Consider the following 140,000-nt stretch of genomic DNA (forward strand, 5'->3'; position numbering starts at 1 on the left):
CAGCAGCTCCAGATGTTCGGGGTTGTTAGCCATAAAGTCCTGAGCCCTCAAAGGAGGACGACCGATACCAGGCTCCCTGAGACAAAGGTGAGGGGGGAAGAAGAGTTTATGGAAGATGGAAAATGATGGATAATATAACCAACCAGGTAATGTCTGTATTCATTTATACCGGTTAGCAGCAGGACGTGGCAGCTCTTGTCCACAGCACTTCGGATCGGGTCTCTCAGCTTACGAGGGAAGGCGGGGTCAGGAAACAGGAGGCGGGTGTCAGGGCAGGTCCAATCAAAGTTGGAGTCGTCCAGCTCCTGCTCTGACTGAAGTGTATGAAAGGTTTTGTTCAATACAGGAATGCGTAATCACTTTCATCACCCTGAGAGTTTTGAATTTAACCGAGTCACGTTGATTACCGTTCTGTTTGACGAGACATGTGAAGAGTGAGAGGCTGCGGCAGAGAGGGACAGAGGAAGCAAGTGTGCCTCGGTTGTGAAAACGTAGTCCTCCACATCGAAAGGTAGGTCCTCCGGTTCAGCAAACAGCAGGAAGAGGTATTTGAACATCTCAGCGAGGAAGAATGAGTCCATCCTGAGGGGAAAAAACAAACAAAAAGGTTCTGTATAAAGTCATATTTACAAATGTCGCTGTTATATAATGTAAATGTCAACACAAAAACCTTTAAAACAAGAAAAAAATCATCAAATACTCCTATTTTTATGTGCAAGTACACAGCATAATGGAAAACCGGAGTCATTTTCAACCTATGCGCTCTCACACCTGGCTGATAAAGCCGACTCTGAATCTGATTTCTCCCAATAAATGATCTTGAGTTCTTATTTTCTCACCGATCCTCGTGGCTGCCCGTGCGCACGTCCTTCATCGCAGCGAAGCCGCAGGGAACACGAGCAAATCGATTGAGGTTGTCCAGGATGGTGCGCCCTGCCTCCAGGTAATAAGCGTCTCCTGTGGCCTTGTGAGAAAGAGAAAGACATATTGTGGTTGTAACAGAGGACAGTACATTTTTTAGGTTCCCCTTTTAAAAAATTTACAAGACAACCAAATGCCAGAGGTGGGTTGATATCATAATGTGATAATTATGAACATTAATTAATCAGTCTGTTTGCAAGAGGCTGCTTAAAACCAGTAAAAAAAAAATCAGATAGTGAAATGTGTCGATGAAAAGAGAAAAATCTGCTGAATGTGAAGCTTGCTTGATGAATTACCTTGTATAGGAAGTAGGTGCTCTCTGCAAACTCAGGTCTCAGGGGATGTTGGGCCCAGTGGACCCTGAAATCAGTAGTGAAGGCCTGGGGACGGATGGAGAAGAAAGACGGGGTGAAGACACGATCGCAACGATGTAATTAGACCAGAAAGACCAAGCTAAACTCAGGCCAGTTGACTTTAAAACTAGGGGTGATTTGTGTTTTTAGAAGTAGGGTTGTATATGGTTGGTTTTCCATTACTATAGTACCTCCTCAACGTGGGCGGAGTCATCAGTGCACGGCTGCATGAAACTCCTCTGACTTCGTTTTAAACGCGACACACAAACCAGTGACGAGTGACTCACAGAATTGTTCAGTACTTCCCGCATAGATTTGAATCAGGTCAGCCTTTTGTTAAGTGGATAAATACTCCCCCCCCCCCCATTTTTCTGGTCACAGAAATGTTTAATAGAGCTCACACCTTCACATGGAACAGGCAGAGCACAATCACCTGTGTGGAAGAGTTAATTGTGTACAGTAAGTACCTCAAACAACCTGCTCCGAAAGTCCCTGAACTATCCCTTGAAGTCAAATCATCCAACTCATTGTGGGGCAGGTAGAACATGAGACTCATTTTGTAAGAGATTACCTCTGGGAGGAAGTTGTGCTTCTTGGTAACTTGATACAACATCTCATGGGTCTCGATCGCAGGACCGATATCTCCTTTCAGCACCTGGGACGTGCAAAATATGAAATGTGAAAAAGACACTGGAGTCTTTGGGGAGAGTGAAAGAGTTATCCAGTGTGAACCAATATTTTTTTTATTTTTTTTTTTACCTGTAGTCCGGGGAAGAAGGCAAGCAGAGAGTCCATCCAGGTTCGAGCAGGAAGCAGAGGTTTGTGAATGTGGACATCCAGAAGCAGAGGAGGCTGGCTGATGTACTTCATTATAGATGCATAGTGCTAAAATAAACACATAAAAGGATTTATCAGGGTTTTGTAACATCTAGAGAAAATATATATACAATTAAGCTTTGAAAATAAAAGCCTATGCCTAATGTCTGAATGTACAGTACATATTAAATTATGTTTTTCAGGTTTTTACTTTTTATCTACAGTACCGTTTGAAAGTTTTGTCACTTAAAAATGTCCTCATTTCTGAAGGAAAAGCACTTTTTTTCAATGAATATAACATTAAATGAATCAGAAATACACTCTATACATTGTTAATGTGGTAACCGACTATTCTAGCTGCAAACGTCTGGTTTTTAATGGAATATGTACATAGGTGTATAGAGGCCCATTTCCAGTGTTCTAATGGTCTAATTGTGTTTGCTAATGGCATTAGAAGGCTATTGGAAAACCCTTGAGCAATTATGTTAGCTCAGCTGAAAACAGTTTTGCTGGTTCTTTGACGAAAGGGCAAATTGATTATTTTGAATAAAAATCATTATTTCTAATCTTGTCAATGTCTTGACTATATTTTCTATTCATTTTGCAACTCTTTTGATGAATAAAAGTGTGACTTTTAATGGAAAATACACAAAAAATTGGATAGGTGACCCCAAACTTTTGAATAGTAGAGTACATTTCCAATAAATGCTCACATGCCTGGCGTTATTTGTGATAAAACATTTTCAATGCTAATTAACAGGTAACATAACCCTCTTTATGTGAGGATGGCTCAGATTGGTATGGCAGAAAGGATGTGGGTCATTTGCTATGGGAAATTATTCAATGCCACAACTTGTAAACATTTCAATTTCCAAAAAAGTATAGGCTGTAAATACTATTCTATTGGAGCACCAAATTATAATAATGAACCTATAAAAAGACACGTGTTCCAGTTCATGTGCTGCAACACTACACAAAATCCTGTTGCACTAAATGGAAATAGAGAACGCTTGCTTTATGAGGAGATTATATTACTAGTGCTGTGTTGTGCTTACGATATTGAACCGCTGCAGAAAGAGGTCATCTCCCAAGAGGACGTAGGCCTTTAGCAGGTATTCATAGTACGAGTCAATTCCCGCTCCGACTCCACTGTCTGCAGCCGCAGGACAAAAAAATAAAAATCACACATTACTTAATCGGATAAGAGAAAATAGTTGATGAAGAAATGTTGTTTTTACCCTCTCACAATAACACAGATAATGCCTCGCTCTCGAATCTATCTCTCTCTCACCTCGTCGGACCCACTCTCCATTGTGGATGTTGATGGTGGTCCCTACCAGGTTGCTGTTCCGCTGTCTCTTCTCCCACAGAAAGTCCATGGCTCTCCGGGCATGGGCCTGTATGTGTGTGTGTGAAAGAGAGGGAAGAAATTGATTAAAAGAGTAAAAAAAAAAAAAAAAAGTAAATGTGCAGTCACTGGCCACAGTTAGAATGATTACTGTGATTAACTATGTGCTTTTTTCAGTAGTCTACTGCTGCCAGAAAATAAATGAGTCGCACGCTCTAAAGCAGTAACACAGGGAGAAATATCAAAACAACGTTAGTTTTCATTAAATCCTCTTGAATAAAATGCACAAATTTAATTAACGTCATCATTTTCATTTCAGGAGGAAGCTTTTATTTCAACAGAAGTTTTGACAAAAGTGGCATGATTGATGGTGGTCAAAGTCCATTGAGGTAACTGCAAGGCAATAACTCAAAATGGTAAGATGTTGATACTAAGGAATGAAGCTGTACAGAACATAGGGACATAAGCAGAAATTTTAAAAGCAGGACAATGCAAGATTTATACAGCACTTTAACAGCCTCTGAACCATTGTGATGGTTAAACACACCGACCCGGAGTTCTCAGAATCAGGAGGTTTTGCGACGTCTGAGGTCTTGCAAGAATCACAAATTACTTCACGACACTCGTACCAACCCTCTAGCCAGGTACAAGCTATAAGATGAAGGCAGCAGTAGCATTATTTTAGACTTTTATCAGAGCAGAACTAGTGAAAAAGAAGCAGAGAAAACCATTGTCGGAGGAAGTGGAAACGTTTGAACAAGCAAGGGGCCCCACACGAGTATACACTGGACCGGCTTTTTTCAAATAGCGAGAATTGAAAAAAGCATGGAATACATGAGGATAAAGTAGTAGACAATGGATGGATATTTACTTTGTCATAAAAATATGTCCTCCGAAACTGTAGGGGGAGCTCCGTAGCGAAATAAGGCGAAAAAGCAACCAGACGTGCAAAAATCTGCTTCAAATCTGTACTTTAAAGTAAGGAATTACCAAGATAAAAATAGACAGACAGCAAAAAACTGAAGATGAAAAACCCTGGCAAAGGTGAAGTATCACTATAATTAATCTCAATATGAAAAACAATCTCTCAGTGCTTAGTTATACAACAGTTTTACAGCAGCGTTCATGTTCTTCAAGGTTTTGTTACGCAATACATAAACAAAGACTAGAACTTGTTACTTTATTATCTTTGTAGACCAGTGACACTGCAGTTTGTCTGTCCAGATTAAGATCAAATAAGGCAGTTTACTGAAGTCTTACCAAGTCAATACTTGTCTTAAATCTTTTTTTTTTTTTTAGTACGGTGAGCTTTGACCACCAAACTAGAACAAAGGTTCTCAGAGTGAGAGTTCACCTTCGTGAGAAAGACACGAATAGACAGCGGCTGTCAACAGCGTTCAAGTATAATAAAACAACAACAAGTAACCTGGACTACAGATAACAGGGAGCTGATAAAGGTCTACTTGAAAATAGCTGCTGGGAATTTAATATTTAAGCAGCTAAAAGCTCTTTGACAGTGGTGATAGGGAAATACATTTCTGCAGAAGATATATTCCAGGAAACTATTAGGAACAGTTGTAAATATTACAACAGTTCTGCTTATAAATTAGAGAGAGTTAATTAAATTGCAACTGAATGTAGCAGCACTTTCCCTGAGGGGAAAATAGAGTTTATTTGACTTGCATTTTGACTAATTTCTATTAACAACAAGCAGATACATTTAAAACCAGGCCAATGTATTCTCAATCTAAGCATTTTATTTTTATGCTACAAACAAAACCTGCAGTTTAAACCTTTATTAACATTAACATAGAGAGATCTGGGACTCAAGATCTTGTTCCTTGCCTTAAAATTCTATATATATTCACATACTGTGTTCATCGTAGGAGTGGGAATCACAAGGTACCAGGGTAAAGCAAGACACTCTCACACCTACAGTCAATTTAGAGTGTCCAATTTGACCTAATCCCCATATTGCATGTTTTTGGAGGTGGGAAACCCCACAAACACATAGGGAGAACATGCAAACTCCATGCAGAAAGGCCCTTTCTGCAAAACTCATAAATATATATACACATATTAACGTAGGTAGGAGAGCAAAATGTGCATACCTCAAACACAGGGTCCCCAGTGAAGCGACTTAAGGCAGCAAACTCAAGGATCATGGTTCCCGCACACGCAGTGCAAGTCTCCGTCTCTGTGCCCGTTCTAGTCTCAGGACCCCTCACACCGTATTTCAAATTCACCTGGCAAAAAAGAAAGAAAGAAAGGTTTTAGAGATGGATTTGGATTGCCAAGAGATGATGTCTATGAATACTAGTCAGCCATGAAAGCGTTTAAAGATGTAGACACACTGTGACCAAGTGTCAATGCAAATATTTAATGTTTAACCTAACTGAATGAACTCATAAACGTCTTTATATAACATAGCATATATGATCAGATACATTTCAATCATTTTCAATGTACAGACCTGGGCCGAGTCTAAACAATACATCACAATATTTATCTGTCCTTACCAAGCAATGACTCAACAATCAGAACAATAATGTAGTTTTATTACAGTATCACCTTAGACTCAATGACATTTTCTTCAATATCAATATAATATTAATATAATATAGTGCCATTTCTACTCGTTTACCTCTTTATATCACTTTGAGTGCGTTTACATGCACAGTTTAATGGAGCTAAGGCCATAGTCCGACTAAGACAGGCAATCGGACAGCTTGCCGAGTCCGAGTATAAATGTGGAGGAGATTTATTGGCCACTTACGTCTGACCACGCCTCCACAGGTGGCGCTGTATCTCTGTAAAAGCTAGTGCGTATTGAATCAGTTTCCTGTCGACTTTTACGTCACAGAAAAACAAACAGTGAACAGTGAGATGGATGTTTTGTACCTGCTGTACATGTTCATCATGTTACAGATTAGATGGGAGTATGGCTCCTGTAGTTGCTGTGTTGTCCGAAAGAAAGGCAACAAGTAATGCAGTTCATACGTCGTCTCCTTCTACTTCCGGGTCAAAGACCGGGGGAGGAAACTTTGGTGTATGTGCAGAATGCAGTATGCATGCAGGAGTAATCGGACTATTAATCGCGTTATCCAGGTATGTTAGTCTGACTAAGACGGGCTCAATTTTGTGTGACTTTTTTCTCCTTAGATTCTACCCTGAGTGTCCTGCTTTTCTCATCAGCCTCATTTCATTGTTATGTTCACAAGTCAAATAAATAAAAGTCAAATAAACAAAACCCGAAAACCAGTGCTCGTGGGTGCGTCTCATTCTCACCCGAGGATAAGGCAGCCCACTGCTGGTGTTGAAGGCCGGCAGCAGTCGAAGACCCATGTCTTTGGCCATATGCAGGAGCTCATCCTGGTACCACTGCATGCTCTGACCTCCATCTTTCAGCATCACAGCCATGGAGTGGCCTCCTAATAAACCTCTGAACACACACACACACACACACACACACACGAGCAACAAAGTCAAACACAATGCACAGATTTCCTTTCTCTTTCGCTTCGTTCAAACCTAAACAATTTTGTTAAGTCCTTATCGGAAAACAAAGTTGACATACGCTGCAGCACATTTTGTTGACAGTACAGTCCGATCTTACCCAAGGACTCGAATGTTGGTTTCAAAGACTGACACAACGATGTCATTATCCAGCCTCACGTCCGACAGGACTCTCCTCACAGCAGCCTCAAACTCTGTCGTCTTATTTAAAAGCTGGTAAACATAAAGAGAAGATGGATTATTAACAATAAGCTCAATTATGAACCACTTCAGAAAACAGTACAGTGATGCTCACTGAAACAAATAAATACATTTCTCACAACATTCTTCTGACTCGCACAGACAAAATATTGTTATCATTGAAAACATGTTTTTCTCTACATAATCTACATGCTACTTTCCCGCAAGACCATCACATTCACATGAAATCTTCTTTTTTATATTAATGTAGAGCTACCAAGAGACGGCGACAACAGCAATGACAACAAAAAGGAAAACAAACACTCACCACCAGAGTATCCAGAGTATCAATGAGGGTCAGTGAGAACCTGGAAAAGGACAGCGATTAACTATTTATAAGTCAATAACTATAAAAGCATATTGTCCTTGAACATTCTCAGTCATCCAGGTCATAAGTGTCAAAGCAACTGTACCTGAAGTGTTCATTATCATACCCAGCTGTGGTTCAACTGCCATTCCATTTTTTGGAATGTATGTGTCACATTGTTTTCCTACGTACGTTTTTTTTTTTTTTTATGTGCCACAAGTCAGTAATTACTTAACGGAACAAATTATACAACAAAGGTTTTTTGGCATGAACACGTTCAACTGGCTTCCACCTTCCACGGAAGACACGGGTGAGGAAGAAATGCTAGGGAGCAGGCGAGTTCATGGTTTGTGGAGTTAAACTCTTGTCATGTCTCTGTCCAACGGTTACTTTAATTATTTCAATCTCAACTCGTTTGTGAGTGTACTCGTGTACTCATGTCCTCGCATACTCATGTCCTCGTGTACTCATGTCCTCGTGTAGTCATGTCCTCGTGTACTCATGTCCTCGCGTACTCATGTCCTTGTGTACCCATGTTCTCGTGTACTCACTTTCCTAAAGCGTCGTCAACGTCACCTCGACTGGGTTCAAGCCCGCGTACTCTTCCTCTGCACGTCAGCGGCATGAGCTCATCTGCCGGGTACGCATGGTCCTGGGAAACACAAACAAACTCACAGTTCTTTACCGAGGAATTTCATGACAGATTTTTTTTATATATAAATGATATAGGGCTGACATAGCTGCAATAAAACATATTTACTGAGATTGACCAAGAAGCAAATTGGGTGGAGCAGAGGGTCGGTGATGTTTTTGTTCTTGTGATATTACGATTTTATACTGCCACCATTTTGCAGCAAATCCAACAACATGTAATTCAATGTAGGGTTAAGTGTCTTGCCCAAGGACACATCAGCATGTAGTCTAGCAGAGGTGGGAATCAAGCCCACAACCTTCCACTGAAGTACCGTCTAAATAATGAATAATTGTGACAATTGTTTTAGGGCCTTATCTTAGCTTGAAAGACGCAAGGCCAAAAGAAAATCAAAACAACACACTTATTTATTTTACAATGTTTTGGCTCACCATATAGTTTTGATACGCGTGGTCAAACATCTCAACAACTTGGTTCCTACGGAGAAGGGTGCAAAAGATTGAGACATTAGTCAGTCAGTGTTGTGTCTTCACAGGAGGGAAAAAATATGGATTAAAGTGTTGTGCAAAGAGTTTGTGTTGAACTCACTTCAACTGTTGCTTCTCCTCCCGAGACATGGACTGTCCGAGACCGAACATCGCCCCGGAGAGCATCAGTAAGAACAGCACCGGTGGCATCGTGGCAGATCGACAAGGTCTCAGCATACAACTACTTGGCTCTCAGTCAGTTACTGTGCTAATACCCTCTCATTACTCAGACTGAGCAATTAGCCTATTGCACTGGCTGCAATTAAAATGTTCTATGCCCTATATCGACTTAAAAAAAACTGAACACGCTGGAAACAAGTTTCACTTCTTTGCCTTAGTGGAGAGCCTATGTTAGATGCCTTGCATTAATTTTCCATCACCTATTATGCACTGAATGTTGAACTGATGTTTGTATTGTCAAGAAAATCACACATTGAAGTCACAAAATCAGAAAAAAATCCCTTTTCCTCCAAATGGTTCGGTCTTATTCGTTTACCACTGCCCTAACCATACAGCACCAATATAGATAGATATAATCCATTCCATCTACAGAGATTACAACACAATCCAAGACGAAAAAGTACAAATGTGGCCACTTATCTGTTTCTCAGCAGACACAAAACAAACAGGACGATGTGTGCGCACCATTCATCAAAACCACAATTGAATATTCTCTAAAGGAATGTTGTTTTCAAGTAAGCAGATAATAGGTAGCGTAACGGAAGTAAGTGCAAATGAAGTTAGTTAGTGAGTCCAGGTTGTTTAGTCACACCTGTTTGCTTTTCCACGCCGTCACCCGGACCTTATCCACGACACACAGGACAGGTGACACGTTCACATTTAAAACAAGAATCACCTATGTAACCAGAGCAGACCGGTTAGGTGCAATCACTCATCAGCCATGTAAACATGAAATTTAAAATATTCATATTCTCTTCGTGTAGCCTTCAGAGACCAGGGGAGACTCCCTGTTAGCAAGTCAACAGTCACACCATAAAACCAAAGCAGAGCAGCGTCGTCGTGTGTTATCTTTTCTGTTATAACAGTGTCATCACTGGGTCATTGACTACATCTACCACCTATAGACAAATAAAACCAGGAGCCAACAAAGACAACAATCCTTATTAAGAAGTTCCCGATCATACCATCTCCTGTTCTCAGTCTGGCGTGAGAAGAGAAAACCCCATTACATATAAAGTTATTGATTTCTTCTTCTTCTTCTTACCACAGGATTTCTCCCCCGTCACCCCTTGAGACACCAGAGCACTTGTCAGTGTTTAATCGGCCAGTTAGCCCGCTGTGCTAACTAGTCGAGCTGATGCCCACGGACAGAACAAGAACACGACACGTATCGACAAAAACCGCGGCCATTCTTGAGTCGCGAGTCCGTTGGCTTCCTCCGCCCTGTCCTTTCAGGTGTGAAGTGGGTAATTTCACCGTTAGCAGCAGTTTTGTCAAGCTAGGAAGGTCTCAATTCCGGACGCTGCTGCGATGATAACGTCAACAACATCCGCTTCCGGTTACAAATGACAATATTTTGTCCCGAGCTTTGTTTCGCAGGTGACATTTTCTTGCACTCTAAAATCGCCTTTCCATTGATAGATTGGATGTGAACAGGTAACTCTAACCACAGCGATAAACGTACAACCATAATAAAATAAACCAGTTGTTTAGTGGTCTTTCTGACAGTTAAAAGACAAGGGGGAAGTTCTACCTGCAAGACAACGCTGCGAAAACAAAAGCGTCTATCCCATTTTTACTCGTGTTGCCTTTTGTGCTCCTCGGGAAAGCTCGGAAAAATAAGACTTATATATAACAACCTTTCTTTTTCCTACCTAATAATACAACGCAATATTCATTTGAAAAGTTGCTGTCCTACTGTGATGAGCTTTTCGCCTCATCACTGTTTTTTTTGTTTTTTTTACCTTTTTTATATTGACAATTTACATTGAATGTATGCCTAACTATACCAAGGTAATGTTTATTGAGAAGCAAATACAATGAAATGGTTAAAATTGTCAATTTGAGAAAGCTACGTTTAAATTCAGTCTTACATCAGCTTTCAAATATTGGCTTAAAACTCACATTAATTGTTTAACATTTTAGATTTTGATGGGCTTGGAAATTTTGTTAAATTTTAAGTGTTGGCTTCTCTTATAAGATTTTTTTTTTTTTTTGGGTGCCTGATATGAAAAGATAACATTTTAGTCCCACATTGAGTAAAATGTACAAAATATTTGGTAAAGATATTGTTCAGATAACTATTAATGTGGTTATCTTTTTGTAAACACGCACAGACAACACATTCTCTTTTGCAATAACTTCAAGCAAATTCTTAAATGTGAAGAAAATATGATATGATCATCGAGGTAAACGTGAAGCACTTTCTTGTTTAATTTCCTCATTCTTCAAACTGACACCAGGAGGGAGTACACGTGAGCTTTAATAGAACGAAACACCTCAGCTCTTCTGTGTTGAGGTGAAACACATTTTGACCAAAATGTTGTTTCCTATTTATAACTTTAACTCATCAGCTTGTTGCTCATAAACAATCTTTTTTACCGTTTATCTATTCACACACAGCAGAGTGTGAATGTCAGCTCATCATTCATACAGGTCTGAGTAAATACAAAGCTCATGGCTCACTTACATTATATGTACATGTCCAGAAAAATAAGCATCTTTTTACACTGTGTTACACTTTATACAGAATGTGACAAATGCTGATCAGTCTTGGTGAGATTTTCTTTTTCTCTGGCAAATTGCTACTCGACCTCAGCCACATGAGCCACCTCCACCTCCATGGTCTGAATAACCTCCTGTTCTTCCTCTTCGACTTTGGGCCCCGTAAGCGCTTGCTGTGCCAGGACGTAGTTCACCACCTGCATGATGCCCTGATCGGAAAGCGTGGCCACCGAGCCTTCGCTCGCGGCCTGAACAGCCTCCACTGCCTCAATCGTCTCCTCTGTGATCAGCACTGTTTCTATTTCCTCTGCGGGCGGCTGCTGCGCGGGGCGGAGCTCGGGGGGCAGGTCGGATGCCAGGATGCTGACGGCGTGCTCCACCTGTGTGCCCTGGTTGTGGAACTGTAGCGTGTCCTTCTCCAGCATGATCTTACTGGGCAGGTTGTCAGTGTGGTACTTGGCCATGTGTTTACGCAGAGTGCGCGCGTCGATGTGAGCCTCCTGGCAGATCGGGCACACGTAGGGCCGCTCTCCCGTGTGCGTGCGGACGTGGCGCTTTAGGGAGCGGGCGTCGGCCCAGGCGACGCCACAGGTCAGACATTCAAACGGCTTCACTCCTAGAGAGTGGGGCAAGAAAGACAATCAGTGCCAAAAACAATTCATACACATGATCATACAGAACAAGACAATTGTCAGATTAAGATGCTGCTGTATAAACAATTTCTCTGAGTGATCTGATCAATCCCAACATCATGATCTTCAGATTAGGTGATCACAGTAGAGCCATACATTTGTGCTGTGACTTATCCGACAAACATGACTACACGGCATCAATTGTCACGACTGATCTGATATAATGACAGAAGAAGGGCTGGGCAATACTGTGCAAGAAATAAATATATATACAGTATGTACTTGCAGTGTTGGTTTTGCAAAAAAAGAAAAGAAACATGAGTGTGGATGGGTCCATGGATGGAAATTGGAATTGTTGGAATTGAAAAGGAATTGTGTTCCATCACAAAAAAACACGAGAAATTGACACCAAAACCAGGTGCTTGATCTACAGGTCGACTGTTGAGCTTTTATTGCAGCAGTGCTCGCTTTGATTTTTGTCCCATTGTTTTATGTTGTATTTATGTACTTCATTCTCTCTCTTCTCAACCAGTGAACAAGTGTTGTTGCCACATCCTGCTCTCTGATTGGCTGGAGTGGCTGTCGTCGTCGCAGAGATCGAGAGCGACATGTCTGCAGCATGTCTCTGTGAGACGCCTCTTTGAATATTTCACACTAGGATGACTTGGACACAAGTTGCAAAAACCTGCTACTGAAGACTGTGTAGTATGAACTTGTCTTAAGTTGAAATATAATGTCCAGCAATGAATGAAATGTAGATGAGATGTAAAGAGTATTATAAGAATAAGGTCAGTTGTCACAGAAACAAAGGAAGTCAAGAGTCTCACCCTGGTGGTTGTTGATGTGGCGTCTGTACTCTCGGAGCTGAGTGAACTTCCTTCCACACTGCTCGCACTCTCTCTCCAGGTTCTGCTTGATCCGGCCCTTCTTCCCATGCGTGGCCTTTTTGACGTGTCTCCGGAACAGAGCCTTCTCAAAGAACTCCTTCCCACACACATTACACCTGAAGACACCAAGCATAAGCACACATGTATCTTAGGATGTACATGATGTCATTACCTGGAAGATAACAAAAAAACAATATATCTGGACATGAGCACATGTCTGTACGCATCTTGAGACTTACTTGTAGGGCTCAGCTACGCTGTGGGACTTGACATGGGAGTACCAATCTTTCTTCCAGCTGTAGCACTTCCCACACACCTGGCACTGGAAGGGCTTCAGGCCCATGTGCTTGTTCATGTGCTGCTGGAGATCTTTGGCTTCATAGAATCTCTTATCACAACTGCAGGAGGGTGAAAGAAGAGGGAATTAGTACAGTACTGTTTTTAGCACATGGACGTGAAGCTGAAGCGTTTACTCACTGAGCGCACGCGAACGGACGGACGTCTGGTTTGGGCTGGTGCTTCTTCATGTGTTTGCTCAGAGCTGAGGCTCGGTGAAATGTTGCCCCACACGTGTTGCACAGGTACTTTGATTCACCTACAGATGAATGTCAGGTGGGACAAACAGTCTAATTTAGAAAAATATTCATGAAATACTGATGCCATTCGTAGGCTGCTTCTCTGCCTTCAGATCACCCACAACAATCACAAAAGTAAAGCTGTTATTTTAACTCTTTTAAACTTTTATTTTCCTACTTGAGTAACATGAACTGAACACCTGCCAGCCAATCAGAACCAAGTATTTTCAGTGGCCAATGGTGTGGAGTTATTTAAAAAATAATAATAATAGTAAACCATAATGTGTATGTACCTGTGTGAAGGGTGGTGTGCTCCTCCATGTTCCTCTTGCTCACAAAAGTCTTCAAACAGAACTCACAGCGGAACTGTTTGGTGACGTCGTGCAGCGCCCGGTGCATCTTCAGACTGTGCTTGTGGGTGAACGTCTTCCCGCAGACCTTACAGGAGTGAGGGCGCACGCCCGTGTGACTCAGCATGTGGATCCGCAGCGAGTACAGCTTCGGCAAGGTCTTGTTGCAGATGTCGCACACAAACTCCCTCCTGGTGGGCGTCGGTGAAGTCTTGTCGTCCAGGTCGCCGTCCACCTTCGCCTCGGAGCTCTGGTGCACGGCGGTTATGACCATGGATGCTCGCTGGCTGCTCTGCTGCTTGTGTCGAGCCAGGTGGGCACGGAGCGAGGCAGCATACTGGAACTCTTTACTGCACAGCTGGAGGGACAAAAAAAAAAAATCAGTGTGAAACTGTGGTGATAGATATTTAAATGTGCTACTAAAATTGTCACCTTTTAACTTATATGCTTACAAACTTGGGGTGTGGTAGTTTGAACTTGAAACTTAAAAATCTGTTCATATAGAGCCTAGAAGAGTAATTACCACATGATCCAGAAGGTGGTGCTGTGAGTGCTGCTTGGCCTGCTTACCTTTTCCCAACTATGCAGGATTTTTACTTTACTTTTTTACTTTATTTAACAGCTTCTGAGTCATTGTGATGGTTAGATTGCCTGTTGTGGGCTGTCCCCACTCCTCCTACTGTCGGTTGGCAAAAAATCAGCAACCTTGCAAGATCAGGAGTCCTCAGTGTCAGGTCTTGCAAAGTCTTGGGTCTTGCAAGAGACAACCACTTTACGGCACCAATCTAGCCAAGTACTGGCTACAGGATCACGGCAGAGACAATGTCTATTTTAAAAGTTTATGATGACAGAGCAAGCGAAAAAGAAGCAAAACTGTTGTCGGAGGAGGCAAGGAAGAGAATTACTGAGGGGGCCAACAAGTAAACATCAGCTCCGTTGAAAATAATTGCCAGGAGTGGGGAAGGGAGTTTTTATGACAGTGAGAATAAAGCAGTAGACACTAGAGACTTCAAAGGAATAGCCTCCATCCATCATCTACCGCTTTATCTTCCACCAGAGAGTCACGGGGGGTGCTGTGCCTATCTCAGCCGACATAGGGCGATAGGCGGGGTACACCCTGGACATCTTGCCAGTCCGTCGCAGGGCCACATATAGAGACAAACACACTCTGACACCTATGGGCAATTTAGAGTGACCAATTCATCTCCAAATCTGCATGTTTGTCACATGACATTTATTCAAGTATTACTATGACATGCTGCCAAACCCCGGTACTTACACTGCATTTGTATCCCCGAGATTTCTCGTGCTTTAACGTGTGCATGATCAGCGAGTAGCGTCTTTGAAAGGACATGCCACACTCGGAACACGTGTGCGCTCCATCAGCATTACTCTCTGTGGGGGGCTGGTCGTGGCTAGTTTCAGTTTCTGGCTCCGTCGGCTTTGCTGCAGCCTCCTCCTCTGTGATCACCTCTGCAGCCACAATGCTCTCCACTGCGTTGGCAGTGGCCTCTGGTTCCGCCCCAGAGTCAGACTGTCCTTCGGGTGGAATCTCGGCTGGTTGCTTTGGCGGTCTTCCTCTCTTCCCAGGCTTTGGACCCACCTGAAAACACATTTATGTTCTTGAACAAAATATAATGATAATGTGTAAAAATTACTCCTTCCCGCTAAACAGCTGATATAACCGATATTTTTCTGAAGAAAAAACAGGCATCTCCAGTGAATGACCTGACCTGTGAACTCATACTGAAAGGTCTCATATCGCCAAGGAGTGAATTCTGATTAATCACATTCCCACATGCCAAAAACCCATTTAAAGGTCGATTTTCTGGAGTATTATAGTGTAATTATGTACCTTAGGGGTTGCGGCACGAGGCAGGTTTGTGCTCATCTTCACCTCCTCTTCACCCTCCAGCCCCATATGGAGACGAGCATAACCGCCCTCGCCGATAGATCGCTGGCGAAGCCGTCTTTTGTTCGGGTCATCGGACGCCGCATCGTGTTTGTCTGCGGGGCCTTCGTTAAGAGAAGGATCTTCCTCCTCCATGGGTACGAACTCCTCGAACTCGACCTCCTTCTTGGCCTTGGCTGGACGACCTCGTTTGCGTTTCTGAGGTATTGGCGCTAAATCCACGGTCTCTGGTGTCAGCGTTGCCGCCTCAGCTGCCAGTTTGATGACATCTGAGGGGTTAACTTTGTCTGCATCCACATTCATTACAAAGGCTTCAGCTTCAGCGACCTGTGGCTGCTCCATTGCCAGGCAGGCTGACACCATGGCGAGGGACTCGCTGGCTCCGGCCTGACCGCTGTGGGTGACCACAGTCATCGTCTCCCCGTCTGTTCCTTCTTCACTGCGTGAGATCAAAGTGACAGTCTCTCCCGGCTCAGCAGGTGCACTGTGAGCAATCAGAGTCACTGTTTCGCCGTCAACCGTCTCCCCTCCTTGTTCTTTGCTTTCCTCCATGGCTTCAGCAACAACTGCCAGTGGCTGCTCAATATAAGCCTCTTTAGTAGGTTCAACAAAAGCCAAGGACTCGGTAGTTACAGCTACAGCACTGTGGGTGACCACTCCATTGCCATCAGTCTCTATGGCCACAACATACGCACCAGACTCCTCCTCCTTAGCGCCCTCCTCGGGAGCCAGCTGGCTTGACACCACCGTGTGCACATCTCCTCTTTGATACACCGTCAGCTTCTGTTCCTCCACCTGCTTATGTACAGACTCGCAAATCTGGAGCACCTCGTTCATCAGCAAATGCCGGGCAAGGCTAGCAATTTCTGCCATATAGCAAAAATTAAACGTAAGCATGGAAGTGTAAGCAAAGTCAAGCAATGGGAGGAAGCTGGCTTTGGTGAAACCTGGAGAGAGAAAAAGGGCAGGCGTTTAAAAACTGGGCCGACAAACAGAAAAGTCAAACAAAGTGGTACTCACCAGAGAGGTCAACCACAGCTTCATGTGTGGTTGCAGCCCCCTTCTCAAAAAAGAGCTCATGGAAGTATTCGCTGCATGCTGCCAGCACAGCTTTGTGTGCTCGGTACTCCTCACCCTCAATCAACAGGGTGATGTCGCAGAACTGATTGTTGAGACGTTGCTGGTTGAGTTTGCCCAATATGGTTTGACCATGTTTGGGCAGGAACTGATTCACCTCACCCTTACTGTCCACCTGGAAAGCACATACACACAACACAAGATTAAAAAGAGACCTTCAAAAAAAGTTACAACATTTTTGTTATTGGGGGAAAATAAATTTCTTACAAACACAAGTTCATGCTTGGCCGGCGTTTTGGACAACTTGGATCTCAGATGAGAGGACGAGTCAGAGAAGACTAAAGCATCATCTCCGTCCTCGTCTTCTTCATCCTCGTCCTCTTCATTCACGTTGGCATTCCCTTTGTGTCTCCTCCCCTGGGAATAAAGTCGAGTTCCAGAACCATCATCCGTCGTCCTCCTGCTCAGACACTGAGTGCACTCTCTGATGTAGTCTTTCACATGTTTCTGGATACCTGCATTATCACAAAAATGAATGTGAGATTTATTGCATCCACATCCAACTATTTCAAGAAATAGAAGTTGGTTTATTCATGTGCAACGTATTCAAGGTAACGACATTAAAAGCTTGTGCTTTGGCCACAGATTAGCCACAGATAAATAACAAGTTTCACTTCAATCACTAGATGGCGACAGAGAGCAGTTTAGTTTGTGATGGTGGATATACGGGTGGTAAACGTGTTTATTAATCCCTGACGTATGTAAACACCGGTTCCCCGGTGGCTCTATCTGCCTCCCGGTGACCACAGGTCCCGAACTCAGAGCCGGTATGCCTCACCTCTCCACCAGTACTTCTGAGAGATGCACTCCCAGGTGAGTTGCTGGTTCAGATGCTCCCCTTCTTCCGTGATGTGCGCCTGGTTGATGAGTTCCTTCCTCCGGCCGTCCTGCAGCACCACCTCCAGCTCTGTGAAATTATTCTGGCCCTTCAAGCGCCTCTGATAATACAGAGTTCCGTTCCTCACCACGTAGCAGGCCGCCGCTTTGCGTATTTTCCTCTTGGTGTTTCCAGGCGTCCCCGGCGCGTACGGCTCCCGCTCATCAGTCAGATAGCGAATGATAGCCAAGTAGCTTTCCTCACACGACATGTCTACGCCGCTCACACACGGGTTTTCCGTATAATAAGGGTTTATCTCAACGAGGGGGGCCCTCTTCTGACATGTATAATTGATATATAAATTTTAAGCTTTATTTAGATTAAATAAAGCGCAAACTGAGAAAGCGACAACAACATTTAAAATTGTTTCTTAGGGTGGAACTCAGTTCGTTACCGTCGGGGTAGACTTACCCGAGCAGACAAAATGGCTGCATCACAACCGGATATTGCGTAAGCAGTGACGGAAGTACACTGCCACCATTGTCCATCACAAGAGGGCGCAATGTACAAACTAATTGGCCACAGAAAGTCACCGTCAGTCTGTTTTTTTTTTTTTTTTTTAATTCTCCTCTTTAAAAAAATATATGTACCTTCGTATATGTACGTCGTGTTTTTAGTTTTATTTTAATTCATTAAGGTTTTATTTTTTACTGCCCCCACTATTGTAACAATAACAATAATAAGTTATAATACGTATATTAATGTTATTATATTATTGTATAAAGCACTTGTTGCAGCTAGTCTGATTTAGTGTTTTTCTTTTTTTAAACTTTTAAAGATGACCCAATTCTCAATATAGTACATTTTGACAAGAGTACATTTGTGCACAATATAACAATTCTCACTTTAATTTTCATGGACATTTCTAAAAGATATATTTGTGTCCACCAAATTTCAACTTAATTTTATGCATATTTGTTATTTCATATATTTTAAAACACTGGAAAACAAAGTCTCACGACCCCAACATTCCTGTGGCTCTCAGCCCAGTCATTGGGAATGACTGATTTAATTCATGGTGGCACTGTCACCACTGTGGCAGCCACATATACAACGTTGAGTCATCTCATTCGCAGCCTGCATTTTGTTTCTGAACAGTGCACACATACATGCTCACACTAAATGTATACTTGTACACTATGTGCACATTAAAGTTGCTTAACCTACAATAGGAAGACAAAGGTGATTGAATGTCAAACCACAGTGAATGTGTTGGCTACAGTAAGTGAATAAAGGAGGACGACTGAGTAAAATCACAGTGACTTTGCTCTTTGCAACCTTTTATTCAGAGTCATGTTCATCAGTTCTTGTTTATGTTTTATTTTTTCTGACCTCTTCAGACAGAAATTTACCACATGGACACTCTGCTGCAGTTTCTCCTTCTTGTCGTCCAAGTTAAAATCCAAGGGAACATTTTCCATTGTTGCCCCCCCTGCTGTGGAACAGTTTACATCTCTCTGTCACATTTTCCTGCACTGGTAGTAATTTAAATCCTGTCTACAGCCAAGATTTCAACATGAAAGGAGGTCACATTAGACCCATCCCTTCATCTTAATGTTAGAGGAACACATAAAGTCATTAAATATATTGATGATTGTTTTATGAATAAATATTTAATAACAGGACAAGTACTATATTACATCTGCTCTGTGAAGCTGTAAAGCAGTGCTTTGGTTTAAAATGCTAATCTAGCATGAACACGCTATCATCCTCACCGTCACGGCTGTCAGTCCGTCAAAGCTTGTTTTGTTAAAACTTAATACTTGAATGTTTTTTTAAATTGTAATCCGTTTTAATACAGTTTTGCCTATTTCTATTACTGTCACCATGTGGTTCTTATATATTCTGTCCACTAGAGGGCAAGGAGGAATAATATTTGTTGTGTTTGCCATGTTATTTCAGTGTTAGCATGCTAATGTTAGCTTATGTATGCAACAAACAAAGTATGACACCTATTTTGGTCCTAAACGTTTCATATATTTTTTTTATTCTTTAAACCTGTGTTTATGTGGTTGTATTGTTCTATATATATATATATATATATATATATATATATGTATATATATATATATATATATATATATATATATATATATATATATATATATATATATATATATATATATATATATATATATTTAAAACACATGTTGAAGAGCACATATTTGTAGTTTGAACAAAACAATAGTTACCTTGCTCATTTTTGAACTTGTCTAAAGATATTAATTCATACGATTTATTGAAATGTAATATTTAAATATCGTTCTAATTTTAATCTGTTTTCAATACAAAATGTGCCTAATATTGTTAGATATTGTTCTATCCAGGGGGTGAGAAGAAATATAAGTTTTGCCATGTTCATCGTGTTATTTCAGTGTTAGCATGCTAATGTTTGCTTATTTGTGCTAAATAAAAAGTATTGCACTTATTTTGGGAAATGAAAAATAAAATCTTGACATATGTTTTTAAATAGTATATCCTTTAAACCTGTGTTTAAGCGGTTGTACTGTACTATACATTTACTATACACGTGTTGTATTAGACAACACATATACATTTAAATATACATATTTATGTTAAAGTATAGCACAATAGTTGCCTTACTTACTCACTTTTTAACTTGTCTAAATATATTATGCTTTATTAAAATGTAATACATGAATATGAATGAAGTTTCTGGAAGTTTCACATATATTTTTTATTCTTCAAACCTGTGTTGAAGTGGTTGGACTGTACTGATACATACATACATAAAGTAAACACATGTATGTTGCAGCATAGCACACATTTGTACGCAATAAAAAGTACTTACTTTTTAACTTTGTCTAAAGATATTTGTACCCACATATTACTTATTTTCTAATATTTTATCAAGATGCTGGTCTGCATATACTGTTCTTGGAAATAGAATGTTTCCCTCAGGGATCAATAAACCAAAGTGTAAGACTTGTGTTTTCTGTGACCACATGTACAAAAAGCCAAACATACTCAGCTTATTATCATAAAATAGTGGTGGAAAAACATGTGAATATTAAAGTCAGAAAAGAAGGAAGTAGCAAATGTCTGGCATTTCTGCTCAATTTAATTAACCCAGGGAGAATGAATGAGCTTCACTTTTTCCATCTATTAGTCACACACAGATGCTACAGATGTGCTGAAAAAACATGACTTTTCTGCATTTGCTGAAACTTCAAGGAACAACTCGCTCAGTGCAGTAGGTTTCCAGTAGGTTTGCTTGTTGTGCAAGAGCAGATGATTCATTTCTTCATCTCACCACAGTCGTCACATTTTCACAGAATCACTCAGATCGAGACAGGTGACACAGTTTGGTGTGAATGAATGTCTCACACAAACCTGCCATGCTTATGAAAACATCACATTTATGTTTTTATTTGCCTGGGAATGAAAAAAAAAATCCTGATCACATGTCCAGTGTCCACCGTCTCAGAGTCATACAAATGTCCACCTGTCGTCATGTCATGTCTTTGTCAACCGAAGTCTCCGAACCGTTCGTTTCAGCTGCTTCAGAATCTGCCACAGTGGCCTGAATTCAACCCTCGACCACAAATCTCTGACTCACTGAATAAACTTGCGGCTCAACTCAGACGTCAGCCTTTAACTCTCACTTTACTGCTTTACTTTCTTCCTCGGTTCAATCATATTTGAATATGCAAAGACCAAAAACAAGTGTGAGAATGTAATGTCTTCAGTTCTTCAGACACTTGCAGAGACAGATGTACGGTATGTTTGCATCTGTGTGTGTTTTTCTCTCCGTCTGATGTTTCTAATGTTTAATCTAACCTATGACGTCTCCTCTACATTCGAACGTCTTGACCAACAAAGCTTCCTCTGTTTCGTCTCACTGTCGCACTGCAAGCAGCTCGGTAGCCGCTCTGCACACCGTCTCACTTCCTCCCAAGGAAGTGTTTGGATTAGCATTCATTTGCTCCGTCTTTTGTGCAGGTTTATTGGTCCGAGATGACAGCATGTGTTAACTAATAACATAATCTGCAAAGGTATTCACATGGAGGGTTTGAGGAACATGCACATAGAGGGGGAAAATGTGACGGCCACAGAGTTCAGCTCTATGTATCACGATAAACAGGCCATGTATGATGCAAATTACAACACAGAATAATAGAACACCCCCTTTATTATGTAATAAATCTAAAGCAACTGGCCATAAAATCCTCCTAATATGTCACAGAGACTCAGGAATAATGTTCATATAACAAACTGAACTCACCAACAACAACAGTACAGCCAAAGTATTTGCATGAAAAAAAACATTTTGCAGACTGCAAATCATGTTTATTTTTTTGAAATCATGTTTTGGCATGTGGCGCGACCTACCGCCGTCTACCAATCATTGCAGTCAGTAGAGTCTCAGCTGCCGAGCAACCACGGGCTGCCAGTTACGTCATAAAACCAAACCTAAAAGACCTCGGTATTTTGAATTTGAATGTAGTAACCGTTTTTGGCCACATTCTTACATATGGCACCTTTAATTAACAATAACAGCAAGCTTAATAAAAAAAATTTGAAATATGCACTGCATCATGTCAGTTGACAGCTGCTGCCACCCACTGGTTGTATTCCACACTGCACGGTTGGTAATGTTTATGTCACAAGACTACCGTCATAGCATTTGCTATAATGGGACGATGCTGACATTTATACCATGTGAGATATATATTCCAATGTTATTGTTTGAAGTTTATACGGTACACACTATTTTTCTGAGGAATTTTTTTCAGGTGAATGTAAACTTAATTTGTCTATTATTGTTGGCAATATCTTGGAAAATTTGTTATTCAAGCCATATTTGTTGAGCAGCTCTAAAACTTGAATTATCTGCAGATAAAACAAACACGTGGGCAAAAAACAACACCCTTCTATAGAGCACATGGCTAACATCTGTTCAAAGTTTAAGAGAAAAAATAAATAATAGACAGACAACTACGTATAGGGAATGGAGGGAAACAAAAACTCTAGATCGAAAATGTTTCACAGAAAAACCACAGCTATTATTCACGAGTAACACACGGTAAAATAGCTTCTTCTTTTTTGTTTTATCTTATCGAAAAACAATCTCTAAACAACACATTGTCACACTTGACCTACAGCAGCAGGTCTGTGTGTAAGTGCTGGTTGTGATAACGTGATTATCTGCGGTCGTTGGTGGTGCCGCCTATATTCGAACGCAGGAATTCAAATTCTAAAAAACTATGAGTATGCTCTACATCACGTGTCAAACTCAAGGCCCGGGGGCCAGATGTGGCCCACCACGTCATTTTATGTGGCCCGCGAGTGATTCATTTGTCTTGAAAATCTGTGTTAAAATAGGTCTATGCTGCTTTAAGGCGTGCGTTGACCATAAACTTAATTTCCCACAATGCATGGCGATGTCGTTACCCGCAAAGTGACGGCATCCCGCCACTAGATCGCAGTGTATCATTGTATATGCATCACGCGACAAACGCTAACAAAACGATGCGGCAGTGAAAGCTAGCTTTATTGTAGCTGAAGAAATCACCCGTGCTTCAAAGTCTTTTTCTAAGGGTGCATTTTTGAAGCAGTAGTTACCTTTATTTTACGTGATATTTGGTTACATTTAGTTACATTTATTCTGTATGACAGTGACATCTGGCCCTTTGAGGGTAACCATTATGCTGATGTGGCCCTCAGTGAAAATGAGTTTGACACCCCTGCTCTACATATTCAGGCATTACAATATAGGATTTTTCCTGTTCTATACTGTTACTAACCTTCATATCTGTCTCCTCTGTCACTGTGTCGTAACATGCATTTGTTTCCCCCCCTCCGACAAATTCTGTGTGTGCGTGCATTTGTAATTGGACGACACATTACCCACTTCAGCGTCCTCATCACTCCCATGTCGGATTATAGAGAGGAAACGTTTTTCTCATAAAAAGCCTCCCGTAATTTGCAATTTGTGTGATATCCAACCACAGTCGTCCATTTTGAGTTGAAAGCCTGTATTAAAGCTCCCTCCCGCTGGTGCCCACACTCACTTGTTTTGTGAGACGATCAAAGACATTATTGCAGCCAAAACACGGTTCAAAGTAACGTCCTCGTAACGTCATTCTCTATAACCTTGAAATGAGAGCGAGCGAACGCTGCCTGTGGACGTTTCAGAGCCAGAGAAATAGTCCTGATCAGTGCCCCTATTACCCGCATGGTTGGCCATTTAGCCCTTCATTGTATATTTGCTGTTTGCTCTTATTGAAATGAGGCACCATTGAGCGTTCGCAGAGCTTTTCTTTTCTCTTCGAAGAATAAATCTTCGGTTGCCGCTTAAGTTTCGACCTTGATGGAACGATCAGATCTTGTCAGGCGTCGTAAATTCACTGCCCTTGAATAAAAAAAGGCACCGTTTGTATCCACAATTCAGTAACTCTGATGGTCGAGGCAGGAAGCAGCAACTTTCTCTGGACATATATGTGTTCATTCATTTATCGTTTATCCTCCACATGAGGCTCGCGGGGCCAATTCCAGCTGATAATGGGTGAAAGGTGGGGTTGCACCCTGGACAGGTCGCTGACAAACAACCTCTGCATGTTTTTGGAATGCTGGAGGAAGCCGGAGAACCCGGCAAACTCCATGCAGAAAGACCCTTGTTCAAACCGGGTCACGAACCCAGGTCTTTTTGCTGCAAAGGCAACGACAGCTACATGTTTGTCTTCACTAAAAAATTTAAAATATATCAAAATATTTGGGAAGAAATGACAACAGGGGGGTTAGAAGGGTTAATTTAGCAATCGATAAATGATCCATCACTTGTTGCCACCCTATTAGTGAAGGGTCAGTTTATGTTGTATTAGGCCTCGGTCAAGGTTTTCTGGTGAATCCACATGATTGTTTGTTGATGATCATTTTAAACAGAGTGAATCGATAAGAGTGGCTCTTTCATCTCCTCTCAGCACTCTCAGCCAGCTCGGTTTCTGTAATGTCTCTACATATATATATAATGTATTCTTTACTGCATGTTATTTCCTGCTCTTTATATGCATTAATTACTTAGAATCAATTCTTCATCTCTACTCTTTGTCATTGCACTGTGCTTCAGCTGATAAATGACGTCACGTCTCATCAGCTGGTGTGTTTTTTTTTTTAAAGCCGGTGGATTTTCATCCTTGTGTGCAGCCGTTTCTTCCTGTAGATAAACGCAGACCTTGACGGAGACATTTTTGAATCCTATTTGAATTATTCTAGTGTCTCGTTCAGCCCACGAGTCTGGATTTCCAAGTAAATTCAGGGGCGATCATGTCAGCAATGCTTAAAACGGGGTCATGTTTTCATGATGACGTGATATTAAATGGTGGGCCACATGTAATCAACTGAGAGGCCGCCTCTTTGACACCTCTGATTCAACTGATAGTGAACAGTTTTAGAAATTTGGAAAGAGCGACAGAGAATTCCCCAGTTGACTACTGCGTGCAACCAATCAAACCACATAAATACATGATATAATGCATACGGGTGATCGGAGAAACAATTGCAAAGACGTAAATCACTGGCCCCAGCTCCAATCTGTAATCTACTGTCTGTCCTGTTACAGTAATTACGGTGAAGTGCAGCTCTGAGGCAGATCGTGTGTCTGACCCAGACACCCGGACAAGATAAAAGTCGTCTGTGGGTCTGAGGACAAACACGGCAGGGGAACAAAGCGGAGTGGAGACTGCCTTATCTTTCATTGTCTTGCTCTCGCTGTGCCCATGGCCAGATATTGTGATAGAGAGCGCTTTCTGTGGCTCCTCTGGCACTGCGGTACTTTTCCATCGCACACCGACCTCAGTAGAGTCTCTGTGCCGGCTGTTACTATGACACACACACACAGGGAAACTGTACTGGTCCACCTGGACACGATGATCTGAAATCCTTTTTTTTTTTGGAGTCATAATTTAATGTTTTCTCAAATCAGATAAGGGAAGTCAAACATGGAGGAAGGACACAGGCTATCAGTACAGAGAGAGGCCATGAATGGATGACGAACGATTACGTAAGGGCTCACAATCACTGCTCCACTTATCCACTTAGATTTCCCTCAGACCGTTGTTGTCTGGCTGGCGAAGAGTCCCTTTTTTTTCATGGGTACTGGCTGTAAAAATTACTGTCACACATGTTTCACAACGGGCCTGAAAACACCATGTACTCCTGATTAATTAGGCCGTCCATGAGCACTTTTAACCCTTTAAGGTACTACTCAACCATTTGGTCGACCACACTTTAAGTCACTATATCTCGTTGAAAAATGCATTAAGCTGAACTCACAAACACTAAATTCATGTGACTTGTTTTTGTGCTTTATGAATTATACAAACCAGGTTCATTATGAACAGACATCTCAACCGTTTGGTAGAGGCCTGTATCTGTATATAAATATTGTAGGGTCTAATTTAAAAAAAAAAAAAAAAAAAAAAAAAAATAAATATATATATTGATTGTCATTTTTGTTATCATAAGTAAATAAAATAAAATAATACAAAATGCAAATAAATCATTTTCCCTTTGCTTTTTTCCTTGGTGCGTACCTTAAAGGCATTTTGACTGGAGGACACATTGTAAAGGAGCCAAAACAAATCAGAAAGGCAAGATATAGAAGAAGATCAGATGTTGCTCCGATCTACCTGAGGCTTTTTTGGAACAATAGGCAACATAAACAAACCATGTGTATTCAGTTTTCTACACTCTAAAGGCCACATTATACTTCTCCGACTGCGTATGCGTTATCCGTCTGCGTCACCACGGAGACGCCTCGAGCATTTATACTTCTGCGTCGTGGTGACGGACACTCGCTGCAATTTCCCGCCCGATCAGTAGGGGTCGCTGCGCAAGGTTGTTGTGCTTCTGGCTACAGTGAGCAATGGCGTCCGAGAAAGAAAGAGAGAGAAAGACTGTTGTTGTTGAAACAGTGGCCGTTTCTCACTTTTCTGTGTGACGGAACGCAGTTTTGAGATAATTTGAGGCGAGAAATTGGCCATTTAGAGTCTAAACATGTGCTGTGTGTGTTAAGATATGACGTATTTATAGTTTGGCAGCGGCGTTATCGGCGGGGATCAGCTCCGCCTCTGTCAGGACGCCCGGAGCGCACTGAGAGCCGGCACAGAGCAGCTTAGCTCGGCCTGTCCTGAGGACCAATCGCAGCTCTTGCCGTCTCCGTAGTCCCTTGACGGAGTGACGGACACTTAAAAAATATTCCGTGCACCCGGAGACGACGCAGAGGCTCTTCGACAGGTTCTGCGTCGACGCAGAGGACTCTGCGTAGCTACGTAGAGCACTTTACGCAGAAGTATAAATTGGGCTTAATTCACATTTTTAGCATCAGTGCACACGGTCATTTATGCAAAAATACATCTGCAGGAGTCAAACTGCAAGTTCAGAGTCATATTTTATTATACTTTTGAGAATTAAAAGTATCGTCTTTATTTGCATGTATTGGATGCATTCATTATGCATATATTTGCAAAGCATGTTCGTGTTTGTGGGGTAATCAGAGTTAGGAAAGTTAGGAATCTCTATACCTCAAGTTTGAAAAAAATAGGGGCCCCCAAATAGTATCTCGCATAGGGCCCCCAAAAAGCTAGAAACGGCCCTGTTCTTGAAGCAAAGTTGTCAATGACTGTGACTGTGGTTCGTCGTGTCAGTCCTCACAGAGGTCACAGCTGGTGACACACAAATATCAACAGACATTTGAATGCATGATGGGATTATCTTTTCCTCCAAGCTGCAGTCTCCTGTCAGCAGTGAACAAATGGCTGAATTTAACGCTCATGATGCTCAAAGGCTGACGAGAAGAGATGCACCGACACCCCTTTGAAGGAGGGTTAGCGACACAGGAAAGAGAAATGAGCTGCCATTACTGTTATTTGCTGACATTAAACTTGAACAGAATGTGATTATCTGACTGCAGTTCCCACACCGAGGCAGATAGAGGCTTGGATGACTGTCCTTGGTGACTACTTCTTCTGTTCTTAATATTCGGGGCGGAAATTCAGTTTGTGCATGCGATGTCCACGCGCTTTTTGCGCGCCGTTCCAAAATCTAGCCTGTGTGTTGATGACGCATTTCGTTCCATGCACACGGTGTGTGTTAGGTCCGCTTGCACTGTGCGTGGAAGTATACCAGGGCCTTAAGCCCTGATAAAAATGTGAGTGCATGAAACGTCATGACATTTATTTTTAAACATGAATAACACACACATAAAACAGTTGTTGGGTGGCTCTTAAATGTACTGCTTTTGTGCCATTTGCAGCAAAAGTCCAAAGATCTCTTGACTTCCTGGTCAACAGAAGTTGAAGTCAGTCCTGAGAGTATTTTCTTGGCTCATGGTGGACCTGAGGTAAGTCAGAAGGGGCCCATTAAGGAGTTTTTGATGTAGTGAGCTGCATATTAATGGGGTTTTAGGGGATTCATGGATATCACTGCAAAATATACAATTCAAGGACTGGCTCTCGGGGGCCCACTTGTTAGTGCCACTGCACGACACTCCTTCCTAAAGAGGCCCCATTAAGGGTTTAGTGGGCTTTGTTTTATTGAAAATGTACAGGGGGGCTTTACACAGAGGGGCCCAAGCATTTGCCTGGTATGCCTGTCCTGTTGGTGCGCCTCTGTTCCCGTATTTTACTCATTGTGCTTTTTATTTTCTATCGCCTTCATTCCCTGTACACTGTTAGAAATGTTCCTGTAAAAAAACAGTAAAGAACTGGCAGCTGGGTTGCCATTACATTACTGTAAAATTAACATCTTTTTTACTGTCACTGAAATGTACAGTTTTGTCCTGTAAATGAAAAATACAGTGTAAACTGATATTTAAAATTACTTTCACTGTATTTTACAATTAAATTACTATTTAGCTTGTATAGGCGATATTGTTTAGGGCGATGCCAACTATTATGATGGTGAATTTCAAGTCATTCCGAGATACTTTTTGTTTTTGAGACAAAAGGCACACTGTCAAAGTGCATCAGGGCAAATGGATGATTTCCTGAATTTCAAAAATTCTTTAAAAATTATTCCTTAAGAGGTTTGCAAATATTTTCAACAGATCCTTGTTCAGGGCGTTGCCAACTATCATGATGGTGAATTTCAAGTCATTCCGAGATACTTTTTGTTTTTGAGAAGAAAGTCAGCTCACTGTCAAAGCGCATCAGGGCAAATGGATCATTTCCTGAATTTCAAAAATTAATTTAAATTATTCCTTAAAAGGTTTGCAAATATTTTCAAGGGATCCTTCTTCAGGGCGATGCCAACTATTATGATGGTAAATTTTAAGTTTTTCCAAGATACTTTTTGTTTTTTTGAAGAAAGTCATCTCACTGTCAAAGCGCATCAGGGCAAATGGATCATTTCCAGAATTTCAAGAATTCATCAAAAATATTCATTAAAAGGTTTGCAAATATTTTCAAGGGTTCCTTGTTCAGGACGATGCTGTCTATTATGACGGACAATTTTAAGTCATTCCAAGATACTTTTTGTTTTTGAGACTAAAGTCATTGACAGACTGCCGGTCAATCATTGGTCATAAAGTGTTGTCATGAGCATGACATCTGACACAAGAATCAAACCCGCCATTTTTTAACAGCGCAACAGCGAGTATCCACGGCTGCTGTCCACAAAAATACACCAAGGTCGCGTATAAAATGACATTATATCCACGCTATGACGAGCCCACCCACGTCGAGGAGGTTCTATGACGTAACGGAAAGCGATGAGTAGAGTAGCGTCGATTAGCGCCAAGTCGTCCTTGAACTGTAGAACGGAAAAGTGCCAAAAGTGTACGGCCACCTGCCTAGACAGGTTGGGGTAGGAGAGAGGAGAGAGAGAAGAGAGAGGAGGAGGAGATTAACTTGTGGCCTTTCATAGGAGGAATGCATCATCGCTTCATTTTTAGAATTTGGCTATAAATATCATCCAGCTGATAAGACCTGAACTGGACAGTGAATCCCACAGCTCAGACACGAGCGTCTGTACAAACCAACCAACATTCATATATCCATGATTCATAACCAGTGGTCATGCATGTGCTGGTGGAAACCAGGAAGTAGATTAACTATACTACTAAGACTGAATATATATATATATATATCATCATGTCACGCCTTGTTATTCTTCTGTGGTGACAATGGACGATGGAAACACACATGAATTTTCTTTGTCCTCGTTCTGATTTACAGCGCCGACTCTTTTCGCTGGGATTTATTAGGGTAGAAGTTTTGTGAAAATTGTCACGTCAAGAATGCCAGCATGTGTCCTGCATGCGAATTGTTCTGTACCTTGTGATGTAGTTTCTATATCCTCAAACGCTGCAGGAGTGTATCTAAACTCTGGGTCACGGCTGGATTCCCCCTCCACTAAGACACGAGCATGTGCTCGATGGTGTGAGAAGAGCCTGTTATGTGTAACACAATGCTGTCCGAGTCCTGCTCTTCTCTTCTCTCTGCCTGGGCCTCTGGCCAACAGACAGATTAACACACCTACGAGCCCCCAGTACATCTTTTACACTCACAGTCTTGACCTTTCACCTGCAGGGGACGTGCAGTCGAAAAGCAGAATAAAGACTCGATCCAAGAAACACTTTGCAAATTCGGGTGTCGTCCTCCAGGAAACGCAGCCACGAGCTAATCGTGGCTAATGAGAGGAGACAAAACTGCCATTACGGATACTGCGGTGTAACATTTCCTGATAAGAGAATGGGAATGAGTGGAAACACCAGATGTGGTTTTTGCTCGTGATGGATCCGTGCAGCTCTCTCATCATCGCAGACCATGAAGTATCTAATTTATTCAGCGCTGTTTCCCCCTCACAAGAATCCACCAGCGAGGAATCCAAGAGTAATAATGATGCTTTTGTCTGGAGGTGTGCTGTAAGCACAGAAAGTGAGAACGCCAAAGGGAAGGCTGGGAACCAGTAGGTCACTGAGCTCGCCTTACACCTCTCGTTCCCACAATGCATTGGCTGCCTTCCCAAATCACAACTTTTTTTCTTTTTTTTGCCCCATAGACCCATAATGGGGCAAAAAAAAAAATTAATAAGCTTTTATTCTTAACCAACTTCTTTTATCTCACACAATAAATTTAAGAAAGACAGGACGAACATGAGATGACAATGCCAACAAGTGCTTTTCCCAAGAGTCAGCAAAGAACAAATATAAAGTTGTAGGCTGTAGTACATCACCTGAAATAAAGGGATTTGTATTACATTTACTCAAGTTACTGTATTGAATACTTTTTTTTGTGTATTTTGTATTTTTTAAAGTACAATTTAAAATCAGGATTTTGTATTTTACTTGAGTACGTATTGACTCAAGTATTGTACTTAGTTACTTTATAAATCCTATCCATTACTGAGTAAAAATAAAAATTCAGCACAATGAAGACCTACAGGGGGAAAATATACACCAGAACCAGACAAATGATGTGATTAGCACCAGCACTGGCGCGTGAACATAGATGGCGCGCGCCAAAAGTGACGCAATATCCTGTGTGAGCTCCAAAATAGTTTTGGATTTCTGACCCCTTGTCATATTTCTACTACCCTCACACCCCACTCAAAGTAACTAAGTAACTTTTACTTAAAGTACATTTCAAATTAACTACTTTTTACTTCTACTTGAGTACATTTTCAGATGACTACTTTTACTTCTACTTGAGTAATATTTTATCAAAGTATTGGTACTTTTACTTGAGTACAATTTTTTTGTACTTTTTCCACCTCTGACATTTTATCATGGTATGGTCTGGTAGGCGGGGTGTGTGTGGGGCTGTGCCTGATGGTGAGATATGACCTGGAGCAGAATCACACCCTCACACTGTAAACCTGAGCTGTGCCCAACGTGCCACAGGTTTACACATGCTTTTTCATTTCTGTGACTCTCCCACAAAACAGACCTGTGTGTTTGTAAATCTCACTGCACCGAACAAAGACAAAGAGATCTGTGCAAATCACACAGTACAGTTTCTGTGCGTGTCTCCACATGTGGGCCAGGTGAGGTCGGCTGGCGGCCATTAAATGAAAACTAATTGTGGTGGTGATCCCGAGGCTGCCGTTAAAGTCATGTGATGCAATTTCTTTTTTTTTCTAAAGCTAGCAATAGAATTTTACTACTATGCCCCACCCCCTTTTGTCAGCCCTCTCACCAAACTCCGCCCCCCAAACACTGAAATGTGCCCTAAAATGACCAAAAACTAACAAAACAGGCCACAAGCTTGTATCACAATCAAAGAACTTCTGTCATGTAAGAAATGTTGACTTAAAATGAGTCCTCCTTTACGTAATTAGGCTACATTTAAGAATTCATGCAATATAATTTCTTATATTTGCACACATGATAGTGGGACGTAGGCTGTATCAGATATTTAGACATGTTTTTCCTGAAAATTTGATTATTTTTCTAGTGAAAAACCTGCTTTCATTTTCAAAAGTCAGAATTTGCAGTGGAGACAGGCTTTTTTCTTTTTACAGACAACTGTGTCTATTAGTGGCTATACTGGGAACATAAAGATCATTTTTAAAAGTATTTCAGAAAGAAATTATAAACCCAAGCTCGACCCTTTAGATATTATGGGGTTAATAAGAAATTCACTGAGCCATTGTCCTGTGGATGTTTCTAGCAAAACCATGTCATCTTGCTTCAATGTAAATCAATTACATGTTCAGAATGCCAAATCAAGTGTTCTCTCCCCATAGCTAGTAGACAGTCAAAGTTTCACTTCCATTTAAGGTCAAATTTAGCAACAGTTTCCAGACCAGTTTGTAGCGCACAGCAAAGAAGACGATAAGCACGGACGCTTGCTTTGAAATAGAGGTTACGAGGAGGTTTGTCAGTGCACACATCTGCTCAACCCTACAACAACCCCAACGTCACTCCAAGAATACAAATGGGGACTAGTGGAATGAAATGAAAAGATTAAGTACTCATGCATGGACCACGAGCGGAAATGCATAGCAACTCTGCGCTCAAGTACGGAGGGGCCCTAGTAGCAAGGTCATTGTGGAAAAAAATGTTGGGATTAAAGACATTATAGGTTTACCTTACACATAGCATTCCACTCATAGTTTTGAGAGAGACAGCTTTGATTTATTTACCTTTAAAATTCCCTCAAAAGTTTGATCGACCTTACTGTGTAAATGCACTATGAAGTCGCACCACTATGGTGCACGTCTTCTTAGAAAAGCAGGATATTTGTGCAGTAAAAACTCTTACACTGCGCCCCTTGTTGTCAGACATGAAAAGAGGCAGCTGTTTTTGTCCTCAAGTAAGAGCAGTGAGAGCGGGCAGAGGCTCCCTAAAATAAACAGGCTATCTGTGCAGCCCCAGGGCTGGGTCAGGGTCACACTGCATGGTGCACACTCACTTTGGTTCTCCCTGCCCACGTCCAAAACATGGCCCCTCATCACGTCTTCACTGGCTGAGAACAGATCGCCTCCCATGAGTTGAAACAGTGTTTTGGAAAAACTTGCTGTCCAGAAGTCTGAAAAATTACACTGAACTGATTCGATGTCTCTGAAGGGGGTCGACATGAGCTGGAAATAAATTACGACAACATGCACGTCTTCCCATCTCATTTTAATGTCAGGTGATTCAATTTAGGAGGCACATTTTATCTAATGTTAACATTGCAGTGGGTATAACCTCAAACCATGTGTGAAAGCAGAACAGAGTTCCTATTATTCTCTCACTTTACGATCCAAACTTGGTTCACAACACTCACTGTTTACATGCATTTTAAAAGTCAGATTGTAGTCAGACTAAGAAAATAATCCAGTCGTTTTAATGTCATATAAACAACTAAAATTAAGCTGGTCTTAGTCGGACTTACATACCTGGATAATGCGATTCATAGTCCGATTAAGCATGCATGGATACGCTTAGTCGGACTAACATACCTGGATAATGCGATTCATAGTCCGATTATACATGCATTTACATTGTATACGCTTAGTCGGACTAACATACCTGGATAATTCCATTCATAGTCCAATTATCATGTATATACGCTTAGTCGAACTAACATACCTGGATAATTGCGATTCATAGTCCGATTATACATGCATGTATATGCTTAGTCGGACTAACATACCTGGATAATTCGATTCATAGTCCAATTATACATGTATACGCTTAGTCGGACTAACATACCTGGATAATGCGATTCATAGTCCGATTATACATGCATGTATACGTTTAGTCGGACTAACAGACCTGGATAATGTGATTCATAGTGCGATATACATGTATACGCTTATTCGGACTAGAGTCAGATCTGACCAAATTTCCAACCAACCACACTGTTCACACTTATTACACTATTTCAATCCACTTCTTATTGTCAGGTACTATAATACACTGAAAGGAGGGTGGATTGACTGTAATTGTGCGATAAGTCCCACATGTTACTACTGATTCCAATGATGGCTGTGTTCAATATCTGTTTATTGTCATTTATCAACTGCACATTAAGTTCTGGGACAGTTTCACAATCTCTGCAAAACAGGAGTATCAACCGAGTCTCTGCATTTATATTCAGCCATGAAAAGATAAGCGTATGAGTTCTTAGAACAGACCAAACTTGTTTATGAGTGTCGTAGCTCTCTCCCCTCTCTGTGAGGCTGTTATGGTCATAGTTTGAGCTCTGGCTGCACAGAAGACTCACTGGATCACAGCTAATGAACTCGGGCATTTACGGCACCAGCTTTTCAGTTGTTGGCTGCGACTACAAAAACACCGTGTGCACTCTCATTAAATCACAGATGATTTGTGTTTACAAAGAATCATTGTCACACAGGGGTTGTTATGTGTAATAATTTGTAAGCTCTGTGATTCATACAAGTGTTTCCTGTTTCCTGTCAAACCCAACAAGAACTAAAACATTTTTTATAAGAAATGAAAATATTAGACTAATAATTTTATATATATAATATTAAGCCATAAATCTTAGCACGGCTGTAGGGATGGCACCAGGCCGGTCAGCATCCGTTTTGCATGTATTTTTTTTAATTCTTGCTATTCTGTCTAATGTTTACTCCCTTTCTACCACAACGGTTTCTCTCTGCTTCTTTTTAGCCAATTCTGCCTTGATGAGCGTTGAAAATAACGCTATCCCTGTCTTGATCTTACAGACGGTGCCTGGCTAGGGTGGTGTTTGTGTTGTGCCATGAAGCAACTCCTATTTTTCGCGAGACCCGACACTTTGCAAGATTCGGAAGATCCTGATTCGGACGACGTTTGATTTTTAAAGACACTGTCGCTCGTGAAACACCTCCACAACGGACGTTATTCTTCTTCTGCGGTTCAATGTACGCAACCGGATGTGCCCGGACTAGTGCCCGGAGCAGCAGGATCTGCTGTTCAGGAGAACCGATTTTTACGTAACCGGACCGGGTTTTTTCAGAGATCTCGCTGAGCCCGAGATTACAATAAAACACAGCGTTCTCAGCAGTGGCTGAACTGTTTGTTTAGAACCTTCAGGGCTTTGTAAACAAGGTAATGACGCAGATACACACTAAAAAACAGCGTTAATTGGAACTTCCGGTCTAGGTCCGCTTTAAAGACATTTAACAGTGACATTTAAAGAAATTTAAATGACTCTGAAGCTGTTAAGTTAGGATACAAACCTACACAGTCCTGCTTTAAGTGTACTCTCCAGAGCTGGGTTTGCATAAGGATGAGCATCTATTGTAAAACATCTATGCCAAAGAAATGTGGACAGCAAAGATGCTCAAAATTGTGAATATTCTCTCTCTGGCATCCACTAATGGGGAGACTGAATTTCCTTTATTATTTTTCTATGTAGTAAACTTTCTCCTAAAGACTGGTGACCTTTAAGAAACATCGCAATATCCTCACATGTAATCCACATCTACTGGGAATGCAGATCCACAACAGTGAAATCAGAATCTATTTAAACAGCTGAAGCAGCTCAACAGTGTTCAACAGGAGCCAGTTTTCATCACGACTTAAATCCCTCATTACTATGGGACATTGTTGCCATAAATGCATCCTTAGCCCTTAATTACACGATAACCAACTACAGATTCCAAAGGTGATTGTAGCGAGGAGTTTGGCTCCTCTTCGGAACTATAATTACAGCCAGCGTGAATATTGTTTTGAAAGGATCGCTTTTCATCCCGCAGTAATGAAAATGTGTCAGAGGGGCGGGGATGATAGAGCGGAACAATGTATCCCCCCTTCTTTTCCAGCTCAGGAAATGGGCTTCCACCACAGGGACAGTGGATCCCTGTGGGCAGGAGGCCTCTGCAGGCGTGTGGCTCGCCACCGGTCACTGGCTCTGGGGACAGCTGTGTTACGCTGCTGTGTCTGGCCGTCTGCCCAGCGACAGCAGTTGCCATAAACAAACAGTGCTGAAAACTACTGGGCCAGTCCCCAGCTCTTTTCAAGAGAGTACAGCACGCCTGCTAACCTTCAACCTGTTCACTCCATTAGGTTTGAATAGATTCTAACAGCACTTTGGAGAGCACATAGAGTTGGAAAAGACATACGGCTTGTCCTTTCCAACGTAAGTAGAATGAAAATGAGGTCAAAGTGGCTGCTGGACGCTATATTTATTTCCTGTTACTACTTACCTTGAATTTCCAATTTTAGGTGTATTGGAAAAAACGTTTAAAACTCTTAATGGGAACACCAGAACTTTCCTCATCAATTTTACGCAGCAAATTGAATTTTCAAATTTTTAAGGAGATTATTTTTGCAAGCTCCACCCTTAGAAATAAGGGTTCTAAGTGTGGTCTTCTACAAGAGCTGTGGTTCTACCTGTAACCATTTGTTTTTCAAGGGTTCTTGGTAACACTAATGGTTCCAGTAAGAACCATTTTGATCCAGACAACCCTTTAAAAACCCTGAATCAAGGGTTTTAAAAGGGTTCTTGGTGGAACCCTCTAAAAGGGTTCCAGGTGGAACCTTTATAAAAAAGGGAAAAAAAGGCCAAAAAGGGTTCTCCTATGAGGACAAGCCGAAGAACCTTATATGGTTCTACTTAGTACTTTTATTTCTAAGAGTGCACAGTTTTGCCATTCATCCATTCACAACTATTCACGAACACTTTCACACAGCACATCTGTGCAGAAAATTAACTATCACACATCTTTCACATGCTGCCTTCAGGGTTACATGTCTTGGAATCAAACACACAACCTTCGAGTTGGAAGACGACTCGCTCTAGCGGCGACCGTCATACACATTTAGAAGTAAAAGTGCTAAGTAGAACCATATAAGGTTCTTCGGCTTGTCCTCATAGGAGAACCCCTGAGTGTTACCAACACTGCGGGCTGTGCCCTAACACTAATGGTTCTTACTGGAACCATTAGTGTTACCAAGAACCCTTGAAAAACCCTTTCTTCGGGAAAGGGTTTTTCAGAAGCAAATGGTTCCAGGTAGAACCTCAGCCCTTGTAGAAGGACCCTTTTGGAACCCTTGGTTCTAAGAGTGTAGTGTAAAGCAGCTTGGACATAACATAATCTCCATTGATGTCAAGCCTCGATGTAAACATGCTTTTCCCAGCATTTTTCTCTCTTTCAAACGTTTTTTTAAGATTACTCACATTAAACGAGAAGAGCATTTGTTTATATATGCATCCACACTCCATAGCAATAAAAATATCAGGATATCACATAACTGATGAGCTGTTGATATGGTGATCCTTGATGTCAGGTCAGGTGAGCACACAAACACACTCTTTCTCCAAGATTCTTGTTATGGCAACATGTAGAGTTCAGCTTACTTTCAGCCAGCAATAGCCCAAAGGGGGTTGTTGACATCGTCACGGCTGAGTATATCTTCTTTTGGAAGGGTTTACGCTCTCTCATAGCAAGATTATCCTTTCTCACACGATCTTTCCCTTGGAAATATTCTATTCTATGTTTTCCAGTAGCTTGAATCCAGTTGAAATACTTTCAAAATTCTAAAAGGAAATCTAAGGCCACATAAATAGCAGTCATGTGAGTTTCGGTACTGTACATAACTGAACAAGACCACTTAACATACTAGCAATGTGAGGTCAATTGAAAGCAGGTGAGACACATTTCATTGCAAGCCCCTCTTATTACCTCCAACACATTCACAGTTATTGCACCATGTCCGTGACAACGTCACAATCAGTGACACCCAGCAGCTCTCTGAATACTTTTATTTATTTTATGATCATGAACAAGAAGTCGTGCAGTACAGCCCATCATCAAATAATTGAGTTTGTTTAGTAAAAAAAACCTCCTTCACGTGTTGCCAAAGGACTTCCAATTTCTCCTGCTGCTAAATAAAAAACTTGTGCCTCTTCAATCCTCAGTTACCGTCTATATGAGCAGTCATTTTTCATGCTTGACTGAAAAATGTGAGTAAAAAAAAAAAGGAACCCGAGCAAGTTCTGTATAATATCAGTGTTATGTGTTCGCTTACATGTTAGAGTAAATATGTTTTCGTAATTGTCTATGACTGAGGAAACATGCATCCGGATTTATACATTCTCAAATTCACAGTCATGTTCTGTCATCCTGCACAGGGTGTACTTCCATTGCCGATCTCTGAAACACAGTAATACACAAAACGGTGTCAGTTCACACGTTACTCGTTGTGTATATTTAAAAAGCAGATGTTTCTGCACAGACCTTAGCACCCCACTGAAGGTGGTCTGGGCACCTCGGATGAAGTAGCCGTAATATGGAACCACCAGCTCTGCCTCTTCTCTGTAGTGTTCAGGAACGTCACTGGTCAACCTGTTGAACGCAACAAATTATTGTGTAAACAAAATCTTTGTCAAGTGGAGTATTATTGTGCAAATCTTCAGCAGAACAATTCGACATTTTGGGAAGCACACGTATTTACTTTCTCAAAGAGAGGAGATTTGATTGTACCAATCTATAGTACGAGAGGAAAAAACAATACAATTACCAAAGCTGAAATTGTACTTGAGGGTATAGACAACTATGAAGTGTTGGAAAATGATGTACCTGATACCAAAAGAGTTGAGTAGTAGAGCCGAGTAGTGCTTGAACTGCATAATGGGAAAGTGCTGCTAGTTAGCTAACGCATTAGTCAGGAGCAGTGAGGTCCTGGCTTCTTAGCTAGCAACCTTATAGCTAAAGTGTGATGTTTTTGTAATACCAGGAATTAATTGTTATAATTTTTGAAAGCTATATTTATTAATGCTGTGCAATAGGTTAACGCATGACAAAAAAAAATACGCATGATGTCATGTTTAAGTGCCACGACACCGGAGTCTAGTCACCGTTTACCAGTTAGCTCCATTAGCTGCATTAGCTCCTTTAGCGCCGTTAGCACGCCTACAGTCGAACTGGAGCGGTCTGTTTATTAAAGGAGAAGAGCAGCGCATGTGTGCCTCTGTTTTTAGGGTTACTTTAGGGTTAGCCTCTGACCTGAAAGTGAATACGTGTATCTCCCACTCTTTGAAACTTTGGACTGTTTACGTGCTTATATTGATGTGACATACATGCAGGAGTAAGGACAGCGTCGTTTGTAGTAGCAGCAGTAGAACTGCCACTCCCGGTCAAGAACTGATTCAAAGTACTTGCTTTGTACCCCCGCGACCAGGCCATTACGGGTACAAGTTGAAGACCTGCAAAGACACAAAAACATCACGGTTCATGGAAATCGAAAAGGGTAAAATGACACAACATATCCTTACAATGAAACCAAACCATCATTGTGTGAGAACGTGTGTCCTCTTTGGGCGTTTGGATGCGAAATGCAAGCGATATCGGAAGAATTGCGACAGAGCTAGCTGCTTTTGCTCTGTCTCGCATGGATAAGAGACTCCCCTTATCGTCCTTTGATCTGTATGGGTTACCACGGCAACTTTAATCACACACTTGAACGTTAACTGTTGAAAGAACACACCAGTGTGTGCAGTGTCGACTTTGACTTTGTTTGAATAAGAAATGCAAGTGAAGTTTGTCTGTTATCTGTCGAACAGGTCACTTGACAGACTTGGACAGAGTGGACCAGTTCGGTTTGGTACAGTATGGTACGTCATTTTTCCATTAGGAATAGAATCAAAATAACCTGCCCCAACTCTTCCATTCTTTGGTCACCCTTCCCTTGACATACCAGAGTAAAATGGTACGGTACGGCCAGCTTGATGTCTTGTTGAGATAAACAGCCTTAAACCGAGCAGAAAAAAAGAGCTGCTGGATGTCCTCCTTTGTTGCCTGTGTCACGTCCAATGTTGTAGTTTGATGTCGTTGCACCGGCATAATGACGCGATACGCAGCCATCGGCCAAAGCCCAAGCCCCGCCTACCAAGGAAAGGTCAAAATGCACGCCTGACCCAGGGCTACATCATTCCAAACCATATGGTACTGTACCAAACCAAACAAAATAACTTTAGGAATTTTAAATAACATGGCAGAGCTTTTCTGAGTTTTCTTGCATCGAGGTAAGACACGTACATTATCGAGGCAAATGCAGTATTTAATACTTCTCAGCTAGCAGTTGGTCAGGAGTGAACAGTAAAGCACCCTGAGGATTTTTATATCATTAGAGTTTGAGGAGGAGTTACATTAACTATGGTTCAGGTTTTAAGACACGCCTTAAAATCAGATCGCTGGAGAGAAACTGTTCACTTTTTACCCCATAATTGTGCATAATTTGCTCTACATTGACCTAAATTTTAAACGTGGTTTATCTGAAGAAAATACTGGCATGTTGATTGTTGTTTGTTTATGGCCCCTACTCTTCACTGTCGCCACAACACATTCAAGAATACCAGGCCCAAGCAGCAGGGGCTGCAGCATGTGTAGACTTTTGTCATGGCAACATGGGCACAGCCCTCAGCCATTCAACCAGTGGGGGTAGTTATCCTTCAGGGTAATGTCCCGGCCAGTGTAATTCAAACAGACAGCAGGCGTGGCTGTGATAGAGAGTGCTCAGAGAGCATTTATTGTCTTCGAATTAGTGAGCTGGCTGCAGTTGATTTCAGCACAAAATAAAGCTCCAACCTAGTCGAGGTAATTTGAAGTAGAGCAGATGTGTTTAAATTGTACAATGCAAGGCGCTTGTTTACAAAGAGACGTCAGGCTACAATTCTCACTTGAAAACAGGAATTCCAAAGGTTGTCTTTTAATTAGATCAACCTTTTAGTGCAGCTGATGGTTAGTCAAACACGTTTATGGGAGCAGTGGCATTTGGAGTCGGTTAAAATTAGGTTACCTGACAGCATGGAACTTTCTTTTTGCAGAGGGTTTCTCTCTTTTCTGAATGACATTTAAAGACGAGAGGCCTGTAAAATACAGCGATGCATCCAATGTATCTGCCACTGACAGGGGATGTTGGATGAATCTTGTTAAGTTTTCCTTGAGGTATGGTAGTTGTGTTCCAAGGAACAATCTGTTGGAGTTGCATATTAATGATTACTGGAGTGGGACAGTGATTCAGGTCTAGGAGGACCTAGGCTTCCTTTGGATCAGTAAACAGTGGACAGAATTCAATTTCTTTTATGGAAGTAACAGAAGGATACACATGTGGATTTTTGTTCAAGTCTTGTTTTTTTGCAACTAGACACATCCGTGTCTTCAGACAACAAAAATACATGAATCCACAACCAAGTTCAATTGTGGAGGTTCCAAGTGAAGGGGTGAGGGGAGCAGTACACCCCCTCATTCACTCGCAGCTTAAGAGATCCTCACGAAACCTGAAAAATCAGTTTGGGGCCTCTGACAACCCTATAATTACAAAAGGCTCACTGAAAAGTGCCGAGTAATGTGCCTATGTGAAATATCTGACAATGCTATCCTGGCTAACTGTTTGTCATTTAGCTATCATGTTATTTTTGTGGAACGAAGTTAAAGATGTTCTGACTTTACACAATTATTAAACAGCGTGATCGATATGACTCCACAGTCACGTTAACGCCAGTTGGTGTAGTTACCTACACAGCGACTAAACAGGTGAAACCTGCTCAAATTGAAACGTGTAACTCTTGAAAAAAAAAAAACGTTTTACACAAGTTAACTTTCGTAGTGAAAGCGGTATGTTAGCAGCAGCTTCAGTCCAAAAGTGGACAATGCAATAGCAGAAGAGGAAGTTTTCTAAAAAACAAATTCTTAAACGTTATGTTAGCAAGCTAATGTTAGTCATAGCATTTAAGCTAGTTGGGCCAGTTAGCTATATGGCAACCAACCAAGTGAAACCTGCTACGCTATAACATGTCAATAATTGTAAAAGAAAAAAAAAAAATTCAAAAAAAGTTTTCAAAATGGCAAAGTAAAAGATTGTTTACATTTTGTTCCGCTTCTGTGTGGATAGGGCCTTAAGCAACAGATTATTATTATTATTAGTTTATAGAATCAAGCTAATATATATTTTGTCATCGAAGCCAGTTAGTTCACGAGCTGCACTGAAACTAATTTATGTGTAAACCTTAGTAAAACATTTTACACAAGCTTGTGTGGTGAACGCAGATTGTTAACAGAGCAACACCCTCGGGCCCAAATTCTAGTTTATATTCTGACTAAGGAAAATGAGGCTTTGAGTGTCAGCAGTATGTTGTTTAATCTGGTCCTCAAATGACCAAAGACTGGTTGCAGCTGTATTGTGTTTGTGCTCTTGATGAGCTTTGGAGTTCTTCCACGTTTGTGTATGTCACCCACTTGCCTGCAACATGGGGTTTTGTTCATACAACAGTTGGAGCAGTAAACTACACACAGGCCTTGTATGGGCCATTGTTGTCTGCCAGTGGTGACCTTTAAGAGGCTGTGTTTCTAGTCACAGTGTGCGTCAGGATAAAGGGCCATAACTTACGAGTTGAAAGCATTTTTTTCCCCAACTTTGATGTGCACTTCCTTCTGCTTGATTGGAACAGTCACTGACTTAAAGATGTGCATGTTACGTGGCTATCACATGGATTTACTCAGTTATAAATGGCGATCTAAATGCTTTCATGCATATTTTGATATAATAGGTGAATTGAACTAACCCAACCTTCTTCACAGTTCCTGTACAGAGAACATTTTTTATCTCCTTTCAGAACATTTTTTATAACTAAATTTGTACTTCATTCAGTATTATTGATTAAATACAGTAAACCTCTACTGGCTAGCAGGGGTTGAACACTGCTGCAGTTCCATTATAAACTGGAAAGGAAAATCTACAGCAACAGTTCATCAAAAAGTAAATTCTGTGCCCCAGGCTGGATGTCTTACCATGACAGCAAGTGAAATTATATTTCCCGACATTGTTAATAATATAATAAATCCAACAGACAGGTTGCCTAAACTGAGTACGCTCTGTATTCTATAAATGAAGGCTACTCTGGCCAAGGTTTCTTTCGTAACCTTGAACAGATGCGACTGTCCTCCTGTGTGCCAGAGCTCACTCTTGTGAGAAAGTAGTTGAACAGGTGGCAACAAGTGAGTAAAAAGGTATAAAACATGACATGCGGACCCACCACTCCAACCCAGCACGGTTGATGTCATCCCACCAGCAGTCAGTGGGCACCCCCAGACCCTCAGGTGTAGACTGGCACTCAAAGCTCCACAGGCGGTCGCTGCCTTCCGCCTCGCTGAAGTAGCTCCTGATGGCCACGAGGACTTCTCCATGCGGGCACTGGAAGTTGAAGCCCTGGCGGTAGCGGTTGATCCAGCCCATGTCATGATGGTCGTGAGACTGAGCCGCGACCGTGACCAGCAGTGCCCACAGCGACGCGACCAGAGCAGGATTCATGTTGAAGGAATGAGCGCGACTGCTGCCTTCTCTCACAGCTGCCTCGGTTCAAACTCCTCTGAGCCTTTTGTCGTCCAGATGTTTTGTTTCCAGGAGTGATGTGTAATTTTGCTGCTCACAGGACAAATCCAGAGTCATTTGGCATTTTAAGGTGGACTTTGAGATGCAGGGCTCACAACATCATATCACAGACAACGGTGTTCCTTAAAACACAACACTTAGACATTTTTGGGTGCTTTATTTGACTCTGGAGAATGTGTTCATGTTACTTCATCTAATTGTTCAGCTTGTTAAACAACTCATAGAGCAAATGTTGAAACAATTAAAATAGTAAATTCTATTCTATTAACAAAATCCATAGCTGGGAGGTCCTTTTTTAAATCTACCTCTGTCTGAAGTGTAAAATCTGAGAGCTTCACTCAGCTAGTCAGTCCAAAAACTTCAAATTAGCTTCATTAAATAATTAAACTACATATTTCTGACCTGATTTACCTATCTAATATTAGAACTAGTGTTCTTGGACAGGATAGGGGAATGACAGCTGTTGGAAATATGTAAAATATAAGATAACACCATTATTTTCTGCCGTATACCAGTAGAAGACTGTTCATTACAAAGAATAATACACACACTGTGGCTTATAAGCCCTGTACACACTAAGTGCTAGTAAGACCCTGGCTTTCAGTAGAAGCTAAAGACAAACCGATGTCTGCATAATCACTGGTGCACTTTCTTCTCTGTTTCACAGGAACAGGAGAAGGTGTGGAAAAGAGCTGTGAAGCCGAGAGATCTTTTAAAAGTCGCCCAGCAGACAAATTGGGGGCTTTGACAGATGAGATCACATTATTAATAGGGCGATGGTGTTGGAATAATGTGTGCAGGTGTTGGATTTGGCCATCTTTTATATCCTGATGAAATATCGATCGCAAAGGCTTCGGCGAACCGTATTAATCATGATATTCAGGAAGTGTGTGTCTCGATGTAAGAGTGTCTCATTAGCAGTGCTCATGATGCAATAAGATGTATTAGAACATCCTGTATACATTCATGCTTTTCCATATTAAATGCGTATTTTTTACAGAAGGCGTGTCTTCTGAACAGTAAAATCCTGGGTCAGGCTTGCGTTTCCACTGAGAACAGTACCTTTAAAGGCAGGGTGTGGGCTGTGCCTGATGGCCAGTGAGATATGTACCGTGACGTCGTACCAGTGCAAAGACAAAGAATGACGACATTAAACACGACAGAGAAAACAGCTTTTATTCCTGCTCAGACGTCATGCTCTGCATAAGAACAGACTGCGTCCATTTGCCTTCGACTTCCAAGTGATAATCATACCGATCACATGGGGGTGACTGTCATAAGTACTAAAAAGACTTTAATTTCTATTAAAACTGTGATTTCAGTTAACTTCCAGTGCATTAGCCTTCATCTCATTCAGCCTAACATGAGAGAGGACTGCCTTTTTAAGGAGTTATGGCCTCTTATTTGGATTAAGTGTAGTGGGATACTTGAAAAGCCAATTCACGTAAATGGAATGAATTTATTTTACGTAACGGATTCGCACAGATCGCAATCGTACAAAAAGCTACAGGGTTGCTGTGTGAGACACGGATTGAAGGAAGAGAGAGATCCATTTGATGACTGCACGAATCTGATCCCAACCTATGCATCATCCTGAAAGCATCTAAAAATAGGTAACAGCACATGTTCAGGAACAGTGAGTCAGTCACTGCGCCAGGAGCTCCACAAAAGTCAAAATGGAGCAGAACTCAGAGTTATTAATAGGCAGTGTTGTCTATTTAAAAAAATAAATGTCTTAACTCTTTATTTAGAGCAGTGCTGTTGGCACTTAGAGAATGAGAACTGTGACATACAGTATACAGGCAGCAGTGTGCCAAAGATCACACAGCAGAGGCACCAAGGCCTTTGACTGAAGCCTGAAATAAAATATCGCTCTTCAAAAGAACCAATGAGATTTGAACAGCTTGTATATCGTATGCAATCACATGATGCTGATTTTGATCTATCTCATACATAAATAAGACACCTCAGTGTAAGATTTGCTCAATAATTTAGGAAACATAGTGAACTTGCATTGAGCGAGTCTCAAATATTCGGAAAATATAACTGATTTAATTCACTCCTGTGATGAGTAAAAATTTAACATGCTAGCAGGCGGCGATATGCCTTGGACTTTTCTGGCCGGGTCGCTTGTCTTATTTATGAAGTTTTGTGCAGATTAGAGTTTAGATTCTCTGCCCCGAGCCCTCCCTCGTCGTGTTCGTACGGTATGTCATAGCACGTCGTATTTTGTGAAGGTGTAAAAACCTGCAGCCATGAACGCATCATTTAAAAACCAGGAAGTGTATCGTCATTAGCAACATAGGCGTCCATGGAAGCGGATCTCTGCGGCTCTGTTGTTGTTGAAAATTAGACTGTGGCAGCAGGTACAACAAGCTCCTGCTGCGGGGAGGACGTGGACGTACGTGTACATTTACGACTCACATATTAAAAAAAATGTCGGTTTTAAAGGTGCCATATGTAAGAATGTGGCCAAAACGGTTACTACATTCAAATTCAAAATACAGAGGTCTGTAAGTTTCGTTTTCTGACGTAACTGGCAACCCGTGGTTGCTCGGCAGCTGAGACTCTACTGACTGCAATAATTTGGTAGATGCTGGTAGGTGGCACCACATGCCAAAACATGATTTCCAAACATAAACATGATTTGCAGTCTGCAAAAGATTTTTTTAATGCAAATATTTTGGCTGTACTGTTGTTGTTGGTGAGTTCAGTTTGTTATATGAACATTATTCCTGAGTCTCTGTGACATATTAGGAGGATTTTATGGCCAGTTGCTTTAGATTTATTACATAATGCACCTTTAAATCAGGCTCGGGCTCGTAATTACAGTGAATGTGTTGGGCCGGGTAGGGCTCGGACTCAACGTGCACGGGCTCAGGTCGGGTCTGGCCTGATTATTTTGGGCTCGATCTAAGATCTAGTGCAGATCGGTCAATTCCCCTTTCAAGAGAAAACCCCCTAATTAGAGAAACCCTCCATTTAATATGAGATTAATCCAACTGTCCAATACAAACATCCAAACAAGTTATTGTACAGAGACACTGTCTGTCTGAACAGCTTTGATCACGCAGCAGCTGAGACATTAATTGTGGTGAAGTATGTGTTCAAATCACGCTGCATGAGGAGTTGCCAAGTACATAGTGTCCCATTCAGAAATATGTCATCTTGAGATTGTATCTGTGAGGGAGCATAACAAGCTGTCATGTTCCTATTATGAAACACATTGGAAAACTCTCCTTGGCACTAATTTTTGTTTGCATGTTGGCATGTCATTATGGACGAGAAACTCGAAATTACCTTGAGCGGAGAGAAAATATTTGGAGCAGCAAATAGAGAAATGTGATAATCTTGACTTAATCTCAGAACAGACAAATCATTTCCCATATTATCTCACACGCGAAATAATCTTACTTCTGTCAAAAGTCTGTTCTGACCATGAACACTCTATCTGCAGTCAGTCTCTGTCTGTTTCTGTTCAAACTGAGATTATTCAATATACTATATAAAGAGCTTATGGGTCCCACAGCACATATATATATATATATATATATATATATATATGTTCATAAAGACAAATGCGAGACCAAAGTGAGACCAACACAAAATATTTTTGACTTGTTTTGTGAGGCCGTATGACCCAGTCCAAATATTTGTATGACCTTAGAGAGCAGCGTAGATTGCTGAGCAGGTGCTGTTCAGTTACAAATGTGTGTTAAAACTCAATATCCCAAGAGATGATTTTTGGCCTTGTTTAGACTGCAGCACAAATCAGATTTTTAAGCATATCCAGATTGTATCTAGCGTGATGTTTTTGGCAGTCTGAACAGCTAAATAACATGTGAGAGCTGATTTTTCCAAATCTGATTCAAACCACATACGAAGGTGGTTTCAACTGTGATTCTGTTCGTATTTTTTTTACAGATCTGTTTCAATCTGAACGTCTCATTCATTCAGATCGGATTTCAAAGTGTCTTCCCACGGGGTTCTGTATCCGTCATTTCAGAGTAAAAGCCCCCATGTTGAATTCATATCATATTTGGCCTGTAACTCTAGAAGAGATCCGATCACTTGCAATTTATAATGTGAACAGTTGGTCAAGAAGATCAGATTCTGATCTGATATGCTTACACATCTGATTTGGGCTGCAGTCTAAACAAGTCTAAACGTTGTGTCTTATTCTCAGAGTGTCAGGCTGGGTGACAAGCAGTGAGTAAACAAAACAGGAAGTGTCAAAATAAAACAGAAAATCATAGTATCATGATTTACGTTTTGTACCTCGTTGTTGTTGTAGTACCCTTTACTTTGTAAAGCAATTTGTTTCTAGATGTGCTTTCTTCATAAAGTTGACTTGACTAACTATACAAGGAGAAAACACAAAGACAACAGTGTTTCGTTGTTCCTCGGAGGAGAAAAAAGTTCTTACTGTGCTCCGCAACCACATTCCCGTCTTATTTGCGGTTGACGATCAAAACATTCCTGTTCCATTAAAGCCTTTCACGTTTCACCAACTGTTATAGCACAACCCCTGACTGCACATGCAATACCTGTTATCTTGTCCTGCCTGCTTTGAATATTATCCTTTGAATAAAAAAAAAGTAACAATTCATTTGCCACATCTGAGGCTCTAATTAAAAATGAATAGCTTAATATTTAACTAAAAACATGTTTACCCTGGTATGCAGGGTTATGCAACTGCCACTATGAGGATGTCAAAAAGGTCTCTCAGCATGGTCTGTTTTCCCTTAGAGACCTTTGCTGCTTAATAGTGCTTCACTGATGAAATTAAGGGGGCCAGCAAAAAGGCCACCACAATAATACCTACTGCAAAACAAATCCCTTTGCTTCTGGCTGTAACCTCATTAGAACAATGTGTCGTAGCTGCTCGGAGGATGAGTATAGTATAGTGATAATGATGGAGCCGGAATGAAAATAATCAGGGCCCAAGGGTTTCAGACGGTGGTGTGAGGTACTGCCTCAGCAATGGAACACTCTTTTCATAATGAAACCATCCATCCATTGTCTACCGCTTTGTCCTCCTCATGAGGGTCGAGGGGCTGCCAATCCCAGCTGACATAGGGCGAAAGACGGGGAACACCGTGGACAGATCGCCAGTCCATCACAGGGACACATATCGAGACAAACACCTACGGGCAATTGAGTGTCTATAATTAAACCTGTTATTGGAATAAATGGAATTGCAGTTAGACTTGACACTGATGGCTCCACTCTTTCGCTGGATTGACCAAGCACCTGTGACATTTGTGTCATTTAGGTAAATCTGGGGCTTCAACCACCAATGATCATAAAAGAACACTTTTGAACTAACTAATAAATGCAGCAGTGCCTTGATGGAAAACAACATTTATTTTGTTGCAGGAAAGTGAGTGGTTTACAAAGTGACAAAAATGGAAAAGGGTGTCGAACAGTGAGATAAATTACCATATATATATCCTTTAGATATTATAAAGTTAAGCAGGCACAAGTCCCCAGTGTTCCGATTAGTTAAACAAGTACTGCATATACACACACAAAAAAGGCACAAGGGATGTACAGTATATACTCTGCCGTTCAAAAGTTTGGGGTCACTTATACAATTGTGTTTTCCATTAAAACTCACACTTTTATTCATCCAAATAGTTGCAAAATGAATAGAAAATATAGTTAAGACATTGGCAAGATTAGAAATAATTATTTTTATTCAAAATAATAATTTTGCCCTTCAATCTTTGCTTTCGTAAAAGAACCAGCAAAACTGTTTTCAGCTGTGCTAACATAATTGCACAAGGGTTTTCAAGAGTTTTCTAATCATTCAATAGCCTTCTAACACCATTAGCAAACACAATGTACCATTAGAACACTGGAAATGGGCCTCTATACACCTATGTACATATTCCATTAAAAACCAGACGTTTGCAGCTAGAATAGTCGTTTACCACATTAACAATGTATAGATTGTATTTATGATTCATTTAATGTTATATTCATTGAGGAAAAAATTGCTTTTCCTTCAAAAATAAAGACATTTCTAAGTGACCCCAAACTTTTGAACAGTAGTGTATTTTTCATATTTGTATATGTAAACAGGCTTGCTGAGAATTCTGTTTCCTTCACTCTACCATCAGTGTCATTTCATGGAATGTGTCTCCGAACAGACATGGCATCTGTAATCGAATCTGCCGCAGAGAGCATTGTGCTGTTTGTGATCATAAATCACACCGTGGAGAGGGAAAATGTACCAAATGACACTAACTCAGCTAATGCTGTATTGTTTTTCAGCTCCTAATCGTATTCACCACCGTGCAGAGAGGGGGGGGGGTTTCATCCAGAGGCTCAGCTCAATTCAAATCAATTCAACATCTCCAATCTGTGATGTCATTCACGTTAATTCTGAGTAAGAAAAAATGGTGGACCATCATGAATTATTCAAGATTATCACTGTTTACAGAACAATGTCAACATGATCCCACCTTGTAGTTCATTACAAAACACACTTGCATTGAAATGAATCCAGATGATGCACCTGCACCACATGCTTGTATTAATAGCTTCACAGGGAATCAGAGATGACAGACTGGGTTAATGAATTGCATATCAACACCGCCGTCTGCAAACTGCTGCAGGTGAGTCTTTAAATAACAAGACACAATGTGTCACATGACAGTTTAAATTTAAGTACGAATGAAGCCGAGACAGAGGAAAACACAGCATGAATGCAATCAGGCCCAAACACTCACTGAATAGCCATCCATCACCTATGTGGCTCAGCCTGTGAAGGTCAAAAGGGCAGCTGGAGCCATTTCCAACTGTCACTGCATGAGATTCAGGTCAGTCTATTACAGAGCCGACATACAGAGACCAAAAAAAACATTCACACTTAAATGGTCAATTTAGAATCTCCAGTTAACCTAACTTCAATCTGTATTGGCAGTTTTCCATTATACAGCTCTAGCAAAGAGAAAGGAAAGGGTCTTTATTGTCATTATAGAAGGGAAACTGCACAACAAAATTGCAAGGTCAGATGAAGGGTCGATCAGAGCCACTGCGACTGAGCGCGCCACCATTAGGGACCAAAATGGCCGAATGTTTTCGGGTAGAGCCAAGCACTACTCGGCTCAAGTTGAGTCTACACCACGGGCAAAGCAGTTGTTTTCAGTGTACTGAATCATTAGAATCAGTTAATTAAAAAATGTCATTCACCGAAAAGTTCAGCACTCCCTGCATGACCAGAGTCGTGCTAGAACTATATAATGGAAAAGCACTATTAAACGTCTCCAGAGGACCAGGAATAAAGCCAGGAAGCGTGAAACTGTTGGACAGCCATTAATCACATGAGGATAAGCAGTGGAGAAGGAAAGACACTTTCATTCTTTTAAGTTGGTAACTATGAAGCTGAAGTTTCGTCACTGCTCGCTAATAAAATAAAGACTGCAAACAACAGGTGATGGCTCTATCAAACAAACAAAAAAAATCCAACATGCACCTTTAAAACTCTTAATAAAAACATTTTGGGGTTAAATAATCCAGGTCCAGGCCCTCAAGACCCTAACCCAAGGCCTTGTATTTAGGGCTCATATCGCCTTGTTCCCCCATTAGACACACTGAGACAAACAGTGAGTGTAATGTTAATTATACTGTAATTGAATTAATTTAGTAACTAAAATTAAATAGATTTTTAATCTAATGTCGGACCATATTAATTACGCATAACATATTTAACAGAACACTAGTATACTGGAGACGTACAGTGTAGTGATGTGGAATCGAACCATGTTGATAAAAATAAAAACAAGACAAATTATCTGCTTACAGCATCAGCTCTTACTGTGGTCACAGTGGAAAATGATGTGACGTGTTGTTTATTGATTTAGCCATGTAACCCTAACCCTGCAGGGCATACGCTCCATCAGCAGGCTCCACAAACATCCCCTCCTTCCTACTCTGCCTCTGCTGCATAGTGAGAATCTCTTCAGCCAATGCTTAGCTACCGATGAAATAGTTTGGGTAAATACATATTTCACATATTTTAGATATGAAAGGTTTGTAAAAAAAATTAGGAGTGGTTGCTGGCATGAATTAAATATACTACCCATGAGTCTGTAATCACTTTCAATAAAGCCTTAGGGCAGGGTCATACTTAGCGTGTTCTGTGTTACCATGCTACATGGACTCTCATTCATCCCTGCAGAAATGTGCATAGTATGACTCAGCCCTTAGAATAAGCCTTATGAGTACTTTGTACTTTAAAGTTGTACAGCAGCCAGAAAGGTCAAACCAGCAAGAACGTGCAAGCTTACTACATATCACATAGAGATGCAGTGGCTAGCATTGTTGCCTCACAGAAAGAAGGCCACGAGGGCCTTACAGTCCAAAGACATGAAGAGCTGTGTTTCCATGCAGTGAAAAAGTTTGGTACAGTACAGGAATAGTAGTACCAAAAAATGGTATGGTACAGCTGACGGTTGGGCGATTGGTGTGTCTTCAACGCCTGCATTCTATTCTCATACAAACGTTGACGTCTCGTTGAGACCAATGGCACTTTTCCATCATACAGTTCTCGCACTACACGGCTCAACACTACTTGCTTTTTTTTGGCTTTTCCATAAGGGATAATAGCTGGTGCCTGGTGCTTTTTTTGATACTTGCTCTGGTGAGGTTCCAAGCGAGCTGATCCGATCTGAACATCAACAGACTGCCGACCACTTATTGGCTCCAATGTTTTCTCCAACATTTAGCATTGACATTTCTAAAATCTCAATATTTAGGAGTCTGGTGTATTAAGTGACAACACTGCCCGAAAACGTGAGCAATCGTGAGCTGAATCACAACCTGTTCAGCCGTATTTCAGTTCAGTGCCACAAACCGAGCAGATAAAAAAAAGCTGCTGGATGTCCTCCATTGTTGTCTGTTGTGTTGCGTTCGATGTCGTTATGCTTGTTGTCATCGCCTACCAAGTAAAAGTTCTGTTCTCAGTCGAAATGCAAGCCTGACCCAGGGCTTTACCATTAAAAACCACACCATATTGTACTAAACCGTTCCATTGTTTGGCACCCTTTCCTTTGGGTACCAGGGTAAAATGGCACATAATGTCAGGCTGGATCTAGACCAGCTCCTCCCATGAAAAACATCACTCCCAATTGCACCACTAAGAAGAAGAACAAAAGTAGAAAAGAAGCCATCGTTGTCTGCTGTGTCACGTTCAATGTCGTTGTACTTGTTGTCGCACCGGTACAACTACACTAGATACTACGTTTCTCACTGCCATGGCATTCACATGTGCAGAGAGGTCCATTGGGGTCAACGTGACATAAATTTCATCACCTGTCCATTTCCACACTGGTCCACAACTCAGCACTCGGCGAATACAAGGAAACAATTTCCTGGTGAGAAACTGCCGCTATGCTGAAATGAAATATTAGCCTGCATGAGCATGCATGTGTGGAATCCTAGCTTGACTGACATTTGCCCTGGTTTGAGTATGAATGGAACTGCCGGCATGCACATGGACGAGGAAATCCGAGGCGGCTCTTTGGGGACACTGAACATGGTAAATATGACCCTGTGTGTGTGCTGAAGGGTGGTTGTGTGCTTAAAGGGGCGCGCCAACCTCTCCCTGAATAATGCTTGAAATACGGAATTCTTGTAACCTTTTCCAGGCGGGAACGCGACCACAAGGTATTTTATTTAAAGGCTCTTAACAAAGACGTGTTTGTACTAGACAGCACGGGGAAAGAATATGGTCAAATCCAACGATGAGCTAAAACTCCACTTAACGACAGTTGAGGACAAACACTGACTCCGTATTTGAGAAATATTTTGTAAATATTGAAGAAACAGTATCATATTATCCATATCATATCCTCTTTGGCGATATGATTTATTATCTTTGTGACTCGGAACAGAATGAGCAACAAAGTGTGTAAGCTTCAAGGTTAACGCTAGAAAAAAAGAAGCTTGATAAGCTGTTTTTCTTTATCATGCAATGTGACGTACACTACGCACTGACACTTATTACCATGACAACATTCTCTGATATTCAGAGTCTGTGACATGAACTCAGGGGCAGCTGCTAAAGAGACACAGGCAGTAAAAACGTCATGCCTGGGATTTGTACAGGTATTCCTCATGGCAACTGCAACACTGGGTCCACTGTTATGATTCCCTCCCAGTTTTGAATACACCAGTCCCAAGCCCTTGCACCACCACTCCCACTCACGCACACAGTGCAAGCATTTACTCGTATGTCCAACGGTAAGCAGCTACCAGGCTCACTCTCACTTATTTCCTCTGATCTAAGCAAAAATAATCAAATGATACGGATATGAAAACCGAGTTATTTTAAGCTTTTGCGGCTCTACACGATCAAACACTGGTAGAGGAATAACTTTTAAGGCGATCCGGTCTGCTGAGGTTTCTCTCTGCCAACATTTCTACTCAAAGCAAGTTTTGACAAGAAAACAACCATCTCAGTCACACATAACAAGGATTGTTTCGAAATTTAAAGTCCCTGTTTTGAACTGAAGTGATCAGTATGCATCCACGGTCACAGAGCCAGCACAGGAGGACCTTTTCAGACCTGTTACCACATAGACACGCTGCTGTCGATGTGCTGCTCAAGTCCAGCTGACATGCTGCATACCAGATTTCATCCACGACCTATCTCAGAATGCTGCACCTCTTGGCAATCTTGGCAAACCCTTGATCTATGCAAACATTCGGCTGCTATGTTATCACTGCAGAATCAATAGTCTATACAAAGGAGTGTATTCCATTGTTTACCCCTCTATGGTGTGAAAACAGACTGTGCAGCACATAACATGGGCTGTTGTTTTGGCACTTTCAGACAGACTTACTCCAAGTTGTGGTTTCTAAGTTTGACTTGCATCCAATCTGAGTGTCAAATATTTTTGTGGTGTTTGGTTTTTCTTTTAACCTTTTACCATTTCCTGAACATACCTTTTGAGAATTGCTGTCTTTTGTTTATAATTTACTGTAGTCACTAAAAAGGCTTTGGCAGGTAAGTCTGTGCACTCTTAGAAATAAAAGTGCTATGTAGAACCATATAAGGTTCTTCGGCTTGTCCTCATAGGAGAACCCTTATTGGCTCCAGGTAGAACCGTTTTTATAAAGGTTCCACCTGGAACCCTTTTCGAGGGTTCCACCAAGAACCCTTTTAAAACCCTTTATTCGGGATAGGGGGTTTCAAGGGTTCTTTGGATCAAAATGGTTCTTACTGGAACCATTAGTGTTACCAAGAACCCTTGAAAAACCCTTTCTTCATGAAAGGGTTTTTCAGAAGCAAATGGTTCCAGGTAGAACCTCAGCCCTTGTGGAAGAACCCTTTTGGAACCCTTATTTCTAAGAGTGTGGTCTTCGCTTTTCCCAGAATCAACATGAAAAACACCATAAACAGCTATGGGTGCTCATGATGACAGTGGTATTTTTATATTCTGTATTTAAGCCGGTAAGTTGGTTTGTTCCTGTAGCTTATAGAAACAAGATTGTGGCTTACCTCACAGGCAAGAAGTACTGAACTGATTTGGTAAATAACACATTTTAATTCGCTGATTCTAATGTTTCATGCAACAAAATCAAATACAAAACTAATCCACAAGAAAGGACTATAATGTGCATGTGTATACATTTCAGCTGAGTAAAACACTATATAGAGGACCACTGGCACTATTTTGTTTATCATATAACATGTTAATAAGAAACACTGTTGGTAACATATGTAACCTTTGGCCTCCAGCACTGCTAGCACTGCTTAAGTAACAGAACAAACTGTTGTTAACTGTCTTTTGTCAGCGACATGATGTAGAGTAAATATGGAACAGCTGAAATAAGTTTTGACCGATTCAGTCCAACTATAGTCTGGTCTTGTTTTTATTTACATTATTATTCACACCGCTAGCTCAAGTGGAAAGGGAACTTGTAATCAAAGGGTTGCCGGTTTGAGCAAAGGGACCCCGCTAGGTGAAGGACTGGGGTACCCCTGAGCAATGTACCAAATTCCCTTTGCTCACTGTTAATTGGACACTCCAGACTGACCCCTAGCCACAGGGGGGCACATCCAGTGCACTCCTTATGCCAGTAGCAACAACACAATTGGAGGCTTGCATCAGGAAGCACATCCTGCGTGAAAAACTCTGCAAAATCATCCGATGTGGCGACCCCTAGAGAATCCAGAAGGGAAAGAAAAAATTGTACCCACGGCCCTGGAAAGGCCAGTCTTCAAATAAGTCTCAGAATTCGCCTCACGGAACGCCCTCCATGATTCAAATCAGTTAGACTTTAAGAGCAGCCACCCTCCTCCTCCCTCTTATTATCTGTAACAGAAGCCTTTAATGGGAACTAGAGCTGCAGCTCAGTCCATGGTACTTATCATGCTGGGCCAATCTGCAGCCTTTCTTACAGTGATCGCCTGCATCCGGATATTTTCTTTACTCTGCGTTACGGGCATCTTGGGAAATTGCTATCCTGGTTCCAATCCTGTCTCGCTCAGTACGTTTCCATGCAAAGTTAAGTGACGTCCAGCGCAATTCTGAGTTTTCCTACCCTCCATTACCTTAGAAATATAGTACCATCTCCCTCTATTATTTCTGGGTATTAGCCTGGGGTTTGAACTGAGCAGAACTATTCTGAAAAATTCCTGCTTGTTTTTTGCACTATTTCTTTAGGATCGTCCAGCTCACAAAGTCAGATTTTAGTTCAGTTTAATACAGTTTTCTATCAAGTCTTAGTTGGACTAACCTGGATAATGCAATTCGTAGTCTGATTACTCCTACATACTGTATATGCTTAGTTGGACTGGAGTCAGACTTAGCGTACTGCACATGCAGTACGGACAACGGCCTTAGCTAATCTGGTGTCAATCCCACCAGGTTCCCCAAATTAGGTTTGCCTCTCACATGGGTAAGGGAATGCCACCTTCAATTACTGAGTGGCTATACCGCGGATGTATGTTACCACAAGTTGGTATGGATAATGTGGTAGGGAATTTAATATCATCTACCTGATCACGCAGTGTCTATCTCCATTCACTTTCAAAAAAATTTAAATTATGAATGACTCAAGCCCACAATATTGCTGTAGTTAGGGTAGCAGAATAAAGATCATTAGGTAATATAATAGGGCCTTCGCGCGTTTTTTAATATCTCTCTGCCATCCAAGGTTGGGAGAAACCAAAGTGTAATCTTATCCTCATTTGACCATGTTGCCTATTTTATTCCACTGCTCAGTCTTGGCTCCTGCATTTCTCCAAGAAACGTCATCTGACACTACCATCTGCACACAAGGCACTCTCAGTGCAGAGTGGTTCCCTGAGAGTGAAACACGCTACCAAATGCTATCAGAGCAAAGGGGCGTTCCTCTCTATTTACAAAAATCTCCAGAAGAACCAAGCTCTTCTGTGACTTCCTAACTGCACCTATACTGTGCACTTTGGGTCCACTATGTCTTATTTATTATGTCCCTTGGTTTTTAGTCATGTTGGATACAAATGCCAAAAAGACTGCAGTAGTAAGAACCACGCACAAATGCTGTCACTACGATTTCTCAGCACACAGTGTCATCATTTTTGTGACTCATTGCCAAGTGACAATGAGCAGGAGATCCGAAGTTTATTCAAGTCATCGAATAAAGGCCATACTCTTTTTTTTTAATAAAGACTGGATAAATACATTTAGAAAGGTAGTCAAATTTCATGCTGTAATTACTGTGCTATTAACACTTACTTACTTTGTCATGCTATTAGATTTTTTCCTTTATTACATAATAGTGGAATGTATGTTTTTAATTAAAACAGAGCCATGTGGGTGTAGCCTTAGCTAAAGTTTGCCCTGCAGTTATTATGGTGGACATACAATTTTAGTTTAATATTGACCAAATATACTGTAAAGTTCTTTATTTATTTTATTGCTGTTTCACTCCAATTTATACTGTATAAGTAAATCATCTGCAATGTAAAGACTCCTCCTTTTAGACTGCAATGTAAAAGCGCACAATTTATGTCAGCAGCAACAACAAACTAGCTAGCAAGCTGGCTTATGGTGCTTTTCCATTATCCAGTTCTAGCACTACTTGGCTTGACTCAACTCATAGTGCGTTTTTGCTTTTCCATTAGTGATAGTACCTGGTATGTGGTACTTTTTTGGTACCTGCTCTAGCGAGGCGGATTTTCAAATTTCCATTATAGTTTGAGGACATTTCCATTGTCTTTTAGTGTTTGCTTTAGCAGTTAGCCCGGAGTGATTCAAAATGGTCCAATGCGGCCCCCCGCTTAATATCATGTTATAATGAAAACACGGCCCACGACCTCACCGTCTTTTAAACACAGTGTGTAGCTGAGGCACAGCTGCCAGCGAGGTGATGGAATATAATATATGTTTGCGAGCAATGTTTTTTTATAACAGTAATAATAAGACATAATTACAAATGGCAGTGGCCGAAACGGCTCCTGGCACGAATTTTAATTACAGTTGTCCACACTATTATTTATGTAATTTAAAATAAATGTCTTGTTTTGATATTAACACATTAATTTTGCATCATAAATAGTATTATTAAGTATACGTGTGATATCATGATGCAATATTGTGAACAGTTGTTTTTTTATTCCCACTTTTTGTTCTCTAGGCCGGCCCCCTCTTGACCACAATAAATGCGCATTGGGCCCCAGGTCATTTGAGTTTGAGACCCCTGTCTTATTACATACACATGACCATTTAGGTGCAGAGAATTAGACAACACTGACTGAACACCACAATTTGATCTAGATTTAATTCTGCATCCATGTAAACCAGGGGTGTCAAACTTATTTTCACTGAGGGCCATGTCAGCATAATGGTTACCTTCAAAGAGCCAGATGTAACTGTCATACAGAATAAATGTAACTAAATATAATGTAAAATAAAGGTAACTACTCCGTAACATATTGCTAAATAACTTTCAGTATTTATTACTTTATTACTTACAATTTCACACATCGCATGATGCATATACAGTGATACACTCCGATTGCGGGAAACGCAATCGCCATGCATTGTGGGAAATGTAGTTTATGGTCAACGCACGCATTAAAGCAGCATAGACCTATTTTAACACAGATTTTTAAGACAAATTAATCACTCGCGGGGCCACATAAAATGACGTGGCGGGCCACATCTGGCCCCCGGGCCTTAAGTTTGACACGTGATGTAAACAATGGCTTGTGAGTTGAGTTGTGGCTGCTAAGAAAGAAACCAGGAAGCAAATTGGGATAATGTTCCTAAATGACAACAAAGTCGTGTCCATGTAGCCATAGATTGCCACAGCTTTCGTGCCTTTCATCTTGACTTTGATCGACTATTTCTGACTAACGTCGTTGCTATGACGGTGTCAACTGTTGGTCATTTTTTCGTGGACCCTCCTGTAGTGTGTGCGTGAGTGAGAGTGTTCATTGTTGTGTGCACGCCTGTAACAACCCCCACCTTCCCTCCCCCCGTTCCTCTTTGCCTCTTACGCAAAAAGCATTGGAAGATTGTGATTTGTTGAAGTCACCCCCTCCCACTTTGAGGGGGGGTTTAACTTATTACGGCACCTCGCAGGCGGAGTCGGTTTCCCTGAGAGATAAATTGTGTGTGGTACAATTGGTCGAGACGGGTACGAATCTGTCCTTTCGCGTTTCCTGTGAGGGACAGCCAACAACAGTCTCTAACCCGCCGCCGCCGACACCACCACCACCAAAACATCCAAGAATCGATTTTTGTTCTGTTTTTTGACTTATTTTTTTTCAAAAGCAGCGGTGAGACAACGAGAACATGGCGGGAAATAAAGACAGTGACGGCGGATGGGGGAAATTTGTGTGGAATTCAGAGAAGGGAGAGTTTCTTGGACGCACTGGATGCAGTTGGCGTGAGTACTCCCTTCTACTTTTTTTTTTTTTTTTTTTTTACCGACCGCTAACTGTCATAACCGTCGACTTTAAAGTCGTCCAAGGACGCCAGTTAAGGTGTCACACGTACGGCTCAACAGGCAGTCAAAACTGACACTAGTCGGTGGTGTTTTATACGTCATTTTATTCACATTTATCCTCTGTTTTGGTGACTGTCAGTCAGACGACACCTGTTAGAGCTCAACGCCCGTGATACGCTGCGTCGTGACTCCGGCTTTTTTTAAATGGAGGCTGTGTGCGTGTGTGCGTGTCTGTGTGTGTGTGCGCGCGTGTGTGTGTGTCGGGGGGAGAAAAGGCGAAGGCAAAAAAAAAGAAGTTGAGTCCGTTAAATCACAAACTCCTCCCGTGAAACATGAAACCGACTCGTCTCACATGAGTTCCGCCGACTACACACACGCTACAGGTCGCGTGCTCAGCATCCATCACCGGTGAATTTTCTCGGTTAATGTCACTTCATGACAGGGTTGGAGAAAAAAAATAAAAAAATATTCATCGGTGTTTCCTTTTTCCTCATAAATGACGTCGTGCTCAAAACGAGAAGGCTGTGGTGTCCACATTATGGACGTCATCTGCCTTAACGCATCGCAACCATTCATGTTGTTTTGTGTGTGTGTGTGCAAACCAACAGATACTCCTGTTATAACGATGTATTGTTATAAATAAAATCCAATTTTAAACGACGACTCAACAAGCGAAATATAGTTGTAGTGTAGTTGATTAATAATCGAGTAATAGTTGCAGCCCATGAAATCAGGATTAATAGTGGCCAAAAATGAATGGATTTGTCTGTTATACATGTATATGTGCTGTTTAAACGCATAGTTGGTCTCGTATTATTTGTGGAGTCAACATTAAATTGTTTTTTTTCCCCAGTCATATCGAGCCATTCATTAATAAACGTCCTTTGTGAAAAAGGTCACCCTGAAGGACAGACAGTGTGGTGGGCAGGAGGGGAAAGTTGTTGTTTGACCATCTTTTTCTTTTTTTTTAAATGTAGCCCCCAGAGCATAAACATGATAAACAGCAACGGATATTGTATTATTGCTCTGTGTTAATGAGCCAAATAGCTAATCTCCAGTGTTGTCGTGCACAGACGGGGGGGGGGGGGGGTTATTCTGTTACCCCCCCACCTTTCACTCCAACCTCCAGATTAACGAGTGCAGCTCTAATCGTTTTAAATACTTTTAAGACGAAAGGGAATGCTCGGCCGTGGTGGTTGATTTGATGGGATCACAGGCACGGCGTTCGAATCCATATAAACCGTTTTATTTCTTTTTAGTTGTTCGGTCCTCCCTCCTCTTCCTCCTCCCCGTGTTATAGAGACAGTCGACAGACAGACCGACACCACACGGTACTGGAGCAGATCACGACTCACATGTCTCCAGGGCCGCACCTCCACCACCACTCACCCCCCTCCCCTTCCCCGGTTCATATTCATACAATTTATTCCCGACACGAATGAAGCCGTGGTTTGGTTTAAAAGTTGAAAGCCTTCGTTTAATCAAACAGCTCGTTTCCTGGCGAATGTGATATTATACGCTCATAAAAACAGGAGTCGTGTCGCGGTCGTGTTCGCCACTGACGAACAACATAACCCCGTTCTTTTTCCTTTTTTCTTTCTCTTCTTCTATAAATCGCCATTAATTGTTGCTTATAATATCAGCAGCTGTGTTGTTGTTGTTTGTCTGACAGTGAGCATGTGTTATTACTGTGTTTTGTGCTTTAGAATGGTAATGTCGCACTATATATTAAAAAAAAATGTGAGCTGTGTTGCTCTAAAAAGCAACAGGTTATTATGATGTGTGTGTGCCTGTGTCATTGAATCGGTGTCAATGTAAAAGAGTTGAAATCATTTTTAAAAAAAAAAGCTAAATAATGAGGGGAAACGGTGTTCTGGAGGCACGTGGTTGTTTATCAGTTGTGGTATAAAAGGAAATGAGGAAATTTGTGTTTTTAATGGTTTTTTTTATGACGCAGCTATTTTTTTGGAGCAGTGTGGAAATGTATTGTAAAAGCTGCTCGTGTTAGACCTTGAGTTGCTTTGGAAAAAAACAGTCAGGAAAAGTCCACACACACACACATACATGTGGCGTGAACGTGGGGACGGTCCCTCCATGAGACTGTGCTGCAGCAGAAGTGTGGTGGGGGAGGTGCTGCTGCTGCTGCTTTCCATTCAAACTCTCACCACTAGTTGGCCAAGCTTCTGTGCTATTTACATCTGTGGGCAGCACAGTTGATATGTGGCCTTCACTGACTACAAAATGGTGTTGCTGCGTCGCACAGACACAGAGTTGAGCCTGTGTTCTGAAAATCTCAGGTGACTTGACTGTACCGGAGACCGTGTTCCACATGTACGAGCTAACCACAAGGATAAAAATGACTCTTATATCATATGCTTCCGATTTAATCAATGCAATGCTTGGTTGTGAAAAGTCAGGTTACAGGTTATTTATAGAGCGTGTTTCATACGACCACTGTTGACCCAAGTGGGGAAACAGAGTCCAAATGCAAAATATACAAAAACTTAACATGTAGCACAGTAACAAGATATATTCAAGGTCTCAGTCTTAAAACTTACCTACGTGCTACTTGTTTTGCCCCATATACACTTGGCATCCTCACTACCCCTGCGTTTTTAACCATAGATGAAGAACTTCAGAAACACTGCTACTGAGTGCTACGCATTTTTGTTTTGGAAAACTATGGGCCTTCATTTTAATCTGGACAGGCAGAAAGGGAGCGTTTCACCTCCTCGTCAGACTTGGAACAGATATCTTTGCTCCATAGAACGTCAGAAAATGTTGATCGTTGTTAATACATGCCGACTAATTGAGCAATCGAGTAATAATCAATTAATTGTTGCAGCCCTAAAACAGATGTTTTAGCAGGGATAGAAGTATGGATGTAGCTTCAAACGTTTCTATGCAGTTGGGCAGTCAGAAAATGGCACCCAACAACTTGAAATTAAAAGTCTCTGTTCAAACCACATGCATAGAATATTAAAAATAGTGATTAATGTCGTAATCAATTACCAATTAGTTGTAATTGCAGCCTGGATAACAATCACTGAACAATGGGCTAATAGAAGTGAACAATAGCTATCAATAGTCTTTGTCTCCTTTTCACATCCCGCGTCCACGACTACAACACGACTGCAAAGGTTTTATTTATCAGAAGGTCCTGTCTGTGACTCAAATCTCACACCAAAGTTTGAATCGCGCAGAACTCGTGCAGGTCATGTTCCATAGGACAAACATTGCCCTACAACAATGGTAGCAGGTGTAGCCATATCTCACCATGAAATCAAGAGTGTCTAACGTTTAACACTTCCGTCATGTTTTACTCAGAAAAGGGTTAGCCTCGCCTTGCTTCTACTGGGTGCTTTTGTAGATGTGGTACAAGTGAAACTGCCTCTTGTGCAGCGTGTGTGTGCGCAGGAGTGGTACGCAGAGTAAAGGATGTTGCTCTCGATCTCATGCGCTGGCAACACTGCTCACGTGTTCGTTGCACAGACAGAGTATAGCATGGACGGAGTAAACTGAATTTCCTCCCTACAGTTTTTTTACTGTCTGTGGCAGGAAATAATGAGGCTTTGGTGCAGAACCCGCCAAACTGGTTTTACACTGGCTGGTCTGAAAAGGTGGAGGAGGTACCACCACACCAACAGCAAACAACATCAGGAACGCTGATAGTTGACGAGCACAGCACTCTGTTTGGACACGAAGGAATTTAACAATGGATCACTGTCACTGTATGGTAGTGTTCATATATCTGGGTGATCTTAACTGTTTAATATCACAATTGATATCCTAGACCAGGGGTCACCAACCTTTTTGAGATGAGAGCTACCTTAAGGGTAAAAAATAATATGGAGGGCTACCACATTAACATTTTATTTTTTTTGTTTACCATTTAAATGATTAATACTATGCATTAAACTGCATACACATTCATTCCAGTGCTTACTCCTAACGATAACCAGTTTTTATAAACAATATCAAAGATATTTTACTGAGCGATCATACGGATACATGCAAGTGAGGTGAAGTGAAGTGAGCCCGCGGGCACCGTATTGGCTGCCTGCGGGCTACCAGGTGCCCGCGGGCACCACGTTGGTGACCCCTGTCCTAGACCATCCAGTGACTCATAGAGTTTGTTTTACCATTGTTCCATCTGGCCTCAGTTGTGTATCCATGCAACACTAACAAAGCATGGCCCCCCTCCACCCCCACCCCACCCGAGGCCATGCTCATTGACCAGTATCACGTGACACCGGTATGTGTGACACATTAGAAGTCAAGTCAATATGAGCTGCTGCCAAATAAGGACTCAAAATCTGTTGATTTGTTGACAAAACTTGCGGACACTTCTTGACATAACACAACACATCTATTGAACTACCTATTGTGGAGAAACATGGCAGCCCCCATAAAGTTAGGCCTTTGACTACAGTACTTGGCTTATTTTAAAGCTGCAAATCCAAACGACTTCAAAACATACTCATGGGAACTATATTCAATTTCTGTCAATAAACTCTGTTAAATGTACCCTCGGTGGAAATGTTCGACAAAAAGGGCAAACTGACTGTGGTGGTTCCATTTTTAAAGCTGTTGACGATACTGAACAACACAGGCCAGAGTTTTTAATGCAATAGTGTGCTTCAAATGGCTCAAATAAGAACAATACAAGTTCATAGGCTGGATATTTTCACTGGATGTTAAAATCACGAAGAGCAAAGATTGCCCACTCTCCCGTTAAATAATGAATGAGGTTCAATATTGACAGAATAAAACAGAAGGTATTTTTTTTCCCCCTCTGATTTCTTCGCTCTGTGCTCTGAATACTTGAACAGCGCTGTGTACTGCATATATTAACATATTGTATGTTCATATTACTCCCAAGAGTTTCATGTTTAAGTCAGATAATCTCTTAAGAGCAAAGAATAAAGTAAAGTTATGCGTGTGTTGCTCTATTATAGGATTGGATTGTAAACAGTGAATTTGAACCATAGCCATATGTTGTTTGCGGAGTCTGGTGTTTGAGACGTTAAGTGCCATTTCACCACTGCAGTAAAACATGTCAGAGTTGTTGAACAGTAACAGTATCACTAGAGAAAAACAACTACAGATCCACTCTAAAGCTGATGGAAATGTACCGCCTGACATAGAAAACAAAAGCCAGTGAGAGCTTCTTCGCCTTTAATAGCCTGAATGGGAAAGAAATAGACCAACAAAGTTGGCAAATGGGAATGTTTTCTGCGAACCGATCACAAATGAAGGCAGAGACGTAGAAAAGCATGGCTGCTTTTGTTCATTTATGTGAGGACAGTGTTTTATGTCTGACTGATGGAAGTGGCGACACAATGGGGGAAGGATCTCGTGTGACTGGAATGATGACTGACTCATCCTGTTGTACTGGAACTGTAGCCCTCCCACTGTTGCATAATTAGGATAACATTTAAATTGGGTTTTTGAAGGAAAAAAAAAACAACCTTCATTGTTCTTGGATGTTTTGGATGAAGAGAAATAGAGATCAAACTATGTGGAAGTCATTTTTAGTAATTTTTCTTTTCCTCTTGGGCTTTTGTCCAGATTGAACTCTTAAAAGAGCAGGTCTCTTTTACAGAGACTTGGATCAATAGTTGTTTCCAAGAAAGAAAAATCTGTTTTTTTGTTTCTCAATGTGTCAAATCAAACATTTGTTTTCCAGCACTCACGACAACACGCATGTTGACAACAGGCAATCCAAATATGTTTAATTTTCAATGATGTAGAGACGATGAAAGCAGCAGATTCAAACTCGGAGGATAATTGAAAAACCCTTGTTTTGTGCCTCTGCTATCATTGGAGATGTGATGTTTTCAGTTTGTCCATATCTCAAGAACAATTTGACCCAAACTCACTTGGATAAACGTAGTAGATTTAGGTAATTTCAGGTCAAGGTGACTGTGACTTTACAACATATTTATGGAATAGTTGTTCAGTAGTAATTAATTTCACATTGGTATTAAAGACATTTCTTTTTTTCCCCCTCCCACAGTTAAAATCATCTTGTTCTACGTGATTTTCTACGGATGTTTGGCTGGAATCTTCGTCGGGACCATTCAGGCTTTGCTGCTCACTTTAAGTAACTACACGCCCACCTACCAGGACAGAGTCGCTCCTCCAGGTAAATGAAATCTAAAACTTCTTGCTCTCTTTTTTTAAAAATGAGCTGCTTGGCGTTTCATCGGCTCTTGTGTGACGAGCGAAGAGATGGTCTCCTTGACGATGCTGTAGTCAAGAGTCTGTTGGGGTGTGCCTTGAAGCTGTTACTCTATCAGAAGTCTGTCTGACCTTAGATAGGTTTTCAGCCATTTTGTCCTTCACTCCTCTCTTAGCCTGTCAATGCCTCTCTCTCTCTCCCCTCAGGCTACAGGGGGAACCGTTGAAGCTCTTTACACCCACTGTGACTGAAACAATTCATGTGCGCTATGATTATGTGTCACAGCCTTCATGTTTACATACTTAAGAACGGAAGCCAGAAGTTTGTAACACAAAAAGGATCGAGTTTCGTCAGAGCTTAGAGGCTAAACACTAATCCTGTTTTTTGCTGGAGGAAAATTCCAACTTGCAACCTTATGAGAATTATTCAACTCTTGCTATAGTAACTACTATCATTGACTGTTTCTTATATAATAGCACATGCTCCAACCTTGCTGGTATTTTTAGCAGGCATTGTCAGCGACTGGCCGCGTGTACACAAGTTAGCCTGCCTGCCGTTTTGTCTGTCAGTTGTTAACAATCAAAGAGCAGCCCGGCAACAGCTACAAAGTAAGTGTGCAGCGCTTTGAGTTGAAGTGAGTTTCCAGCAGTGGCACGATAAGGGAAGCAGAGAGTAGTTAAGCGTTTTTTTTTTTTCCCTCTGAGCTGCCTCTCACTCTGGGGCTAAAAGTTTCCATTGTGAGAGAGAGACACACACACACATGTGAGTGTGGATGGGTGGGGGCAGGGGACTGGTGAACTTTCACAAGCCTCCGAGTGAAAACTCAAATTACTGGATGGTAGTTCTCTGCTGCACATCTCACTGCTAACCCTACAACAACAAATGAACACAACGGTGAGGCTGATAAAGGTTCATAAATGTTGTGTTGTTTGTTTTTCTTCACCCACCCCCTCCTCCCCACTCCTCTCACCCATCTTATTCCCCTCATGCCACGCCTCACTGAGGCCTTGTGCACAAGGTCTGTGGAAAATTACTGCCGTAAAGAGCTGACAGAGACTGTCTGAGGAAATCCCCAAGACCCTACAGTGTGTAGTCCTAAGATAATAGAGCAGGGACCCATGGTGTCTCTGGGCTCTATGAAGAATAGCTCACATGATAAATAGAGCAGCTTCTGACAGGAACTTCACTACTTAACATATATATATATATAAATGTATGTATATGTTTGTATATATATATACACACACATATGTCTTGACTTCTTTTCAAATCCTCTCCTGCCAGCTCCCTTGTCAAAATCTGTGGCTAATGTCAGAATCAATTAATTGGTTTGAGTGTGTTTTTATTCTCAGATTTTTCACCGTCTTCAATGTAATTATGTTGTGGTTAATTTGCCCCGTATAACAATGATCTGAAACTGAATAGTTTTCAACGTTTACTGACATTTTATGGACCAAACACCTAACGGATTAATTAAGAAAGTAAAGATTTGTTGCAGCATTTGATTTGACCTCTGTCCTTGTCGCAGCACTAGTGTTGAATTTATTGAATAAAGTGCGTTTGTCTCCACTACGCTAGGTACTATACGCCCCCCTTTCACCTTGTTAGTACTAAGCGCTTTCCAGTCGAGTGTCATTCTGTGTCCAGTATTTTAAATATGATTCCTTCACCCCAACCGGCCGTGGCAGATGGCTGCACATCTTAGAGTCTGGTTCTGTCAGAGATCTCTTCTTTTGTTAAAAGGGAGTTGTTTTTTTTGCGCTCAACCGATGCCTAGTGCTTGCTCATTGTGTGAATTGTTGTGTTTCTCTGCTCTGCACGATGTCGTCTATGTGTCTATGTACACTGCCTTGAGATGATGTATGTCGTGATTTGGCGCTATACAAATACAATTGGATTGAAATAAATTCTGTAAGCTAACAGAGCATAAACTCAGTCTCTGGATTACCAGAATAATTTGATTTTATTCTATAACATCACGTAAACTTAGTGACTGTGAGAACACAGTAGCCGGCCCAGGACGCCCACCCCACACTTCGATGTTTCAGACAATTCTGCTGCTTGACATTTTCTGAAGTTGAATATCTGAAAACTGCTTCAGAGATCTGTGGGTGCCCAAGAAAACCTATGATAAACTTTTCCAGTATCCTACAACAATCCAGCCAATCCTTTCCACTCATGTCTGTCTTTCAGGTCTGTCACACACCCCACGCTCAGTGAAATCTGAAATTGCTTTCACTCGGTCTGACCCGACCACGTACACGGTGTATGTTGATAGCATGAAGAAACTCCTCGAACCGTATGTGGATGACATTCAGACCGAAGCCTTGAGATTCGAAGACTGTGGAGGCAAGTATAAGCCAATCATCAATCAGGGATTGTCATACACTCTGGCTGATCCCTGATGGGTATGTAACCAACCGTCAATCGCAATTTTGTCTCTCACATGTTTACAAGATTTGTGACATGATCAGTCCTCAAAAGAAACATGAATTTTTGTGAGCGGGTTTTTAGCTTATCCTAACGCATCCAGTCTGATGTGTCCGTCTGTGCCATTTGCAGAGATTCCTATGACGTACATCGACCGTGGAAGTCTGGAGAATGACCTAGGACAGAGGAAGGCCTGCGTTTTCCGCAGGTCTTGGCTCGGCCCTTGCTCCGGGTTGCTTGATGAAGATTACGGGTTCAGTGAGGGAAACCCCTGCCTTATTGTCAAGCTCAACAGGATTGTCAACTTCACACCAAAGGTAGGTTTATAGCATGACAGCACAGCTTTTGAAGTACAAGAAAGTTTCTTTACCAAACATAAAGTTTGGACCTAAAAGTGAAAGTTTGGTCTTCCGCTTTATTCTCACTATTCTCACATAAGTCTAGGGCTGAGCGATTTTGAATAAATATCTAAATATCTATCTTAATATCACATTAAGTATTAATGTGTGATATTTGTGCAGCTCTGTGAGAAACAAAGATGTCCTCTTCAGTCGGTGGAATAATATTTGTATAGACAATCATTTATCTAAAATTATATTTTGATCAAATTTGGATTTATTGTTCAGCCCTACACTTTTAGAAATAAGGGTTCCAAAAGTGTCCTTCTACAAGGGCTGAGGTTCTACCTGGAACCATTTGAGGAAAATTTCCAACTTGCAACCTTATGAGAATGATTCAACTCTTGCTACATTAACTACTATCATTGACTGTTTCTGATAAAATAGCACATGCTCCAACCTTGCTGGTATTTTTAGCAGGCATTGTCAGCGACTGGCCGTGTGTACACAAGTTAGTCTGCCTGCCGTTTTGTTTGCCATTTGCTTCTGAAAAACCCTTTCCCAAAGAAAGGGTTTTTCAAGGGTTCTTGGTAACACTAATGGTTCCAGTAAGAACCATTTGATCCAGAGAACACTTTAAAACCCCTTTCCTGAATAAAGGGTTTTAAAAGGGTTCTTGGTGGAACCCTTCAAAAGGGTTCTCCTATGAGGACAAGCCGAAGAACCTTATATGGTTCTACTTAGCACTTTTAAGAGCATACGTAGATAAGTCTCAGCTAAATTCAGGATTTGATGATTACTAAACCACTCGTAAAGCTTTAGCATTTAAGAGCTAGTTTGCAGCTGATAGTTAGCGAATAGCTAATTTTGGTTGCACCAGACCAACTGACACAATCCGGTCGTCAGTATATCGCAAGTATATATAACTCATAATAAAATATCTTACTTAATTACAATCCTTAAGAGATTTCGGTGCTCAAAAAATCATCTCAGTTCCAGGAATAAATATGCCATTGTTACAGAAAATGGTGGATTGTGCTTTCCAGAACCCTTTTCAAGAGGTTCCTTGACCTGTAGTGCTATCATCCACTATATACAAGATATTAAACTCTGTGTTTCATTCTGCTGGCATCTAGCACCACCTACAAGGGAAGGTGTAAACTTTTAGTAATTACTAATATTCTAATTGCTAGTAAAAGTGGTGCAACCTATTTTAATTTAGGAGTGCCTTAAACTTGATACTGTTTGACCTTAAATGCATAAATGCGAATGGATTGGCTGGTTCTCACACTGCCACTTGGACACACAACATTTCTCAACATCTGCCCGCACAAACAAAGCCAAGCGATGGACTTGGGTCAATGCGTGAATGAGCATCACCACGTACCCGTGAATGCTACAACAGCCACCCCACTCCATCATTCTACCATCCTCTCTGTCTTCCAGGCTCCTGCTAACAATGACTCACTGCCAGCGGCTCTGCAGGGGAACCTAAATCCCTTCGTGATCCCCATTCACTGCAAGAACAAGGTACGTTTGAGAGGACATCGTCTGGTTGTGATGTCCTCAGTACGACCCGCTGTAAGAATTTAATTCAACCGTTGTGTTTGCAGAGAGAAGAGGACGTAGACAAGATCGGACAGATCAGTTACATTGGCATAGGCGGCGGCTTCCCCCTGCATTACTACCCGTACTACGGCAAAATGTTGCACCCCCAGTACCTGCAGCCCCTGGTGGCCATTCAGTTCACCAACATCACGTTGGACGAGGAGATCCGCATCGAGTGCAAAGTATATGGAGCAAACATTGACTACAGCGAGAAGGACCGCTATCAAGGACGCTTCGACGTCAAGTTCACAATCAAATCGTGACCTCAGCCACGAGCGAGCGTTCTCATTTTAGAAACAAATAAAATGTAGAGAGAATTCAGAGAGTTCAGAGAAAAAACAAAACAAAAAAACACCACTAGTCTTTTGAACATTCATAATATACAGGACCTACACTTAATCTGTGTGCTTTACACTAGGCTTTTCTGTGTGTTTGTCGAGGGTTAGAATGTAAAATACAAAAAGTAGCAATAGCAAATATTTATTCTACTGTAAATGAAAATATTCCTTGAGCCATGGGATGTGTTCATCTATTACTGTAAAATCGCAATTCCACTACTGACGTGTAGCGTGTTTCTGTCCCCCCCCCCCCCCCCCCAAACTATCTCATCCTGATGTGGTTTCTTTATATATTTTTGGAGTGTCCAGTGCCGTAGTCTTGTCCTGTTGTAATCTCCACTTGTCTTATGTCAGCTTCGATGGTCCAAGGTGTGTGCGCGCACGTGCTCGTGTCTGTGTGCCGACGTGTTAAGTGTATGTGAGCGAGTGGAGTGTGCGTTAATGTGCTCTGATTCATTCAAATACAAGCATGGTACTCTGAACCTTTAAGGCCCATGTGTGAGTAAATAACAGCGCTTCATGGAATCTTTTTGTTTTTTGTTTTTCTTTTGCGTCTGTGTGTTTTCTTTATCCGAGTTGTTCAGGTCGACATGTGCATTATTTGTTTCGCCGTTACTTTGCCGTTCACTTTAGCTGTAGGATTTGATTTGACATTTGTGTTTGCTGCGCTTACGTCTGTTCATTCTTAATTCATAGTGTAGAGCTTTGTGGGTCCAGCCTAGAAGACTGTCACCTCCATGGAAAAACAGTGGCAACTCAGTGCTTTGAAATCTGTTTTGCTGGCGACATCACGTGACGTGATGTAACTTACTATTGAATGTTTTAGCCATTTTCATGGTGGAAGAATTTTATATTTATGCAGTTGTACATTTTTTTTCTTTCAAAGTGTAAATGTATGAATCCAATACCAAAGTCGCTGGTCAAAAGGATTGAGAATATCAGAGGCAATGCAGTATCCCGTGTAATGAGATGTTTAGTTGGTGTGAAAATACTTATTTCAGTGTTGAAGATCAAAAACACTTGTCAGGAGTCTGCTCTTGTCACTTTATTTAATCTGCAAAAAGGCTGAAACAAATAAACAGAAAAATGAGACAACTGTTAAGTCCACGAGTTTGACGTGAGTCACTTTTCTTCTTTGCACTCATCCATCCAAAATCCGGAAGAAATACTTCACCTGGAAAATAAAAAATAAGACACTTAATAACAGTCGTATTCACTCATGGGCCACATTGTTAGGTACACAGTGCAGGAGACGTATTTGAGTGTCTGGATTGGCACCTGGTGTGGTCTTGCTGCTGCCGTCGACCATCCGCTTTAAGGTTAAGCTTTTTGTGCATTCAAAGATGATCTTCTGCATCACTTGGCTGGTACCAAGTCGTGATTTCATTTGCTGTTGTGAACTACTGTTGCCTTTCGGTTTTGACGGTCAAGGTCTCATTAATCGATTAATTTTCTTCGTAAATTAAGAGGTTAAATAAATACAGAGAGAAATTCAAACTAGTCTGGAAAATTTCTCCTATATTCTCCGATATTTGCATGAACAGGTGTACTTAATACAGTGATCAGTGATTGTGGGTAATAAAGTAGTACTTCCTCCTATTTCAAAGCCCCTTCTTGGCCACTATGTCTTAGTCTTGGGAAAATGGCAGCTCAGTCAGTCACAGGCTAATGATTAACAAGGAGGCATTTGTCCAGGCCACAGATCAGGAGTTTTCCTGAACAATGACGCTGAACGGGTCAGACCCCACTCTCTGTAAAACAATGGGTTTGTTTCAAATCCCTCTGTCATTCTTGTTCCTCAAACCCAGTGTGATCTGAGGTTGCCCCAGCCCACAGAGCGGAGTCATGGGACTCGGCTTCACACAAGTTTTGAGGGGGTTTTGTTCTTGGCGAGAGACGCAAGGTAGCTGCTTATGCACGAGCTGAGAGACAATGAGGTGGTGCTGGGGGGGGGACCTGTGTGTGTAGGAGCAGAGGCACACATGCGCGCACGAGAGGAAGTGGGTGTTCCGTGTAGCACACAGACACGGATAGAGTACAGCGCATCATGCGTCAGTGAGACACCACCTACCTCCAGAACACCGTCCTCGGGGAGGTCCGTACAGTGGACCGCGTTCTTCACCTTGTCTTTGCCGTAGCGAGCGCGAAGCGTGGTCGGACGGAGATGCCGAGCGATTTCCTGTGGGATGACAAACGTGAACAGATCGTGATGAATTGGGAAAATCATTTTCGGTTTCAACTTCCAACACTTAAACATGATGAGAACAGCATTTTCAACAACAACAGTTGCGTTTGAAAGCGTACATCCTGTTCTGCACTGTGTTCCTATGACGGGCTGATTACTCAGCAGCTCAACATGTGATGATCATGGAGAGGAAGTGACTTAATGCTGACACTGAACAAAACTTACACGCTGAATATAAGGAGGAACAATCATATGATCTGCTATTTCCTTCAACTCTTACTAGTATTATTAAACTAATCTAGGTGCAACATCTGATCCTGATGTGGAAACGTGTTGTGGAAACGACTATTATTCACCTTAGATGTTGTTATTACTTTCCCCCGTAAGAGTCAACACACAACATTCCACATACGCCGAATTTCACTTTTCACTGTCGCCTGACTGCGGTTGTTTATTTTTGCACTTACATAAACACAGACAAGCCGCAGCACAAAGGAGACAACTGGTCGTTCAGGTTTCATTGTAGTGAGGTTTGTATGAAGCACTGACACACAGTCAGACCACAGCTGCTTATTAAAAAGAAAGGATCACTGAATAAAACCTAGTCCTTCTTTGTACTTAATAAACCATACCATACATCCATTGGGAAATTTGGTGTTTTTAAATAGTAGGGACACAGGAGCTGCCTCATCTGTTAACGTTTGTGTCACTGAGGTAAATCCAGACACGAAAGTTACTGATGGGAGGCAGTAGTGGATTTACAACTCCTTTGCACCATGGTGTAAAATAGCTGATTTTCTCTGTGGACATTGGTGTGGACAGAGAGAGACACCTCATCTTCAGCTAACTCCGCCCCAATGCCAGAATATGTAAAATATGGACTGAGACCTGAGTGAGGGAGCGAGTGGACCAGTGAGGGTGCATGGTCTGGTGGCAGTGAAATCTGACACCAAGTTGCAGCTGCCTGTGATTCACTTTGTGTGTGGAAAGAAAGAGAGAGAGAAAAGCGACAGAGTGACATTTAAAAAAAAAAAAAAGGAGGAGGAGCCTTGCGCCTATTAGACAAGAGAGTGATGACAGAGTGTAGCATTGGATGAAAATAGCCAGTGATAGCTGGCGTTTGACCATCACAATCACAATATGTAGAGTTTGAATACAACAGTGGTGTAAAGAGGTCGGAGCAAAGTCAGCTACAGACTTTCCACGGGAGGAAGATTTATTCCCAATAAGATAATTTGCTCTCTCATCATCCTCCTCTTCCTCACATGTACTTCACACACTGGTATAGTGAAATTACAGTAGATTAAGATGGAGCCAGACATAAAATGACACTAATTATTCTAATTGTTTTGTTATACGTTTCATTTTCTACACACACCGATTACATACCCTGGTATAAACAGTAGATAAAACGGTATTTCTGATTTTTCCTCCCAAGTAGGAAGCTCGCGTACCACAGCTTGAAAACCAAGGCTTTTTTCCAAGATGGCAGCCTGTTGTAGCAGATCCTAGATTGAAGGATTAATAAAGTTATCTACACTTAGTAGAACCATATAAGGTTCTTCGGCTTGTCCTCATAGGAGAACCCTTTTTGGCTCCAGGGAGAACCTTTTTATGAAGGTTGCACCTGGAACCCTTTTGGAGGGTTCCAGGTGGAGGGTTCTACCAAGAACCATTTTAAAACCCTTTATTCAGGAAAGGAGTTTTAAAGGGTTCTCTGGATCAAAAGGGTTCTTACTGGAACCATTAGTGTTACCAAGAACCCTTGAAAAACTTTCTTCAGGAAAGGGTTTTTTTGGAAATGGTTCCAGGTAGAACCTCAGCCCTTGTAGAAGGACCCTTTTGGAACCCTTATTTCTAAGAGTGTATCTTGATACTTGTATACTAGGGATGTGAATCTTTGGGTGGCTCACGATTCGATTGGATTCCGATTCTTAGGGTCACGATTCGATTCAAAATCGATTCTCGATTCAAAAATTGATACAATGCATAGTGTGTTAAGGCAAATTATGGCATCAAAACAATACAGTTTGTATAAGATAATGTGATAATGTGATCACACAAAGGAAAACTTAAGTTAACATTTATTCATTCACAACAAATAAAAACTTACTGTACAAAAAAATAACTTAATAATAAATAAATAAATAAAAGCTTAGGCTTAAAAAAAGTAAATGAAAAAAAAACTTAAAAAAAAAAAAAAAGTCAATGAAATGATTCAGAATCGTGGATGATTAGAATCGCGATTCCGATGTGTATCGATTTTTCCCCCCACCCCTATCGTATACACTGGTTTTAACCTGATAAAGTGGTTAGTTGATGCAGACTGACTGATGTATTTAACGTCCACGTCTGAATCACCTATTTTACTTCAGTGTCATTCCTATATTCTGCTTGCAAACAAACCAACAGACATAATCCCATCACCTTTTCAAACATAAATCTCATCACTACACAATAAAAACAAGATATGAAGACAATTTATTTTACAGCTGCAAACACAACTCTCTTACACTTCCCCTTTCTATTGCCATGGAGCACTTGTTTCTCAAAGCAGCCGCCTGTTTCCTTTTAACATGAGACACTCCCAAGGTCAGCACTGGGCTTTTCTTGCCCTTTCATACTCGGTGCCTCCAGGAAACGCAACCCTCCCACAGGGTCCACCGTCGAGAGAGCGGGACAATGTGTGAATAATTAATTCACAGGGACGACGATTAACTCTAAAGGAATGTTAATGGTTGTGTAACGTATAGCACTTCATTGTGAAAAACGTTATGGTAATGTTTGGACTTCATGATTAAAAAAGTACACTGAAAGTGTCTTCTCTAAAAAAAAATCCTGCGCCTGGATTTGTGGCAGCGGAAAATCTCATTTAACGAGATGATTATTCTCCAGTGGTTTATGAGAGTGCACACAAAGGGCATGGGTACGTTTAGAGGTCACAAATCAACGGAATCGTCTCATCAAAGCCTTGCATTGTCTTTAAAAAGACAAAAACAAATGTGGGAAAAACAACTTTTCGACTTTAGATCATTGTTAACTACACACGCACTGAGTTTGATTGAACATTAAATGATCATGGGAACTGTAGATCACAGTGGGAGTTTTTCATTATAGTTTCACATACATGCACTCAAGGTTTTCCTCTTTCTTCTTTCAGTACAGCCCTCTATAGACTGGATGCCAATTGTAGGAGACTTTAAGGGGTAGTTTAGGATTTTCTGAAGTGTAATGATGCATCGTCACTGCTGATTTTACTGCGTACACTGCCAGAGCGCCTCCCGCTGCATGTGCGTACAAGCCCAAGCTTCCATTCATATATTAATGAATGACCGTGCCAGTCGAGCATTCCACACATCAACTAGCAGTGATTTCTCCCCCAGGAAATTGCACTAATTTGTGTTTCCTTTTCTATGTGTGGAAATCAAACCAGAGGTGTGAGTGGATCCGTCCACGAGGTCTACTCGTTTAAGAAATCATCTTTAGACGTCCTTTTACTAACTGGAAATTAGTGCTGTGTGCTAGGTTAACGCATGATGCGTTTCCATGACGACTGACCGGAAAAAGACGAGCGTGATGGCATGTTTACGTACCACGACGCTGGAGTCCAGGCACCGTTTACCAGTACGCTACATTAGCTCCTTTAGTGCGCCATTTCTTCAGCCACAATAAAGCTAGCTTTCACCGTCGCGTCGTTTTTGGTTGTGGCTTTTGTGAACACATTCTGCTGCGATGACAGTCTCAATCTCAATTTCACTCGTTGCACGATGCATATACAATGATACACTGCGATCTAGTGGCGGAATGCCGTCACTTTGCGGGTATCGTAATCGCCATGCATTGTGGGAAATGTAGTTTATGGTCAACGCACGCCTTAAAGCAGCATTGACCTATTTTAACACAGATTTTTAAGACCAATTAATCACTCGCGGGCCACATAAAACGACGTGGCGGGCCACATCTGGCCCCGGGGCCTTGAGTTTGACACATGTGATTTAGAGACTCATTTTAACAATCCGGAGTCACTTAAACATGACATCACGCGCGTCTTTTTCCGGTCAGTCGTCATGGAAATGAGTTATCGTTGACGCCATTAACCGCCGTTAACGTGTCCAGCACTACTGGAAATGTAAGTTTGCCTCAACCACTCACTTTCCCACACCAAAGTCCACAGACCAGTGATTGTCCATCACAGCAAACAAGATCGACCGCTGCCTTCAGCAGTAAATTCAAACGTGCTACTCTGTGACTTTGTAACTTCACTTTACATTGGTGAGAGAGTGGTTTATTAACTTTAATTATATTAACTACAGCCAGAAAAGGTCATTTCACACAAAAAAAGGACATTGGAGACAAAAGCAGGTTTAAGGTGCGTTTGGTGAGCCTCTTGTTAAGTGGCACTGCCGGCGGCCATGTTTTCAAGTGTGAGTGAGAGTGAGGCGTCACATCGCAGGCTGTGACTCAGCCACGGTGAGTCAGCATTAGTATGCGTCAGTGGCAAACACTACACTTAAACTTATTTTTGTTTTTAATGCTTTCAAATATGTTTCATAAAGGCAGACAGAGCTGACAGCATCACTGTTGGTAAATTCTGTCATTGTGACCGTTTAGCTAAAAGGGTCAAACTGCTAAGAGATTCAAAAGAGGCTATTATGAGTTTAAATGACGTCATTAAGTAGTAAAATATAGATTGGATCAGCTGAAAGTCATTTATGTTTGCACCGTCACATGTAAGATGGCAAACACACACCTTGGTTGACATCAAATTCAACCAAACCTTTGAAGGATTTTTCACGACCAAATACCATTTACATTCAAGGACTGAACGTGCAGAAGCGGCTTAAGATGGGAGGTTCAACTTGTAAGGGCCGCTTCACCCACAGCCTCCAATTTTATTGATCTGCAGCACGCTCTGCATCTGGCATTAAGTGATTGTCCTTGGGATCTCGGGCAAGTCGTCCATCTTCTATCGCTTTATCGTCCACATGCCAGTCTTTGTAATCTTGGAATTTGCATTTCCCAGACATCACACTGTTTGCTCTCTCTCACTCTTGCTTAAATGTTACTCGTGTGTTTTTCTGCGTGGAATCTCACGTCGGCGGTGGAGAGACGGTGGAGAGTGCCCACAACACCGCTAATAATTATAATGGCTTAGTCTATGTACATCAAGCAATCCAAGACATGAAGCAGTAGGTGTTGTCGTAACAAACAAGGGGGACATTTCTCTAAATATCAGCTTCTTTCTTGCACAAAACTCTATCACTTTCAACGACCTATGTCTATTTAAGCCGGTTTTTGAAGCTTTTTCATGATTAAAACAAGATTTCTGATCGTTTTAGCTTGTTAAATGTGAATATTTTCTTTGTTTCTTTGCTCCATATAATTAAGAAATCATTAAAACAAGACATTTGAGAACATCATAATTTCCTGGTTTGACAAACATAATCGATTAAGGAAATAATTGTGAGTTGCAGCTTGTGGATTTCAAGGACCTGTGGGAACCCAGGAAATTAAGAAGAGATACATCCAGAGATAAAATGAGTCTTTACAGAGCACTGTTCTCTGTAACTACATCAGTGACCTGCTGTCAGAGCTTAGTCTGATTTAATGAATCCCATATGGTGACAGTCTGATGGTCACATAAACCGAGTGTGCCGAGTACAGGTAAACACTTTACACTACAGTTTTACATTCATCCATTCACTCACATACAGTGCATCTATGTGCAGCACGTTTTTTTTCCATCACTTATCTTTCATTCATACGCATTCGCAGAGACGGACATCGAACCCTCGATCTTTAAGGCGACAGCGGTAGAGCGAGTCTCCGTCTGTGGTCAAGAGACTGACCTGAAGTCTAAAAGTCAAACACTGTCTGACCTGCAGCAGCGAGTATGTCATCAGACGCACGGCCACTGAGACTTTCTGTCAAAACATGTTTATGATCATTTTGCTTGAAATAAAAAGAAATGTATTCCCCAAACCCTCAGCTCAGTCTGCTCGCTACTTTACAGAACGACACCCAGGGGGAAACAAACATTTTAAACTGTGAGTGGATTTAATGGACTGTGGTTGTTTCCTTTCCTCTACTTTCCCAAAGTCACAAACAACATCTTTAAGTATATTATTTATTTATTTATTCAGTATTATAATTCTATTTATTCGATTATCTTTAGTAGTCAAACAATTGACCAAGAAGCAAGAAAACAGAGTTAAGGGAGATTTTCTTTTTTTACCCAGGCATTGACTGAGAGATTAATAGACAGTAAAATGTCTTTGCTTTAGCCTTTTTTTGACCTTTATACTGCCTTTTATTACTTTACCACCACTGCTACAACTACTGCTACTGTCTTTTACTGTCCCACTACAGTTGCTTTACGACATGCACTGAATTGTGCAGATTTTCCCGACATAGTTCACAGTGGCTATATTATGTAAGAATGCATGATATTTTCGAAAATCGCAAATTTCAAATTTAAAACCATTTTAAAGACCCCTTTCAAGTACATTCATGTAATATGCGGCCACATTTGCAGGTTGTTGGTAGCGCTGCTCCAACGCGGAGACATTAAATCCAACTCCATATCTGTGCTCTATCAACTTATACGATTGTAGTAAAAGTTTTAAAGCTTATTTTTTTACCGCTCTGTTTGTTTTTACGCATTCCTTCTGTTAGTTTATATTCTGTGTGTGTGCTCTCATAATAAAGGCAGACAAACTCCTTTCCAATCTCTGTTGTGGGAAAATGCTAAACACACAACGCAAAGATTTCCAAAGAAAAGAAAATCTAGTTTTTTTGTATGTCTGTGGCATTTTTAAGAAGGATTAATCAGAATTTTTTTTGTAGGATATCTAAAGGTCATCTGCAGACATCCAGGATTAATAAAATAAATAAGTAAATAAATACCTAAGCTGTAAGCTATCGATTACTCCTTGTAATTGCAGGTATTTCTAAGCTTTTTGGGGTCTGGAGTTTGCCGCTCACGTACAGTATGAAGAATGCATTCAGATATTTCCTGGGTGAGACAACTTTACATGAGCAGCGTCCAGGCAAACGTGTGGTGTCTGTCTTGAGCATGCAGGAGACAGGGACACGTACTCGCCCCATTCATTTGCTGTGGGGATCTCTGGAGTTTGTCCTGCTGCGAGTTTATTCAGACATTAACCAGAGGTTGGACAAGAGAGCTGGCAGGAGAATGGTCAGAGTCACTGACGCAGATATTTGTGTCCACACATAAAATAAAACCCCCTCTGGAATCTGTCTGAGAGCAGCTCTCATTCCTCTGAATCGGTGTTATTGTTATTCTGTGAATTATGTCCTTTGTAAACTGTTGGGCAGCTGTTTTGTCGAAGAAAAAACGTCACTCTGTGGACAGTAAAACATATTTGATTTGACGATACTATTGGTTTAATCCGAATAAGCTACTAAACTGCTTTTCAGTGGTCGATCGAGGAAGTGAAGCATACAAGTGTCGACCTATTTCTTCACCTCTTACACCCTTCATCTGTCATGAGCGCAAGTGCGCCACCACAAATCAAGTTTCATGTTTAAGAGACAAGCGTACACTAATATACGGGGACACGAGACGACGGGTAAGAGAGGACGATCTAACAACAGAGGAACTGTTGTGTCCCTCCGCTCTGATATCAGGACACATCACAAGACAAGAGAGCACAACCTCATGCCTGTGTGAGTGTGAGACAAAGGCAGCTGAGGGTGTGGAGGTGTGAATACATGGCGGTCCTTTACTGTAAGAAGTCACGTGACACTGGATTATATATAAATATAGCAAACGGCTAAAAGTAGCAGTTGCCAATGTACCTCAAAAAGTAATGGAAGGGGTTTTGAAAATACATTTTTTGGAGCTCTTAGGAAGTAAAAACGCTGGCAAAAGTGAAAAACACTTTATTTTGTACATGATTGGCCTGTGTTTATTTTATTATTAGCAGGGGCAGCTCAATGTAACAGTTAACTGGAAAAAAATGGAACGTGACAGCTGTTATTGACTTAAGATAAACGTCAGACTGACTGAGTTGACATGTGACATTGACGTGACATTCAATTATGGTTTCGAGAGAAAAACAACATCGCAATACTTATAGAATCGCAATACAAATTGAATCGGCACCCAAGTACTGCGATGTCAAAAAGCATATTATGGTACATGTACATTATATACACAAGCGTGTGTTTGAGGTCATTTAAAGCAGCCACCCATCTGTACAGTCATTCCAAGACTGATTTACACAACAACTATGTCGCTTATAGATTAGTCTTCAGTCGATTGGAATCAATCAATAGCCTGTTCTAATCACAAACGAGTATTAATATACATTCTGCCCTCTGCACACAGACTGGGGTCAAACCGACTGTCCAGTTTAATCTCTCGGGGTGATAATAGCGTCTGGATTGTGTACTTTGGTACTTTGTCAGAACAATGTTACATGGAGTGACACACACACACACACACACACACACACTCATGTGCCCTGCTGATGACCTCATCACCTCCCTTCTAACACACTGATCTAGTTTAGCGTTTTACTCCAGGGTCGTTGCGATTTCCCACTTATCTCGTGTATCAGATGACTGAGCTCCAACTGAAGAATGGCAGTGCTAATGTTTAGGTTTGTTTGACAGATAACGCCCGAGGTGAGTCTGAGGTCACAAGGTGATGATGAAACTCCGACATCTCCTCAGTTTTAACACGGAAAAAGTCTGAAGCAATCGAAGAGAGGCTACAGATGAACTGTAGCAGCTGAGGCCGAGGACACATGGTACAAATTTAAACAGAAAACATGGCAATTTCTACACTATGGCATTTCCTGTTTCGTCTCCGTCCTAAAGATACAGCGGTACCAAAACAGATACTTGTCTTCTTAGCTGTTTGTGTCATTATAAACACTACTATGTAAAAACAACACCATAGACACCAGGCTGTTCTCTCCATTGTTGTGGATATTAAATAAAAGCTCCTTTATGCCACAAACTGAATAGTCATATTTCTGCCCCTCAGGCAAAGAGAATAACAGTGAACGCGAGACATAGGGAACCAATAGAAACACAGATGGTGTTATTTTTCTATTAATATATTCAAACTGTTGTCACGTAACCGATAAGAATCTGAACGTCTGGTTTGAAGCCTTGTTGACGATCTGAAAAAGGAAGCTGCAACCATGCTCCCATTGGACGATACCAGCTGTCAATCAGACTGGTGTCCACTGCTGTAGTTTATTTTCCTCTCATAGGGAGCATCATTTCCAATATTGATATCACAATCTATTGAAGATGACCTGAAACTAACAACTGAGACCATTATAATTGGTCAGGTAAAATGTTTTAATGATGTTATAATTCAAGATAATCAGAAATATTTTAATGCTCTGGTGTGGCTATTTCCTATTTATATTTCCCAATGTTATTATTATGTTATTGTGTCAATTTTTTTAATGTATGGTTTATGATTATAACATCATAATGACGAGTTAAAGCAGCAAGTTTGGATAATACATCTTTAAATAAATTACATATAGTAAAAAATAACCCCAGAGATGTTATATATTACTTGTTGTTGCCTCGTAAAAATTCTTTTTCATGAATTCAAGGTCTAAATCCGGGTAATTGTTTGTATTTGTGTTCTATTAAATTTATATTTAAACTGTAACAAAGCTCATTTACATGTATTTGTCATAATTTGCCATTTTTTGCCGCACACACACACTAGCCAATTTTATTTCTCACTAATATCAGCCTTGGAATTAACTCCGAAAAAACGCTTTCGTTCTGGCTCTGTTAGATTTGTTTTGTTTATTTATTATTACGCGTTGAATAGTAAAGAACCAAACCAGAGGAAAATCTGCCCATGCAAAAAAAATTTAATTACAGAGGGGCCTTTATGTGTTACCTGGAAATCATTAGCGAATGAACAAAGCCCAGCATCTCTCTCAGTCACAATTTGACTGTGGACCGAAGACCGAAGGTTCAGCACATTTATATTAAACTACATAAAGTAAATAATAATAAATAAAAACAATTACGAGCAGAGGACAAACACTGAACTTGTAGGGTGCAGGTGTGTGTGTGTGTATGGTAACAACACAATGATTACAGGCAAAGCCTCTTATCATTAGCTTTCACATCACGCACCAGCACAGCCCTGCAGCGCTGGTTCCACCAGAGCCAGGGACACACATGTGCTCATGCACACGGGCAAACACTCAATTTTATTTTCACAAGGCAACTCTTATCTAACTGCACAAGAATCTATTTAACCCACATGGCAGCAAATTAAAAACCTGTTCTTTTTCGTTCTTTCCACGTGATCCACTTTGAATTAATCAGGCAAGACAGAGGAGGGCACGCTGACTTTCAGAAGTTAATAAACAAATCTCTGAATGCCATAAAACAAATCAGCAACATGTCCCGTGTCTAAGAAAGAACGATATCTAATGAGACTTTATGCATTTGTGTTACCTACATACATACATGAAGATATTTTCTTTGACAACAAGGGTGTTTGAATAACTGGGTGGCAGATGATGGAAAGACAATCCATACATATTGATTTTTTTACCACATTTTACTCAACATTTTATGGATTAGCTTGCCCTGGAGGGTAAAATGAGGAAATGCAGGGGGATGTGTTTTGACTTACGGGATCAGTTGGTCCACAGAAGTCCCTGAATGTCTGAAGCGTGTTGCTGCTCTGGATCTCCAGAATCATGCAAGGGCCAGAACACAGCTCAGTCACCATACTCTGCAGAGAGAAATATCACCATAAAAATGCTTTAAACATTTATTTCTACCGCAACAGAGACGATTGCCAAGAAAAATATTCACAAATTGTTAAATAATGAGAACAAATGCAGCGTAAACACGAGGATGGATTACTGAACGGGACTACTGGGTCCAGGTCCAGGAGCCCAAGCCTCTGTGCTACTATCCCAATATTAAAATGGAGTCTTGAAGCCACATAAGACTGGTTATGTTATGCGACATATCTTAATAAATCCCTTCAATCAAAAAAGGTTTATGTTATTCACCGCTTATATCTGAATGGGGCCCCTCAGCCAAATAACATTGGTTATGTGATGTTTTTATAGGGCCCCTCAATCATGTATATATATATATATATATATGTATATATATATATACATATATATATATACACACACGTGTATATGTACATATATACATATATATATGTACATATATGTACATACATACGTATACATATACACACGTGTATATGTACATATATACATATATGTACATACATACGTATACATATACGTATACACACACGCACACACGCATATACACACACACACACACACACACACACACACACACACACACACACACACACACACACACACACACACACACACACACACACACACACACACACACATAAAGATAAATACAGATGTTCCAATATAAACAGAACTAAATATAAAAGATAAATAAATATATATACAAATTGTATACATTGATAATTACAATGTAAGCATACTAATGAATGTACAAACTGGCTGCAAAAAAACGTGTCACCGTCTTTTGTGACTACTGTAGATTGCGGTACGAGATTAGACAGCGTTTGTGTTTTTGTTATCATCAAATGTAGCAGTTCTCTGGTGCTTGACGTGATAGCATAACAGCGCAGTGTTTATACTCACAGAGTAGTCTGTAACAACTCCTTTGTAAACTTCGTAGAATTCCTCGGCGTTTACACGGTCCATGTTGAACTATGAGAAAACATGGAGATTATATCATTTATATTCACATTCACGTTGTTGTGCTAAAATGTGTGTAATTAATTGTGCTATCATCTGAAAAGGACACTAAATTTTGTTGATTTGTTTAATTAGTGCTATATTGTCACAAAACGAAATTCCAACTAATGTATTACAAGATTTGAGGTCATACTCTGTTCCCGATAATGCAGGACACACACACTGTGCATGTGCTACAGTGATTGATTGATTTTAGTCCCGATGCCCAGACTGTGCATCACATCTGATGTGGCAAAAAAACTAATGGACTGCAAGAGGTCACACAGAAGAGCGACGCCCACTTTAATTACAGGTCAGGCAGGATCAATCAATACACAGCTCACGTCCTGGTTACATCACTGTGGCTGACATAAAGCAGCACATATGGGACATATGAGCAAACCACTTAACCTTAAATGAACACGAAAAGAGCAATAGAGAGAGACAGTGAAAAGACATGATGAGAATTGTTCCAATTTTACCATTTGAAGAGCTGAGATTTCATATCCAGCTGCAGATATAGAGTTCAGGATCTTCCCGGTCAGACCTGTGAACACAACATCATATCTTTGTCTCAGAGTTTACACAGATTGACCGGTAAAACGGTTTAGTGCTGCAATAAACTCTTCTGTGTGACATTAAGCAAACAATCAAACAAATGAAATGGCCCATATTATCTTAAACAACCTATTATATTTAGCCATAAAATTATCAAGATATGTCACCAGAATGACATTGAAACACTTGCTTCCCTGGCTCTGTTTATGTTTTTGATTTGTTGGTTTGTTGCTCCACCTACTGCCAACCAACCAATAACAAAGCTTGTAGCACTCTGACGCCCAGGTTGCCAGCAGTATTACTCCCATGCTGCAGCTACGCGTTAGAAATGCCAAAACTTACCAAACCTAGAAAGCCTCAGTACCCCTCTCAAAAACACAGAAAATGAGCTGAAAGCTGAAAGTCCCTGTCTTTATGAGTGAGTATATTTATGGTATAAAATGTTTTTACAGCCCCTTATTATCGCCTTATCGTCCCCTCTCATCATGTGATTAGTCTCGTTCTCACTCGGTATAAATGCAGCGCTGTGTTTTCGTGGTTTTTGGAAGACTCTGTCGACCACATTTGTTTTAAACTGGAATTGCAGTAACTGGCTTAACTCTAAAGGTTGCTTGAGCAATGATTAATGTGCAACCGCCTCAGATCGGCGTCTCCTTTGCACTAATGAGATTGTCTTACAGATGTCCCGTCTATTCGAGGAGACATTATTTTTGTCCTGACAGTCAACACTGTTGCCGTGCATCGATAAGGCAACAGTCTGGTACAGCCGCACAGACGAAGGTCCTGTATATCAGTGCTCTTGAAGGTCAGACTGCAGCAGAGACACACAGTCTCACTGAAAGAGGTCTTTTAATCTCATTGTGATAAAAAAGCGACACATGCTTGTCAACGTTCAGGACAATCATTTTTTGGGGTGGGTAATTAAGACTGTTAATTCGGAAATGGCGCTGCCCCAGTGCTGATGAGCGGCTCTTATTTTAGAAAATGGTTCAGTCACAGTTTCAGCTCCCTGCGTATGAGGTGAGTATTCACCTCCTGAGTCCTCTGTGCCCTCCACAGCCAGCAGCCTGACTAAGATAGACACACACTCAACGCAGCTCCCAAAAGCAGCTGGTGCTGTTGCTAGGAGATCCTACTCTGGGTGCCTGGCAACAGAAGCTTCTCTATTCCAGTCATGTCTGATTGCGTTTTTCAGTCAAAACTTCCTTTGTCATTGCCATGATTGGCTGTGCCGTGTACTCAGGAGGTACAGCACACATTAGCCTCTTAAGTGATCCTCGAGGGAAATCATAGCAAGCTCTCTCGTTCTGCCGCCCTTTTGAAGTGACTCACGATCCCTGTTTGAGCTCAGTTCGTCAAACCTCACACTGAGGTGCTATTTATAGATCAGGCCACAGGTGTCCACTGAAGGTAATGCCATGTGGTCATGCTAAAATATTGAATATACTATAATCTGGCCCCAAAATCTGACCCAAATATCTAAAAATGTTAATCATATTGTACAACATAGCCAGCGTTATTACTCATGAGATCAATTTATGCTTTTTTGCTATAATAGCTTTACAAAAATGTATTAAAAATCAACAGAGAGCATCACTCTGCCTCTCTAACTTTTCTGTTTAAAAGAGGAGTTACAGACATATAGTACAGGTTTCTCCACCTTAAATAGCAATTTGTTTTCTTTGAGAACATGTTTAGATCTGTTGAAGACAGCATGTAAGTGTTAAAAGAAGGTGTCAGAAATATGTTGCAATGAGAACAGACAGAATCAGCAGGCTGAGGTGTAGGATAATCTATTAGTCCATATTGTGCAGCTGTAGAGCCAAAGATAAAGGTTTCTGTACATGTGACGCCTACTGCATGTCTGTGCGTCCATCTTGAGAGAGGAATCATCTGTACAGGATGTGCTGTACAGACTGTGAAGCCTTTCAAGGCGAACCATGTTTGTGATGCTGGGCTGTATAAATAAAAATGACCTGACATGACTACAGTAAAACTATTGTAATAAAGTGTACTTGGACATCAAAGGTGAAAAACATGCGTAAATGTGTATTGTAAACTTTAAGTGACTATTTTCAGAGGCATATGTGTTTTTCTGTGGCTTTGCTATGACTGTTCAAAAAGAGGAAAAAAGGGACTAGAAAAGTTACATCATTCCACACCCTTTTCAGCACTGAATGGTTATTATTTTGTTGGGTATCTAAGGATATCTTGCTCTCATTTCTATGTTGTTCTATTTCGCTGTATTTTGCTTTGTTATTTTATCATAAACTAAATTAAAGGTCCTAGCTCTCAAGTAAAACAGCATCACTGCACACTGATACAACACTAATATTAATCAAGGTACAAACAGTTATGTACATAATGTTCTGGAGGATTTTATTATTGTACAGATTATGAATTAAATGATTGCTCAATCGTTCCCTGCAGCTAAAAAAACAGAAAAAAAACATGTCTATACTTGTGGAGGCTTTTTTAACGGTTCCTTTCTCAGAGCAAACGTTTTTAACTTGTCACAGCAGGAAGAGCACAGGTGTTAACCAATAACATCCATCACGATACTGCACTTAGGTGTGGTGGAAGCACATGGTGGAATAAACAAAGATTTATAAAACCTTTTTATGTTTTCCGTCTTTGAGTTGAACCTGCTGAATAAATATTTCAAGCACGGACACGCATCAAGTTTCTATGACGTGATGTCGACACGTGTTCCTGAAGAACAGAACGACAAAGTACTGCGCTTTTAAGGGAAATTCAATATAAACAAAGTTTAAATCACACACTGAACTAATTACTGCCAAGGATAATATTGAATGAAGTCCACAGATGAGATTAATTTAAATATGACCAGCGTGCATTTGGTTTTCAAAACTGTACGACGTGTCCTGCAGTCAACAGCGTTTGTGTGTGCATACTTGAGCTCTGCACAGTGAGGGACATTCGCATTTCACAGGTCACAGATCTCGAGGTATGCTCCATGAACAGGGATCAGGGAGAGGATTTGGAAAAATCCAAGGTGAATTTTGGTACCCATATCGTGCCTTTGTGTGGCCGGGGAAAAAAAAGCAGTAGGTGGAAGGGGCTTAGAGGAGTCAGTGGAATTCTTTTGACAAAAACTCTAAAAATTATGGGTGTATCAACAGAGAAATATAGAGGTAGACATGCAATTAGATGATGCTGATGTCATATTATAATAGTCAAGATTGTGAAATTCAGGGCAGATACTAGTACCAGTGTTCACAATGTTTGACAATTTGACAAGGGTGGGGTGTGTTTGCATCCTTTCTGAAATGCGAAGGACAGCACAGTTACTTGACGGGAATGGGGAAGGAAGCAGAGTCCTCGGTTTGTTGCACTCGGTTGTTCTGTTATTATTCTTATACGCTGGACTTAAATGGTAAAATAAGAGTTTGAGAGCCTTTTTGGCCTCTAATTCAATGAGGGCTGCAACTAACCATTATTTTCATAATATATTCACATTTAAGAGGCTGAAAAATCTGAAAACTTGTTTAATTTCTTTAAAAAAACACACAAACCAATGAATCAATTATCAAAATGGCTGTGGATTAACTTAATAATCGATTAATCATGCAATTGTTTCAGGCCAAAACATTGGTGTCTGACTGATAGTGAATGACGGCCATTTTGCTGTTCAGACAATTGGCTGATACTGGTGTACAGCCAATAAATCAGCCATTGAGTAGATGTGATGCCTTACCTTCTGATATAGCATGAGGTTTGATGATGCAGCATGTGCAGTCTGTGCACACAGCTGTATTTGAGGGGCCGTGGCCGATTGTGGATGGGAAAAAAAACTCAAGTTCCTTGTAAAAAAAACCAAAAAAAAACCCAGAATAAATGGAGGTGGTCTGGGGCATGGGAGAAGGTCAGAGAAATATGCAACGCATGTACAACAAAAAAACACCCTTACTCTTGCTGCTGCAGCAACTGAGTCAGAGCCATGGCCGGCATTTTTGACGCCATCTGTTCCAAACCTGGCACGTGCACTTTGTGGCGCCTCCCTCTGTGCCACAGCACAGTCTGCGGGTCCCAAGAGCCTCCTCCAGGTAGACATGGCCTCATCACCCATCACCTCCATGGCGACAACGGGCCCCGAGGACATAAACTGCACAAGGTTACTGCAAAGCGGAGCATTTATTTAAATGGAAGGAGCAACCAGCGCATTCAATGTCACCGCAATGTCAGACGTTGGTCGGCAACAGGGAAATCATTTACACAGGCACTCACTTGAAAAACGGCTTTGACTGATGTTCCGCATAAAAGTCTGCCGATTGGCTCCTGTAACGTAAGAAAAGCATAAGACAAAGGTTAATGAGTAACCAAATTATTCAACGTCTTCAACTCTGTACCAAACTAATAAGAAAGTCCTTAATGAGACGGCAAGTTCTCATGTAGCTCCCTGGAATAGGTTACTTCTGACCACTTTGATAGGAATGTTCATGCGTTTGTACACACCTAACACTTCAGAGACAGCTCACCTTTCATGTGTCAGGCTTTTAATCTTTTTATTACCTTGTTTTTAATGTTTTGTACAAGTTTGATTCTGGTGACGCAACCTGTGTATTTTATTTCTGTGAAAGGGACTATACTAAATAAACTTGGTAATATTATTTTTGGTCTTTTTTTTCCTCAGTACTTTGAGTTCCTGTGTTGATGTCCTGTCATTATTTGTTTGGGGCAGAGTTTGCATACAACATCTAGTATTTATCTGGGACCTGATTATATCAACAGTTGTGGTGGATTATCAAGAAAGTATTGATTTTCAGAGACATTCCTGCAAAAGAACTGAAAAGTATGGATATGAATGGTTACAGTAAGAGTATATCAATACACTCGTTTTAAGTATGGCTAAGAAACAACCAAAACCTTCATGGTGGAAAAAATGTATTAAGTACAACTGAGCAGAACTATAAATGAGAAAATAAAAGTAATATTAAAAGAAAAAACAATTCAGTCTATGTTTGTTTTTGCACAGTGTCTACAATGTAAAAACCAAGAGTACAAACAAAAGATCTTTATTCATCTTCTAAATAAGTGCTCATTATGTTCATTTCTGTATCAGAGACCTTGACGTGTCATAATACTGTATGAATGAGTACTTGATAAAACTATTGAGAGATAATTAAAAGCAGACATCATCTGACATTTTGCCTGCCATCTGTTCCTCATGTGTGTGAGAAAGCAGAGACATCCGACGCCGTGTCCGCCTCCATGTCCCCGATCAGACCTGCTAATAACATCCGTCCCAAATGATCCGAGTATGTGTGGACAGCATTAGGTGTAGAGGTGTGAACACACGTGGGCGTCCTCAGATCTGATCACAAAAAAAATCCTATTGGTTTGAATAAACGTGTCCACATTCCTGAGCTGCATGGATTAGGAACCACCTCCATGGCTATACACACACAAACACACAGACACATCTGTGCAGTCAGACTCATCTGTGAAGGTGAATAGCAATTTGGCCGCAGAGGACACCTCCAAGTCGTACTCGGTACTGTCCACTTGTATGGATTTCTTAGGATGGATGTTTATACCAGGTCTGAACTCGGGCGTTTGACACAGACACAGCTTTGACTGCAACATCACCAGAATATGACTGCATGAGCAGTTATGAGTCAATGTCAACACATTGTGTAACCTTACCATGTGAGCTTTGTCATTTTGGCTTTGGTCACAATCAGGTTCGAGGAGTAAATCAATTCAAGAACGTCTCCAATCTTGGACACTACATCTGGCTTTACCAAAGCAAGAGTTCTGGATAAAAGAGAGAGAAGAAAATAGAAGGCTCATAATTAATATGTATTAGGGAGGAACATTTTCGGTAAATTTCAACCCCGAGTGGTACTGCAACAAACCAGAGGGTGAGGTACACATGGTGTGTGATGGAGAAAGCAAAGTGCATGTAGGGGGTGTAGCCTCAATAGCCCAGCAGTAAGTAGTGAGCTACGTGCCTGTGATTGAGGAATAGCATTGATATTCAACTGTATTTGCATCAAATCAGATTTTTTTTTAGCTGAGATTATGCTCAAATAAAATATATACCAACTTTATATACCCCACCTTCAAAATTCCAGTTCATTCTCATACATTTCTGTGGAAAGTTTCCACTTTAGAAACCCCCCTGAATTTTGCAACCCTTATATGAATAGAGATTATACCTAACATCACAGCCTGAACAAGACAACTTATAAGATGATTGTTTTATAACTTAATATTATGTATTTTTAAGTGAGTTATCGTGTGTAATAAAGCTGTGAAACAAAATATGTGTCTTGTATGTATAATAGTCAAATGTTAAGTAGTTCTGTGTCAATTGTTTTATAGAATTTTCAATCAAAAATATCAATTTACAAAATAAAATAAAGTATGACTTAGTATACCGTTCATTAGAAACCATATTGTTTTTCTTTGCATTTTATAAAAATAACAACCTTTTTTCTGGCTAATACTGCTTGACTATGTTGTCAATACTGTATCTAACACTGTCTCTCCCTTATAAGAAAATGTAAATAACAGCAATTTAACAAAATGTGTAACAGCAAATTAAATAAATACAAGTAATTCCCAGACGTGAGTGCTGTGTGACAGGGAATTATTGTCTGTGAGAAATCTGCGATAACAGAAAATAATAAATAGTCTGAATGAAGGTTATAAGCCACACTTAAATGACTCGACGACACACAGCAAGCTCCAGTTAAGAATAATGCTGACTTTTCCCATGACGTAAAACAATAATACCTTTCTTTTTTGCTGCCAAGTTTTTTGGCCGTGTACCGATCCCCGTATCCAACCAGATTAAGCTGCCGTGAAAACACATTCACTCGACTCCCAACGAACAGGTCATCCTGGTGGAGGCTTTCGTATCTGGTCCTTCTCAAAAATGTCCGCTGGTTCTTCAGATCAAACTGCAAACAAATAAGTAAATATAAAACATGTTAGCTGGTTTTATAAAAATATATATTGTATTCACAGAAATGGAAAATGAAATAATTGTACTTAAAACAATGAGATGCTCTAAAATCTAAATTTCATCCACTTGATGTCAGTGTCGTGCACTTGAAGACATGTGAATCTTGCAGCCTTGCAGTCTACTTACATATTTTGAGTTTTGAAAAGCTTGTCATGTTTTAATTTGTGTAGCTCTGTCTTTTTAAGTAGCAACAAGAAAAAGTAAGCATCCAATGCAACAGCGATTGTTTTTTTTGTTTTTTTATCATTTACTGTAGTAGTAGATATCTACCATTTCTATTGAGCAATCTTTGGGGTAGTAGAACAGTTGGTAGCGTCGCAGGAGACTGGCATTAGTGTCATACCACTCAGCGAGAAAGGCAAAACGATCCTCCTGAAAAAAAAAAAGTACAGATTAAATCAGTACCAGGGTTAAATCGTTGTACATTTGAAGTCAATGCAACATAAAGCATGTGTTATGACAAATCTTTCTCATTAATTAATCATTAAAAATAAATCCAAATGACTGCCTCAACTTCCAGTGTCAGTTGGCATAAACTTAATTGTTTATTGTGGCTGGCAGCTCAATGATTATCACTCCTCTCCTCACAGCAACAAAGGCTTGTGTTTGGCTTTCAGTAGCTTCTGTGCGCAGACAATCTCCATGGGAGCTCTGATGTAGTTTCCTCCCACAGTCTCAAGTCACGCAACTCAGGTGAATAGGGAACTTGTTAACTTGAAAAAGCTGACCCAGTGTAGTTGACTGAGGCAAATTAAGTAAACAACAAACTCCTTTACAGAAAATATACAAATCATATAAACCAGTGGATCTCACAGGGGGTCGGTGGCACACTGCCAGGGGCCTATGAACAGTATCAAGATTCATAATTATGATGATATATAATATATAATGATTTCTTGTTTCTACTTATATCTCACTACTGTATATCTCTGTCTATGTGCACGTTTGAAAGCATATTTTTTAAATGGGAAAAATAAGTTTAGGAGACCTAATTACTGGACTTTGAGCAACTGTATAAAGAGAGTTCTCCATAAGTTTGAATAAGACAAGAAGATACAGTTGTGTTCTGCACATTAGTATCCATTGGTGTATTGGAAACCAGACACTTTTTAAATTGAGCAAAATCTAAAATTTGAAATCTAATGAAAATAAATTCTCAGAAAAATAATTTCTGGACAAAACTGACAGTTATGTTCAGGATATCTATGACTACTAGCATACTGGAAATCAGACAGTAATAATGTATAGTTGTAAAGACATTTCAAGTTGAAAGTACCACATTCACACTTTTAAATGGAAAAGATTCTAAACTTGGAGATACAATAAAAAAATATTTTTTTCCCATAAGTTCGGGACAAGTTTACACAAGTGAATAATCCACCTGTGTATATTAGAAGAACTGTGAATACCGCTCATTACGCTAGTCAATTGAGTCTTGTTCAATTTTCATTGAAAACCACGAAATCTAATAATAATTGTGGACATTTTAAACAATATACTAAAACACTAGTTATCCCAGTATAACAGCATAGTTTTCTTGGTAATGACGTACCTGAAGCTACTAGCATTAGCTGTTTTGATTATTCACCACCAGCTATTGAAAAGCTGCACACAAATATCGTGTTGCTTAGTTTAGTTACTGCTAAATGTGAATATTAATAAAACGTGTGGCAACAGGTTCTTCTTTGCTAGCTAGGGAATATTCACGTCAATGCTAACTCCTGGTTGTTATGCTAACGTTAGCAAACAACTGTCAACTTGGTGAGTTCACGTGTACTGGAGTTTCTGCTGGTTTCGTAAAACGCGTCCACGTTACAATTAAAGAAAAGTTTATGTTAACTTACCATTTTAATAAGGGTTTGTGCATTACTTGAGGAAATAGTAGTTGGGTTTGCTGAACACTATCGCTGTTTCCTTTGAACTACGGAGTACTCATACCGTTGCAGAACACGCAATAGTCATGTCGTTTCCTTTGATAACAATAATTAACACCAGCTACGAAACTGTGACCAAGCATTCCCAACTAATAAAACTGCAACAACTACTCCATGACCAGGCCAGCCACAGCTAGCTCCCCAACGTTAGCTATCCAGAACTGTCTCTCGTTACTATAGTAACTGCAGCCAAGCGAAGGTGCGTTCAAGAGCCTCTATTTGAAAGTGATGCAAAAATACCACTAAATTATCGGTTTGGTATTCATTGAAGTTTGTTTAATGAGTAAAATAAAATAAAATAGTAAATACAATTATAGTGAATAAGTTTCACTTTAAGTTGTTGTTTTGTTTCAAGCAACTCTACGTCGTTAAAAAGGTTAATAAAACAGCAAGTAAATATATTTCACTAAATGATGTGTGAATGTGACGCAGTTTGTGAAATAAATTAGTATTCGCATGGTAATAACGTATTTAACTAGATGTTTGTTTTTTGTTTAAAAAACAAAACAAAACAAAACAAACAATAAAACTAATTCCGCACCACACATACTATTGCGTTCCCCAGCTTTTTTACCGCAGTGTTTGTGTAATGCGCCATCTCGTGGTGGCACAGTCGAATTTTAGACTCAGTCTGATTTTTAAATTTCCGAGCGGCTTTAAACACAACCCGTAGAATCACCGGTGCCTTCAAAAACGGTCGTTTTTTAGAAAGAGAGTTGTTTTTCCTATATTTTAAAGGTCCGAATTATTTTCTTTCTTCAATGCCTCTACTATATCCCGTCAATGATATATAATCAAGAAATTAAATGAACGATATGTATTTATTTTACCGGATTCAGTTGTTGGTTGTGAAGAAGGGGGCGGGGCCGAGTGAGGACATGATTTTTGACAAGCCCGCGCTGCATGCTGGGAAACATGGCGCTGTTGTTTACAAGACGATAGATGAGGGTGATTTTGCAGTAACTTCAAACTGAAAGTCTTGTGACTTGTTAACGTGGTCACGTCACGGCTTTATTTACCTGTGCTTCGTAAACATAGACGAATTAAACCCGAGCCACGCAAAGCGACAACAGCCGCTGACAGAGTGAACGAAGAGAGAGGCTTTGTTTTTGCACCGTCACTGACACACACGACTTTGCTTCAAATCACAGGTCAGTCAGTCTCACTCACTCACTGAACATTGAACACTCACAAATACGTATCAACAGTAAATTAATTCGTTTTATGAGATTAAAAAGCAACATGAAGCATTATTAGTTCAATTGTGTATATTAAACCTGACAGCTCGTGGTGGTTAGGTCCCCCCATAATATTGTAAACGTGTGAAGAAGGCTCTTAATAATGGCATTTTTTATATTTTCAGATCACGTACTAGTGAAATGAAGAAGTAGCAGAGTAGCCTTAGTGGAACGTTTATAACATTGTTGAATAAAATATTCATCGTTCAACTTATCAGTGGTTAAATATCCAGAGTATTATTTTATTAGATGTCACGAAAGCATTGTCACAGGTGTTTCCACATGTTTTTGTTCGTTTGGATACTTGGTATTACACAACAACTGATGTATGAGCATGAGGAAGAACTCTTTGGATTTTATCGTAAATGTGACCCACTGTATAATAATTATAAATAACATTCCATGGACCACCTCATGTATTTTCCCTTTGAATGATCATTTATTATCGAATTAGAAATTAATCTATATTCTTCTGCAGATTACAAAATAAAAAAAACATTTAAGAATCGCTCATTTAGGTTATTTAAATATACTGATTTTCCTCATATTTCTAAACAAATGTTTTTATTTCTTCCTGTAACACATCCTAAATATCAATGCATCACAACTGTCACATATATATATGTTCATACACTCATACATCATTCATTCACATTATTTTAACTGCTATATGTTTCTTTTTTGATTTATATCATATTGCTGCTTGTCTGTCTCATTTTATGAATCGAGAATCACTGCACTTGAGGAGAGATTTCACTGCTTTTGTGTTTTGTTGTGCAAAATAAATAAAGTTAAACCTATATACGAAAGATGTATAATTAGAGGGAAATTGTTAGACAGTAATAATTTGACGAAAAAATGTCAGCTCTAAAAACAATAACATTAACTATTTCTTTCAGAGGATCTTCCTTTTTGGCCTGCAGGAAGACACTTGGATCCAGCCGAATGTAAGTCACTCAGTTAGTTAATAATAATGCAGTCAGTCAAACTGAACTAATTACAGTATGTGCTTATTAAATATTTAGCTCTGTGAAGTTGCATTATGGGCGTTGCGAGTATGTGTTTTTATGCTTGATGCTTCCCAGGCTAATTTCCTGTTTGAATATCATATTCAGGAACAGAGCGACTGCAAAGCTTCTCATTGAGCGCTACTTTCGGCAGTTAACTGAGGGCTGTGGAAATGGCAACTGCACGAATAGGTTTTGCGCATCATGTTGTGACTTCCAACCATTGGATAACAATTCAGCCGCTGCCAAAGCGCTTGAGTTGTTTAAGATTAACGCCAAACTCTGTCCTCACCCCTCCAAGAAAGAATCTGACATTTCCAACGCAGACTCCAGTGCTGACGAAAAGATGAGTGATATGGACGTTTGTTCCCCCAAGGAGGATTTTTCAGGTACTGTGAGACAGACCCCGACTTTAGGCATGTTTTTTTTGTTTCAGCCCACCCTCTTAATTCAGTTTTTGTTGTTGTTGTTGTCTTGCAGATGTTCGTCATCTCACAGAAAATAATGTGTGTATGATCCTGAGTTTCTGTGAGGAGGAGGGCGACTACTCTGCTCTGATCCGTGTCATTGGAAGAGTTTTCTCCAATGCAGAAGCTCTGATGAAGAGTTTTAGGAAGGATGAATCAAATGTAGCCAATCACCAGGACTCTTTAAAAACAACAGACGTGGACAAGCATGAAAAGCAGAGTGATCAACCCTTGGAGACGATGGGTGCTTCCGCTGCTGCTGCTTTACCAGATGAGTGTAAGGGAATGGTCGGCTCCTGTGAGATCACTGTGGACGTGGATGCTGTGAGACGGGTCTATGACAGACTTGCAACCATCGACCAGGTGCAGGCGGCTCTCGTGAACGCACTTGTTTACCTCACCCCAAATGTGGAACTTGACCTCGATTACCTTGATGTGTACGAAACGAACCCCGATTACCTGAACATCTTCATCATTGTGATGGAGAACAGCAACCTCCACAGTCCAGAGTACCTTGAAGTGGCTTTGCCGCAGTTCTGCAAGGCGATGGGCAAACTGCCAGTGACCGCGCTCGCGAAACTGTCAAAGCACTGGTCGACGTACGACATCCCACACATCCGACGTATGATGGAGACCTTCCAGCAGATCATCACTTTCACAGTCGTCAGCAACGAATATGATGCAGAGAATCTGGTAAACGACGACGAGACCGTGGTGGCCGCCACCCAGTGTTTAAAGGTTGTTTTCTATGCAAGTATCCTTAGTGGCGAAGTGGACGTCGAGCACAACGAGGAGGACGTCGACGAGGATGAGGATGATTCTGATGAGCTCACTCTACATGAGCTGCTGGGCGAGGACAGGCTCTACAAGAAGGGTCCTCGGATCGACCCTCTGGAGAAAGAGCTGGGAGTTCGGCCGTTAGACTGCATCCAACCCGTCATCCCATTTGAGGATTTTGTAAACGAGTCGCTGAATGACGTCGTCGAGATGGACAAAGACTTCACCTTCTTCAAGGTCAACGCCGAGACCAAGTTCTCTTTTCAGAGCTGCCCCTTCATCCTCAGCGTAATCACCAAGAGCCAAGGGCTTTACTACGACAACAGGATCAGAATGTACAGTGAGCGACGCCTTACCGCCCTCTACAGCATGGTGCAGGGCCACCAGCCCAACCCGTACCTCAAGCTCAAAGTTCGCAGAGATCACATCATCGACGACGCCCTCGTCAGAGTGAGTCACAGCATGCTACGCTACGTTACTGTTGTCAGATACTGAAATCCCCCTTGAGAGCTGATTGGTTTGAGGAAAATATCTCAATTTGATTTTTCTGACAAATATTGTGGTTTTTTTAAATTGTATAATAGATTTAAAATAATCATTTTTGGAAGTGTGATTGTGCTCTACTGGTTCAAACAGTAGAGCACAATCAGAAGGAAAAAGAGACAGAAGGAAAAGCAGATCTTGGCAACTAAAGGCTCACATAATAAGATCTGCGACTGCTTAATTCTATAAAGTGTTTCGTTTTTCTTCTGACTGGGAACTGGAATTTGTAAATCGCTCACACTCTCATTTCCAATTTTAAGCTCACATGGACAGAGGAGCTGCTGCTACCTTGTTTGATTCCGTTTTTTAATCATTAAAAATATTTCAAATACCTATATATAGGTCACAAAATAACACATTTGAACTCACTAATTGATTGTATACAATGATGTAAAATTACCATTATTGACATAGAACATGGAACACTGAAAAACAGAACCATTAAATTGCAGCGTTTGCGAAGAGAAGCGTTCCAAATCTTGATTTCCATTTGAAAAATATGAATTGTTTTTGCCTGAATCCCCCTCTGTGTTGCAGCTAGAGATGATCTCCATGGAGAACCCGTCTGACCTGAAGAAGCAGCTGTTTGTTGAGTTTGAGGGGGAGCAAGGTGTCGACGAAGGAGGGGTGTCGAAAGAGTTCTTCCAGTTGGTCCTGGAGGAAATTTTCAACCTGGACATCGGTGAGACAATTAGTATTTGTGTTTATATCTCATCCAAAATGTGTAGACTGATATGACACTGGTATATAAGAAGCTGAGAAAAGTTTGAGGCAGTGAGTCTCTCACTTTCAATGAGAACAGTTTGTGTTTTTTTACGAGGGAACATTCGTTGGAAATACTTCCAAGAAAGTGACTTCTTGGACTGTGTTGGTTGCCAGGGAACACAGACACAGAACTGTGCAGTGTTTGTGTTCTCTTTTATTACTATTTTTGTTTTACGTACTAAAAACACATCTTGAATCTTGAAAATTTGATCAGTTTTAGACATGTGTTGTTTTTGGACTGCTCAATAATACTTCTCTACCTGGCTCTATCCTCATATTTAACATGTTTCTACTCACAAACTAAATAAATATCAATTTTTTTCTTCTTCTTCTTCTGAACAGGAATGTTCACCTATGACAACATCACAAAACTTTTCTGGTTTAATTCCTCCTCACTTGAGACTGAAGCACAGTACACCCTCATTGGCATCGTGCTAGGGCTCGCCATTTACAACAACTGCATCCTGGACGTCCACTTCCCCATGGTGGTCTACAGGAAACTAATGGGAAAGAAGGGGACCTATTTGGACCTGTCAGACTCACATCCAGTATAGTAACTTTCTCTAAACTTAATAGAAATGAAACACTGCTGAGATACACAATTTTCTATCGCAGTGATTCCCAAACGTTCTATTTGGATACCCACTGTTTTAAGATGGGAAACTATGGTGACCAACTTTGTTCATAATGTTGCTACTAATTCACGTCATGTCCTGTGACCTGACCTGTGGGTCAGTCTTTGGGAATGACTGTTTTAAAGTGATATATTTTACTGCTACAATGAAGACAATCATGACGCATTGTTAAATCCTCTGCTGTAAATTCACAAGGCTCGTCTTGTTGCAGGTTCTCTACCAGAGTCTGAAGGGTTTGCTTGAATATACCGGTAACGTAGAAGAAGACATGATGCTCACCTTCCAGATATCCCACACAGACCTTTTTGGAAATCCAGTATTGTACGATCTGAAGGAGAAGGCAGACCAGATCCCTGTCACCAAAGAGAGTAGACAGGTGATGTGTTACGAAAATACACACACAGCAAAAATATACTTAAATCAGATTGAATGTATGAATACAGGAAACCGGCGTTTTTGTTGCTTTGTGAACCACACGCTTCTCCACACGAGAGTTCAATGACAAAAACATCACTTTTACCACACAGATCTCAGGAGTTGTTTGTCTATTTCTGCCTCTGTTAGTAAGTTGTGTTATTTGGCGACTTTGGTGTTTGAAAACGTTGGCTCAAATAGACCAGCTGCACTGTGAGTTTAAATCGCTGCTTTTGTCAGTGGACTTTGGTGACACAAAATGAAGCCTTGCGTTAGTTCAAGCTGGACACGGCAGTCGCACACCCCCCCAGTTGTAATTGGTCGACTGAAATCTATTAGTCACGCTCCAGTCACAGCCATTTTCATGCCACGGCAGTCCATTTAAATAAGACTCCTCCCCCCTCACTCATTTCTTGATACACCAGTGCTGCCTCACATTGTTCAGTGTCTTGCTTGGGCTCACTTGGACTCACAGTGTCAATATTCAGTCAGGAAAGGCTGTCCAACTGTACCGTAAAGCTGTGAACATATTCCCTAAAATAGAGTATAGTTAAGCTAACCAGGAGCTAATTAGATTAGCCTGTTTTTCTTTCTTAAAACTCTCAAACTATTACTTTTAGTAGAACAAAGTCAAACTAAGCTTAGCTACCTGTCTGACTTTCTAGTGTTTTAGTGCAGCAGCCAAATCCTGATAGCTAATGTTAGTAAAAAAAATGTGTTTTTAGCTTCTTTGGTAGTTACATAGTCTTGCATTAAGGCACAGAATTGCTCTTTGATGACCGAAAACCTACCATAAAAATGCGGGTTGAAGTCGATGGATATTTCTGAATGAAAAATATTAGTTAATAGTTAGTTTGTACTTCTTTTGATTGAGATGTACTCTACAACAGCTCTTTATATACAATATTACTGAAAATGATGTTATTCAACTGTTTCTTTGAATTATTTTTCCAGTTCTAAAATGACACACTTTTATTCTGCATATTAAAAAGGTGTGTTTCTATCTGTTATTTACAGGAGTTTGTGGATCTGTACGCTGAATACATACTGAACAAGAGCGTGGAAAGACAATTCAGAGCCTTTAAAAAAGGTTTCTTAATGGTCACAAACGAGTCCCCGCTGAAGTATTTATTTAGACCGGAGGAAGTGGAGCTGCTCATCTGCGGCAGCAGGGTAAGGAAGTTAACCTTTAACCACTGTATTTTTTATTTATTTTTACTGTAGCCAGTGTTTTACGACTTACACGGCAATCCCCTGTGATTTCATAGAAACTTGACTTTGAAGCTCTTGAAAAGGCCACGGAATATGACGGAGGTTATAGCAAAGACAGTCCAATAATAAAGTAAGTCTAGGTTTTTTTCCCCTAACTCTCTCTGCTGCGGTTATAAATCTGACGTTTTTCAGAACATTCTTCGTTTTCTACCACAGATATTTCTGGGAAATAATTCACTCATTTGGAGAGGAGCAAAAGAGGTTGTTCCTTCAGTTCACCACCGGCACAGACCGAGCCCCGGTCGGTGGACTCGGCAAGTTAAAGATGATCCTCACCAAGAACGGCACAGACACAGACAGGTACATGAGATTGAGGGGCAGTGAGTAGTGGTTATGGTTAAATAAGGTTTGATATTACCTGCTTTTCCACAACCACACACCTGAGTATTTTTGAATAAAAACATGTTATATGCCATTTCAGGCTGCCGACCTCCCACACCTGCTTCAACGCACTGCTGCTCCCAGAATACTCTTCCAAAGACAAGCTGAAAGAAAGGCTCCTGAAGGCCATCACTTACGCTAAAGGCTTTGGGATGCTGTGACCGATGAGGACGGCAACGTTTTCCGACTGTGTGTTTTTAACAAACAAAGGGAGTATCGCTTAAATTAGAAAGAACAAATGCTGTGGGAAAAGCCATGAAACAAAAATGCTGCAGTGACCCTGTGCCTAACTCATCAGCCCGTCACTCACCGAGGCCTCACTTCCTTTGAGCGTCAATTTCATACGTTTCCCGAAGTCAGTGTGTCTCAATCCTGGTCTTTTGGGATCCACTGTCCCAACACACACCTGATAGAAATAAATATGTCATTAACTGGCTTTTGCAGAGCTTGTTGATAAGCAGACTATTGGAATCAGGTGTCGGAGCAGGTCAAACATCTAAAACATGCAGCGGCATTGGATCCTAAGGACCAGGATTGAGAAACACTGCCCTAAGTTTTAACATGGCACTTAAAAAAAAGTTTTTTGTTGCTTTTTCTCATGTGTGTTTTGTTTCTGAAGAAAACTTGGAAAGTGCACTTACACACAGTATTTTCATGAATGCCAGCACATGCCTTTCTTTCTTTCTTTCTTTTATTTTTTTTAAAATGTGGTTTGATTTGACTTAGAAATTGTGCAGTTGTTCATAACGTAGCAGGAATTAGTCCTCACACACACCCGCCTTCACCCGAGTAGACGGCTGATAACGGTGCTCTTCGGTTATGATTGTCAGTGTGTGGTATATTTATGTATGACTCCACAGTTTGCTGCCAGTGTGAGATTCACCTCACCTCTAACCTGACGGTTATTTTAAAGTATTTGTGTTGTGCCAGTTGTTTTGCGTTTGGAAAAAAAAGGACACTGTGTGTTGTGTTGTGATACGATGAATCTGAGCAGATGATTTGCTTTTTAGTTCTCGGCAGTTTCAGAATGTGCTTACTGACTAGTCAGTTCAGACTTTCACATCCTGAAACGGGTTTTTCTTTTTCTTCCTGTATTTGGTTTGTTTGCTGTAAAGTGCTGTTCATTGCACATTAGTACGTGCTGTCACCAAAATGTGCAATGTCTGTCTTGAGTTGTAGAGTCACATGAAACTGTTTTATTTGGCCAAATATCTCAGGTACATAAATTATGTGCAGATAATGTGAAACTCGTGAATTAACTATTATGCAACGGAAAATAAAACGTATTGAAACTTTTAAATGTTGTCCAAAAATATTGAAATAATGTTATTACTAATAAGATAGCTTCATGTACTTAACTGTAAGATTAAATGTGTTATTTTGTGACTTTGGTATTTAAAAACCCTTTGTTTTGATTGACCCAAGCGACACAAACTCACCAAACGAGCACCATAGATTTAATTAGGCCAACCATTTTTAAATGCTAAGAATCAGTTTTTCCTTGTGTCACTGCAGGCGTCCGTCTAATGCTAATTCTTGGCACACGGGGGCGCTCTGGGACATCTGGAAGCACCGGCTACTCATCTGTAAGTACCATCATACAACTGCACTTCAGAAAACTTGGAACTATCCCTTTAAGATAAAGTTTTGAGCCACTTCAAATTCACTAACAACATTTTCTTTCACTTAAAATGACAATATGAACATTAAGACGTGATATAAACATTTTGTTTTAATGTTTACTCACATAAACGACATTAACATTTACAACTGATAGCATACGCTGCTAACACGACTGCCGTTCATTCATTTTATTTACTTATTTACATTCATACAGTATCAATACATACAAGATCAAACTAATATTGAAGTTGTAAAGTTGGAGTTTTTCATTCTCACTTTAGAAATAAAAATGTGCACACTGACCAGGAACAGGAAAAATTCCACCCACAGCTGCTTCTGAGTAAAAATGGTCAAGCATAACAACGTGAAACTGGCCGACAGTTGCAGCAAGCGCACAGAAATATATATTTGCTGCACACACTGTACACAATTTGACACATTATGATGAATAAGCATGATGTTTTCTTTAAAAAAAAAAAAAAAAGTGTCACTGTACTTCTCAGTGTTATAAAGTCCTGACTTTCCTTTCCCTTTACTGGACTTTTTTGTCTTTGTCGGCCACCACTTCAGAAAGGTCCTCCGGCTGTACAGATTTCACCTTGGACTCCATGGTGGTGATTCTCTGCTTCATCCTCGACTGGCTGGAGGTGAACTGCGCCATCAGCTGGGCAAACTTTGTCTGCATGGTGTCCAGGTTGCTCTGCAGTTTGACGATCTTCTCTTCCAGGTCTTTGGGGTCGGCGCCGGAGTTTGCGACGGACTCGTCGATCAGATTGTCTTTCATCAGGATGGCTTTCCCCTTCTCCTCCAAAGCCTTCTTGGCATCTGGATACTCTGTGAGAGCTTCCATCAAGTCGTCTTTGGACAAAGCAAAGAGATCAGAGTAGCCCACACTTCGAATGTTGGCAGTCCTCCTGTTGCCTGCCTTACTTCCCTTGATTCCTAGGATACTAATTTCCCCAAAGTATGCGCCATCGCTGAGCACCACAAACTGCGTTACTCCGTCATCGGCCACCACAGCTAGCTTCCCCTCCTTGATGATGTACATCTCCCTGCCAATATCGCCCTTCTTACAGATGTAATCTCCAGGGCTGAACACCTGTGGCTGCAGCTTGAGCACCAGTTCGATCAGGAGCCCGGCTTCACAGTCCTGGAAAATCCGCACTTTTTTCAACGTGTCCAAATGGACGTTGATGGCGATCTCGGCCTTGAGCTTGTCGGGGAGATGTTTCAGCACTTCCTTCTCATCGCAGGTCTTCTTCTCTGTCCAAAGGTAGTCAAACCACTTGATGACCCTGGCCTCCAGCTCTTTGGTGACCTTTCGAAACTGCATGTACTGCTTTATGGAGTCAATCTTTGCCTGGAACTCGGCACGAGAGGCGTTCATGTTGGAGATCATGGCACCGACGTTACCGACGATACTGGCAAAGATCAGGACGCCAGTGAGGAAGTCTGCGATGACAAAGAGGAATTCAATGTCCTTGACTGGTGGAGGGGTCTCTCCAATGGTGGTGAGGGTCAGTGTGGACCAGTACAGCGAGTAGATATACTTCCTGGCCAAGCGGCCATGCTCCGGGTGGCTGATATTGGGATACACCCAAGTGTCAGATCCAAAACCGATGGTTTTTGAAAGTGCAAAGAACATACAAGCATTCCAGTGTATAATAATAAGGATATAAAGCACAAGGTTGCTGATTCGAAATATGTTCGGGAAGCTGGTTCTGGTTTCAGTCCGTTCAAAGAACTCAAAGAGCCTCGTCATTTTGCAAAGGCGGTTGAATCGAAACTCTGGGTTGTTGTATCCGAATTGCAGGAACAGCAGATCGGTCGGTATCATTGAAATCATGTCGTACTTGAACTGAGGCGTGGTTCTGTATTTGTCCCTCAGTTTCTTGCTGTCTTTCACCAGCAAGCCTTGTTCCAAGTAACCTGGGGGACAAATATAAAGTTAGGAGTCAAATCCACTATCAACATTGGACACAGATACAAAAGGCACATCATGTTGTTCTAAACGGTTTGTCTGTTCAGGCTGCTTTAGAAACATAGAGACACAAGATGGCAGACTCTGTAAAGCAAGGACTTTGCCGAGAGTACAAACAAAAGGCTTACTTTAACTTTTATTTTGAACATTTTCAAGAATCCAACCTGTTCTCGATCTGACGAACGTGTCCATGTAGTAGATGATGTCTGTGCCGTAATCCAAGAATATCCAGAGTTTTGTGTAAGTGTTCTGGAGTTCGTTAAAACAGGCTCTGAAACACAGACAGACGTTTATTTTTAAATTGTGTCCCCTAAGTATTTGTTTTAATGCGCGTCAAATTGAAAAAATACCTTGTTACGATCATCATTAGATTATAAAATACTGGGCCTGCGATGACAGTCAGCCATTTGTAGTATAAATCTGTAGCTGGATCCATCATCCAGATTTCTTTCCTACAAAAACAAGAACAAATCAAGTTAGTTGAGCATAAATGTAATATTTTTACACGAATATCAAACAGACAGGCGTGTTTTTCTGTTACCCAGTCTCAATAGACTATAGACTATAGATTGTTTACTTACGGGGGCGCCTCTTTCTTTTTGTCATCTTTCTTATCATCCTTTTTCTCGTCCTTCTTATCATCTTTCTTCTCCTCCTTCTTTTCGTCCTTCTTGTCCCCGTCTTTCTTCTCCTCGTCCTTTTTCTCGTCTTTTTTAATCTCGTCTTTTTTGTCCTCTTTTTTGCTATGGATCATGGATAAGTTTTACTCTTGGACACGGGTGAAAGGAGGACGGTGGTATACGAGGGACTGTCCTACCTGACTACTGATCTGCTCTACATGCAAGAGGTTCAGGCTGGAGGAGGGCTTTTTGTTGGAAGATTTTAGTGCAGGTCATACGTTTGTCCAGCAGATGGCACCGTGATATTTCTTTCAGTTTTTCCACTTGCAAACCTAATATGTCACTCACTCACTCACTCACTAATCTTCTGCTGCTTTATCGTCCACATGAGACTAGTAGGGGTTGCTGGTGCCAATCCCAGCTGACATAGTGCAACTCTCACACCAATGGTCAATTTAGAGAGTCCAATTTGCCTAATACCCAAATCTGCATGTCTTTGGACAGAGAACCCAGACAATGCATAATGCATTGTAAATTTCCTTTGGGGTAAATCATTGGAATGACTTGCAACAAAAAAATCCTATCCTATCCTAATACAGGACGAAACAGGGAAATTGGAAGGTGTATTTTGAAGGACAAACTGAAGCTACTGCAGGAAGATCTACGTCTACTTTTTGACAGCGAAGCACACACTTACTCGTCTGTGTTGTTGCAGTTATTCATGTTGTAAGTAGCCAGTGGCCACTTACTGGGAAGGCTTTGGAGAGGAAATTAATACACAGCCGGGTGAACTTTGCGGCAGTGGCCGTTACTGTTAAATTGACCTGTTTGGTGTCCACTGCTGTTCACTGTGAATTCAAACGGAGTTGCTCCGTAGTCTTAACACTTACTTTCTCTTGAGGAGTGTGTCGTTGTGACCCACAGATTGGGCGTTGCTCTCTCGCCCCACCATGTCTTTGAGCTCGGGGCCTCTGAAGCGATCCAGGAAAGAGTCGTACCTCTCTGTCTGAGGGTTGACTCTGTGAGACAGCCATTTCCGCAGCATGTGGAAGTAGGAGAACCTGCAAGGGTCAGTGGGAGGTTAATATAAGGTTCTTCAGCTTGTCCTCATAGGAGAACCCTTTTTGGCTCCAGGTAGAACCTTTTTATAAAGGTTCCACCAAGAACCCTTTTAAAACCCTTTATTCAGGGTTAACATCAGCCCTTGTAGAAGAACCCTTATTTCTAAGAGTGTACGAATACACCCGTTGAATAATTCACATCCATAAATGTTCTTCTGTTGACATGTGACTGAACATGTACACATCAAGCATGAGGATACATTATTCAGTTGTTGAAAACCTTTTTTAAAGGTCCAGTGTGTAAAATGCTGGTGGAAATGAATCTGAATTTTCCTGATCACAGAATGCGTCTTATATATTTATATTTTCAGGGTCAGCTCTATGGGCGGTGGTCACACTGTACCTTTAACTCTGAAATCTACTCCAGACGTTTACCTGGCCACTGCCTGAGCAGCTGTGTGCGAGTCTCTGTGGGACGACGATAACGACGGCGTCCTCTCTGAATTGTCGTCGCAGAGGGAGTGAGCTCTGGAAGACAGTGGGGATTGGAGAAAGCGACAAGGATCACACGATCAAATCACGTCATGATTATATTGTCGGAGAGGCTAATTTCAGTGCGTCTGACGCACAATGCATGCCGTGTCGGTGCTTTTTGCTCAATTGAAAACCCTTTAAAAACTCCAGGAGCAACATAAATGAAGGTATGTTATTTGATTGTCTCTTATTTGTTTTTTGGAGCTGCATTGTGAAGGAAACAGCAGCAGCTGTTATAGTCGGAGAGCACTTGATTGCTGTTGGTAGATCATCAGTCTTGTATAAAGTACCTAAAAGGGATACTAAAAGTACAAGTATCTTACCAGAAAATTACTTTAGTAGAAGTTGAAGTCACTTTTAACAATATTACCTTAGTAAATGTTTTAAAGTATATGACATTTGCTGTACTTAAGATATAAAAGAAACTTTGAAGTAAAAGTGTTTCCAAAAAAACTGAGGATTTAGAATTGCGTGACGGTTGCTCAGTGGTAAAGCAAGTTGTCTTTCTACTGCAAGGTTGTGTGTTTGATTCCCGGCATTACACCTGAATGGGAATGAACGATATGTGATAGAATAAGTGCAAATGTGTGAATGGCAAAACTGTAGTGTAAAGCAACTCTGAGTTTTCATCAAGACCAACTCTTCTTCTTCTGATTTTATTTGGTAGTAACGAGTAGCGAAGGTAGTTGGGGGGTTATGTTTTTCAGTAAACATACACAATTTATTTAGGAAATGGAGTGGAGTAAAAGGAAAAGTTGCTTGGAATATAAATAAAGTGAGGTACAGATACTTGGACTTTGTACTTAAGGACAGTAACAAAGTATTAGTACTGTGGGTCACACATTTTTAATATTGCACTATCACGATGAACAGCGATGTCACACCTGCTGTCTCCATTTTCAATAACCGCAAGTTCATCAGCAGGTGTGTTCGTGGACAGTCGCAGTCTGGTCAAGTCGGGGCTTCTGCTGCAGCGTTCTGCCATGTTGTGGAGAGTGGCTGTGGAAGCCTGGAGCACAGAGAGAAAACACACACACAAGGTGAGATGATTTAATGACACAAACACACAGCCTGTGCATCAATAATCACACAGTAAAACCATGAATTTGACTTATGGTTTGTTCTTCATACAGTTAAGTTGTTTTACATGTTTTGCTTAAAGGTGCATTATGTAATAAATCTAAATCAACTGGCCATAAAATCCTCCTAATATGTCACAGAGACTTAGGAATAATATTCATATAACATACTGAACTCACCAACAACAAAAGTACAGCCAAAATATTTGCATTAACAAAAACGGGTTGCCAGTTACATCAGAAAACGAAACCTAAAAGACCTCTGTATTTTGAATTTGAGTGTAGTAACCGTTTTTGGCCACATTCTTACATATGGCACCTTTAATGCATACGGTGGTAAATAAAATGTATAATTCTCAAAAGTCTTACATGAACTCTCAGTACTTAAAGAGACAGTTCAATGTTGTGGTGCTGACAACACTGACTTTGCAGAGGGTGCCATCAGGGACAGAAGGGAAAACAAGTTCATATAAAAACAAATTAATCTACACCTCCTTAAGTGCACAATATTTTAAGAATATGTTTTGCCATTTTATCTTATCTTCTGTTAGAAAGTATTTTATGGCTGTAAACTGAAGTTGAAACTTTCCAACACAAAGTCCATTGAGAAAATCAGCATTTTTAGCCCACAGGGACACAGGAGCTCCAGGTCTGCTGCCTTATTTAGTACGTTTGTCTCACTTTGCTAAATCTGAACAAAGGATTTGAAACACTGAAGTCGAAAAACAACACATTTTAAGTTAAACTGGTGGAGGCAGCAGTGAATCAACAACACCTGTGCACTGAGATCTAAAATCACAGATTATCTCTATGGACTTTGGTGTGGAGAGACAACGGTACATTGATTTGCTGATGATGATTATTAGCCTATTGATAGACGGAATGACTAAAGTCTGTTTTGCCCGAGACTGGTTCACAGGCTCACTTCAGAAATCATGAACTATCACTACTGTTCAAAAGTTTGGGGTCACTTAGAAATGTCCTTATTTTTCATTGAATATAACATTAAATGAATCATAAATACACTCTATACATTGTTAATGTTGTAAACGACTATTCTAGCTGCAAACGTCTGGTTTTTAATGGAATATGTACATAGGTGTATAGAGGCCCATGTCCAGTGTTCTAATGGTACATTGTGTTTGCTAATCACGTTAGAAGGCTATTGGATGATTAGAAAACCCTTGAAAACCCTGAAAACAGTTTTGCTGGTTCTTTTTAGTTATTATTTTGAATAAAAATCATTATTTCTAATCTTGTCAATGTCTTGAGTATTATTTTCTGTTCATTTTGCAACTCTTGATGAACAAAAATGTGACTTTTAATGGAAAACACAAAAAAAATTGTATAGGGGATCCCAAACTTTTGAACGGTAGTGTAATGTAACATACTCAAGTACATATCCTATACTTTACTTCTCTACTTATATATACTGATACTATTAAGGTTTCAGGTGAGGTTGTACTTTTACACAAGTGTAGTTTAATAGTACTGCACACACACACACACACACACACACACCGCTGCTCACTACTTTTCGCAGTCTGTCTTGGAGACGGACGCCTAAAAATACACGCTCATTATGTCCTTAACATTAAACAGGATCAGTGGCCTCTTCTCTGTGAACCATCGGCTCGCTTTTAAAATAACTAAGCTTTGGCTTACTGGTACACTATACTGTACTGTGGTCGCTACGTTTGGGTTTGTGCAGAGCGGGTTAACCCTATTAGGGCGTCACTTATAGAGAACAGGTACAACCGGGGGCTCAGAGCGGGGCCCTTACAACTGCATGTTCACTTTTACATTACATTATTATATTCAATATTAATGTGGCATAATCTGGTACATGTTTAAACCAATTCCTTCATTTTTTTAACTTAAATAATCTAATATATTAAGATAAGATTTATTTGTCCCGCAGTGGGGACATTCATATTGTTACAGCAGCAGCAAAGACGGTAAAGATAAGGATAATAAAGAATAAACATGCATTACCAACAAAAAGGACAATATATAAAGATATTAACTCTCAGACTGTAAAAAAAAAATGAAATGTAATCTATCTGAATATGTGTACGTTTTAATTTGCTAGATTAAACATACATTATATATCATCAATTCATCCAAAATATGACCTTTGCTCCACATAAAATGTGCTTTATTATTCAAGGATGTCAATCATATAACATATGATGAATTAAAAAGAAAATGAGAGTCAAATTTTGTTTAAAATTGTGATTAAATTCACTTCCTTTGTTTGTTGTTGTTTAGTGTTGTGTTTAGTGTTTGTTATCATTATGGTTCGGAGGGTGGGCTTTCTTTTTTAAAAGCAACATCTAAAAATTATGAATAATGAACTTTATAAACCTGCGTTAAAGTAATAATAACTGTATGATGGTTGGTGACTGCAGTGACACTATTGTTCCCTCCACCATCACTCTCTGTTGCCTGGTAATTCAAAGTCTCTTGAATCGTTCCTGTATAAATAATATGCAGATATATATAATAATATTTCTTTGCCTCGTGTTATAGTTTTTTTTTTTTGTTTTTTTTTAATTATTATTATTATTATTATTTGTGTGCCTGCTTGTAAATAATGACTCACTGATCTCTGGGGAAACACCAGTGGTTGTAACACGTGCACACGTGTAGATTAGAGCTAATACCAGGGAGTTAACCAACCCCCAATAAACTAAATCACTGTGACGGGTTCACAGAGAAGCTGCTCTGTGCCTGATGGATGATTTGAGGGTGAAGCCCATAGTGTGTCTGTACAGCATCATCATCATCATCATCATCATCATCATCACCGACCCACGCAGCTGTTTTTAATGATCAAAACAACTATATTCATTATATACACAACAGTGTGCGTCTCCATGATGTGTCTGTATGAACCAGCGTGTCTTTCCTTTAAATCATCATACACTCACAGGTAATGGTGCTCTTATTCTGTGTGTTAACGCACACACACACACACACAAAATCTGTCATGTGTAGAGGTTTTTTGGTTTAATCCTGTGTGGTATAAATTCAAATTAATTTCAATTTAAAAAAAATATCTAAATAAGGGTCAAAATGGAAATGTAACATATATACAGTATTTACATAAGGTGCATCGGTTTGAGGTATAACTTAAATTTGAGGTATAATTTATAATAAGTAAAAAAAAAAAAAAACACACAGCACAGTAACTTTATGATTCGTTAAACTAACATTAAAAGAGTCAATTTAACATCAATTCCATCAAGGACCAAATACATCAGTGTTAAATGTAACTATTTTAGTTTTAAAGTATCAAAGATTATACGTTACAATTACTTTCTGAATAAATAAGTTCTAAATTTTCAATAGAAAAAGTAAAATAAAAGATTCAATTGAATACCACTTCCAATTAGGACCACATAAACCATAGAATAGGGTTATTCTATAGTTTATTTTATATATATATATATGTATATATATATATATGTATATGTATATGTACATGTATATATGTGTTTGTGTATATATATACATACACACACTTAAACTGTATATATGTATACTATATATATATACACACATATTACAGTTTCACATACAGTTTCATATGCAAACCTAAATAGAGTTTTGTGAATTGAATTATTCGAATAAACTTTTAAAAAGTGCTTTTTATTTAAGATGAGCCACTTTAGTTTCATGAAGCCTCAAGCGTAAAATGAGATTAGAGATTTTAAAACACTTTACTCCTTTATCTGCGCGTCTTCAACACTTTATGATGATTAATACTTAATAATATATGCAGGAATATTTAAATTTATAATTCACTTTTGGTGAATAATAAGGGTGAAAACAAACCTGGTGCGTTTTGACGCACCAACTCACCAAGTGTGAAGCCTTTTTTACGCAGAGTTTTCTGAGCCGAGTGTGCGCGCTGTCCCCATGTGGTCGCCTCCTGATATTATTTCCATCTTGATAACAGTAAATAAATAAAAAATATATATTTTACTTCCAGAAAAATTTTTCTCGATCGCACAGTCAAAAACAAAAACATCGAAGCCGGCTGTGAGTCATCGGTGCCAGCGGCTCTGCTGGATGAGGAGAGAGGAGACGAGAGGCGGACAGATCCCAGATCAGACAAGGGGAGGAGTCCTGCTGTCCATCACTGTCCATCACTGTGTCCACGACCACAACACAGGAGGTATCTCAGTTACTGTGTAACAGAGGTTTGGGCCAATAATTATATCTGTAAAATACACCAACTACACATTCTGCAATACTATCACACACACTCATAGTTTTTACTAAAAAATTAAAGATATCATAGACTTACAGACACACACACACACAAAAACAATCTACTACCAGGAAATAATTTTCACTGTAAGGGAAGGGGTTTGGATTCACTTTCAAAATTCTCAGGGTAAAGCTTATGTTTCTGTTTGTGGTTGAGTGTGGTACAGTTTGATGGAGCAGCACAAGTTGTGTTCATACATAAAACACATTCAAAATCACAAATATTCTTCTTTAAAGGCGAAGTAAGTAGTTTATAGTGACATCTAGAGGAGAAGCTGAAATTTACAACAACGAACTGCTCCTCTGCTCACCCCCTCCCTTCCCTGAGCGCTACGGTATCCTCAGCCGGTCAAATGTCGTCCTCGTCGTCTTTCTCCGTGTCAGCAGATGAGGTTCGTGAGGTGAGGGAGAGGGCGAGCTACCGCGGCCGTAGCAGACGAAGCGGAGAGAGTGGAGGCGGGACTTCCGCTACAAGTAAAGTGACGCTTGATTTGTTCTCTCGCGTTTGTCCTTACAGGCTCCAGTAGAAACATGGCGTCTCAGTGCTAACGGTGGCTATGCAACCGCGGCCCGCGACCATGTTATTTTACATGACTTTTTGAAACACTACGAAAATGAAACAAAAACTATTATACAGCGTCTAGACAATGCAGGAGCACATAATATGTATAAAAAAGTGGATTTTGGGTTATATAAACCCAGAAATACTACACAGTGTCCCTTTAAATGTATTTATACATCATTTTTTTTGCCAGCGCATTTCAGAAGAAAGAAAACAGTAGAATGTAAGAGGATGAGAGAGATAAATAATGTGTGTTGTTTTCTTTTCTCAGATTGTCTGTAATTTTCCGCTTTTGTGTTATTATTTTGTTGTTGTTGCTTATTACATTTATATATGTATTGCTTACTGTGTATCATTTCCATGTTCAAAATATACTACTACTATTATTTTAACAATATCTCAATTTGGACCAGTTCAAGCAAACTTCAAGACTTCATTCTGTTCATATGTAAATATGTCCATGTGCCATTTCAAGGCAGGTCTCATTGGAATATCATCCACATACAAGGACAAGACAAAAACTTAATATTGCATGTATATCCTTTCAACCTTTTTTGGCTCCAGGTAGAACCTTTTTTATAAACGATCCACCTGAAACCCCTTTGGAGGTTTCCACCAAGTTCTCTGGGTCAAAATGATTCTTACTGGAACCATTAGTGTTACCAAGAACCCTTGAAAAACCCTTTCTTCAGGATAGGGTTTTTCCAAAGCAAATGGTTCCAGGTAGAACCTCAGCCCTTGTAGAAAAACCATTTTGGAACCCTTATTTGTGGCATTTTTCTGTAAAATCAAACCTATGTAGGACTTGTGTGTCATTCAGTTGTCGTAAAACTAAAGGAACAGTCGGTGCGGCTTTAACAAACCGAATAATGTTTGTTGTAAGTGGTTTAAAAAGGAGTGATTCTGTAGTGAGTCACTCGATGAGCAATAACGAAGCTAATTCGGGTCAGAGTGAGAGAGAGCGAGGCATCATGGGGCTTGTGAGGCTCCGCCCCCCTCTTCACCATGACTCTAAAGCGTATAAGGTTAAAAGAGAAATCCCCTTGGCCGTGTGTGTGTGTGTGTATGTGGGGCTGCACTGCTAATCCCAGCTTAGACTCCGGAACCTGTCTCAGTTATCTAATGCTCCTTCAAACTATGTCACTTTTGTGCATTTTTTGTTGTTTCAATATTTCGATCAAATTCATAATCACGCTTTTTGTTTGATTACATAGTGTATATTCATTCAAACATCATGTTAAGATAAGGCCCCGAAATAAGGTAATCCTGGTAAGTGTAACACTTTTGTTTTAGTTGTTGTTGTTGTCTGCAGCAGATTGGACGCAGCCATATTATTTACTTAAGGATTTTGAGGATTGTCCTCAGTGAGAGTGGGTTCACTTCAATCCATTAATGGACACAGTGCAGTGGATGTGCAGAGACGACGGCCTGAAATAACGTGTCTCCAAATAGTGTGTGAGATTTAAAATAGACCTCAAATTCACTGTAAATGCAGCATCTTAACCTCATGGGGATCACTGCTCCTACCAGGATTTGACATGTGGCCATGGAAAAACCCTGATTATTACATCATCATCATCATCATCATCATCATCATCGTTGTTATTATCGGGATGCTTTATCTCGTTGAATTCTGCGACGGAAAGAGAAAAATCAGACAGCAGTTTTGACCAATCACTCTGCAATTCTCTGAACCTCATTAGGGTTTAGGGCCGTCTCCAGGTGCGCTGAGATCCATTGAAAGCCTCTTTACATCTCTGCCAGAAGGCACATGGTAATTACTGCACCCTAAAGCCTGGCTTTTTTCCCAGAGTGCACCGTGACACAGGCAAACAGTGTCTCCGCCTCCTCCTCCTCCGTGGCTCCCAGGGCGGCGTTGCATTTCCAAACCAATCAGACTCGGCGTCGGCCGCGTTTGTGACCACTCAGCAATGAGTCAAATCCACAGTGATGTGATGGCTCTGTAATCAGGCCTGATCAACAACAGCGAGGACAAACACACAGTGGAGTGTTTTCAGGGGGGTTTGGGAGGCTTTATTGGCAGACATTGAATCTACTACTACTTATTTATATATTTATACCAGTGTGTAATTGACTGAATACACCACATATTCACTTTACAAGCATCACTTAACGTTTCCTATATCAATAGAAAATGTTATAGCCAGGCACAGCGTCCTACTGGCATTTACACCTTTTATCCTGACGCAGTATGAATATAAACATACACCAATATGGATTAAAGTATAGGGACGCCTACACTAACTGTAATGACATATTTAATACAGTACCTAAATAAGGAGGTGGTCTCCCCTTTTGCAGCTTCTTGGAAGACATTCCTCACCATTTTGTTGAGTGTGTTTTTGCGCGCACAGTGTGTTTTTGTGCTTGTTTTTTTTTTTTTTTATGTGGATTTCCAGTTGCATTGCTCCAGACACATCCTCTTGTCTTGTCACTTGCTCACTCCCTGGTCTGCTTTTCCACCTTTTAGATGGTTTGTTTCACCTGCGTCTGGTTGTCTCTCCCTTCCTAGAGTGTGTATATATATACTTGCTTTGCAGCTTTGATTCTGGTTTACTCCTCATGTCCTGTGATAGTCATCTCTGTAAGGTTTTGAGGGTTTTTTTCACTTAAATGTGCATTATGTAATACATCTAAAGCAACTGGCCATAAAATCCTCCTAATATGTCACAGAGACTCAGGAATAATGTTCATATGACAAACTGAACTCACCAACAACAACAGTACAGACAAAATATTTGCATTAAAAACAATATTTTGCAGACTGCAAATCAAGTTTATGTTTTGAAATCATGTTTTGGCATGTGGCGCCACCTACCGCCATCTAACAATCACTGCAGTCAGTAGAGTCTCAGCTGCTGAGCAACCGAGGGTTGCCAGTTACGTCAGAAAACGAAACCTAAAAGACATGGTAATTTGAATTTGCATGTAGTAACCGTTTTTGGCCACATTCTTACATATGGCACCTTTAACCCCTTTGACCTTTGCTTTGTTTTGTTCTTGGTCTCTTTGTGTTTTGTTTCACACATTATACCAATTTTTACCTGCACTTACCCCTGATTTCTCCCTATATAACAACCCGATCGTTTTGTATTGTTTTGGGAATTTATGCATCGTATGTGTAATGTCCTCACGTTTTTTTTTTGCTGTCACTGGCCCTGTCCCCTGTTTTCAATTCAATTATATATAACATGAGCACACTGACTGAACATAATATTTGTGTCTTTATGTGTCTGTCCTCACTTACTCAGGTGACTCTCAGGTGCAAATATCATCAGTGTTCATGACCTAATATTTGTCCAGTAATGTGATGAGCAAACACAAGACGTTTTTGTGGCGTGAAGTGGGAGGGGTTGTACTTATATTCTCCGGGTCCTATGTTCTCCCGATCGGAGAAACCAAAATGTTTGGAACAAAACAATGTTTGGAAATTTTGGAACAAACCATTTTTTATGTACATTATACTAATTATACATACTTATTCTTGACACAAGAAAAAAAAAGTAAACTATAAGATGCATCAGAAAGCAACTTAGAAAAATTCCAGTATCTGCATTCCTGTTCATTCCCATCTGTTTAAAAAAGACATTTGTCAAATAAGGGGTAAAATCTATAATCTACAATATGTTTTTCATCAAATAAAGTCAGAAAACGTGCTGCACATACCAGTCAAACAGAGCTGCATCATAAGCAGGCCCTCAGGTGTGTCCTGGCAGCCAGCGTGAACAGCATAAGTGTTCATGTCCGTGCTTGCGAGTCCTCTTGTGTTGATGAGTTGCGTCCCGTTCATCAGACGCTGGAGATGATTAGCTGTACCTTGTCATAATTTTAGCCCACACAGAGAGGCTGATTTATCCTCAGCCAAACACTTACACGGTGGTTACTATGACAACCTCAAGGGCATTTTTTTAAAGGGCTTAGACGAGAAAAAGACTCACAATTAAGTACGACATGGGGAAAATGGAAGTCTGTGGTCAGTGTGTGTGAGGCTGTAAAATGACTGTTTTTGTCTGTAATCCTTCGGCGGTCGAGGTCTTTTTGGCCGCACTGTTTCCACTTGTAATCACTTGAGAGTACAATTGTGTTTGTGTGTGTGTTGTTTGTGAGGACCAAAAAACTTAAAAATCATAGGGAGTGAGGACATAAGCCATTTAAAATGGCTTTTAAAGGGTTGTGTGTGTGTGTGTGTGTGTGTGTGTGTGTGTGTGTGTGTGTGTGTGTGTGTGTGTGTGTGTGTGTGTGTGTGTGTGTGTGTGTGTGTGTGTGTGTGTGTGTGTGTGTGTGTGTGGTCTGTTGCTAAATTCTAAATTTCTCAATTCCCAATCAGATGTGAAATACCTGATTTTAACAAGGTGCGTTGGAACAGGGAAACATCTAAAACATACTGCGGTTGGTTTCCAGGACCAGGACTGAAAACAACATTTAATTATGTTTTGACAAGTGACAGTCACACAAAAAGATTTTATTTTATTCCACGACTTCATTTGCTTGACATCTCTTCCTGTTAAATTAATGATTTATTAACGGGGGGGTGTTACCTCACTTTCACTCTGATTAGTACCTTTGTTTTGCAAGGGCCAACCTGAGCCGGTTTAACCAGACACCAGTGACTTAGAAACACGGCAATCAGTGTGCCTGACCTTTAATTCATTATAATGTCGTAGTACACAGTTACGAACAACAAAGGAAATGCAAATGCAAGTAGGTTATACGAGGCATGTCTTGCACTATAAATTATGTGAAATAGAGTCTAGTATTTACTGAAAGTGTAAATAGCTCAAGTGCAAATAATGTAACGTGCAAAGTTTGACTGTGTCAATTAATAAATTGGTTTCCCAGATGCTTTAGTAAATGTGCAGAGTTTTCCTGTAAATAGGAATGAGTCTGTTTATAACAATGTCATTATGACATCAAAAGCACAGGATAAACAGATCTAACACTCATTTTTGAGGGTCGCTGTGGGGAGCTGGAGCCAATCCCATGACTTTTGGTGAGAGACAGTGTTGAATATAATCTGTAAAAGCAAAAATTACTTAAGCTGATTGATGTAGACTGTGAAAAAAAAGTGGTTTGTACCATATACGGTACACACCAATCAAGCACATCATTAAAACAGGTCACTTTTTAAAATATTGTGGCTGATGTGTGCGTGTGTGTGTTTGACTTTGTTAGGTTTTATAGGTTTAAAGGGTTTTATAGGTACATTCTCCACATAAACTAAGTGATTCTGTCCCAACTACTGTCTACTTGAACACTGACATTACTCCTACATATCTGCCCTCTGCAGGACACTTCCACACATTACACCCAGTGTTGCAGCTGTGTCCCCTGAGGTCAGCTGGATGATTGTTAACACACCGTGTTCACAGCTGACACTTGGACTTAACACAACAGGATCAGTGGCATTCATGGCGTGTTCACTGTTGACACAGCGTTTCACCGTAAAACATAATGATAATCCTGAAACTGGGACAACTATGTGACTAAGTGCTGGTTATTAGCGATGATGACACCATGGGTCACAAATCAACACGTCTGTCGTCAGGAAACCACTTCACTCAAACGTACCATTATGGTATTTGTGTTTCCTTGAGGTTATTGTTAATTATTTGTGAGAGGATTTGCATCATGTATGGCATCAGAGCAGGGCGTTACGGGGCATAACAAAAAGAGAACTCCCTTTAGTTTTATGATCATCTTTTGTTGATGTTGATATCTTTGATGTGTACATATGTTTTACACTACTTGTAAATTTTTAAAAACTTTTTTCTGTTTGACAATTGTACTCTAGCTGTACGTACGATTCTGCATTGTTGGAAACTTGCTAACTAGACCCAATGTCACTTGCTTTGGTTTGGTTTGCTGTAAAGGGCCCCCAGGGTCCCTTTTTGCCTGGGGCCCACAGATGCTCTTGAAATGCCTCTGTGTGGAATATTACACCTAGCTCAGTGGCAGGAGTGGCACCTGGTGTGGTGCCTTCTGCAGCTGCTGTATCGCTCATCTGCTTGAACAGTGGAGCTGGTAATCTGAATGTACAGTGGTGATTTGAATTTTGGCATTGATTGGTAATTGTTAATTATTATTATTATTATTATTATTATTATTATTATTATTATTATTATTATTAGGGGGCAGTAATGTGTGAAGAGAAATAAACAGTTGAAGATAAGTCACTTTGTGTACACATCTCTGAGGTGGTGGGAGGGGCCCCAGAATCAAATTCTGCTTTGGGCCCCATAAAGGTTTGGGCCGGTCCTGTGTCAGCAGTTTCTAACATACTCTCTGGTACCAACCACCATGCAACCTTCAAAGTCACTTACATCACTTTTTTTCCTCATCCTGACATTTGACTTCTAGCAGGCCGTGTCGACCATGTCTGTAGGCGTTCCTAATACACTGAGTGTATATTTACCTACTGTATAAAGGGCTTGGTTGTTTATATTTGTACAGTACTATTTAATTAGCGGTACAAACGCTCCTGCACTGTTTGCTCAAATTGAGTTCATATTAAACACTTGAATAAATAAAACAGAAAAATACTTGCGCAACGGAGTGCATGCAACCTGTTTTTTACGAGATAATGACAGTGTCCTTTGGGCGGGTTTTTCTTTTCTGATACTGTCTAAACAGCAGAGCTCAGGGTGGAGAAAGTAGAAAAGGAGCCAGAGCCGGTTTTGTGAGTTTGTCTCTCGCTGAGACATCTGACATGCGACGGTGGATCCTCTCCAAAAACTGTTTCTCGTACTGACTGAGTTCAAATGTGCAAACCACTCTCACTGCTCATCATTGTGAGACAAAGCCCCATCTCAGATGCGTCAAGTGCGTTCAACGTGTCTTGCCTCGGGGTATTCTGCTCGGCAGATGTTTCTTTAACTTCACAGTGAACATTCCGGCTTACGAACACTGTTGGCTGCTAAATCAAATAAGCTGCTTTGAAATTTGACTCAAACTAAACTGTGGTGGGTTTTTTCTTCCTGGGTTACAAATCTCTGTGAAAGAATTCCAGAGCATTTACCCATCAGGTCTCACTGGCTGTTGTTAAACACATTAAAATAAATGAATGAATGTTACAATTACTCGGCAGATGATAGTGGTACATTACATCAGCTTTTGTGCTGGTTGCACATCCATTGGCATCATCTGTTGCAAGTAAATATTTAGTAGCATCCATTTTAAGAAGTTTGACTTGGGGGCCTTCCTCCCACAACCTCAGAGAATCGCCGACTATTATTGATACAGATATAACGGGATACATTTCATTCATTATAGTTGTTATTTACACCAAACCAGAGTCACTAGGCAAAGGCAATACTTTATTTAGAGTTCTGCCATGGGGTAAATCTACATTGTTAAAGAAACAAAGACACGGAGAAGATTCATGGATGCTGTGAAGGTGTGAAGGAGGACATGAAGACAGAAGGTACACTCTTAGAAATAAGGGTTCTAAAAGGGTTCTTCTACAAGGGCTGAGGTTCTACCTGGAACCATTTGCTTCTGAAAAACCCTTTCCTGAAGAAAGGGTTTTTCAAGGGTTCTTGGTAACACTAATGGTTCCAGTAAGAACCATTTCGATTCAGAGAACCCTTTAAAACCCCTTTACTGAATAAAGGGTTTTAAAAGGGTTCTTGGTGGAACCCTCCAAAAGGGTTCCAGGTGGAGCCAAAAAGGGTTCTCCTATGAGGACAAGCCGAAGAACCTTATATGGTTCTACTTAGCTCTTTTATTTCTAAGAGTGTACGGCATGGGTTTGATATTTACAGTGTAAATAATGCACTTTGTACATGAGGCATGTTATGGGACTGCATGTGGTAAGTGGTCTGCATCTATATAGCGCTTTTCCAGTGGCTGAGGCTGCTTTACACTACAGTTTTGCTATTCATCCATTCAATCACAATTGTATACAGCACAGCTACTGTATGTACAGAGCATTTTCGATCACACATTGGCATGTAGACTATAGCAGAGGAAAGAATCGAATCCTCAACCTTCCAGTTGACTCGCGCTACCACTGAGCCACTGTTGCTCCAACGCCACGGCCTACTGCATTAATAGCAGCAGCAGCAGCTCCTTTATCGGCTGCTGCCCAGAGCTGTGATGGTGACCCACCTCCACTGGGTCAAGTGAGCGTTGAGATACCACTCCAAAAAAGATAGCTGATGCCTGCTCCCTGCACTCCAGGAGTGGCAAAAAGCCACAGCCGCTCCAAGGCATATGCAAACTAAACAGCCGCTTGGGGTATGGGGGGAGAAAAAAACGAACACATTTTAACATATGAAAGATAATCTCAATATCAATCAAATTCTGCTTAGGGCCCCATAAAGGCTTGGGCCAGCACTACAAATAACAACTGGATCTCGCATTTAAGGGTAAAACACTCAAACAATTAAGTGTCAGGCCTGGAAAAAACACATTACATAGATAATATACATTGCACATGTGATACATTGCTAATGAAGAAATTGTATCACAATATAAAATGTTATTTATTTATTGCCGAGTACCCAAAAGTTTTGAGGCCACTTCCTTTCTCAGAAATGAAAGGATCCACTGGTCAACCATAATGCAGAGCTACCAAGGGTTAAATAAAATGCAATACAATTCTATAGACAAAAACTCTACTTGTTATTTTACTGGGTGTTATCTGCACTATTCGCTTGTAATAAAACAAAATAGCTTGGTCGCTTTATTACAAATAATATAATCTAGTATAATGATGATGAAGATGACATGCTCAGGCAGTATGCCCAAATAAGGTAACGTTTCATTATGTGCTCTGAAGCAGTATTTCACTCACTGCTGTTTAGTGTGAATTTTCAGTAACACATGGGGAAATGTTGGTATGATTGACATTTATCCTCTTACTTATTACTCACACATGAACTGAAACCACCATGAACTGCCGCTTTTTTACTGCCACTATTTCTGGGAATGTTAACAAACTCTTCAACTTTTGAACTTTCAGAAAATGGAAAATTATTCACATGGTTTTTCAGAAAATGGAAACTTATTCACATGGCTTTTCAGTTATGGCCAAAATGGTCATTTCGATTATTTGTAATAACTCTCAGGCGTCATTATGGACATCTTTGGACACCATTTGGGCAAATCTCTATGGCACATTATTTTTTTTTTACAAAAGCTCAAATTTTGCAATTCAAATTAAATATTTTCTAATAGATCAACAGAATAATGTCATTAGATGGTTTATTTTGTTTGTTTATTATTTGCACTTTAATAGAACATTACAACAAGGAGCATATCACATAAATGAAACAAAAATATACATAACAATAGATAATATATGATAAAGTACTATGAGTCAGTGCTGGAGAGTATAGAAACCCTGGAAGGGCTCATCAAGAACCTCACCAAATAAGTCACTATTTTAAAGGTTTCAAAGACTTTAAACCACCAAAGCAGACATAATATTAATCTGTACTATTTTTAGAACAGTTTTTAGTAAGTGTTTTTAGTCTTTTTATGACTTTGAAATTTTAAACTGATGCAACCTCATCACAGCCAATGTTTTGGCTTACCTTTGACATATTCCAAGTGACTGATTTGAACAAAGCCTGGGGATTAATACTTTATTATCCTTTTGTGATGATTACTCAGAGGTTATTCTGGTAATATCTCGTGACCTTTGATACATGAAAGGACTTTTGGGACGCTTTGGTTTTGTCTTTCACGCCAGTGCGTTCTCTACGTCGCTTGGCGGCAGCACACGCCGCGGTGCGCGCAGCGGAAGAAAAGGAGCAGAAGAAGAGGAAGAGGCATCAGTTCGCTGCAGCCGCTGCTCAGACCGGAGTTGAGTTCTTGCTCTCTCGGCTATGATTGACAGAGTCAGCAGAGGTTTACACGGGCATGTCCGCTCAATCGCTCGGTTGTTATCGTAACAGAAAGATTTGCGGCATGGCGAGCCAAGAAAGAGCACAGAGCTGTCGCCACGCACACTCAAGAACCAGAGCGCCATGTGTTGGATTACTGAGGATGTTATTTATTGCTTTTATCCACACGACGCGGGCAAATAAACAAGGTTTGTAACTTGCTGCTGGCGACGTCCGCGTTAGCTCGCGCTAACTTCCGCAGACATTTCCACCAAGAGTCGGTGGAGGTTACCTCTGAGGGCCAACTTTGTCACAGCTAACCTGGCTAACATTAGCGCCGCTCCCTCTAGCGCTACTCTAATGTACTTATCTGTATTTGCTGTTATTAAAGCCTGGGGCGGTTGACAGTTTAAGTGTAAACATTTCAGAATAGAAGTGCAGTCGTGAGTGAGCTGCTGTGTGTGGGCCTTTAAACGTTAGAGTGTGTGCTAGCTTAGTTTGTAGCTTGTTGTCATGTCATTTCATCGCTTCCTTTTATGGCTAAGTTGAGCTAACACTCCGCCTAGCAAACACAGAAAACGACACAAGGAGGTAACGGTTAGAGTAGTTTTAGTATGATGGCTAGCGCTAATGTTAGCGCACACTCGCTACTGTGTGATGTTAATGCACTGCAATGAAGTGATGTCAGCTTGACAGCGTTATTGTCAGCATTGTCACAGACAGGTCCCCGATACTGACCTTGGTGTTTGGTTGTGTCAGATGACAGTTTTATTGTCAACGTGGCTGCGCGTTTTGAATTGAACCTTGGTTACTTGGCTAAGGCTTCAGCTTGGCGCTAATCGGGCACGTTGTTTATCCAGGGGACTAACGTTTCTTGTTGTCAGATCTCCCAATCATATCGGTCTCCAAAGATAAGTCCACTGCAGCTGCAGCCCATGTTCCCGAGATAAGCTGAGTCAACTCCGAAAACGTGCCAGCTCCTTTAGAAATCACCGGTTTCTTGAAACGTGCCACACAGTCCACAGTCATTCTGATAGAGGGAACATTGACATTGATGGCATTGCAATTGGAGTCTGGTGAAGTCTCTAAAAGGAAATTGGTGTGATGCGTCTGATCCTGCGAGACTTGGTGTTAGAGTTAAAGCAACACTATGCAACTTAAATAACCCCTTTAACAATGTTATTTTTAATTAATAATTCTTTTTGTTGTCATATACATTTATTAGGGCTGGGTCATATGGAAAACAAGTCTTATCAATATTTTTTATATCATTCGATATAGATACATATATATATCACAAAATATACTGCATCAATGTTTCTGTCAAGCTTAAAGGTTCCACTTTACTCTAAATTGAAATTTCAGGAACTACCATCATGCTGTCTTTTTCTTTGTCAAGCTAAAAATAAGTTAACTTGTCGGCAAGCAAACCCAGCAAAAAAACAAACAAACACAGCTGCAAGGTATGGCACACTTTGCAGCTCATGTTCAATTCTCTCTCTGCAATTTTAGGGGCTTTTAGGGTAATTTTAGGGTTGAGCAAAAACTGTCCGAAAGAATTATTTACTGCAGTGACTTGGTAACGAGGGTTAATGACTTTTAACAGCTGCATGAATCTGTTATTTCTTTCGACCCTGCTTAAGATAAGAATAAGATAAGAAGTCCTTTATTCGTCCCGCAGTGGGGAAATTTCCAAAAAGGGCTGTTTCACCCATGTTTTTTTTAATTTGATTTTTTTCAGATCTTTTACTCATAAAACTTGACAGAAACACTGAAGAGCGGAGTAGGGTTTTTATTTTCTTTGAAGAAGTGACTTAAATGTCAACTTTTTGTCAATTGTATTGATTTTTGTCAACCCCAAGTTCCTCTGTTGTTGTTGCTGTTGTGGGAATGAGACATGATGATCAAATAACACATTTATCTCTGGAAATTAGAATTTTGGGTGAATTGTCCCTTTAACTGCACCATGTCTTTGTCAATAAAATCAGCAATTTTTGAGATCAGTGTTTTTGTTGCGACAGAGAAGACACTGTGGTCTGCTGTTGTGGTGCAGGCACCGTGTTAGCTTTTAAAGGGACAGCCACCGGCATGTACTTGCATACTGTAATGTCTTGCATTGCGTGTTCTGTGGAGGATAGCGATTCTTCAGGCATCTTCTTCACGGTCTTTGGTAACACTGTGGCTCAATGGTTTGTCAGGGTTTTTTGTCTTTTTTTTTTGATGACCTCTGCAACTTCTTTTCCACATGGAAACTGACTTGACTTAAGAAAATGTTCCAATATTGCAAATTTACTTTACTACTAATGTTACTACTCCACTCCCTGTCTTGTCAACACTTGCTCAATATGAACACACACACACACACACACACACACACCCACACCCACACCCACACTGAACTGCACCTCTCTCTCACTGGAGCACTCATTCATGCTCATGCTTAAATGGTTCTGTTGTATACTGTGAAACCATTGATATTTTGAAAAACACAGTGATATTAAGTTTTGGTCCCATTGACCTGCATTAATGCTGAAACATGGCAGGATAAGTTTAAAATTACTTATTGTAGAAGTGAAACTTAATAAGGAACTACAGCTGTGGCTTGTTTCCGCAAATGATTAGATCACCTGCATCTGCTCGAACACTGAAAGAGAATGTGTTCATTGCACATGACCTGGAAAGTTTGATCTTGCAACACAAACACTAGTAGTGTCAGATGAAAAGATCCACTATAGAGTATCAGCGGAATAAACGCAGAGTAGAGAGTGTAGTTTCAGGTTCTCCAAACTTTGCATGGGTCATATGAGAGTCAATGGTTGAAATCCTGTTAATGTCCATGTAATAACTAATGCTTTACTGCCATTTTAAAAGCCTGTAACATGAGTAAATGGCACAAAATTATGAGTAACTCGAGGGTAATTTTCCATGCGCCACCCACTCTTCACATTAAATGTGTACATTATGGACCAGGAAAGAGTCAGCACCTGGTAATTTTACTTCATGAAAATAAAAGCACTACCTGGGTACAGCCAGCATAGTGCTGGGTGGTATGAGCATAATGTTATTTGTACGTTTGAGTGTACATCTGTTAATGTAACTGAAATCATTTTTCATATACGTGTTGCTGCACAAACTCCATGACTTAAAGAAATAAAAGGAAAAAACAGATTGAAGTGCTCAAGATGTAACACAGTTGCATAATAGTAATTGAAAAGAGACGCATGCTTCATTAAGGAATACATGCATATGTCTTGGGGCAAGCTTTAGAATTTTTTTTATTTAAGATGATCAAAAGCATCCCACACCCAATGATGATAAAATGGCAGAGAGACAAAATTCCAGTTCAACAATCAGGCTTTGTAGAGCACTTCGATTACACCAAATAAAGCTGTCAGTGGATTGGAATGAACACAAGGATTAATTATGTTTGAAAAGCATTTGAAAATTTGTCCTATAAAATTATCAGAACTTGAGTGAAAAGAGTCAGAGTGGGACGCTGAAGGATGTTTTTGATTTACAATGGAGGAGAAGTTGAATCATAATCAAGGAAAACATTTCACCCTGGATCAGAAAGTCCCGTGTACAATTTCATCTGGATGAGGTAGTGTTTGGAGTTTATGGATCAGGAATGAGTTGTGTTTATGATGTTTCAAACTCGATCATTGTAATGGCCCAAAAGGAGGCGAGTTTGACAGAAGATTTGAGAAAGATGTTGTTTGTTTGCGACAGTGCTAAGCTGTGTGCGTTGGCTGATTTCAATGTTTTATATTTGCTGTCATTAGTTACACACGATCTGAATGTTTAGATGTGTACCTACATGTTGGAAGCAAAAATATGACATTGGTCCAAACAAAACAAAAGCTGCAGTTGTTGAATTAGTTCACACAACGCTGGTTCTATATCAGCTCCATGTGACTTCCTCTGTTTTTCTTGCTATAGCAGTACACAGGAAGTAATTTATTTTATATCAAGACACGTGCAAATAAAGTGAGGCAACTGTAAACAGGTTGGGAGCATGACTGATAAGTTAATACTGGTGCTCAAAAACCCGGTTGTTCAGCTGTTTGATGGGATAAATGCCTCTATTCCCCACCCACCCCTGCACTGGTGGTACATGATCCACACACACACGCTCCCTCAGTCAGGTCTGATAATATCGCCTGATTTCAGATGAAGGACGCAGCATGCAAGTATTGTTGCATCATTTCTTCTTTGTTCGTGAAGAACAAATAAAGAACTAATAATAATAATAAGAGTGATGCACTGGAGCTTTAATACAGCTCAAGAATTCAAGGTTGACTTCTTTCTAATCAATAATCCGCGCTAGGTTAGACAGTTGAAGACGTGATGGGCGGAGACTTTGTGATGTCCACAAATAGATAATGTTAACGTGAAAGATGTAATGTTTAATTCTTAACATGCAGATCAAGTGGGAGTGGCTTTTCACTGTAGTCTGCTTAGAAAGTACAGAGATTGAAGTTCAAACAAGAGAGGTTATCTTAACTATTACTCTGTGGTGTAGGAAGATAAAACTGCTGACATGTGACTTTTGCTTTTCAAGATTTGGGAGGAGAAGTTGGCAGCAGAGTTCCATTTGCATTTATTTATCAATTTATGGCCATATGTTTTGTTTTCTCTCTAGTTTCATTACTTCTAACAATGCATGAATTCTCTATGTACAGCTACAGTATAGTACTCTATGTACAGCTTAAAATATGATAGCATCATTTTATGTGTTTGGTCACCTGCCAGGCTTTCACCAGATTGTTCTGTAAACTAAAAACGACAAATTGATTTGACAGATTGACTTTTTATTTCATGATGATGACAGTGGTTGAGATTATTACTGACGGCTTTTCCTCCTTATTTTTTTTTTTCAGCATTCATTCAGTCAGACACAATTCTAGAAGTTCTACATTTTGGCGAGGGAAGCCTTTTACAGGTAAGTTGTCACTTAACAGTGCTCACTTTTCACTTGTCGCCTTGTTGACAGACACTTTTGGAGCATTGTGTAGAAGTGTTAAAATGTAATTTACAATTTGACAGCCTGCTCAGTCGCGCTTAAGTAATCACTCACCTTGTCTATTTTATTTTTTTTTTTTTTGCAGGCAGAATCTGACATTGATTTTAGTTTATATCATCAACAAAGGTAAGTTTGAATTTATCACCTTAGAAATATCCTCCCCTTTTTATCTGCTGATGTTTATGTATTTGAATAATGTCCTGGTCATCATAGTGAGGCTGTAGTTGAGCAGGCCGGTGCTTTTGTGCATAATTTCACACCAGGGGTCATGACCTTTTTGAGGCTGAGAGCTATCTGAAGGGTGGACGATAATATGAAGGGCTGCCATGTTGATGTATTCGAGAATAATACAAATGTGCTCATTTCACATTATCCATTCGATTGTGTACACTTTAAGGTCCAGTGTGTAAAATTCAGGTCACCTACTTCATTTTTATGATGTGTACACCTCATTGTTACCCTAGAATTAGCCTTTTATATTTATGTCGGAAGCGGGGTCACCTCTGCTGAGGCTGCCATTTTGGACCACAGTGATTTACAATAGCCATAATGGACAAACTAAACAGCTTTTTGTTTTGATGCCAGCTGAAGGCTACAGGGACTGTTACAGATACAGAGACGCATGATCATATGAAAATGCATGTTTCACTTTCTGAAACTCATACAAATTCAAGTCATATTTTAAAGTCTGAGCAGAAAACCTGTACTGTGTCTGAACTGAATTCCTATGCCAAGTTATGCTTTAGTCCGTGTTGGGTAAGCTCTTGGTCAGACGTGCATCAAACCCATTGGTTAATTTTCAAGTATCACCTGTCGCACCCGTTTTATCCAAAACCTTTGAACATACCAGAGACTTACTTAGTGAGTGGTCTGACCAGTTATAAACTGAAAGTGTCCGCTCGGAGCAGCAGCTGAGTCACTTCACAGAGAAGTGAAGTCTGGTCACATGACGAAAGGCGAGTCGCCTGATGAAGCGGAAGATTTGGTGTCAGATGATGGACATTTTGATGGGCCAATGGACTGAGTCAACGTGTTCTAAACATGGTGCAAACGCAGTGCTTCCTTATGTCTGCTATAGAAGTGTAGGATTGGGCGGGGGGTCTTTCACTCGCTTTCCAAAATGGTGTTTGCTTTGTTAAAGGTGTCATATTTCACGTGTCTTTCAACAATTTAACACAAAGACAGCTTATGTTACACTCATTACGTTTCCATGCACACAGGCAAGTCAAGTTTGACTAAACCATTCAGCTGCGCATCATTGACATATTGACTGAAGCTACATCGTAGTTACATACCTATCCGCTCTGATAGGGGGCAAAGCGCCCTCTTTCAGCTTGTTTGTTTTGGTTTAGCACGTGGCTAGTTCTTAGCCCGTCAAGCGCCATTCAGTCTTCTTAGCTCCATCAATTTTTTAAGCTGAATTTTTGCTGTGTTTTGTTGCTGTTGTCTTCCTTTGTTCTGTGCTTTTAAATGCTGATCTGTTCATTCAATATTTGTGCATCATTAGATTTGGCAATTTATTCCTCACGAAATTCGGAGCAATGTTGCAGTTGAGTCCTCTCTGTTTGAGTCAGATTTGAATCCTAAGACTTTCATGAAAAAAAATTAGTCAAATCCCAGTGTTCTCAGTCCAAGTCATCGAGGTTGAGTCTAGCTGAAACTACCTAATTTGCACTTTGCAAGGGCTACTATTCAGTTTAATTTCTCATCCTCTATTATAGTCCAGATGTATGTATTTTGATGTTGCCTCATGTGGTCACGGTCATCTATTTTGCATTTATAACACGGCAATATTTAACTCAAACTTCTTAAATTGCTCATGCAAGGCAGTGCAACACAAAATCAGAGCCTAAATGAGGGATAAATGTAAATATATAATGATAATAATGTGTTACTATATCTTGAGGTGTTCCTGATCTGAGCTGACCAATTTTTTGTATTTTTTTTTAAATTATTTTAGGGCGCAAACATGTTCTTGAAAATACACTGTAACAAATTGGTAAAATGCCTTATCAGCCAAGGTCATGTGAACAAATACAAAAAAGTGTTTTTTGTTGAGCCTAACGCACCCGGGCAGGAATTTTATCACATCTCGTTGGCAACAAGTATAAGAAAAGCTTGTGCTCTATAATCTTGAGTTGCCATAGCAGCCACAGTACAAGGCCATGGTGCACTGTGAATGAAGCCATACTAACTTAGGCCTGGGCCATACTCTCCATGTCAGCGCTTATTCAGAGTTTCCGCTCTGGTCTGTTTGACCTAAATGTCGCTATCTGGCCATGTCTACACCAGTGAGCACATACCATGTGGCAAGTGGTACCCATAACAACATTCAGATGCTCTGAGAAAATATTGAGCTCTCAAAGTAACAATTTTATTGGCAATGTTAAAATACAGTGGTGCAAATAAGCCGGGAGGTGTGGTTTGGAGGATGCTAGCAAGAGGCCATGTGATCATGTAGGCCCATTCGTGGTCATGTGACATTGAATACTGCTCACTGCTGCAGCAAGGGGGGGCTCCAAGCCTTCAGGGAATTATATCATGTGCTGTTGAAGAAGAGGTACAACTAGTGTTTGAGATCATTAACTCCGCAAGAAAAAGTTTACTGATGTTGGAAACTAATTTGCTCATAGACTTCCATTCAATGTAAGTTCTTTTTGCAGCTAGCGGAGTTGCCCCATTGGTTAAGCCAATGCTTGTGTTGCTTGCTGCTTTGAATTTCTCAGCTTTTGACACACGGAATGGGTGAAAAACGGAGCAATGGCTCTGCAACGCAGCTCGTTAACACCTGATACTGATCCATTCAAAGTGACTTGAAGCGTTTCATGTGATGCCTCCACCGTGTGCATGTGAATCAGGCGCAATGTCCTATGATCAAAAGCATGAAGTAGTAGTGAAAGAGGTTTTTTTTTCTCCCTGAGGTCATCCTCCCTTACTAAGTTTAGTGTCTGTTACCCGTGGTTTTGACTTACCAGCCTCTTTCCTGCCACATCTACACGGAGTTGTGTTGAGAAGGGCAGGCTAATGCAGGCTAACTTGAGTATGTAATCACTCTGACAAGGCAAGGGTGTAGCAGACAGACAGATGTTTTTTTTTTTGTTTACTACTAGTACAGACAATTGCCCGTGGTTAGGTTGTTCCCTCGTTTTTAATTATCTACGAGTACTTTGTCCGGATGCAACATACAGTGAGCCCTTCACTATTGACACAGGGTTTTCTAATCCATAAAAGGGTTATCTTGCTTTGGCATAGCTTGAACACTCCCTTCAGTGAGGGAGGAAGGTTCGACTCTGTTGTTTCAGGCTTTATGAATGGTGAATTTCTAATTTTTCCTTGTGTGTGCGCTTCCTTGTCACCTCCAAATGAATTAGAAGCCTTTTCACAGCCATTTTTCTCATGTGCTTGTCATCTTAATGTTGCTCTGACACTGGGCATATGCAGATTTTGATGCCAAGAGGCCACAATCTCCCTTGCTTCTCCAGTTACTTTCTGACATTCAACACATTAGCTCTGAAGTGGCAAGCGAAAAGGCCACTCCGAATTCACAGCCAGGATCCATCTCAATCCTTAATCCCGTAAGAATTTTGTCAGTAGTTGTTATATTAATCAGAGGTGGGACAACTGGCTCCACAGATGACAGATTATCCCAGAGGAACATGGTGCATGGTGGAGGATTCGGTGTGGATTGCTGTGCGCCTCAGGGGATGGAAATCCATCCCGTCTATAGCGAAGCTCCACCATTGTCAGTTCCTGTACACGTAGGCATAGTAGTAAATGGGTGAAACTGATCTCTGGTCTCTGGTCAATTGTCAGACTGCGCGGTATTGTTAAGAGTCATTACATTTAATTGTTAAAATAGTTTAAGGCACCAGTGAATGGGAAAAAAATATATCTTTTAATCAGACTTTGTAAGGGTGCTCGAAGTCCCTGAATGTTGTGTTTTCAAGGTCTGAAAAATATTTGGAAAAAACAAATTGAAAATACTTCACATTGTAACTATATTTATTCCACAGCCACCTGACTGAGTAGTTTGTATATTTGAGAAATTAAAATATTTGTAGAATGAGCATAACAGCTCTGTCTGGTTCTCACTCGCTCTGTAAGGCCACTTCCTGTAATTTGTTTTATCCCCGTACTATTACAAAACTATGATTTTTGTAGCTTGTAGCATAACACAATTTCTTTTAATGTGATTTTAAAAAGTGTAATAATAATTTTGAGTGTATATACTATATGTATTCGTAACAAGTGCTTGAAAATCGCTTGAATGAATATATAGTACAGAAGTGTACTGCAGCGTAGAGATGAAATGCAGATTGTGAGACAGACCATGTTTTTCAATAAATGTTAAGCAGTTTTGTGACATCATTTATGATGAAACTTTTTTCTCAGGTAAAAAAAGGAAACCAGTCAAACATGAAAAAAAAAAAAAGAAATCGGCATCAGATATCACTATTGGCTGCCCTAATTCCTGAAGATTGGCATTGGCTATAGAACCCATATTGTTCGGCTTCTAATCTTTTGTTATAGACACCAATTGTAAAGAGTAGTCCCAGGTTAAAAAGAACATGTCATGTCTATGTTTTCGGGACTTTTATGTGACTCAAAGCCCAGTTATGCACCACACCTGCATTTCCCGATTAACTGTTTTCATGCGATGTTTATGGAGGTTCTCATTACATTGTTCTGTTCCACCAAATAAGAGTTAACTCTTTGTAGGGCCAGCCTTGTTTATTGTTAAGAGACACCTGTTGTTGAACAGGTTTGGTGAGTGACTGTTTTCTACGACTAGTTTGATGAAACAGATGCTCAGAAGTTGTTTCCTCTGTGTGAGAGAAGGTGACGAGAAGGGCTCATTTGTTTCCGTCCTCTTTTGATTTTTCGTTTTTTGTTCAGTCGATGGATTTTGCATATGGAAATATAGCACACTGCAAATGGGAGTGGTCCAATATCCATCGTAATGCATTTTGAAAAAAGGCCAGGACGTTGAGTGTGGGGACTGTGCATGTGTGCTTTGGGCCTCATTTGTTTGAAATGCACACAACAAAATGGATACTATTTTTCCAAGTCTTCTGCTGCTACTATCCCGTCTTCTTGTCTCCCGCAGCACGTCCCCGCACCGTGGGAATTGCCGACCTATACAGTTCGAACCCCCAATGTTGGACTTTCACGAACAGTGAGTGTCTTTATATGTATTTTCATATTTCGCTGCAATGTGATCTGTGTTTTTATTACTATTTATATTGAGTGGGGGGGAAAGCAAAGCACAAGAAGTGTTTTCATGCCACATTTTCCATGCCACATGGACAGATTGTAAACTGCTACTGAGCCACCTTGTGCAAACGTGCAGCAAAACACTATAGATGTTAAGAAAAACTAAAGGTACGTGGATGTGACAGAACATAGCCTGTCCATAGATAAGGATGACAGAATATGCATTTCAAACTATCTATGGAATGCACACTAAAACACATATTTTAGCTCCAGCACCAGCCCTTACCTTCCCTCTTCGTCCTACTTATGAGCTCACATTCCACTCTGACACTAGGTGCACACCCATGTGTTATGACCTAACCTTAAGTGTGGCTTATAGTGCATTAACTGAGTGTAGACAGAGCGCATATGATTCAGGGTCCGTTCACATGAATGAGTTTAGGACAATGTACAAAGTTTTTGTGTAATATCAGATTTTAATCCACATGGAACCAGTGTTTTGGTCGCCCTAAAATGCTATTTTGATCCAACAGCTAAAAACACCCTTGTTTTTTTGTTCATGCAACCAGTTTGCAACTTTGGAAAAATGATGATGTCATAGCCCAAACCCTGCTAAGGCAGCAGCAACTCAACAATTGAAACATTGAAATGTACAATTTGGACAAAACCCAATTAAAGAGAAGAGTACAGAATAATTAAAAAGAGACGAAGAAAACAAAACGTTAAACTAAAATGGAGCATAACATTTGATAGTGCAGAATAAAGCAATCATTTACTCAAAATATAAACGTACAGTGCTGAAAAACATTAAAATTGAAAGTGCTTTATAAGTGCTCATTTATTAGCGCATTAGAAAAGAAATGTTTTCAATCTGGATTCAAAAATATTCTCATTAATGCTCCACATCTTCATCTGTGGTAACATTACAGTGCCACGTACAGGCCTGGCATACAGTGTTTAGAGTTGCTTTGAGGGTTTGTGTGTGATATTTCTTGAAACGATTCCGTGTTTATGGAAAGCAGTATAGGGAAAATTCTGTTTTTCGTGTCAGCCCTCAGTTCCCCCTCCCGAACCCAACTCCCCCATCTTGCTACAACAAAAAACAATCCACTTATCAGCTGTGAATGTTTTGAAGTCATGACAAACAAAGCCTTGAGAAATTCTTACCCAGTCTCTGAAGTGCATGAAATGATGGCAGGATGTCAAAATGTCTTCTGCAGATGCTCAGCCACAGGTGAACTGTGCATAATGTTCTGTGGGGAAAAACACATGCCTCTTTATCTGCTTCATTTCAGTCACCGCATAAGTGATATTTCAGGTTTAATCATTTGAATTTCAAAGAAATGTACAGTATTACAATATTAGTTGGCTTACCCTGTTGAAATGATGTCATCTTGCATTAAACGCAGTGAGTGGATTCATAAAAACCAGAGATACTAGTCTCTGCGAAAGATTTTCATACCGCATTGAAATTGAAAGAAACCACATGCTGTAGGAAATCAAAGATGTATGCAATACTTTGGATAATGATTGGCAAGAGTGCACAGTGCAGTGTATGCAGCTGATGGCAAAACACTGGTAGGGTCCTTTTTAACCAAATCAAACGTTTAAAGGTGGTAACCCAAAGGAATGTCTTGTCTTTTTGCCAGTACTAACCCTAACCCTATAAATTAAATAGGGTTATTTTTAACAATGCTGGGAAGATGCCAATTTATGTATACATTTTTATCTAAAAAATAATTCCAGGCTGTTATTTGTTGTATCCATTTTCCTCTATAATGAGCTTTTCATTTCTTTATTTGTTATCTTTTACAGGCCCGTTGGGATGCCAAAAATGGAGAAAGTTTATTTACATAATCCAAGCTCAGAGGAAATTAGTTTGATATCAATATCAGCAACAACAGCACATTTTCACGCATCCTTTTTCCAGAATAGGGTAAGTACTCCCCGTATTTATTACTCTCATTGTATTTGTCCGCAGCTGAACTTTCTCAAGAATTGTGAACATTGTTGGAAATGCAGATGGCTGCGAGTTATTTGATCATCAGGCTTTGTAAACGATTTCTATGACAGTAATTAGTCGGTGGCATGATTATTGTAAATGATCCACTGAATAAGACGCACAATGCAAGGCTCCAGACTCACTGTTTGCATTGCTGGTGTGCCCAACTTTTTCATTTAGGTGCATCCAAATTGACTGTACTGCTTTGCATTCACAGACACGGAGTATCTGCTGACTTGTCTGAACCAGTGGTATTTGAAAGTAATGCAAGCATAAGCTAACACCTTGTAGTTGCAGCAGCGTTTTTTTCTGCACAGACGTATCGTGTTGGCTGCAGATCCAGGGCTAGGCCGTTGAAAACGCTCAAAAAGAGTTGGTCTCTTCTGCTTAATGTCACCTTGGTTGACCTCAAAGCGGCATGGGATTTCTGCCCGTGATAACGTATTATCTAATGAAAATGACCAACATCCTCACATTTTTATTTGCAAAAATTTTTTTTTCTTGCTGGTGTTGATATCATTGCACATTTTTGAGTGGTTATTTGTAAATCCTGGTCTTTTTGTACTAGGTATACGATGCATACATGCATATCACGTAGACCACACACACCGCTCCTGTGGGCCTATTTTTCCGCATCCTGAATTCCCGGCTCGTTTTCCTCGTTCATTGCTGTTCTCAAAATGACCTTTGACCGCGACATCACCCTTCCTTGAGTGAGAGTTCTAGTGCTGATTGAGAACACGGTGTTCACAGAAACACAGGAAAGTCCAAGGTATAGGCATATGAGATGTTGCGTGCACCTGTGCCACCTATGGAAAAAAAAAAAGATTCTTTTGCGATCAAATTGGTGGCACGATAGAGCTTTGTAATGTATCTTCCCGCCTTATAGGTGGAGTTGGAGTTGTTTTTCTTTGCTCCATTAGACATGAATGTTTGGTTTGGTTTGGTGTGGTGAGCTTTCTCCTTTTAAGTCCCGACAGCAAACAAGTAGCCAACTGCATTAAGGTACTGACAATAATGTTGTCAAGTCCTGATGGAAATCACATGAACCACTTAAACATGTGACCACACCAAGGTACTCGGATGGGACTGGATTGTCTAACTATTCCATGTCAGAGATGAGTTGTAAATAAGATAATGAAAGGTAAACGGCAATATTATCAAGTCATGTGAAGGATCTGGCACACATAGTCTAAACAAACCATGCAAAGCGTGAGTAGGAGTACTAATATTGCAAATCAAAACGCACATAATTTATTGTAGGGATATTGGTCTTTATTGCTGATATACAATATAAGATAAGACGTACTTTATTAATCCTTGTAAGGAAATTCAAGTCCAACAGGTCATAAAATACACGAGACGGCAGATAAAATATATAAATTAGTCAATAAAGGCATAAATAGTGTAATCAACAATGCATCGGGAGTGCTTGGTCTGATTTCGATATCTATGTTTTTCCCCTGTGTCCAACTGCAGAGGTCATTTCTGAAGTGAAATGAACATAATATTTTGCATACTGATACTTCAAGAACAAATGAGGCCATTAGAAGATACTTATTCTTACACTCTGGACCTTTAAACCATCTTTGTTTTATTGGTCAGTAATTCCATAATAACCTTTTAGTTTAGACTATTGATTCCAGAATGGGGAAATTCTTGAGTTACAGCAGCACAGTATACTTCAAACTGTACTCGGCCTAAATTAAGTACAGGAGATGGCATACAAAATATATAACAATGAAATGTAAAGTGATCTGAGAGAGAACTAGAGTTGTGCACCTCCTCGAGCCACTGTTTCCAGCCCTGAAGAGAGCTGGCTTGGGACAGGAGGTTTTGACCAATCACAAAGATGTTTTAGAATGAGAGCGTGTACCTCCCATTGGCTGGTTTGTTAAACCGCTGCATGCACGTGTCCCTTCAGTGGAAAGGTTGCTACACAGTCACCTTAAAAAAGGTGAGAAAAAAGTGTGCCACGATTAACACAATGAAATGTATGTCAATATGGGTGGAATATTCCAGAGATCATGATGTTTCCTCGGTTCATATATCATGTATAATGTTGGTGGGAGGGCTCGACACACGGCACGTCTCCATAACATAATGTTAGTATTTTATGACCGGGTAATGAGACAAAGCATACTACTACATCCTTAAAGTTAACCTTGCACTTGCTAAGATTAATGTGTGATGTGTGTTGTTTCTTCCATATTAAGCTTTACATGGTGTACTCTTTTACAAAGAGAGGCCAAGAATCGCCCTGAAGAGAAACTCTTGTGGTTTATGTGTGTGTGTGTGTTCGCTGTAAAAATAGAGCAGGACTGCAGCAGAAGTGCAGTTCATTAAGTCTTTTAGTGGGGAAGAAGTCAATGTGGTTTTGAAGCAAACTGCCCAAAGTCGTTCATCTTCTGTCATGGGATTAGTTTGTATAAAAGCTTTGTTCATTTCCATAGTTGATGAAGATGATTCTCATCTGATGTTGCCTTCAGTTATTACCCTGCAATCAGAGCAATAATGATGAGAAGCAGAAGCAAATGAAGCAGTGCTTTTTTTTGCTTTTTTTTTTAAACCTTGCTTTCACCTTCCAGGCTGGATTGTGTAGTCTAGTTTTACTTTGAAGATTCAGGTTATTGGCACCTGGTGAAGCCTTGAAGGGAGCACCAGCAGGCAGGCTGGCATTGAGAGAAAAACAACTACCAGTACCCTAACCAGTCTCACATTAAGACTTGAATTGTACATAGTTAATATAAATTGTCTTGCATTAATACAAGAGAGATTAATGTTCTATCTATTTGACTTCTTTATTTTTAGCTTTACTACAGTGTGGTAAACAATAACATCTCTTTTTCTTAAGAACAGAATGATTCACTGACTGATGTGTTTACAGTGTTCACGTTCAAGCGTGTGTTTCTTTTCTTTTATCTTGCTTTATGTCAGCACCAGGTTTTATCTGCTGACTTTCTCACACTGACGTGGATGTTTGAGAATGTTTTCTAAATTCCGGCCTCCTCTCAGTTCCCCTATCTACAATTTGTACCACCCTGAACACAAGATGATCTGTTCTGTGTTGTGTTGTTGCAGGACGAGATGCCTTAGGCTGCTTCATCTGTCTTTGTTACTTTGTTGAGAATCTGCAGCAAAAACGATTGCGAAGAGTCATCACTGTAATGCTAAAGTTGGAGCGTATCTGTAATGTTTGCGTAGCAGTTGACCTTTAAGGTCAGGTGTTAAGATATGTGTTGTTATTAGACAAACCCTTTCATATGTAATGCATTTGTTAGGGCAAAATATGCTCCTTGTTTTGAAAAGTGGGGGAAAAAATAACTTTTTGTGTTTTATTTTCTCAACAGATAATTCCACCAGGAGGAAACACATCGTTTGATGTAGTATTTCTCGCTCGAGTGGTTGGGAATGTAGAAAACACTTTATTTATTAATACATCACATCATGGAGTGTTTACATACCAGGTACAGACTCAAGTCAACACTACTCTTTCTTTTTTAAGAACCTATTTAGTAGCATCTCTAACTGTCTTTAATTACCTCCTGTGTCTTGAAGGTTTTTGGGGTGGGCATTCCAAACCCCTACAGACTGAGGCCCTTCATTGGGGCTCGAGTCCCAGTGAACAGTAGCTTTTCACCTCTAATCAACATCCACAACCCGTACAGCGAACCACTGCAGGTAACTTACCAAAAAATGCACTTTAGTCGGTACACGTCTAAACGGAGTGTCTTGTTGATGGGCTGCGACCAGTAACTGTTTTATAATTTTTAATGTCTTTAAGTGTCTGTTTAAGTCTTAAATGTGAATGTATTCTGTTTTTTTGCTCCATATAATTAAAAAGAATCATTAAAACTGAATAATTTTGGTTTTAGGACAAAACAAGACGTGATACCATCACATCAAATGTCATCATTTTCTGACATTTGTGGACCAACAGTCAGAAAAATAATTGATAGTTAATCAATTATGAAAGCAATCATTAGTTGCAGGCCTAGTGACTTTCAAAATATTACTTTGATCTGAATTATTTTCAATTTCGGGCTGTTTATTGTCAATTTTTATGATTTTTTTTGTGTTTTTTAACCTTGTGGATGGATTTAATGTGTTTATGTTGGTTTGCGTTATCCCAGGTTGTTGAGATGTACTCAAGCGGTGGGGATCTACATCTGGAGCTTCCCACAGGACAACAGGGAGGCACGGGAAAATTATGGGTTGGTTTCATGTCACGGTGTCTGTGATTTGTATTGAATCTTGGTTTGAAGTTGAAGAAAGCGATGAGTGCGGCGAGCGGAGACGTTGTCACCAACACTGACCTTCTTTCTCCAGGAGATTCCTCCGTTTGAGACGAAAGGCGTGATGAGAGCGAGTTTCTCGTCCAGAGATGCAGACAATCACACAGCTTTCATCAGGATCAAAACCAATGCCCCCAATGAAGACCAGTTCATCATTCTGCCTGTGGAGGTGGAGGTCACATCAGGTGTGTTTAACCTGCAGGGCACTGTCTGAAACTCTGAGTGTACAGTGTTTTTTTTCCATTCTTAACTTGGTGTTTCACTTTCAGCCCCTGGTATATACTCCTCCACAGAGATGCTTGACTTTGGTACACTGCGTTCTCAAGGTACAAACTAAAGCAAAGATGTTTCAGTTTTTAATTACACAGTGTTTTTCCTGTCTTTTGTTTCTTTCTTATCATTCTGTTCTGGTTTGTTTCACACAGATCGCCCAAAGCTGCTGAATCTACACTTATTAAATTCAGGGACAAAAGATGTTCCAATAACAGTAGGTGTCCTTGGCAGACTCTCTCTTTAAATTCACTACCTTAAATCATTTGTCTGACTTTTTTATCATT

General features: G+C 40.4%; 8 protein-coding genes across 10 annotated transcripts in view; 3 read left to right on the plus strand and 5 right to left on the minus strand.

Annotated features, from left to right (window-relative positions):
- Nucleotides 1-8,996, minus strand: part of edem3 (ER degradation enhancer, mannosidase alpha-like 3) — a gene marked incomplete at its 3' end in the record, with an annotated part of 12,335 nt that extends 3,339 nt beyond the window's left edge. The window contains 17 exon segments of the mRNA XM_083888253.1: nt 5-76; nt 170-180; nt 183-314; nt 408-582; nt 840-964; nt 1,218-1,301; nt 1,846-1,929; nt 2,034-2,159; nt 3,146-3,243; nt 3,382-3,487; nt 5,550-5,684; nt 6,727-6,880; nt 7,055-7,167; nt 7,463-7,502; nt 8,053-8,153; nt 8,585-8,630; nt 8,742-8,996. Of these exon segments, the coding sequence (XP_083744379.1) occupies nt 5-76; nt 170-180; nt 183-314; nt 408-582; nt 840-964; nt 1,218-1,301; nt 1,846-1,929; nt 2,034-2,159; nt 3,146-3,243; nt 3,382-3,487; nt 5,550-5,684; nt 6,727-6,880; nt 7,055-7,167; nt 7,463-7,502; nt 8,053-8,153; nt 8,585-8,630; nt 8,742-8,857 (1,718 nt within the window). The 5' untranslated portion in view covers nt 8,858-8,996.
- Nucleotides 8,997-11,108: 2,112 nt separating this feature from the next.
- On the minus strand, nt 11,109-17,946 carry zbtb11 (zinc finger and BTB domain containing 11; the record flags this gene model as incomplete). The annotated part of the gene is made up of 10 exons (XM_083888726.1): nt 11,109-11,981; nt 12,825-13,000; nt 13,124-13,282; nt 13,362-13,479; nt 13,753-14,167; nt 15,089-15,412; nt 15,665-16,668; nt 16,742-16,973; nt 17,066-17,313; nt 17,637-17,946. 10 exons carry the CDS (start codon nt 17,944-17,946, stop codon nt 11,446-11,448), a joined length of 3,522 nt encoding a protein of 1,173 aa, XP_083744852.1. The 3' UTR covers nt 11,109-11,445.
- A 19,940-nt stretch (nt 17,947-37,886) lies between these two features.
- On the minus strand, nt 37,887-43,519 carry dpt (dermatopontin). Its single transcript, XM_083887495.1, has 4 exons — nt 43,172-43,519; nt 39,218-39,343; nt 38,376-38,483; nt 37,887-38,291 (listed from the first exon to the last, which is right to left on the minus strand). The coding sequence occupies exons 1-4, from the start codon at nt 43,444-43,446 to the stop codon at nt 38,225-38,227; spliced, it is 576 nt and encodes a 191-aa protein (XP_083743621.1). The 5' UTR covers nt 43,447-43,519; the 3' UTR covers nt 37,887-38,224.
- A 15,622-nt stretch (nt 43,520-59,141) lies between these two features.
- On the plus strand, nt 59,142-71,452 carry atp1b1a (ATPase Na+/K+ transporting subunit beta 1a). The gene is made up of 6 exons (XM_083887462.1): nt 59,142-59,421; nt 65,501-65,629; nt 67,859-68,014; nt 68,228-68,412; nt 69,880-69,963; nt 70,047-71,452. The coding sequence occupies exons 1-6, from the start codon at nt 59,328-59,330 to the stop codon at nt 70,302-70,304; spliced, it is 906 nt and encodes a 301-aa protein (XP_083743588.1). The 5' UTR covers nt 59,142-59,327; the 3' UTR covers nt 70,305-71,452.
- nme7 (NME/NM23 family member 7) lies at nt 70,626-93,957 on the minus strand. The gene is made up of 12 exons (XM_083887461.1): nt 93,735-93,957; nt 92,161-92,262; nt 91,659-91,825; nt 90,564-90,674; nt 89,145-89,195; nt 88,828-89,035; nt 88,615-88,720; nt 84,821-84,885; nt 84,243-84,311; nt 83,219-83,320; nt 72,451-72,558; nt 70,626-71,553 (listed from the first exon to the last, which is right to left on the minus strand). The coding sequence occupies exons 1-12, from the start codon at nt 93,735-93,737 to the stop codon at nt 71,521-71,523; spliced, it is 1,125 nt and encodes a 374-aa protein (XP_083743587.1). The 5' UTR covers nt 93,738-93,957; the 3' UTR covers nt 70,626-71,520.
- Nucleotides 93,958-94,776: 819 nt separating this feature from the next.
- On the plus strand, nt 94,777-102,624 carry LOC310925536 (ubiquitin-protein ligase E3A-like). 3 transcript variants are annotated; one of them, XM_083887510.1, is made up of 11 exons: nt 94,777-94,975; nt 95,962-96,009; nt 96,178-96,458; nt 96,550-97,763; nt 98,394-98,538; nt 98,964-99,169; nt 99,468-99,632; nt 100,688-100,843; nt 100,939-101,012; nt 101,099-101,242; nt 101,364-102,624. In XM_083887510.1, coding segments are annotated over exons 2-11 (2,508 nt in total). In that variant the 5' UTR covers nt 94,777-94,975; nt 95,962-96,007; the 3' UTR covers nt 101,485-102,624. The 3 variants fall into 3 exon arrangements, with proteins under 3 accessions (XP_083743636.1, XP_083743637.1, XP_083743638.1); XM_083887511.1 differs by having other exon boundaries at nt 96,371-96,458; XM_083887512.1 differs by having other exon boundaries at nt 96,396-96,458.
- An 854-nt stretch (nt 102,625-103,478) lies between these two features.
- cnga3a (cyclic nucleotide gated channel subunit alpha 3a) lies at nt 103,479-108,127 on the minus strand (the record flags this gene model as incomplete). Its single annotated transcript, XM_083888053.1, has 8 exons — nt 103,479-104,875; nt 105,092-105,198; nt 105,278-105,379; nt 105,509-105,670; nt 106,245-106,304; nt 106,438-106,608; nt 107,044-107,136; nt 108,027-108,127. 8 exons carry the CDS (start codon nt 108,125-108,127, stop codon nt 103,479-103,481), a joined length of 2,193 nt encoding a protein of 730 aa, XP_083744179.1.
- Nucleotides 108,128-122,920: 14,793 nt separating this feature from the next.
- The window catches only part of tmem131 (transmembrane protein 131), a 37,980-nt gene continuing 20,900 nt past the window's right edge, over nt 122,921-140,000 (plus strand). Inside the window, exons 1-11 of the mRNA XM_083888050.1 lie at nt 122,921-123,118; nt 127,790-127,851; nt 128,018-128,058; nt 133,040-133,108; nt 134,962-135,082; nt 138,499-138,615; nt 138,707-138,829; nt 139,282-139,362; nt 139,478-139,628; nt 139,713-139,769; nt 139,869-139,930. Of these exons, the coding sequence (XP_083744176.1) occupies nt 122,947-123,118; nt 127,790-127,851; nt 128,018-128,058; nt 133,040-133,108; nt 134,962-135,082; nt 138,499-138,615; nt 138,707-138,829; nt 139,282-139,362; nt 139,478-139,628; nt 139,713-139,769; nt 139,869-139,930 (1,056 nt within the window). The 5' untranslated portion in view covers nt 122,921-122,946. The remainder of the gene's footprint in view (nt 123,119-127,789; nt 127,852-128,017; nt 128,059-133,039; nt 133,109-134,961; nt 135,083-138,498; nt 138,616-138,706; nt 138,830-139,281; nt 139,363-139,477; nt 139,629-139,712; nt 139,770-139,868; nt 139,931-140,000) is intronic.

This window comes from Microchirus variegatus, assembly GCF_963457635.1.
Source record: "Microchirus variegatus genome assembly, chromosome: 4".
Lineage (NCBI taxonomy): Eukaryota > Metazoa > Chordata > Actinopteri > Pleuronectiformes > Soleidae > Microchirus > Microchirus variegatus.

Bases quoted from the DNA above. Each gene is read 5' to 3' on its own strand.
- dpt (XM_083887495.1), bottom strand. From the start codon at position 43,446: ATGAATCCTGCTCTGGTCGCGTCGCTGTGGGCACTGCTGGTCACGGTC. The intron at 38,484-39,217 runs GTATGTCACATC...TGCGTTCAACAG, and splicing joins CGCTGTCCTTACTCCTGCAT to GTTGACCAGTGACGTTCCTG. The intron at 38,292-38,375 runs GTCTGTGCAGAA...ACTGTGTTTCAG, and splicing joins ACCTTCAGTGGGGTGCTAAG to AGATCGGCAATGGAAGTACA.
- atp1b1a (XM_083887462.1), top strand. From the start codon at position 59,328: ATGGCGGGAAATAAAGACAGTGACGGCGGATGGGGGAAATTTGTGTGG. The intron at 68,015-68,227 runs GCAAGTATAAGC...TGCCATTTGCAG, and splicing joins GAGATTCGAAGACTGTGGAG to AGATTCCTATGACGTACATC. The intron at 69,964-70,046 runs GTACGTTTGAGA...TTGTGTTTGCAG, and splicing joins CCATTCACTGCAAGAACAAG to AGAGAAGAGGACGTAGACAA.
- nme7 (XM_083887461.1), bottom strand. The intron at 90,675-91,658 runs GTATTATTGTTT...TCTTTTATCCAG, and splicing joins CTTGGCAGCAAAAAAGAAAG to AACTCTTGCTTTGGTAAAGC. The intron at 88,721-88,827 runs GTAAGGGTGTTT...TTTTTTTACAAG, and splicing joins CAGTTGCTGCAGCAGCAAGA to GAACTTGAGTTTTTTTTCCC.
- LOC310925536 (XM_083887510.1), top strand. The intron at 98,539-98,963 runs GTGAGACAATTA...TCTTCTGAACAG, and splicing joins AATTTTCAACCTGGACATCG to GAATGTTCACCTATGACAAC. The intron at 101,013-101,098 runs GTAAGTCTAGGT...TTTCTACCACAG, and splicing joins AAAGACAGTCCAATAATAAA to ATATTTCTGGGAAATAATTC.